The following is a 125,000-nucleotide window of genomic DNA, read 5'->3' as shown; positions in this document are numbered from 1 at the left end:
GTGTGTAGGTGTGTGTGTGTGTGTTGGCCTGGCATGGTTCCCAATCAGAGGCTGGGATCTTGTTTCTGTGTAGTTGCCTGTGAGCACTGCATGAGCGTCACCTGTCGTTTATTGTTTTTTGAGCGGTTCACTCATCAAATAAATATGTCGAACCGATATCACGCTGCGCTTTGGTCTGAATGTTCCTACGACGACCGCGACAAGAGGCAACGAATAAGTTTAGTGTGCATCAACATTGCAGCCCTGTGAACCGCAGGTGGAGAAGCAGCAGACTCATCACATTATTTTATTTATGGCTCCAGAGCTGTTTTTGGATGCTTTTTGTCAGTGACGCTCAGCTGTCAGTGACGCACAGCTGTTGTGGTACCACCTCTGTGCCGAACGCTTGTGTGTATTCGTGTGTGGACACGTGGGGAAGTTTAAATTCTACTCTTGACGTCAAAGCACTCATGATGTCAAAGCTCTTACAGGGGGTTGAGGTGTCTTGATGGAACAATTCGTTTTAGCTTCTATTTTCAAACCTACTGCCACAAATATATCAAAAACGGATAAATCCCTGAATATACCACCAACTGTTTATATTTTTTGCGTCGTCTCTGAATTAAAAACATCATGTTAATGTTGAGGTGTAGAGACAACAAAATGAAAATGTTAAGATTTTCAGAAGCTTTCACAGTTTTTCCAAATTGTTAAACATACGTTTGCTGAAACTACGTGTCAGCCACTCAAAACGCAACATCTTCCAAAATGACACAGAGCAATCAAAATCATGTACCTCCTGCTCACAATGAAACTCTGCTCACTAATGAGACACACATCAAATCAATCTAACTTAGTGACAACCCAGATCACACTAATGTAACACACAGTATTCAAAACACTAATGTCAGAACCTATTTCAGTGTAAAGACTAAGATTTTGTTGTTATACTGTATGTTGTTTGTGTTTACTCAAACAAGAAAGGAACACAAATGCAAATATTAAAGGTCTGTATTTCAACATGACTCAAAACACGTCTAACATACTGTAAAAATGCAAACCTCCATAAATATATTTTGCCTATCAAATGAAGTAAAATAATCCTATTTCTACTACAGTACCATGTGTTAGATCAATTGTACAGAATAGATAAACTGTCAAAATATAGTAACATCAAAACCATAAGTCAAGACACAAAAACTCTACTGTGAAATCAAAATCAGTCATGTCTAGTGTTTTGGTCCGGCCACAGATTTGAATCAACATCACAGGCGATATTCTCCTTGGCCAGACAGCGGGGTAAATGTATTCTATCATGGCGTAATCACCCCTGACAGGACTCTGCTGGAATGTCACCACAGGCCTCCTCCAGTGCCTGGATCATACACCTTCCACCGCCATGCTGAAAACAACTCCTCAGTGGGGTTGGGATCATACACCTTCCACCGCCATGCTGAAAACAACTCCTCAGTGGGGTTGTGATCATACACCTTCCACCGCCATGCTGAAAACAACTCCTCAGTGGGGTTGGGATCATACACCTTCCACCGCCATGCTGAAAACAACTCCTCAGTGGGGTTGTGATCATACACCTTCCACCTCCATGCTGAAAACAACTCCTCAGTGGGGTTGGGATCATACACCTTCCACCTCCATGCTGAAAACAACTCCTCAGTGGGGTTGGGATCATACACCTTCCACCGCCATGCTGAAAACAACTCCTCAGTGGGGTTGGGATCATACACCTTCCACCGCCATGCTGAAAACAACTCCTCAGTGGGGTTGGGATCATACACCTTCCACCACCATGCTGAAAACAACTCCTCAGTGGGGTTGGGATCATACACCTTCCACCTCCATGCTGAAAACAACTCCTCAGTGGGGTTGGGATCATACACCTTCCACCGCCATGCTGAAAACAACTCCTCAGTGGGGTTGTGATCATACACCTTCCACCGCCATGCTGAAAACAACTCCTCAGTGGGGTTGGGATCATACACCTTCCACCGCCATGCTGAAAACAACTCCTCAGTGGGGTTGGGATCATACACCTTCCACCTCCATGCTGAAAACAACTCCTCAGTGGGGTTGGTATCATACACCTTCCACCGCCATGCTGAAAACAACTCCTCAGTGGGGTTGGGATCATACACCTTCCACCGCCATGCTGAAAACAACTCCTCAGTGGGGTTGGGATCATACACCTTCCACCTCCATGCTGAAAACAACTCCTCAGTGGGGTTGTGATTATACACCTTCCACCACCATGCTGAAAACAACTCCTCAGTGGGGTTGTGATTATACACCTTCCACCTCCATGCTGAAAACAACTCCTCAGTGGGGTTGTGATCATACACCTTCCACCACCATGCTGAAAACAACTCCTCAGTGGGGTTGTGATCATACACCTTCCACCGCCATGCTGAAAACATCTCCTCGGTGGGGTTGTGATTATACACCTTCCACCGCCATGCTGAAAACAACTCCTCAGTGGGGTTGTGATCATACACCTTCCACCGCCATGCTGAAAACAACTCCTCAGTGGGGTTGGGATCATACACCTTCCACCGCCATGCTGAAAACAACTCCTCAGTGGGGTTGGGATCATATACCTTCCACCGCCATGCTGAAAACAACTCCTCAGTGGGGTTGTGATCATACACCTTCCACCGCCATGCTGAAAACAACTCCTCAGTGGGGTTGTGATCATACACCTTCCACCACCATGCTGAAAACATCTCCTCAGTGGGGTTGTGATTATACACCTTCCACCTCCATGCTGAAAACAACTCCTCAGTGGGGTTGGGATCATACACCTTCCACCGCCATGCTGAAAACAACTCCTCAGTGGGGTTGGGATCATACACCTTCCACCTCCATGCTGAAAACAACTCCTCAGTGGGGTTGTGATCATACACCTTCCACCGCCATGCTGAAAACAACTCCTCAGTGGGGTTGTGATCATACACCTTCCACCACCATGCTGAAAACAACTCCTCAGTGGGGTTGAGAAATGGTGGGAGATAGAGAATTGTAAACCAGTGATGGTCATGGAACCAGTTACGGACCTGAGCAGCCCAATGGAAACACACGTTGTCCCAACTTAGAACATACATTTGCTGCTCAGGGTCACCTGGTGTCTCTCAGCTCAGGGTCACCTGGTGTCTCTCTGCTCAGGGTCACCTGGTGTCTCTCTGCTCAGGGTCACCTGGTGTCTCTCTGCTCAGGGTCACCTGGTGTCTCTCTGCTCAGGGTCACCTGGTGTCTCTCTGCTCAGGGTCACCTGGTGTCTCTCTGCTCAGGATCACCTGGTGTCTCTCTGCTCAGGGTCACCTGGTGTCTCTCTGCTCAGGGTCACCTGGTGTCTCTGCTCAGGATCACCTGGTGTCTCTCTGCCAGGATCACCTGGTGTCTCTCTGCTCAGGGTCACCTGGTGTCTCTCTGCTCAGGGTCACCTGGTGTCTCTCTGCTCAGGGTCACCTGGTGTCTCTCTGCTCAGGATCACCTGGTGTCTCTCTGCTCAGGGTCACCTGGTGTCTCTCTGCTCAGGATCACCTGGTGTCTCTCTGCTCAGGGTCACCTGGTGTCTCTCTGCTCAGGGTCACCTGGTGTCTCTCTGCTCAGGATCACCTGGTGTCTCTGCTCAGGGTCACCTGGTGTCTCTCTGCTCAGGATCACCTGGTGTCTCTCTGCTCTGACTGAAAAAAGATTGTCATGTAAAGTGTTCAGGAAATGAAGGAGATGGGCAGTGTTGTATGGTCCAAGGGTGGCAAGGCAGTGGAGGACCCCATTGTGGCTCATAGCTGCTCATATGGTAAAGTTTCCCCTGCACTGGCCAGGTGCCTCAACGATGGCACGTTGACCAATGATGTTCCTTCCTTTCCTCCTCGTCTTCACTAAATTAAATCCAGCCTCATCTATGAATGTGACTTCCTGGGGGATGGGACTTGTATCCAACTCCATGAATCTCTGAAATGACAATAAATACTGTAATTGCTGTCTAGTAAAGTTCAGTGGCAACATCAATGAGTCTCTAATGTTTCTAGAGTGTAATACCAGAACATTATAGTGCAGTACCTGCACACATTCATACTGTTTTTCCTTCACTCTTTGGAAATCACTTTCAAATGGGACTCTGTATATTTGCTTAATCTTGAGATGTGGTTTCTTAAGGATGTGGGCTATGGTTGATAAGCTCACTCTGATGTTCTGGAAGATGGCAGGGTTTTCAATCATCTATGGTTGTATTTCCCACAGTCTCATGGCATTATGTTTACCTGCCATTTACACAATGGCAGCCTCCTGTTGGTCTGTAAATAGGAGCGTTCTACCGCCACCCGGTGGTCGTCTTTCAGTTCTACAAAAACAGGCTCTCTCAAGGTCAGACCATGGTTGGCCACATGGTCCACCAAGGTCACACACATTTCATCAGAGATCACTCTCCTTGTTCTTCCTCTTCCTCCACCTCTACCTCGCTCTGCCAAGTTTGCTTCCATTGTTCTCCAAGCACAGGAGCACTCCCATGTGGTATTTTTATCCATACCAAAAGTCTGATTGCAAAGGGAACATTTACACGATTAGTGTTTGCTCATGTAAAGAGTGAAAGTGATCAATTGGTAATTGAGCTTAGCTTGTTGAACAGTGTTGTTTTTCATTTGCACACAACAGATTTTAGTTGTGAAGATTTTGCCAAGTGGTTGTTATAGAATTTCAATCTGAGTGTAAAGCAAACCATGTGCCAGTAGTATTGCTGCAGAATTGTTGTGTGGTTCTGCAATGGTTTTAAAATATGTATTAGAGCATGGCTGGAGCAAAAGCCTGCATGCGCTTTAACTCTTCAGGAGGAGGGTGGGACAGAAACGGCTCCCTCTATGCTGAGTCTCACCACACGTCCGTTAGCAATGGGGTGTCGATTAAAGGTACCTCTCTGAGAGTGGTCAGATTACCGTTCTCCCAGCAGCAGGACATTATGCTGGCACCACATTCACTGATTTTTCAAAATAAGAGACCCCCTGCAAAGACACGCTAAACTTTGGGAATATCGATTGCAGTATAGCTATTTTTCAAAGCATTGCAACAGCCTTTAAAATAATAATTTGATAATTTGGCGTACTTTAAATGGTAACATCGTATTATTTACACCAGCAGTTCTTTAGAAAGTTTACACCAATAGTGGTATGTTGAAAGCTATTGTGTGGGCTATGTTTAAAGAAATACTATTTTAATTCAATAAAATTGTCTTTTTACTCTAGCCAATTTGGGACCGATTTTCATGCAAATATATGCAACAATATGCGCATTTTCCCACCAGCGATGTGTTTCCATCAAATTGGCTTGTTGCAGATAAAAAGCTGTATGATGATGATGTAGTGCACATAAAACATAAATGTTGCAGTTAAATTCCCAAGTACCGAATAAAACGCTTAAGTTAAATATCGCATTTTCAAATCTACTGATGATTTTCTCGCAAAACCAAATTGCGTTAGTGTTTGTAGCAAGTTCCCACAGTGGTATTGGCACGTTTGCTCTGGCTAACAGCTCGCAGATACAGTGCTTGTATGGCCTACATGATGAGATTATGATAATCAAATATTTCCCAGAGTGCCTTTCAAGTAAATTGTAGAGTTACCACCCATGACTCGAAGTGTCAAAGACATGGTTGTTCTAATTCAACCTTTTTTCCAGTCCTATTGGTCTTCACTAAGCGAATATGTTATCATAATTTTTTTTAATCTTTAACACAATATCATATGTATTTCATAAGGCCTTATTCGGATGGCCTAGTTTTACCCTAATACAGAGGCCTGAAACTCATACACATCACTTTGAACCAAAATCACGCCCATATTTATCGGATTTCCCAGCATGCTCTATTTCAGGTTGATTTTTACAATGAGTTCAATATCTGTGTATGTGCAGTGAACATTCACACATTTGTATTGTATATTTTCTACAAACCCGATTTGATATCAATCTTGAATAGAAGAATGCAACTGCGATCGACATGGATGTTCAGTATTGGTGTCAATCACATGTAATGGATCTATTCTACGAGTGATTGACATGAGTTAACTGTGTGTTAAATCATTAATTAACCGAAACATTTAATGTAATTGGTAATCGTAGTGAATGAATGTGATTTAATTAACCCGCACTGTTTATAATAAGTAGTTGAAATACTGAGGGTTAATCTTTACCAATTTCAGACCCACACGTCACGACACGCGTCCTCTACTATTTATCTAGAGCCCAAGATGTCTTCTGCGCTTCTAATACAGTGTATTGCATTGGGACCAATGAACTGGGTTGGCATGCTTCTAAGTACGTAGATCACATAGCCCCCAATAAATATAATCACACATGGATTCTACCGACCCTACTGATTCATCCCAGGCCCACTTTTACATCGGCACTTCCAATCGTTTTGTGTGTAAATCATAGGCCTGTATTGCATTGCATTGAGACCAATGGAGTGGGTGGAGTCGGAAGAGCTGCTGGGATTTAGGCTTATGTCCAATGACTGTATATTGTATGTCAATACATATATATGAATATTGCACAGTATTGCAACAGAATACTTGATAGATAGAAAATCGACAGACATTTATAACTCAACAAATAAAAACAGTTGTAGAGACATTCAGGCTGTTTTTATTACCAGGCTATGTTCAGTTACTCTGAGACGTGCAAGCTGTTGTTATTATTTATTTTTATTTTTATTTTACCTTTATTTAACCAGGCAAGTCAGTTAAGAACAAATTCTTATTTTCAATGACGGCCTGGGAACAGTGGGTTAACTGCCTGTTCAGGGGCAGAACGACAGATTTGTACCTTGTCAGCTCGGGGGTTTGAACTCACAACCTTCCGGTTACTAGTCCAACGCTCTAACCACTAGGCTACCCTGCCGCCACTAGGCTATATTCAGTGTAAGGATCTGGGTGTAGCTGGTGCAGAGGAGTCAGGCGCAGGACAGCAGAGATGAGTAAACACGAGGAACTTTACTCAAAATATCAAAATACATGAAGTAACACCAGGCCCACAAACAACGGACCGAACTTACAATAATAACAAACGCGCACAAAAACCACGGGGAAAACAAAGGGTTAAATAATGAACATGGAATTGGGGAATTGAAATCAGGTGTGTAAAACAAAGACAAAACAAATGGAAAATGAAAAGTGGATCGGCGATGGCTAGAAGGCCGGTGACGTCGAACGCCGCCCGGACAAGGAGTGGGACCGACTTCGGCGGAAGTTGTGACATTCAGTGACTCCGAGACATCCAGCCGTGTCTGGTGAGACTTTGGAATAGACTGTTGGATATGGTAACTGACAGAATGACCTTTTCCAACAGTCTGACTGTGAACATTTGTATGAAAGCCAAATTTAGGGAGACATAGACATTATTACAAAAACAACTGACAATGCAATATGGAAAGAAATGGGCAGAGGAGATTAATCATACACCCAAACGGAGAACCTTTTGTTTGAAAAAGGGTGAATTGGTGTGTGAGATAAATTACAAACATTCTGCCTAAAAGCAAGAGCTCCCTATGTTCACAGCTACGATCAGGGATATTACCGCTGCATATTGAAACAGGTCGTTATTGTGGTGAAATGGGAGGAAAGACTATGTAACTATTGTGACCGTGAAGAAATAAAATTTGATCCTCAATTACCCTTTCTACCACAATATAATTGAGGGGACAAGTGCTGCCTGATGAACGCTAGGTAATTCACTATATCCTCCACCGGCTTGGACGAGAGAGAGAGAGAGAGAGAGAGAGAGAGAGAGAGAGAGAGAGAGAGAGAGAGAGAGAGAGAGAGAGATAGATAGAGAGATAGAAAGCGAGAGAGAAAGAAAGAAAGAGAGAAAGAGAGAGGGAGAGAAAGAAAGAGAGAGAGCGAGAGAGAGAAAGAAAGAGAGAAAGAAAGAGAGAAAGAGTGAGAGAGCGAGAGAGAGAGAGAAAGAGTGAGAGAGCGAGAGAGAGAGAGAGAGAAAGAAAGAGAGAGAGAAAGAAAGGAAGAAAGAGAGATAGAAAGAAAGAAAGAAAGAAAGAAAGAAAGAAAGAAAGAAAGAGAGAGAGAAAGAAAGAAAGAGAAAGAGAGATAGAGAGAAAGAGAGAGAGAGAAAGAGAGAGAGGGAGAGAAAGAAAGAGAGAGAGAGAAAGAGAGAGAGAGAGCGAGAGAGAGAAAGAAAGAGAGAAAGAGTGAGAGAGCGAGAGAGCGAGAGAGAGAGAGAGAGAGAATACCAAGCATAGGATGCTCTTTGTGCATGTAAGAACAATTGTAGAAGAATCCTGGGACTAAACACTGCCCTCTGTAACTGGATCCTGGACTTCCTGATGGGCCGCGCCCAGGCGGTGAGGGTAGGTAGCATCACATCTGCCACACTGATCCTCAACACTGGAGCCTCTCAGGGGAGCGTGCTCAGTCCCCCCCTGTACTCCCTGTTCACCCACGACTGCATGGCCAGGCACGACTCCAACACCATCATTAAGTTTGTAGACGACACAACAGTGGTAGGCCAGATCACTGACAACGATGAGACAGCCTATAGGGAGGAGGTCAGAGCCCTGTCCGGGTGGTGCCAGAATAACGACCTATCCCTCAACGTAACCAAGACAAAGGAGATGATTGTGGACTACAGGAAAATGACTTCATCACAATGTGTCCCTTTCACTGTGCTTTTGTTATTTTGAGGAAGGTTACACCTTGTATTCTTGTTTATCTCCCTAATAAAACTATTTGACCTGATGTGTATAATCGGAACTACTTGTTTTGTACTGTATTTACACCAGGGTAGGCCATCTGACTTTCTATATCCATATCCCCCTGTAGGTCTGCTCATTTCAAGTGTAAACTGTCATAGATATACAGGGAAATATAACAGTTTAATAAATCCTTCTAAAACCATTCCCAAAGCACAATAATGATGACTATATGCTAAATCTAAAATGCACAAGTATTGTTTCTCACACAAGTGTATTGTTGCCCACACAAACTTGGCTGTAGGCCCACCTCTTTCAACAACAATTCTGAATACTCTGCAGGTTTTCACACTTCCCGGGAACCACCAAGTCTGACAACAGGGAAAGCTCCGGTCCTTCCCAGCTCAAAGGGGTGCTTACTGCACCCTGTGTTGTTTGGCGTTGTCTCCAGGAAGTTGTCTTTTGCCGTTTTCAATGCGTCAACCCTTCACCTTTGAGACTTGTTACTGTAGTCTCCTTTAGTGGAAATACATAATAATATTAGGTGTGTATTTAGTTTACAGAATTCATTATCACACCTGATTAAACATATTGCATTCTAAACTGAAGAACATGATTAGTTGATTATTTTAAACATTTTATTTTCACCTTTATTTAACCAGGTAGGCTAGTTGAGAACACCTTTATTTAACCAGGTAGGCAAGTTGAGAACACCTTTATTTAACCAGGTAGGCAAGTTAAGAACACCTTTATTTAACCAGGTAGGCAAGTTAAGAACAAGTTCTCATTTACAATTGCGACCTGGCCAAGATAAAGCAAAGCAGTTCGACAGATACAACGACACAGAGTTACACATGGAGTAAAACAAACATACAGTCAATAATACAGTAGAAACAAGTCTATATACGATGTGAGCAAATTAGGTGAGATAAGGGAGGTAAAGGCAAAAAGGCCATGGTGGCAAAGTAAATACAATATAGCAAGTAAAACACTGGAATGGTGGATTTGCAGTGGAAGAATGTGCAAAGTAGAGATAGAAATAATGGGGTGCAAAGGAGCAAAATAAATAAATAAATACAGTAGGGAAAGAGGTAGTTGTTTGGGCTAAATTATAGATGGGCTATGTACAGGTGCAGTAATCTGTGAGCTGCTCTGACAGCTGGTGCTTAAAGCTAGTGAGGGAGATAAGTGTTTCCAGTTTCAGAGATTTTTGTAGTTCGTTCCAGTCATGGGCAGCAGAGAACTGGAAGGAGAGGCGGCCAAAGGAAGAATTGGTTTTGGGGGTGACCAGAGAGATATACCTGCTGGAGTGCGTGCTACAGGTGGGTGCTGCTATGGTGATCAGCGAGCTGAGATAAGGGGGGACTTTACCTAGCAGGGTCTTGTAGATGACCTGGAGCCAGTGTGTTTGGCGACGAGTATGAAGCGAGGGCCAGCCAACGAGAGCGTACAGGTCGTAGTGGTGGGTAGTATATGGGGCTTTGGTGACACGGATGGCATTGTGATAGACTGCATCCAATTTATTGAGAAGGGTATTGGAGGCTATTTGTAAATGACATTGCCAAAGTTGAGGATTGGTAGGATGATCAGTTGATCAGTACAAGGGTATGTTTGGCAGCATGAGTGAGGATGCTTTGTTGCGAAACAGGAAGACAATTCTAGATTTAACTTTGGATTGGAGATGTTTGATGTGAGTCTGGAAGGAGAGTTTACAGTCTAACCAGACACCTAGGTATTTGTAGTTGTCCACATATTCTAAGTCAGAGCCGTCCAGAGTAGTGATGCTGGACAGGCGGGCTGGTGCGGGCAATGATCGGTTGAAGAGCATGCATTTAGTTTTGCTTACCGACACATTGGTGCGGCTGGCTTCCGGGTTGGACGCGCACTGTGTTAAGAAGCAGTGCGGCTTGGTTGGGTTGTGTATCTGAGGACGCATGACTTTCAACCTTCGTCTCTCCCGAGCCCGTACGGGAGTTGTAGCGATGAGATAGTAGCTACTAAACAATTGGACACCATGAAATTGGGGAGAAAAAGAGGTAAAATTCAAAACATAAAAACATTTAATAAAACAATAGTTTGTTGAGTCTGTGAAAGTGCCACGTGATGATTTATTGTGTTTCTTCCGGTCCAGAGGGAGCAGGCGCCTACGGACCACGCTACTAGGGACAAGAACTGTCACTCCAGAGCAGGGCGTCGTTGACAGGAGTGAGTGTTGAGGAGGATCAGCTGAAATGGAAGATTCCTGGTGTCTGTGGACGCTGTTTGATTCCCACTCAGACCCAGGTGGATTGTACGGTGAAACAGAGACGACCTTGTCTGTCCTGCTGAATCTTTGTCCGACAAGGTCAAGTCAGGATGTGCTAGTTACCCCGTGAGGGCTTTTTGTTTTGGAAAATGCTACAGTGTTTTAGGTGCCAAGCTTATGCTTATGTTGCAGCTGTGTGTAGGAGGGAGATTTCTAGATGTGAGATGTGTGCAGGAGGACATGGGACAAATGAATGTGTACTATTGGTGGAGGAAGTTGTGTGTGTTAACTGTGGGGGTTCCCATGGGGCTGGAGATCGGCGGCTCCAGTGAGAGAAAGGCAGGGTGAGGTTTCCAGGATCAGATTAGTACATCAGTAGGCTGTAGCAGTGAAGAGAGTAGTAGAGGAAGATGGGTCCAGCTGGGTGAGGGATCCTGAGAGGATTCCTGTGAGTAGGAAGAGACCAATAGAGAGGGATGGGAATAATATGTGTTTCAGTAAGGTGGGTTTCTTAGCATTCATAGCCGTGGTTGTCAACTGCACTGCGGAAATGGATCATAAGTGACAGAAAATAGAGTTTAAAACAAATATTTTACCTTTATTTAACTTGGCAAGTCAGGTTAAGAACAAATTCTTATTTTCAATGACAACCTAGTGGGTTAACTGCCTGTTCAGGGGCAGAACCCACTACCACTACAACATTATACCCACTACAACATGATAACCACTACCACGACAACATGATACCCACTACAACATGATAACCACTACCACGACAACATGATACCCACTACAACATGATACCCACTACAACATGATACCCACTACAACATGATACCCACTACCACATGATACCGACTACCACTACAACATGATACCCACTACCACATGATACCCACTACCACTTCAACATGATGTCCACTACAACATGATGCCCACTACCACTACAACATGATACCCACTACAACATGATACCCACTACAACATGATACCCACTACCACTACAACATGATACCCACTACCACATGATGCCCACTACAACATGATGCCCACTACCACTACAACATGATACCCACTACAACATGATACCCACTACCACTACAACATGATACTGACTACCACTACAACATGATACCCACTACCACATGATACCCACTACAACATGATACCCACTACCACTACAACATGATACCGACTACCACTACAACATGATACCCACTACCACATGATACCCACTGTAAAGAACCATTGAAGGGCTCAAAAGGTTCTTTGCGTCAGTATGGTTCCACATAGAACCCTTCACCCTTCCCAAAGAACCCTTGAAGAACCCTCATTGTTTAGTATTTTTAAAAAAGACTAGAATCTATGGGTTCAAATATCCCATATGAAAGAACAGGAGCAATGTAGCAAAATTAGTAATGTTCAAGTTTAGCATCTTTATCACCCTGGAACAATTGATGCTGTACTGGTCAGTCTTCTTCCTTTGAGTAATTGATGCTGTACTGGTTGGTCAGTCTTCTTCCTTTGAGTAATTGATGCTGTACTGTTCAGTCTTCTTCCTTTGAGTAATTGATGCTGTACTTTTCAGTCTTCTTTCTTTGTGTAATTGATGCTTCTTCTGTTATTCACAAGTCATTCCCTTATAGTACATCTCAAATGATCAGAACAGAGGTTAAGAAAAGTACAGAACGCCTGGAGCTGTTTTGCATCACTCCTCCATAGAACAAAAATATCGTCAATATACCGTTTCCAAATAATGATGTTAGGCAAGAAAACATTTTTGAGAGGATTGAAGATAGACTGTTTCTCCATGTAACCCACATACAAATTAGCATAGTTAGGAGCCATGGGGGATCCCATAGCAGTGCCCTTCGTCTGAAAAAAGAAATCATTTTGAAACATGAAGTAGTTGTGTGTGAGTACTATTTCAGCCAATGTTATAATGCATGCACTGGAAGGTAGTTCATCAGGGTCACGTTGCAGAAGAAAATATTCCATAGCTTCAATACCGCCCTCGTGTGGAATATTTGTGTATAACGACTCAACATCAAAAGTAACTAACAAGGTATTCTCAGGGAGAGGATCAAGAGATGTTTTCTTGCCTAACATCATTATTTGGAATCGGTATGTTGATGATATTTTTGTTCTATGGAGGAGTGATGCAAAACAGCTCCAGGCGTTCTGTACTTTTCTTAACTCCTGTTCTGATCATTTGAGATTTACTATGCAATCTGACACACGTCAAATCAGTTTGTGTGAAGATAATGTTCTATACACTGATCTTTACAGGAAACCTACTGATCGTAACAGTTTGTTGAGGGCTGATAGTTGTCACCCACTTCCCTTGAAAAATAGTTTGCCCCATAGCCAATTCTGTCGAATCAAAATAATTTGCAAAAAACAATCAGATTTCAACAGAAATATGGCTAAGACGCAAAGAAAGTTCAAGGAGAGGGGCTACAAGAATGATCAGATTAATATTTTCGTTGAGAGAATTCTAAACAAAACGAGACATGACCTTTCTCATTCTTGTGTTCTAACTACCCCGCTATTCAAAGTGTTCTGAACAAATTAAGGGAATTGTTCACAAACATTGGCACATCCTAAAATCCAATGAAAGTCTCGGTAATGTGTTTTCGGACCTTCCCTTGGTCGTATTCTCGCGGGGCAGAAATCTCAGAGACCAATTGGAACACTCTGATTTACCACCCCAAGATATTCCTGAACAACGTCTATTTGCGCCCCTACTGGATGGAAATTACAGATGTAATGGCTGTGCTCAATGCAATGGCACTTATAAATGTCGATCCTTCAAACACCCACAAACAGGGAAATCGATCCCAATAAAAGGTGTTATTACGTGCTCCACTAAGGCAGTTATTTATCTTATAACTTGTCCTTGTGATAAAAATGATGTGGGTAAAACAAAGCGCAAATTAAAAGTACATATCTCAGAGCATCGTAGCACCATTAGGTGCAAAAACTTTACTTATCCAGTTGCGGCCCACTTCTTGGAGGCAGGCCACTCGATTTCGTCTCTGCGTTATATTGGCATCGAACATGTCACCCTCCCTAGGAGAGGGGGTGACCTTGATAATTTATTGTTAAAACGAGAGGCTGCCTGGATCTTTAACTTAAAGACCCTTGCTCCCTTCGGTCTCAACGTAGACTTTGATCTGAAGCCGTTCTTGTGATTATTGTGACTTTCCCATTGTAATTGTTTGTAAAGCTTGTGTAGTCGAAAATTCATTTATGATGGTATACTATCCATTTGTTGTTTGTATGCTGTTCTTTGTATGACATTTTAATATTTGATAATTAACCAATGATATTAGGCCAATCTTGGCCATGATTACAGACACCTGTGTCTTTTGACACTATATAAACGAGTCATCCCGCAGTGTTTGTGATTATACCCTGATGAAGACAGCTTGGCTGTCGAAACGTTGGTAATTACATTTTTGCATCTGGTAGTGGGTATCGTTGTAGTGGGTATCGTTGTAGTGGGTATCATGTTGTCGTGGGTATCGTTGTAGTGATAGTGGGTATCATGTTGTCGTGGGTATCGTTGTAGTGGTAGTGGGTATCGTTGTAGTGGGTATCATGTTGTAGGGGTAGCGGGTATCATGTTGTAGTTGGTATCGTGTTGTAGTGGGTATCGTGTTGTAGTGGTAGTGGGTATCATGTTGTAGTGGTAGTGGGTATCCTGTTGTAGTGGGTATCATTGTAGTGGGTATCGTGTTGTAGTGGTATTGGGTATCCTGTTGTAGTGGGTATCGTGTTGTAGTGGGTATCATTGTAGTGGGTATCGTGTTGTAGTGGTAGTGGGTATCCTGTTGTAGTGGGTATCATGTTGTAGTGGGTATCATGTTGTAGTGGTAGTGGGTATCATGTTGTAGTGGGTATCATTGTAGTGGGTATCATTTTGTAGTGGTATTGGGTATCCTGTTGTAGTGGGTATCGTTGTAGTGGGTATCCTGTTTGTAGTGGGTATCCTGTTGTAGTGGTATCGTTGTAGTGGGTATCATGTTGTAGTGGGTATCATGTTGTAGTGGTAGTGGGTATCACGTTGTAGTGGTAGTGGGTATCCTGTTGTAGTGGGTATCATGTTGTAGTGGGTATCATTGTAGTGGGTATCGTGTTGTAGTGGTATTGGGTATCCTGTTGTAGTGGGTATCGTTGTAGTGGGTATCCTGTTGTAGTGGGTATCCTGTTGTAGTGGTATCGTTGTAGTGGGTATCGTGTTGTAGTGGTATTGGGTATCCTGTTGTAGTGGGTATCGTTGTAGTGGGGATCGTGTTGTAGTGGTAATGGGTATCCTGTTGTAGTGAGTATCGTGTTGTAGTGGGTATCATTGTAGTGGGTATCGTGTTGTAGTGTTATTGGGTATCCTGTTGTAGTGGGTATCGTTGTAGTGGGTATCATGTTGTAGTGGTATTGGGTATCCTGTTGTAGTGGGTATCATTGTAGTGGGTATCCTGTTGTAGTGGGTATCCTGTTGTAGTGGGTATCGTTGTAGTGGGTATTGTGTTGTAGTGGTATTGGGTATCCTGTTGTAGTGGGTATCGTTGTAGTGGGTATCGTTTTGTAGTGGTATTGGGTATCCTGTTGTAGTGGGTATCCTGTTGTAGTGGGTATCGTTGTAGTGGGTATCGTTGTAGTGGGTATCGTTGTAGTGGGTTTCGTTGTAGTGGGTATCGTTGTAGTGGGTATCATGTTGTAGTGGTATTGGGTATCCTGTTGTAGTGGGTATCGTTGTAGTGGGTATCGTTGTAGTGGGTATCGTGTTGTAGTGGTATTGGGTATCCTGTTGTAGTGGGTATCGTTGTAGTGGGTATCGTGTTGTAGTGGTATTGGGTATCCTGTTGTAGTGGGTATCGTTGTAGTGGGTATCGTTGTAGTGGGTATCGTGTTGTAGTGGTATTGGGTATCCTGTTGTAGTGGGTATCGTTATAGTGGGTATCGTTGTAGTGGGTATCGTTGTAGTGGGTATCGTGTTGTAGTGGTATTGGGTATCCTGTTGTAGTGGGTATCGTTGTAGTGGGTATCGTTGTAGTGGGTATCGTTGTAGTGGGTATCGTTGTAGTGGGTATCGTGTTGTAGTGGTATTGGGTATCCTGTTGTAGTGGGTATCGTTGTAGTGATTATCGTTGTAGTGTGTATCGTTGTAGTGGGTATCGTGTTGTAGTGGTATTGGGTATCCTGTTGTAGTGGGTATCGTTGTAGTGGGTATCGTTGTAGTGGGTATCGTGTTGTAGTGGTATTGGGTATCCTGTTGTAGTGGGTATCGTTGTAGTGGGTATCGTTGTAGTGGGTATCGTTGTAGTGGGTTTCGTTGTAGTGGGTATCGTTGTAGTGGGTATCATGTTGTAGTGGTATTGGGTATCCTGTTGTAGTGGGTATCGTTGTAGTGGGTATCGTTGTAGTGGGTATCGTGTTGTAGTGGTATTGGGTATCCTGTTGTAGTGGGTATCGTTGTAGTGGGTATCGTTGTAGTGGGTATCGTTGTAGTGGGTATCGTTGTAGTGGGTATCCTGTTGTAGTGGGTATCGTTGTAGTGGGTATCGTTGTAGTGGGTATCGTTGTAGTGGGTATCGTTGTAGTGGGTATTGTTGTAGTGGGTATCGTTGTAGTGGGTATCGTTGTAGTGGGTATCCTGTTGTAGTGGGTATCGTTGTAGTGGGTATCGTTGTAGTGGGTATCGTTGTAGTGGGTATCCTGTTGTAGTGGGTATCGTTGTAGTGGGTATCGTTGTAGTGGGTATCGTTGTAGTGGGTGGCTGACAGGTGATCAAATCAAATGTTATGTTATTATGCTCCGAATACAACAGGCGTCAGTAGACCATACCGTGAAGTGCTTACTTAACAATGCAGTTTTTAGAAAATATTTACTAAATAAACTTAAAAGTTACACATTAAAATAACAAGGCTATGTATTTTTATTTATTTAACTAGGCAAGTCAGTTATGAACAAATTCTTATTTTCAATGAGGGTCTAGGAACAGTGGGTTAACTGCCTGTTGAGGAGCAGAACGACAGACTTGTACCTTGTCAGCTCAGAGGGTTGAACTTGCAACCTTCCGGTTACTAGTCCAATGCTCTAACCACTAGGCTACCCTGCCGCCCCAGGGTGTATAGTTATCGAGTCAATGTACTGGGGTACAGGTTAGTCGAGGTCACATGTCGTGGGTAAAGTGACCATGTGTAGATAATAAACAGCTAGTAGCAGCAGCGTCAATGTAATAGTTTGGGTACAGCTTGCCAGTGATTGCAGAGAGAACAGTCTAGGACTTGGGTGTCTGGTGTCTTTGACATGTTTTGTGGCCTTCCTCTGTGACATCGCCTAGTAGAGGTCCTGGATGGCAGGAAGCTTGGCCCCAGTGATGTACTTTGCCGTACGCACTAGCCTCTGTAGTTGCCATACCAGGCGGTGATGCAACCGGTCAGGATGCTCTCGATGGTGCAGCTGTTGAACTTTTTGAGGATCTGGGGACCCGTGCCAAATCTTTTCAGTCTCCTGAGGGGGAATAGGCGTTGTTGTGCCCTCTTCATGACTGTCTTGGTGTGTTTGATAGTTTGTTGGTGGACAACAAGGAACTTGAAGCTCTCCTCTGTTCCACGTTAAGGACATGGGCTCTGTGATCCTCTAGCCAGGGAACACAGTCCCAGTTAGGGACCGTCAGCACCAGGGTCAGGTCGCTCTACTCTCACAGGATAACTATCTCCTGCGTCCTTGTTGTACCTGGGAGAGAAGAGAGAGACAGGAAGGGAGACGGAGAGAGACAGGAAGGGAGACGGAGAGAGACAGGGAGGAGGGCAGAGAGAGGGAGGGAGTGGGACAGAGACAGACAAGGGGACAGAGGGAGACAGGGAGGAGGACAGAGAGAGACATGAAGGGGACAGAGAGACAGACAGAGAGAGACAGGGTGGGAGACAGAGAGAGGGAGGGAGCTGGAGGGGGGAGAGAGGGAGGGGTACAGAGAGAGAGAGAGGGAGAGAGAGAGAGACAGGGAGAGAGCCTCATAGTTAAACACACAAGTAGACATCATATTTTTCCAATATGTGATTACAGACTGCTCAGTGACTCAGTGTGATAGTTCCATTAGACTGCTCAGTGACTCAGTGTGATAGTTCCATTAGACTGCACAGTGACTCAGTGTGATAGTTCCATTAGACTGCTCAGTGACTCAGTGTGATAGTTCCATTAGACTGCTTAGTGACTCAGTGTGATAGTTCCATTAGACTGCTCAGTGACTCAGTGTGGTAGTTCCATTAGACTGCTCAGTGACTCAGTGTGATAGTTCCATTAGACTGCTCAGTGTGATAGTTCCATTAGACTGCTCAGTGACTCAGTGTGGTAGTTCCATTAGACTGCTCAGTGACTCAGTGTGATAGTTCCATTAGACTGCTCAGTGACTCAGTGTGATAGTTCCATTAGACTGCTTAGTGACTCAGTGTGATAGTTCCATTAGACTGCTCAGTGACTCAGTGTGACAGTTCCATGCAATCTAATTACAGGGCAGAGACAGGGAAAAGTGAGTTCTTGAAAGATGGGACAATCTCAACTTCTTTTGACAAATATTTTTCTTAATATTAACAACATTTGAAATATATGTTGTTGACAGAGCAAAGTCTCAGCTATCACACCATGTAAAGGAACATCCTATCACACCATGTAAAGGAACATCCTATCACACCATGTAAAGGAACATCCTATCACACCATGTAAAGGAACATCCTCCTATCACACCATGTAAAGGAACATCCTCCTATCACACCACGTAAAGGAACATCCTCCTATCACACCATGTAAAGGAACATCCTCCTATCACACCATGTAAAGGAACATCCTCCTATCACACCATGTAAAGGAACATCCTCCTATCACACCACGTAAAGGAACATCCTCCTATCACACCATGTAAAGGAACATCCTCCTATCACACCATGTAAAGGAACATCCTCCTATCACACCATGTAAAGGAACATCCTCCTATCACACCATGTAAAGGAACATCCTATCACACCATGTAAAGGAACATCCTATCACACCATGTAAAGGAACATCCTATCACACCATGTAAATGAACATCCTCCTATCACACCACGTAAAGGAACATCCTATCACACCATGTAAAGGAACATCCTATCACACCATGTAAATGAACATCCTCCTATCACACCACGTAAAGGAACATCCTCCTATCACACCATGTAAAGTAACATCCTATCACACCATGTAAAGGAACATCCTCCTATCACACCATGTAAAGGAACATCCTCCTATCACACCATGTAAAGGAACATCCTCCTATCACACCACGTAAAGGAACATCCTCCTATCACACCATGTAAAGGAACATCCTCCTATCACACCATGTAAAGGAACATCCTATCACACCATGTAAAGGAACATCCTCCTCCTACACCATAAGAGATTTCATTTTTACAATTATTGTCCAACAACTGTCTATTGCCCAACAGGTATTTATTGACTTTGATTGCTTAATTCTAACATTAGATTATTCATATATGTAATACAAATCTCCAAACGTATTTTTGCCTTGTTTTATAGCACCATGACTCCATTGCTCATTTCAATAGCATTTTGGCATGTTTTTCTAGAATTAAAACATAAATCAAAATGTAGAAAACAAACATTATCCCTTAGGTCTAGCACAGAAAATACTTCAATCCTTTAAACATCTGTTGCAGAACAGTGAGTAAAATATGTTTTCATAGAATTAACGGGGAAAAAAATCGATCTTTAGGGGGTTAGCCATCAGTGACGGAGTTGACAAGCCACTGACAGAGTTAACAGACAATCAAAACAGACATATTTTGCCTATAAAAATACAAGTTCAATACAAACAATGAAAAAAAACATTTAATTAGAAATTGAAGCACTCTGATGTAATTGACTTTAGACCAAAATCTGTAGTTGATGTTTTTACAGAGTTAACAAAAAATTTATTTTTATTCATTCAGTATGAAGTATACACTGTAGCAATTTTGTTTTCCCCCAGTGGAACCAAAATTCATATTCTATCAGGTAGATTGAGTTGATAGGTTATGGTTGTGACCATGGTGATTCCAATATTGTTTGTCTAAATCTATCAAAAGTAGAGAACTTTACAGACCATGAGGGGTCTTGATGCACTACATCAGAGAGGAAGAAGCGAAGTGAGAGGTTTTACTCCACCCAAAATCTGTCCACAAAAATAAGCAGACTAAGTAAGGAATGGTTGTATGGAGGTCAATGAGAGCGTGTCAAATTTGGTCAACAAAACATTGAATTGCTAATTTGCTACATGAGGCTTATTTGATCTAATATAAGTTTTGTAAGGGCTAAGTTGTTACAAAAGCACTGATATAAGTGGACACATGGAATAAAAATAAAAAAAACTTTATATCAGAGTTGCACCTGTTGTCATGGAGCTCCGTAGATGACTCATCATGGACATAACCTGTTTTAGCATGGACATTGCCATTGAGGGATTTCACCATTTTATAGTAGTCAACTGGGTGGGGATTCCTATGAGTTAGGAGCAATCAGCCAATGAAGAAGAAGTAATGGGACTACTTTAAAATTGAGATAGCCTCAGCGCCATTGAGGCTATCTCAACTCTACTGTCACAGACGCTATAATGGCACAGATATAAAGATCAGTCCTCTATCTCTATGGGCTGTTGTTCACATGCGTATCTGCCCTCTCATTGGCAAGAATGGTTCCATCTGGGCTCGCTTCCACCAACCTGCGTTCCATCTTTGATGATATGCATTTCCATTGTTAGAGCGGTCACTTGAATATCTTGTCAACATAAGACATTCTTCGACTACATGTAATGAGGACATAAAGAAGAGGTCCTTATGGTGTAGCTGACCATGTTCATTCATGATTCATTTAGGATTTTACACAAATCTGGAGGAGTTGGCCAAATCTCCAGACACATCTTTTAGGAATCACAGTTTGGAGAGAAATATTCTTTATTGCAAGAAACGACATAAGATCATTTTCCTGTTAATATCCTTTGCTCCAGACGAGGGCATTTCCAGGCATAGAGCCAACATGGAAATTAACAATATTGAAAGTATTTAGAAAATTCCCAAAACAAATATTTTCTGTTACATACAGTGCCGGGAAAAAATATTTGCTCCCTTTCTGATTTTCTCTACTTTTGCATATGTTTCATACTAAATGTTATCAGATCTTCAACCAAAACCTAGTAGATAAAGGGAACTAAAATAAGAAAAAAATTATACTTATTTTATTTATTTAATTAACAAAGTTATGCAACACCCAATTCCTCGGTGTGAAAAAGTAATTTCCCCCTTACACTCAATAACTGGTTGTGCCACCTTTAGCTACAATGACTGCCACCAAATGCTTCCTGTAGTTGTTAATCAGTCTCTCACCTCACTGTGGATAAATGTTGGCCCACTCTTGCATTCAGAACTGCTTTAACTCAGCAACATTGTCATGCTTCCACCTGTCACCAGGGGGCGGCAGCGACCACCCTAGAGACTATTATGACACTCAGATGTTTTCTATTAGCAATTATGATTCCCTTTGAGAGGTGTGTTTTCTGTTATCCTTTGTGACAGCCGGTTACAGGATCTGGGTCCCCCCCCCCCCCCCCCCCCCCCCCCCGCAGGGCGTTTGAGCTAACGTGGGCTAATGTGATTAGCATGAGGTAGTAAGTAACAAGAACATTTCCCAGGACATAGACATATCTGATATGTGCAGAAAGCTTAAATTCTTGTTAATCTAACTGCACCGTCCAATTTACAGTAGCTATTACAGTGAAAGAATGCCATGCTATTGTTTGAGGAGAGTGCACAGTTATGAACTTGAAAATGTATTACTAATCCAATTTGGCACATTTGGGCAGACTTGATACGACATTTTGAACAGAAATGCAACGGTTCATTAAATCAGTCTAAAACTTTGCACATACACTGCCTCCATCTAGTGGCATAAATCACAAGAGATCTCAAGAAAAGGGCGCCGTTGAAAGGAGTGATTACTGAAGTAGCGGTAAATGTGAAAGCTGACCAACTGAAGGGGATGATTTCGAGTGTTTGTGATGCTTGTCGTTTGGTGCGACGCAGACCGAGTGGCGTGAGTGGAGAAACAGAAGAGTCATTGTCTGTTCTTTTAAGTTTTGATGTTGAGTCTTTGCCCGAAAAAAAGTGATGTTAGGATATGTAAGTTATCCTGTACGAGCTATTGTCCCGATTACATTAGGTGTTACAGACGGCATGTGGCAGCAGTGTGTAGGAGGGAGGTTCCTACTGTAGGTGTGCAGAAGGGCATGAGACAAAGGAATGTGTAGTATTGGGGAAAATAGTGGAATGTGTTAATTGTAGGGGTGCCCATGGGGTTGGGGATCAGACATGTCCCGTGTCAGAGAGGCAGGTTGAGGTTTCCAGGGTTAGAGTAGTGCAGAAGTTGTCATATGCTGAGGCAGTGAAGAAAGTAACGGAAGATGGGGAGGAGTGGTGTGAGTAGTAGATCTGTACCAGTACAGAGGGATAAACCAACGAGGGATATATGTTTCAGTAAGTAAGTAATTAGATTTTTGGCATTTATAACAATGGTTATCAAATGTACTGCAGGGATGGAACATCTCAAAAAATAGAGGTTGTGGTGGCAGCTGCATTTGGTGAGGTATTTGGGTGTGTGAGACTTGACATCAGAAGAGTTACAGGATGTGTTAAGTGGTGGTGTCCCATCCTGTCAGGGTGATGGCATGAGGTACAAATAAATAGTTTTAATTAGTGGAGTAGTGGTATGTATTATTATTTGTGAGTGTAGTGTTAGACAGTAGGGTATTTGAATTGATTAATTAATTAAAATTAAAATAAACGTTTTTTAGAGAAGTATAAGGGAGTTATACTCCAGTCTAGTAGGTGGTGGTAATGCAACATTTCTTGGATGCCAACCGCCGTTAAAGCTCAGCGAAGAAGAAGCCTGTAGTCTGCCAGTTATTCAGTGTTGTCCTTTGTAGAAGCCTGTAGTCTGCCAGTTATTCAGTGTTGTCCTTTGTAGAAGCTTGATTTGTTCGCCACCTGTGATGGCGCCTGAGTGAGTTTGAGTCTTAGTGTTTGTTGTTTTACTTTGTACCTTCTGTTGAATGGTTTCCAGTAAAGTATTTATTTTTCTTCCCCTAAACCACTGGTTACTCATCTGGTTCTCTTCTCTGCTCCTTGGTTCTACCTTACCATGTCAGAAATGTGTGGGTTTCAAGCATGAACTGCTCGTTTCAAGTCCTGCCACAACATCTCAATTGAGATTAGATCTGGACTTTTACAAGGTCATTCCAAAACTTCAAATGTGTTGCTTTTTTAACCTTTTTCAGGTAGTCTTGATTATGTGTTTTACATCATTGTCTTGCTGCATGACCCAGCTCCCTGACTGCATGACCCAGCTCCCTGACTGCATGACCCAGCTCCCTGACTGCATGACCCAGCTCCCTGACTGCATGACCCAGCTCCCTGACTGCATGACCCAGCTCCCTGACTGCATGACCCAGCTCCCAGACTGCATGACCCAGCTCCCAGACTGCATGACCCAGCTCCCAGACTGCATGACCCAGCTCCCAGACTGCATGACCCAGCTCCCAGACTGCATGACCCAGCTCCCAGACTGCATGACCCAGCTCCCAGACTGCATGACCCAGCTCCCAGACTGCATGACCCAGCTCCCAGACTGCATGACCCAGCTCCCAGACTGCATGACCCAGCTCCCAGACTGCATGAGCCAGCTCCCAGACTGCATGAGCCAGCTCCCTGACTGCATGACCCAGCTGTGCTTCACCTCACAGACGGATGGCCTGACATTCTCCTGTAGAATTCTCTGATACAGAGGTACATAGGTACACTTCAACTGTGAGAGACGGAATCTAAAACAAAAATCCAGAAAATCACATTGTATGATTTTTAAGTAATTAATTTTTATTTTATTGCATTATGATTATTATTATTATTATTATTATTATTATTATTATTATTATATAATTACAGACCTCTACATGCTTTGTAAGTAGGAAAACGTGCAAAATCAGGCAGTGTATCAAATACTTGTTCTCCCCAATGTAGCTGCAGAATGATTAACTTTGCATAGAGGAAAATATCATTTTGCTGTGCAGTTGTCATGGCAGAACTTTTCACTGCATGCCAACTTACAATAAATGCATTTGCAGAATATGTTTCAGACTTCATATGCCGTCATAACTGGTGCTAAACTAGATGTCTAAATTGTGTGTGTCATACACTAGTATGTCACAATCCCCTGGGTGAATCAAACAGTAGAACTAAATTTGATTTTTTTTTTAAGTAGGCCTAGAGTTCAGTTCACAGCACAGGCTGTGTGTAATGCCAGTGGCAGATGAATGGTGAAAATAGAAAAGAGTAGAGAGTTGCCCTGCCTTACTTATTTAACTCTACAGGTTTAACATTAAAGAAGCGTCCATTAAATAAAACCCTCTGTGTTCCATTAGACACAGTAGATAGCTCTGAATCAACGATATGGTAGAGGTTCGAGAATCTATATCACAAGTTTTTTTTTTCAACAACAGGTTTATGGTCAATAATGTCAAAGGCTGCACTGAAATCTAACAAAACATAACCCGCCATCTTCTTGCTATCAATTATATTTCCACCAATCGTCAGTCATTTGTGTAAGTTCAGTACATGTTGTGGCCTTCTCTATAAGCATGCTGAAAATCTGTTGTTAATTTGTTGACAGGGAAATAGCATTGTGTTTGGTCAAACAATTTTTTCCAACAGTTTGCTAAGAGCTGGCAGCAAGCTGATAGGTCTGCTGTTAGAACCAGTAAAGTCTGCGTTACCACTCGTGGGTAGCAGAATGACTTTGGCTTCCCTCCAGGCCTGAGGACAAAGACTTTCCTCTAGGCTCAGATTAAATATATGACAGATAGGAGTGGCTATAGAGTCAGCTACCATCCTCAGTAACTTTCCATCTAAGTTGTCAGTACCAGGAGGTTTGTCACTACTGATCGATGACAATCATTTCCCCACGTCTCCGACAATAACTTACAGAATTAAAACCTACGATGCTTTTCTTTCATTATTAGATTTTTTTTATTCATGAATATGATGGCTCACTGATCGTTGTTGGCATTTCCTGCCTACGTTGGCCCACTTTGACAATAAACTGATCATTAAAATAATTGCCAACATCATAGTTTTGTGATGAATCTGATTCGATGAAAGAGAGTTGAATGTCTTTCTGTCCATAATTTCATGTAAAGTACTAAAGTTTTTTTTCCCATCATTCTTAATGTAATTGATCTTGGCTTCATAATACAGTTTCTTCTTGTTGTTGTTGAGTTTAGTCACATAGTTTCTCAGTTTGCAGTAAGTCAGCCAGTCAGATGTGCAGCCAGACTTATTAGCCACTCCTTTTGCCCCATCTCTTTCAACCATTTTTCAATTCCTCATTAATCCATGGAGCCTTAACAGTTCTAACAGGTGCATGTTTGTCAGTAATTGGAAGAAGCAATTTCATAAATGCATCAAGTGCAGCATCTGGATCCTCTTTATAAATCACATCAAACCAAGAAATACTTTTTAACATCATCCGCAGCTCACAGCTTCAGGATAGTCCTCGTCAAGGAAGGTGTACGTTCTTCAAGTTTTCCAGAAAAAGCTACCAGTTCTACATTAGTCAATGTAATGTCACTACAAAAATGTCTGCCAAACAAAAAACCTGATTAAAAAAAAAAAGGCCTCCTGTGTGTGTGCCCTTTTGACTGTGTAGGAAAAGTGTGTAAATTCCTTGTGTCAGTCCGACGGGGAGAATATTTACTATGTGAGTTGTCATTCATCATCAAGCCTTTAAGCCTGTTTAGGATGCAGCGGCCGCCTCCGGCCTCTGTGAGCCTTTAAGCCTGTTTAGGATGCAGCGGCTGCCTCCGGCCTCTGTGAGCCTTTAAGCCTGTTTAGGATGCAGCGGCTGCCTCCGGGCTCTGTGAGCCTTTGAGCCTGTTTAGGATGCAGCGGCTGCCTCCGGGCTCTGTGAGCCTTTGAGCCTGTTTAGGATGCAGCGGCTGCCTCCGGGCTCTGTGAGCCTTTGAGCCTGTTTAGGATGCAGCGGCTGCCTCCGGGCTCTGTGAGCCTTTGAGCCTGTTTAGGATGCAGCGGCTACCTCCGGGCTCTGTGAGCCTTTAAGCCTGTTTAGGATGCAGCGGCTGCCTCCAGGCTCTTTAAGCCTGTTTAGGATGCAGCGGCTGCCTCCGGGCTCTTTAAGCCTGTTTAGGATGCAGCGGCTGCCTCCGGGCTCTTTTATTTATTTTTATTTTTTTTATTTTACCTTTATTTAACCAGGTAGGCAAGTTGAGAACAAGTTCTCATTTACAATTGCGACCTGGCCAAGATAAAGCAAAGCAGTTCGACAGATACAACAACACAGAGTTACACATGGAGTAAAACAAACATACAGTCAATAATAAAGTATAAACAAGTCTATATACAATGTAAGCAAATGAGGTGAGAAGGGAGGTAAAGGCAAAAAAAGGCCTTGGTGGCAAGGTAAATACAATATAGCAAGTAAAACACTGGAATGGTAGTTTTGCAATGGAAGAATGTGCAAAGTAGAAATAAAAATAATGGGGTGCAAAGGAGCAAAATAAATAAATAAATTAAATACAGTTGGGAAAGAGGTAGTTGATAGGGCTAAATTATATGTGGGCTATGTACAGGTGCAGTAATCTGTGAGCTGCTCTGACAGTTGGTGCTTAAAGCTAGTGAGGGAGATAAGAGTTTCCAGTTTCAGAGATTTTTGTAGTTCGTTCCAGTCATTGGCAGCAGAGAACTGGAAAGAGAGGCGGCCAAAGAAAGAATTGGTTTTGGGGGTGACTAGAGAGATATACCTGCTGGAGCGTGTGCTACAGGTGGGAGATGCTATGGTGACCAGCGAGCTGAGATAAGGGGGGACTTTACCTAGCAGGGTCTTGTAGATGACATGGAGCCAGTGGGTTTGGCGACGAGTATGAAGCGAGGGCCAGCCAACGAGAGCGTACAGGTCGCAATGGTGGGTAGTGTATGGGGCTTTGGTGACAAAACGGATTGCACTGTGATAGACTGCATCCAGTTTGTTGAGTAGGGTATTGGAGGCTATTTTGTAAATTACATCGCCAAAGTCGAGGATTGGTAGGATGGTCAGTTTTACAAGGGTATGTTTGGCAGCATGAGTGAAGGATGCTTTGTTGCGAAATAGGAAGCCAATTCTAGATTTAACTTTGGATTGGAGATGTTTGATATGGGTCTGGAAGGAGAGTTTACAGTCTAACCAGACACCTAAGTATTTGTAGTTGTCCACGTATTCTAAGTCAGAGCCGTCCAGAGTAGTGATGTTGGACAGGCGGGTAGGTGCAGGTAGTGATCGGTTGAAGAGCATGCATTTAGTTTTACTTGTATTTAAGAGCAGTTGGAGGCCACGGAAGGAGAGTTGTATGGCATTGAAGCTTGCCTGGAGGGTTGTTAACACAGTGTCCAAAGAAGGGCCGGAAGTATACAGAATGGTGTCGTCTGCGTAGAGGTGGATCAGAGACTCACCAGCAGCAAGAGCGACCTCATTGATGTATACAGAGAAGAGAGTCGGTCCAAGAATTGAACCCTGTGGCACCCCCATAGAGACTGCCAGAGGTCCGGACAACAGACCCTCAGATTTGACACACTGAACTCTATCAGAGAAGTAGTTGGTGAACCAGGCGAGGCAATCATTTGAGAAACCAAGGCTGTTGAGTCTGCCGATGAGGATGTGGTGATTGACAGAGTCGAAAGCCTTGGCCAGATCAATGAATACGGCTGCACAGTAATGTTTCTTATCGATGGCGGTTAAGATATCGTTTAGGACCTTGAGCGTGGCTGAGGAGCACCCATGACCAGCTCTGAAACCAGATTGCATAGCAGAGAAGGTATGGTGAGATTCAAAATGGTCGGTAATCTGTTTGTTGACTTGGCTTTCGAAGACCTTAGAAAGGCATGGTAGGATAGATATAGGTCTGTAGCAGTTTGGGTCAAGAGTGTCCCCCCCTTTGAAGAGGGGGATGACCGCAGCTGCTTTCCAATCTTTGGGAATCTCAGACGACACGAAAGAGAGGTTGAACAGGCTAGTAATAGGGGTGGCAACAATTTCGGCAGATAATTTTAGAAAGAAAGGGTCCAGATTGTCTAGCCCGGCTGATTTGTAGGGGTCTAGATTTTGCAGCTCTTTCAGAACATCAGCTGAATGGATTTGGGAGAAGGAGAAATGGGGAAGGCTTGGGCGAGTTGCTGTTGGGGGTGCAGTGCTGTTGACAGGGGTAGGAGTAGCCAGGTGGAAAGCATGGCCAGCAGTAGAAAAATGCTTATTGAAATTTTCAATTATGGTGGATTTATCAGTGGTGACAGTGTTTCCTATCTTCAGTGCAGTGGGCAGCTGGGAGGAGGTGTTCTTATTCTCCATGGACTTTACAGTGTCCCAGAACTTTTTTGAGTTAGTGTTGCAAGAAGCAAATTTCTGCTTGAAAAAGCTAGCCTTGGCTTTTCTAACTGCCTGTGTATAATGGTTTCTAGCTTCCCTGAACAGCTGCATATCACGGGGGCTGTTCGATGCTAATGCAGAACGCCATAGGACGTTTTTGTGTTGATTAAGGGCAGTCAGGTCTGGGGAGAACCAAGGGCTATATCTGTTCCTGGTTCTAAATTTCTTGAATGGGGCATGTTTATTTAAGATGGTTAGGAAGGCATTTTTAAAAAATATCCAGGCATCCTCTACTGACGGGATGAGGTCAATATCCTTCCAGGATACCCCGGCCAGGTCGATTAGAAAGGCCTGCTCGCTGAAGTGTTTCAGGGAGCGTTTTACAGTGATGAGAGGAGGTCGTTTGACCGCTGACCCATTACGGATGCAGGCAATGAGGCAGTGATCGCTGAGATCTTGGTTGAAGACAGCAGAGGTGTATTTAGAGGGGAAGTTGGTTAGGATGATATCTATGAGGGTGCCCGTGTTTAAGGCTTTGGGGAGGTACCTGGTAGGTTCATTGATAATTTGTGTGAGATTGAGGGCATCAAGTTTAGATTGTAGGATGGCTGGGGTGTTAAGCATGTTCCAGTTTAGGTCGCCTAGCAGCACGAGCTCTGAAGATAGATGGGGGGCAATCAGTTCACATATGGTGTCCAGAGCACAGCTGGGGGCAGAGGGTGGTCTATAGCAGGCGGCAACGGTGAGAGACTTGTTTTTAGAAAGGTGGATTTTTAAAAGTAGAAGTTCAAATTGTTTGGGTACAGACCTGGATAGTAGGACAGAACTCTGCAGGCTATCTTTGCAGTAAATTGCAACACCGCCCCCTTTGGCAGTTCTATCTTGTCTGAAAATGTTGTAGTTTGGAATTAAAATGTCTGAATTTTTGGTGGTCTTCCTAAGCCAGGATTCAGACACAGCTAGAACATCCGGGTTGGCAGAGTGTGCTAAAGCAGTGAAAAGAACAAACTTAGGGAGGAGGCTTCTAATGTTAACATGCATGAAACCAAGGCTATTACGGTTACAGAAGTCGTCAAAAGAGAGCGCCTGGGGAATAGGAGTGGAGCTAGGCACTGCAGGGCCTGGATTCACCTCTACATCGCCAGAGGAACATAGGAGGAGTAGAATAAGGGTGCGACTGAAAGCAATAAGAATTGGTCGTCTAGAACGTCTGGAACAGAGAGTAAATGGAGGTTTCTGGGGGCGATAAAATAGCATCAAGGTATAATGTACAGACAAAGGTAAGGTAGGATGTGAATACAGTGGAGGTAAACCTAGGTATTGAGTGATGAAGAGAGAGATATTGTCTCTAGAAACATCATTGAAACCAGGAGATGTCATTGCATATGTGGGTGGTGGAACTAATAGGTTGGATAAGGTATAGTGAGCAGGACTAGAGGCTCTACAGTGAAATAAGCCAATAAACACTAACCAGAACAGCAATGGACAAGACATATTGACATTAAGGAGAGGCATGCTTAGTCGAGTGATCAAAAGGGTCCAGTGAGTGGAGAGGTTGGTTTAGGGTCACGGCGATTTAGACAGCTAGCCAAGCCAACCGGTAGCAAGCTAGCATAGGATGGAGTCTGTTGTTAGCCACCTCTTGCGTTCGGTCAGTAGATTAGTGGGGTTCCGTGTGGTAGAGGGGATTAATCCAAATCACACAACAACAAAAATAAGAACAATAGATATAGTTATAGAGGCCCGAGAAGAAAACATAATAATTCAAATAAATAAATTGTCCGATTGTCTATTCAGATAGCAGCCGGAAAGACAGCTAACGGTTAGCGGGCCGCAGATGGGCGTTCCGGTAACGTCGCGACAGAGGAGCCAGCCGGATCTCCTTCAGGTAGATAACGTCGGCAGTCCGGTTGTGAAGGCCCGGTGGGGCTCCGCGTAGGCAGTGAAACGGGTCCGGATAGGTGACTGCAGCCCAGGAGTGAATGATGGAACTCAGGCGTGATTGACGGAGCTGGCTAGCACCGGAACAATCGATGTATGCTCCGGAATCGACGAAAGCCGACTGTCACACGGATAGCAGCTAGCTAGCTGTGAGATCCGGGTATGAACGTCCAGAGAGCAGTTGAAATCCAGGGACATGGAGAGAAAAAAAAAAATGGTCCGGTATGTTCCGTTTCCCGAGCCGCGCTGCGCCGTACAAAACTGGCGATAGATTTTCGATAGATTTTCGAACTAAAGGACAGCCGATGACCACAAACCGTGGTTAGCTTCTGATTAGCTTCTGGGCTAGCTCCTGGCTAGCTTCTGGCTAGTTTCTGGCCAGCCTCCTGGAGTTTCTGGCTAGCTTCCTGAAGGATTGCAGATCTGAGGTAAATAATACTTTTTTATAAATATAAATTGGTGAGGCTGGTTGCAGGAGAGTGTTTAGAAGATGAGTTGATGGAAAATAAAAATAAAATGTATGTGAAAAAAAGTTGTAAATATATATATATACAGGACACGACAAGACGAGGACAAAAGACGTCTGAACTGCTATGCGATCTTGGGAATCTTTAAGCCTGTTTAGGATGCAGCGGCTGCCTCCAGGCTCTTTAAGCCTGTTTAGGATGCAGCGGCTGCCTCCAGGCTCTTTAAGCCTGTTTAGGATGCAGCGGCTGCCTCCTGGCTCTTTAAGCCTGTTTAGGATGCAGCGGCTGCCTCCGGGCTCTTTAAGCCTGTTTAGGATGCAGCGGCTGCCTCCGGGCTCTTTAAGCCTGTTTAGGATGCAGCGGCTGCCTCCGGGCTCTTTAAGCCTGTTTAGGATGCAGCGGCTGCCTCCGGGCTCTTTAAGCCTGTTTAGGATGCAGCGTCTGCCTCCGGGCTCTTTAAGCCTGTTTAGGATGCAGCGGCTGCCTCCGGGCTCTTTAAGCCTGTTTAGGATGCAGCGTCTGCCTCCGGGCTCTTTAAGCCTGTTTAGGATGCAGCGGCTGCCTCCGGGCTCTTTAAGCCTGTTTAGGATGCAGCGGCTGCCTCCGGGCTCTTTAAGCCTGTTTAGGATGCAGCGGCTGCCTCCGGGCTCTTTAAGCCTGTTTAGGATGCAGCGGCTGCCTCCGGGCTCTTTAAGCCTGTTTAGGATGCAGCGTCTGCCTCCGGGCTCTTTAAGCCTGTTTAGGATGCAGCGTCTGCCTCCGGGCTCTTTAAGCCTGTTTAGGATGCAGCGGCTGGCTCCGGGTTGTGTACGTCTGTCTAGCATCACGATTGACAGCCTCAAGGTGAAAAAGCAGAGCTGCCTACAAAATAAATCCACTGAACAAGCTGGGTTTAAGAAGGGGGGAGATTTGTCAACTTTTCTTTCAAACACGCTCACCTGACTGACAGGTATACAGGATGGAGAGAAGATTTGTGACCTGTTGCCACAAGAAAAGACTAACCAGTGATGAACAAACACCATTGCAAATACAACCCATATTTATGTTGATTTTATTTTCCTTTTGTACTTTAACCATTTGCACATTGTTACAACACTGTATACAGACATAATATGACATTTGTAATGTCTTTATTTTTTGGGGAACTTCTGTGAGTGTAAAGTTAACTGTTCATTTTCATTGTTTATTTTACTTTTGTATATTATCTACTTCACTTGCTTTGGCAATGTTAACATGTGTTTACAATGACAATAAAGCCCATTGAAGAGAGAGAGACGGAGTGAGAGAGATACAGAGAGAGTGAGAGATTCTGACAGAAATAATACTTAACAATATTTCCAGAATATTTTTCATGTCGTTAAGACACATTGAATAAAGCTGAAAACAACACTGCTCAGTGAGTGATCTTGTCTAACCCAGCGAGCCAAACCACAAAATGGAGAGAGATAGAGAGAGAGAGAGAACATGTGTCCTTGCTAAACCAACAACACTAAACAACCGTAAAAAGCTCTTTCAAACACAACAGGCCTCCTAAAAGAAACTCAGGGCTCTAGTGATGGCACCTAATCGGATTTCCCAACTGTAGATTGATTGACTCTTATATTCTACTCGATTATATTCGCTATTCTATGATCTTTGACACACACCCTTCACTGATGACACTGACCCTACCTGTATATGAACTGAGTCAACAGAGTTTAACTTGCAGAGTCATACTGATATGGTTTCCTGTGTGTGGGCGGGGCCTTAATACAGTAAGGGTGTGGGCGGACTCATGTCATCATGACAACGTCAACCAGTGTGCTGTGAACACCATTAGCGTGAGCAACAATAGTGGACTTGACAGTTCGCATTCAAAATTAAAGTCCCCCTTGAAACTAATGCAACTGTATAGAAATAGTGGAATCATGCCACAATTGTACTATATAATGCCCAACAAGGTTGGAATGTTATATAAATTCAACAAAATACATTAATTACTATTACTTTTGATACTTAAGTATATTTTAAATCCAAATCGTTTTAGACTGTTACACAATTAGTATTTTACTGGGTGACTTTCACTTTTACTTGAGTCATTTTCTATTAAAACAGCTTTACTTTTACTCAAGTGTGAACATTTTAAGAAGTGCTAAGACGCTAATAGATGTGTAAACTCTAAAAAGTTGTATTCTGTGGATGTCACTGAGTAGGCTGATACCCCATTTCATGGGTGACACATCCATAGGCTGTACAGAGCATAAAAGTAATGCCCCAAATGCAATTCTGAATTTAAATACATCCACAATGTGATTTCAACTGATTTGTTTTGGGTAAATTTAACTAATAATTGTCCTTTGGTGAAATTGTATAACAACATTCAAACATTGTTTAGCGTCATCTAGAACATTTGTGGCATGATTCCACAATTTTTTATCGGTGTGCATCAGTTTCAATTAAGTACTTTTATTTTGAAGGTAAACTGCTGATTCCACTATCGTTGTCATGAATGTTGGTACATCATTGGTGTGACTGTTCACCTCTAACAGCACTCTAGAGTGAAATGAGGAGAGAGAGGAGGGTTGTTCAGAAGCAGAGCCAACTACTATTCCAAATTAACTCAACGTGCTCCGCTAACGTGTCTCTGTATGTGCGAGAACAAAATAAGTTGAAAGTGACGGAGCCGACCTGTTAACCCCGGGAAAGGGTAATTCGTTCGTTGTGCCCCTTGGACATGGAGCGCTTATGCGGACCAGAGCTCCCGTTCTGGGTAAGTAAGGCTTGTCGGATGGCAGGCAGTTGAGTTCACGGTTGTGATCACCTCGTGAATATCACAAGGATCTGAAACAAGGACGTTATCTTGGCTTCAATGTTTTCTATGTGTAAGCCGCAGAAACTGTTGTGTATAGTTGACTAATTTAGCAATGTTTCATGGTCTTGGTTTTGGAGGTGTGCAGTTACAGTACAATCCATAACCCTAAAGATATAACAATGAGCCAGATATGTCACTGGGTGTATAAATGTGAAGCATACGGTTGGCGTTTCCTCTCACTACCAAATATGGTAGCGGAAGCACACTGGCGGGCAGTGGGAGAAGATGGAACGAGAGAGATTTTGTCCAACATTCTGCACATTCTCTTCAATTAAACATTTGATCTCACTACAGTACTCCGTTCCAAAAACGACAATTAGTTATGAACAGAGTGGACTAAGTTTGGTAGACTTTACTCTTTTCCAAAGTAAAAAATAAAAAATCGCGCTGTTTAGGAGTGCAAAGGCAAATTGAGTTATTGCACAGGCGCACTTCAGAGTAGGCGTTCCGTAACGGAAATATGCGGCTGTATACTAGAACGCGCCAATAGGATATCGCTAGGACGTGCTTGGCTCGGCCCACATCATTGCTTGTTCTGCCCACTGACTCATTTGTTTGCGTTGGAAACGACAAGGTGTGGTTTATCTTGGTTTAGTTATACATCTTTTGAAAGCTTGGTGTTGGGTATTTAAACAAGACACCGAGCGCAGTTAAAGTGTAATAAACTAACAAGGAAATGTATTCGGTCCTGGATGCTTGCGTAAACTGTTGCCAACTCATTTCAGAACAAATGTTAAATTAGTTTAAAATATGTCTATGGCCAAATTTTAACCATGTATAATTTTACTTTTTTACATTTTATTTAACTAGGCAAATGCTTATTTACAATGACGGCCTACCCAGGCCAAACCCGGACGACCATGGGCCAATTGTCTGCCGCCCTATGGGACTCCCAATCACAGATGTGATACAGCCTGGATTCGAACCAGGGACTGTTTATTTATTTTACCTTTATTTAACCAGGTAGGCTAGTTGAGAACAAGTTCTCATTTGCAACTGCGACCTGGCCAATGTAGTTAACTAGTGATTATGTTAAGATTGATTGTTTTTATAAGTTTAATGCTAGCCAGCAACTTACCTTGGCTCCTTGCTGCACTCGCATAACAGGTAATCAGCCTGCCACGCAGTCTCCCCGTGGAGTGCAATGTAATCGGCGTCAAAAAATGCCAATTACTGATTATGAAAACTTGAAATCGGTCAAGGAGCGGTAGGATAGTCAGTTTTAAGAGGGTATGTTTGGCAGCATGAGTGAAGGATGCTTTGTTGCGAAATAGGAAGCCAATTCTAGATTTAGTTTTGGATTGGAGATGCTTAATGTGAGTCTGGAAGGAGAGTTTACAGTCTAACCAGACACCTAGGTATTTGTAGTTGTCCACATATTCTAAGTCAGAACTGTCCAGAGTAGTGACGCTAGTCTGGCGGGAGGTTGCGGGCAGCAATCAGTTGAAGAACACTTAGTTTTACTAGCATTTAAAAGCAGTTGGAGGCCACGGAAGGAGAGTTGTATGGCATTGAAGCTCGTCTGGAGGTTAGTTAACACAGTGTCCAAAGAAGGGTCAGATGTTTACAGAATGGTGTCGTCTGCGTAGAGGTGGATCAGAGAATCACCAGCAGCAAGAGCGACATCATTGATATATACAGAGAAAAGTATCGGCCTGAGAATTGAACCCTGTGACACCCCCATAGAGACTGCCAGAGGTTTCCGGACAACAAGCCCTCCGATTTGACACACTGAACTCTATCAGAGAAGTAGTTGGTGAACCAGGCGAGGCAGTCATTTGAGAAACCAAGGCTATTGAGTCTGCCGATAAGAATGCGGTGGTTGACCGAGTCGAAAGCCTTGGCCAGGTCGATGAAGACGGCGGCGCAGATGTTGCAGCTCTTTGATCACCAGCTATTTGGGTGAAGGAGAAGCGAGGGGGGGGGGGGGGGGGGGGGGGGGGGGCTTGGGCACGTTTCTGCAGGCGGTGCAGAGATGATGGCCGGTGTAGGGTTAGCCAGAGGAAAGCATGGCCAGCCGTAGAAAAATGCTTATCGAAATGATCAATTATCGTAGATTTATCGGTGGTGACAGTGTTTCCTCAGTGCAGTGGGCAGCTGGGAGGAGGTGCTCTTATTCTCCATGGACTTTACAGTGTCCCAAAACATTTTGGAGTTCGAAGCTACAGGATGCAAATTTCTGTTTGAAAAATCGAGTCTTTTGCTTTCCTGACTGACTGAGTATATTGGTTCCTGACTTCCCTGAAAAGTTGCATATCACGGGGACTATTTGATGCTAATAAAGAATGCCACAGGATGTTTTTGTGCTGGTCAAGAGCAGTCAAGTCTGGGGTGAACCCAGGGCTATATTTGTTCTTAGTTCTGTGTCTTTTGAATAGTAATGTCTTCGACACAGGTGGACAGCATGTAACTCAACACCTTCAGTTCTTCACCGGGAATTGCCTCTGCTGCAACAGGTGTACTGTTGATATTTGCATGTAACTCAACACCTTCAGTTCTTCACCGGGAATTGCCTCTGCTGCAACAGGTGTACTGTTGATATTTGCGGAAAGCTGACTATTTTGTGATACGAGTGAACCATTTTTGTACAACATCCAGTGGGGTGAGTTTTTTTAAAGTAGAAAAGCGAGCTGAAGACATGATTCAACTTTCTTTGTATTCTGCAGTTGAATGGAGCTGGGCTGGACTTTGTGTGACGTTCATTAGTCTTCAGGAAATGTGGTTTAGCACGTCTTAACTGAGAAGTGACCGAGTTATTTTAGTCGAAAGAAAGAAATGGTGACACCAGACTGAATGGTGTTACATCCATGTGTGTTAAGGACATTCAATTACAGTTTCAGTTTCATTCACTTCCAATTGTTGTGTATTTTAGGGGAAAACTATTGTGTCCAACATCTAGTTATATAGAGGTTTTTCAGTGTCTGTAAGCGGCCCAGTGCTGTTTGACTCGTGGATATCCCCCACGGTCACTTTAAAGGGATAGTGCGAGATTCTGGAAACTAGGGTTAAAGAAAAGACTAGAATTCTATAGGAACTGTTATGTTGGCTGTTCCGGTAGACTTCTAGCCATTGCGCTATAACGCTATTTAGCAATAGCTGCAACTTCCTTCAAACTGCACACAGAGACATAAACATTCCACGAGTTCATCTGACTCGGGGTAAATAGGAAAAAGGTCTTAATTGCCAGAATCTCTCAGTATCCGTTTGACTCCAGTAGTGTTGTTTTAACGTTAAGTAGGGAATTGCTGACATGCTGACTTGACAAAATGTATTCCAGTCATCATGACTCTGGCTCCCCTCACTTTGATACCGTATTGACTTATCGTTACCTCAGATGACTTTGTGAGCTTTCAGAGATGATTCACGTTTCTTTGATTCCTTAATTAAGCAATATATCATGAGGCCATTGACTTATTGCACATTTAGTTGTGTTACAGCCTGAATTCAAAATGTGTGTGTGTGTGTGTGTGTGTGTGTGTGTGTGTGTGTGTGTGTGTGTGTGTGTGTGTGTGTGTGTGTGTGTGTGTGTGTGTGTGTGTGTGTGTGTGTGTGTGTGTGTGTGTGTGTGTGTGTGTGTGTGTGTGTGTGTGTGTGTGTGTGTGTGTGTGTGCACTTTTCTTTGGATATATCCACAATAATTAGACTGATGTATGAATCTGGCTCAGAGAAGTTGTCAGTCTGGACACATGAATATTCTATGGCACATTGGAGATCACAAAAACTCCATTGTTGCACAGTTCATAGAGACAGGAAGCAAGGTTAAGACACCACCCCCCCCCCCCCCCCTCCCGCCCCCCACGATCAGCTAGAAGCATGGGGAAATAACGTCTAGACTCTTATTCTCTTTTCTTTTTTCAAGGGAGATGAAGGTTAGGAATTGCCTGGCTGTGCTGTGGGACAACGGATGAGTATTGATAATTCAAATGTCACGGTTGACAGGCATTACCAAACGATTGTCGTGAATAACTCCCTCCCAAATCCATTTTTATAAGAAGTATTGTTGAGTATTGCTTTTTCAGATAAAAGACTTCAGGTAAATAGAACATGTAAGAAACCAGAGTACAACATTCACTCGAGTTATCTACTTAAAATGGAAAAATTAGCTTTAAAGACATGATTTAATGATCTTTGGTTCTTAACACTGGAAAACAATATGTGAATGCCACATGATCAGTGTTTTACAGTGTATTGCTAACTATCTGGTAGGGCTTACAAATAATCTATGAATGCTTGCTTCTAATGCCACCATGAATAACATTTTCAGCACTGTGAAGTTATAGAATATACAATTGAAGTCAGAAGTTTACATACACTTGTTTTTAAACCACTCCACAAATGTCTTGTTAACAAACTATAGTTTTGGCAAGTAGGTTAGGACATCTACTTTGTGCATTACACAATACATTTTTCCAACAATTGTTTATAGACAGATTATTTAAATCACAATTCCAGTGGGTCAGAAGTTTCATACACTAAGTTGACTGTGCCCTTTCAAACCACTTGGAAAATTCCAGAAAATGATGTCATGGCTTTAGAAGTTACATAATTTGAGTCAATTGGAGGTGTACCTGTGGATGTATTTCAAGGCCTACCTTCAAACTCAGTGCCTCTTTGCTTGACATCATGGGAAAATCAAAAGAAATCAGCCAAGACCTCAGAATTTTTTTTGTAGACCTCAACAAGTCTGGTTCATGCTTGGGAGCAATTTCAAAACGCCTGAATGTACCACTTTCATCTGTACAAACAATAGTACGTAAGTATAAACACCATGGGACCACATAGCCATCATACCACTCAGGAAGGAGACACGTTCTGTCTCCTAGAGATGAACGTACTTTGGTGCGAAAAGTGCAAATCAATCCCAGAACAACAGCAAAGGACCTTATGAAGACGCTGGAGGAAACAGGAACAAAAGTATCTATTTCCACAGTAAAACGAGTCCTATATTGACGTAACCTGAAAGGCCACTCGGCAAGGAAGAAGCCACTGCTCCAAAACCGCCATAAAAAAGCCAGGCTGCGGTTTGCAACTGCACATGGGGACAAAGATCGTACTTTTTGGAGAAACGTCCTCTGGTCTGATGACACAAAAAATAGAATTGTTTGGCCATAATGACCATCGTTATGTTTGGAGGAAAAAGGGGGAGGCTTGCAAGCCAAAGAACACCATCCCAACCGTGAAGCAGGGGGTGGCAGCATCATGTTGTGGGGGTGCTTTGCTGCAGGAGGGACTGGTGCACTTCACAAAATAGATGGCATCATGAGGGAGAAAATGATGTGGATATATTGAAGCAACATTTCAAGACATCAGTCAGGAAGTTAAAGGTTGGTGGCAAATGGGTCTTCCAAATGGACAATGACCCCAAACATACTTCCAAAGTTGTGGCAAAATGGCTTAAGAGGTTAAGGACAACAAAGTCAATGTATTGGAGTGATCATTACAAAGCCCTGACCTCAATCCTATATAACATTTGTTGGCAGAACTAAAAATGTGTGTGTGAGCAAAAAGGCCTACAGACCTGACTCAGTTACACCAGCTCTGTCTGGAGGAATGGGCCAAAATTCACCCAACTTATTGTGGGAAGCTTGTGGAAGGCTACCTGAAATGTTTGACCCAAGTTAAACACTTTAAAGGCAATGCTACTAAATACTAATTCAGTGTATGTAAACTTATGACCCACTGGGAATGTGATGAAAGAAAGAAAAGCTGAAATAAATCATTCTATCTACTATTATTCTGACATTTCACATTCTTAAAATAAATTGGTGATCCTAATTGACCTAAGACATGGAATTTTTACAAGGATTAAATGTCAAGAATTGTGGAAAAACTGAGTTTAAATATATTTGGCTAAGGTGCATGTAAACTTCCCACTTCAACTGTTGATGACTCATTATTTTATTCGCCATGGGGAAATTTTCACACTCACCGTAAACACTGACTGCAGCTATTGAGCACTCTTGGCACCCAGACCCAAAACTAAGAGAGTTCTGGGAAAATAAACCTTTTTCTGTACCCAGCCGCCATTCTTTGGAATAGTCTTGCAACAAACTTTAAATTCATTATCTCTCTTTTTCAAGTTGTCACATAAAATATTTTGCTAAATAGCAGTAGACTTGCAGTACTGGGGCTTACTTGTGTCAGCCAAGGATTTATTTGCGTACAGTACCTTTACAATGCAAACTTATCAAACATGCTCACACTTCCTTTTTCCACCATAACCAGAGGGTGTGTAACATACTTTCACTATAGGGGGGGATGGGAGAAGCTGCAAAGCTACGACTGTTGACATTGATGTGTTGATGTCAAAATAACTATTAACGTTAATTACTAAACCACAAAGTCAACAGAGTTTGATTCCAGATTTGGTCACAGTGATAAATAATAATAATAACGACCTGCGAAACATTTACGTTCATTCTCTAATCAGTCTTGTCACTGGCATCAAACGAAGGGTAGCCTAGTGGTTAGAGCGTTGGGCCAGGAAACGAAAGGTTGCTAGATCGAATCCCAGAGCGGACAAGGTAAAACAAAAAAAATCTGTTCTGCCCATAAGAAAGGCAGTTAACCCACTGTTACCCGGGCGCCGATGTAATTATTCGCCTACCTGGTTAAATAAAGGTGTTCTGAACTAGCCTACCTGGTTAAATAAAGGTGTTCTCAACTAGCCTACCTGGTTAAATAAAGGTGTTCTCAACTAGCCTACCTGGTTAAATAAAGGTGTTCTCAACTAGCCTACCTGGTTAAATAAAGGTGTTCTCAACTAGCCTACCTGGTTAAATAAAGGTGTTCTCAACTAGCCTACCTGGTTAAATAAAGGTGAAATAAAGAAATGAAATGTTGGTTGAAGGCATTCAGTTGTACAACTGACTCGGTATCCCCTTTGGACCAACAGAGCTGCTAACTCCACTAGTGATATGATATTTGTTCTTCTGGATATTACAGGGAAGACTAAAGACGTTACCAGAGAGATGGCTGCTAGCACCAGGTTAACACAGCACAACAGGCCTGTTTTGTGTAGAAGGCCCATTTTTAAGATGAAAAGATATATGGTAGATGCTGACTTATATTTAGCAGACGCTCTTATCACAATCATAGCTAAGATGTACTTTACTATCAGCAAAGTATTTAGTATTTTATTAGGGATCCCAATTAGCGACTGCCTTGACAAAACACTACAAATAAGATAATATACATAACACTAAATAATACAATACAAAATTACAATACCAAATATATACACATGCCTGTCTCTTCACAGTCCACGTTGTGTCGTAAGGTGTTCTTTTATCTGTGTTTTTGCTTGCTTGAGTTACCTGGGTTACCAGAGAGTTCCATGTAGTCATGGCTCTGTTTAATACTGTGTGTTTCCCAGCCTCTGTTCTGGACCTGGGGACTGTTTTGTGCCCATAAGTGTTCGGTACCTCACACAAAGAGAAGGGGGAGGGGGATACCTAGTCAGTTGTACAACTGAATGCAATGAACTGAAATGTGTCTTCCGCATTTAACCCAACTGAATCAGAGAGGTTCGGGGGACTGCCTTAATCGACATCCACGTCATCGGCGCCCGGGGTACAGTGGGTTAACAACCTTTCTCAGGGGCAGAACGACAGCAACCTACCACTCACACACCGCAACCTACCACTCACACACCGCAACCTACCACTCACACACCGCAACCTACCACTCACACACCGCAACCTACCACTCACACACTGCAACCTACCACTCACACACCGCAACCTACCACTCACACACCGCAACCTACCACTCACACACCGCAACCTACCACTCACACACCGCAACCTACCACTCACACACCGCAACGTACCATCCAACCTACCACTCACACACCGCAACCTACCACTCACACACCGCAACCTACCACTCACACACCGCAACCTACCACTCACACACCGCAACGTACCATCCAACCTACCACTCACACACCGCAACCTACCACTCACACACCGCAACCTACCACTCACACACCGCAACCTACCATCCAACCTACCACTCACACACCGCAACCTACCACTCACACACCGCAACCTACCATCCAACCTACCATCCAACCTACCATCCAACCTACCTCTCACTGTGTGGCTGTTCACTAGTGTGAGGGTTATTTAAACTGTTGATACAGCTAAATAATTACCACACTGGGGAGGCGCCTGTTCTGACGCAACAGACCACTGTGCAATGGCAAGCTAGCAACTTGGTTATACAGAAATGGGCTTATTCAGTCACTTCATTCAGTTCAGTCCCTTCGATTTACACAACTATGCTGTGTACATTGCTTTTGTCCTGTCACACTAATATGATTCAGTCCTAGCCTGCTCTTAAACCCTGGCCTGCTCTTAAACCCTGGCCTGCTCTTAAACCCTGGCCTGCTCTTAAACCCTGGCCTGGCCTGCTCTTAAACCCTGGCCTGGCCTGCTCTTAAACCCTGGCCTGGCCTGCTCTTAAACCCTGGCCTGGCCTGCTCTTAAACCCTGGCCTGGCCTGCTCTTAAACCCTGGCCTGGCCTGCTCTTAAACCCTGGCCTGGCCTGCTCTTAAAACCTGGCCTGGCCTGCTCTTAAAACCTGGCCTGGCCTGCTCTTAAAACCTGGCCTGACCTGCTCTTAAAACCTGGCCTGACCTGCTCTTAAAACCTGGCCTGGCCTGCTCTTAAACCCTGGCCTAGCCTGCTCTTAAAACCTGGCCTGGCCTGCTCTTAAAACCTGGCCTGGCCTGCTCTTAAAACCTGGCCTGGCCTGCTCTTAAAACCTGGCCTGGCCTGCTCTTAAAACCTGGCCTGGCCTGCTCTTAAACCCTGGCCTGGCCTGCTCTTAACCTGGCCTGGCCTGCTCTTAAACCCTGGCCTGGCCTGCTCTTAAACCCTCGCCTGGCCTGCTCTTAAACCCTGGCCTGGCCTGCTCTTAAACCCTGGCCTGGCCTGGCCTGCTCTTAAACCCTGGCCTGGCCTGCTCTTAAAACCTGGCCTGGCCTGCTCTTAAAACCTGGCCTGGCCTGCTCTTAAAACCTGGCCTGGCCTGCTCTTAAAACCTGGCCTGGCCTGCTCTTAAAACCTGGCCTGGCCTGCTCTTAAAACCTGGCCTGGCCTGCTCTTAAACCCTGGCCTGGCCTGCTCTTAAACCCTGGTCTGGCCTGGCCTGGCCTGCTCTTAAACCCTGGCCTGCTCCTAAACCCTGGCCTGCCCCTAAACCCTGGCTATTAAGCAGATGGGCCGAAGGTAAATGTCATTCATTCTATGTGTAATTATAGAGGATGGCTATAGTGCCGCATCCGTTGATGTCAACTGGTTTATACTGGTTAAATAAGGGAGGAATGGGATGGTGCCTGTGATTTAAAATGGCATCTTAACAAAGTAACCTTGAATATCTACAGATAAATGATGACTTGCTTAGAGTATTTCCAAATATTTATACATTTTACTGTCCAGCTGTGGTCTTGCATATTTTCCATGCTATACTGAAGACCATTACAAGAACACCTGGCATGTGTATACTCAAACATGACAGAAATGGCCAAATAGACTCCACTGTCTGTCTATGAGTAGAAGTGGTGGATTAGTCTGTGAGATGCAATGCATGGTACATGGATGGGGTGTGCCTTTTCTTATGGTTTTTCACTTCCTGCTGTAAATTATGGAAGCATTTAGCTGCCCGAAATGCAAATGGTCAAATGACAAATCAATATCACGTTTGAAATTAGATATGCATTTTTTTTTGTGTGACAAAATTCAAATTGAAATGCAAAAAAAATATATTGCATTATCATTTTCATGATTGAATATGGATAATGTCTGCCCATTTTGAAAAATAAATAGAAAAGTGGGTTTAATATTTCATTTCCATGATATTATCCAGTATAATAATGACACATTTAACTTAAATGACATTTCTCATGTTTGCCATTTAATTTCCTTGTTGTGATTAGCCTGAGTTATGACAAAAACTAAATTAATTATCAATTGGCCTGCTCTTAAACCCTGGCCTGGCCTGGCCTGCTCTTAAACCCTGGCCTGGCCTGCTCTTAAACCCTGTCCTGGCCTGCTCTTAAACCCTGTCCTGGCCTGCTCTTAAACCCTGGCCTGCTACTAAACCCTGGCCTGCTCCTAAACCCTGGCCTGCTCCTAAACCCTAAATTTGGTAACGTAAGGCAGAAGAGGTTGGCTGTGCTTGCTGGCAACAGTCACCTTCGGTCATAGCTGTATCGCTCAATGAGGCATACGGTATCGATGTGGTGTGTTTTGGGGCTGTCCTGGCAACAACAACCAGTATGAAACTCCACAGGAAGATGAAGAACAGCCAATGTGCGCGAGGAGTTTGCGGGAGAGGACTATAAAGCTCAGCGGAGGGGACTACTACTAGTTAGATAATATAGCTAATTGACTATTATAAACTTAGCAAAAAAAGAAACGACCTCTCATTGTCAACTGCGTTTATTTTCAGCAAACTTAACATGTGTAAAATATTTGTATGAACATAACAAGATTCAACAACTGAGACATAAACTGAACAAGTTCCACAGACATGTGACTAACAGAAATTGAATAATGTGTCCCTGAACAAAGGGGGGGACAAAATCAAAAGGAACAGTCAGTATCTGGTGTGGCCACCAGCTGCATTAAGTACTGCAGTGCATCTCCTCCTCATGGACTGCACCAGATTTGCCAGTTCTTGCTGTGAGATGTTACCCCACTCTTCCACCAAGGCACCTGCAAGTACCCGGACATTTCTGGGGGGAATGGCCCTAGCCCACACCCTCCGATCCAACAGGTCCCAGCTCAGTGGGCTTGAGATCCAGGCTCTTCTCTGGCCATGGCAGAACACTGACATTCCTGTCTTGCAGGAAGTCCCGTACAGAACGAGCAGTATGGCTGGTGGCATTGTCATGCTGGAGGGTCATGTCAGGATGAGCCTGCAAGAAGGGTACCACATGAGGGAGGAGGATGTCTTCCCTGTAACGCACAGCTCTGAGATTGCCTGCAATGACAACAAGCTCAGTCCGATGATGCTGTGACGCACCGCTCCAGACTATGATGGACCCTCCACCTCCAAATCGATCCCGCTCCAGAGTACAGGCCTCGGTGTAATGCTCATTCCTTCGACAATAAACGCGAATCCCTGGTGAGACAAAACCGCGACTTGTCAGTGAAGAGCACTTTTTGACAGTCCTGTCTGGTCCAGCGATGGTGGGTTTGTGCCCATAGGTGACATTTGTTGCCGTGATGTCTGGTGAGGACCTGCCTTACAACATGGCCTACAAGCTCTCAGTCCAGCAGGCTGAGCACTGATGGAGGGATTGAGCGTTCCTGGTGTAACTCGGGCAGTTGTTGTTACCATCCTGTACCTGTCCCGCAGGTGTGATGTTCGGATGTACCGATCCTGTGCAGGTGTTGTTACACGTGGTCTGCCACTGCGAGGATGATCAGCTGTCCATCCTGTTTCCCTGTAGTGCTGTCTTGGGCGTCTCACAGTACGGACATTGCAATTTATTGCCCTGGCCACATCTGCAGTCCTCATGCCTCCTTGCAGCATGCCTAAGGCATGTTCACGCAGATGAGCAGGGACCCTGGGCATCTTTCTTTTGGTGTTTTTCAGAGTCAGTAACTACAAGTCCAATACATGTGTGTTTCTGAACGATGAACCATGCTGTCTTGTTGACAATACGACCTGGCTACGCAGATTTCGGTTTGATTTCAGCAGGACGCTCCTCCCTCACCACTTTTGCCTGTTCATGTGACGGGCCACAGCCAGGTGCACCCTGGTCCAGCTTAATTAAACGCCCTCAAAATAAGGGCTACTCTACATCATGGTATTGTCCACAGTAAAATGAAATCTAATTCTATTCTCTTGTTCGTTGCTTGTCCAGCTTTTGTTTGCATGCCAGTAAAAACTGTAAATGTCCCACATGGGACAGTACCAAAGATTGTAAGGGACAAGATGATCTAGTCTGCAGACCATTCTTCCAATGGTCTGCACTTGGCACCTTCCCTTCATGGACTAAAGAGCAATGGATTTGTACAATTGGTTAGTCTAGATCAGTGTTCCTCTTTTTCTTGCCAAATGGGCGACAGTGAACATTGTCATCCCTACCTGTGCTATAACACCTCCATTGAACTATTCAATAAGACCACACTTGGGTAAATGGAGTGAATGAATGATTGGTTATGACAACATGCACTAAACCGGCGCATACAGTTACTGTGAACAATAACAAAACAGTAGGATATCTGAATTGACTTGGACGTTTAAAATCTGTGTTTTTAGGTTTCCATCCATGCTACCTTTTTGTTTGTTATTTTTGCGTAATTTGTGCTCCAGAGGCAGGCTGATGACCTGCCTCTGGATCTGATAGAAACTGGAAAGGAATATCATCCCCAACCATAGTACTAATATTTGTAACAGTACTGAGGAGAAAGAGGGCAGGATTATCCCTGAACGGCTTGACGTGTTCTGTCCATTACAGCGCCACTTTGCTCGCACTAAGTCACATGTTCAGTAACATGCTGACCAGACCGGTCGCGTGCGCGAGCGTTGCAAAATACATTTAGAAATCCATCTTATTCAATTATTGCACCCACACTGTCTGCGTTGCCAAGGGCTAAAATCGCGCTGCATGTCCTGCCTCTCCCATCTCCTCATTGGTTTATAGAAGCAGGCACCCACGTGCCTTCTCCTCATTGGTTTATAGAAGCAGGTACCCACGTGCCTTCTCCTCATTGGTTATACCCACGTGCCATCTCCTCATTGGTTTATAGAAGCAGGTACCCACGTGCCATCTCCTCATTGGTTATACCCACGTGGGTGATTTGGAAGACAAAATGTTTTGCCGGTTGTCTTGTTAATACTATGAAGTGTAGATGCCAATCGCCATATAAGTTCAAAGATGAAAAAGCCCGGAAGGAGGAGAGTTGACTAGAAACGATTCGGTCGACCGTTTTATGTGTGGATCTCAAACACATTCACCACTGGCTGGTCCTGAAACACTGCAGATATGGAGTTTGATACCATATGCTTTACTCTACTGTTTATATCGGCTTCCTGTTATCTATTGATGGTAACACAAAGCTTCCATACTCACACAGGTTTTTGGGATTGTTTTTCAGGCCTCACTAAACCGCGAGCACTTTAGTTCTGTTTAGGTGTGCTATAATGCGGCAGGTAGCCTAGTGGTTAGAGTGTTGGACTAGTAACCCGAAAGGTTGCTGGATCGAATCCCCGAGCTGACATGGTAAAAGTCTGTTCTGCCCCTGAACAAGGCAGTTAATCCACTGTTCCCCGGTAGGCTGTCATTGTAGATAAGAATTTGTTCTTAACTGACCTGCCTAGTTTAATAAAACGATTAATAAAAATGCCTTCATAGCACTGACATAGCAGTCCTCATTAGGAGTTATAACTGCTAATGTCAGTTTGACATTGACTGGCAAGTAACCTTATTTGCATACTGTAAGTACACCAACCTATAATATATTTAATTTATTTTGCCCAAATTTGATTAAAAGGACATAAACCCTGACAGAAATATAATTCGATTTGATTTGTGTCCGTTATGAGTCCCAGCCTTGTTGTCCAGTCTCACTGACTCTGTTTTAATTCACTTAACTCCGTTCTATATTAAGATGGCTAACTATGACCATAGCTTATGAATACAGAAATATTCACATTTGTTACATAGCTTGAAGTGCAGAGATCCTGCCTTTTTCATAGAGGTCTTTTAAAGTGGACTGTGAAATAGTGATTTGTATACGCTTCACTCTTTTGCTTAGATTTCATTTTAAAAGCGGCATTTGTTAACACTGTCTGATACTACAAACCACAAGATGAGTAGATGATGACGTGATGGTGGATCATGCTTTCTGTTGTGGCGCCAGACATTTTACATTTACCGGACCTGATTAGGGCGTCCACCCCTCAGAATGACAGAAATCCCCTTTTAGATGATGGTAATTCATAATAACAGAACATGCAAGTCTAGGATGCAACGATGTGCGCTAATTCTTACCTAATTCTGATGAGCACTTTGAAGATGCTTGAAGGACTGTCCACATGAACTTTTCCTCAGATAACAAGACAAGTAACGAACATCAAAATCACTAGCCTGTCAATCTACTGTCCCCCATAGAAGAAAGGTTTACCTATTGGTCAGCTTGTAGAGAAATAAACAGCCTATTCCAAATAGACTCTGGGACAATTGTGGGAAAATATATCCCCAAATTCAGAACAGCCTCAATTTGTCATGGACTCTACAAGGTGTCGAAAGCGTTCCACAGGGATGCTGGCCTATGTTGACTCCCGATGCTTCCCACATTTTGTGTCAAGTTGGCTGGATGTCCTTTGGATGGTTGACCATTCTTGATAAACACAGGAAACTGTTGCGTGTGAAAAACCCAGCCTTCTGTATTTTAATTTCAGCTTGGATCCATTTCAAGAACGATTTGAACATATTATTTAAGCAGTATGGGATTAAATATGCTGAGTTTGAGAGTAATGCTGTTTTGTTTAAGTATCTCAGAAGCTTCCCAATGTTTCCTTGAGTTGCTCTACTTGGTTCTTAGTGTCCATGATGCAACCCAACACCCAAAGCTGTGCTTTCCCCTCCATGGAAGTCTACAGGACTATATCTACGTAATGAGTAAAGTAGAAACCTTGGAAGTCTACAGGACTATCTCTATCTACGTAATGAGTAAAGTAGCAACCATGGAAGTTGCAATGAGAGAGAGGATTTTTACGTCTGCGTGCGTGTGTCCCTCCTCTCGGCTCTTTAGCCAGCTGATGTCATGCAACATTCCACACAGTTAAACATGACCTGGGGTCAGGGGTCAAGACAGGAGAAAAGTGGATTGACTACTGATTAATATACAATACTGGTGATCTGGGAGGTCAAACAAGACCTGGTTAAGTTCTTCATGACACCCTATTCCATAGGCTCGTACAGTGCTCTACTTCCGGCCATATTGTCCTCATAGGTTCTGACTATAGGGTCATTCAGATTGGCCCCACTGGATATTTGTTTGATGATTTGCCATTTACAAGGTATTGGTCTCATCCCATTGGTCGCCATCTTATTTGATTCCAGGTAGCCAATCAGACGCTCCACACAGACAGCCCAGACCTTCCGGAGTGTTTCCAGCTGTCAGTGCTGTCATGGCTGCCTTGTGTGTACCTGTGGCTGGCTTGCCCCCCCTACATCTTCTACGTCCAGAGGAACAACATGGGTTACATCATGATGTCCGTCCTCAACAGAGTCAAAACGGTGAGGGACCACACCACACACTGGGCTGCTGTCTCCATCTGTCTGTCTGTCTCTCTCTCACACCACACACTGGGCTGCTGTCTCCGTCTGTCTGTCTCTCTCTCACACCACACACTGGGCTGCTGTCTCCATCCATCTGTCTGTCTCTCTCTCTCACACCACACACTGGGCTGCTGTCTCCGTCTGTCTGTCTCTCTCTCACACCACACACTGGGCTGCTGTCTCCATCCATCTGTCTGTCTCTCTCTCTCACACCACACACTGGGCTGCTGTCTCCGTCTGTCTGTCTCTCTCTCACACCACACACTGGGCTGCTGTCTCCATCCATCTGTCTGTCTCTCTCTCTCACACCACACACTGGGCTGCTGTCTCCGTCTGTCTGTCTCTCTCTCACACCACACACTGGGCTGCTGTCTCCATCTGTCTGTCTCTCTCTCACACCACACACTGGGCTGCTGTCTCCATCTGTCTGTCTCTCTCTCTCACCACACACTGGGCTGCTGTCTCCGTCTTTCTGTCTCTCTCTCACCACACACTGGGCTGCTGTCTCCATCTCTCTGTCTCTCTCTCTCTCTCACACACCACACACTGGGCTGCTGTCTCCATCTTGCTCTCTCCATCTCTCTTTCTCTTTTTTCCCCAGGACATAGACATATCTGATATGTGCAGAAAGTTTAAATTCTTGTTAATCTAACTGCACTGTCCAATTTACAGTATCTATTACAGTGAAATAATACAATGCTTTTGTTTGAGGAGAGTGCACAGTTATGAACTTGTATGAATGTATTAATAAACCAATTAGGCACATTTGGGCAGACTTGATTTAACATTTTGAACAGAAATGCAATGGTTCATTGAATCAGTCAAACTTTGCACATATACTGGCAAAAATATAAATAGCGTCTAACCTGGAATCATACATTATGGCTTTTCTCTTGCATTTCATAGATGATCTTTTACCAGATCTAATGTTATATTCTCCTACATTAATTTCACATTTCCACAAACTTCAAAGTGTTTCCTTTCAAATGGTATCAAGAATATGCATATCCTTGCTTCAGGTCCTGAGCTACAGGCAGTTAGATTTGGGTAAGTCATTTTAGTCTAAAAAAAGGTTCCAATCCTTAAGAGGCTTTAGTTGATGCACGATAAGGGAATAGTGGAAATGTTTATCAGACAGGCTAATGACCAGTACTGGGAAACAGACCAAACATACATGGTTGTCTCTCTGTTTGCCTCGGTCTCTCTGTCTCCATCTCTCCTTCTCTTTCTGTCTTTCTGTTTCCATCTCTCCATCTCTCCTTCTCTCTCTGTCTCATCTCGCTCTCTCGCTCTCTCGCTCGCTCTCTCGCTCGCTCTCTCTCTCGCTCTCGCTCTCGCTCGCTCTCGCTCTCTCTCTCTCTCTCGCTCTCGCTCTCGCTCTCGCTCTCGCTCTCGCTCTCTCTCGCTCTCTCTCGCTCTCTCTCGCTCTCGCTCTCTCTCACTCTCGCTCTCTCCGTCTCCATCTCTCCTTCTCTCTCTGTCTCCATCTCTCCTTCTCTCTCTGTCTCCATCTCTCCTTCTCTCTCTGTCTCCATCTCTCCTTCTCTCTCTCTCTGTCTCTCCTTCTCTCTCTCTCTGTCTCTCTCTGTCTCCATCTCTCTCTCTCTCTGTCTTTCTCGATGCAATCCTGTTTGGAGATTAATTTCCTGTGTCGTGCCCATATTATATTAGTTGGTTAATCCACGATAAGGCAATAGTGGAAATGTTTATCAGACAGGCTAATGACCAGTACTGGGAAACAGAGAAGACATACTTACAAGCTTGTTCAGACACTTTAGATGTGTTTTGAATAAATGACTCCTGCTCAGTTTTGGGTCTCTGTCTTTCTCTCTATCTCCCTCTCCTCCTCTAGGTATTTGCGTTGCTGTTGTGGATCGTGTGTTGGGCAGATCTCTTCGGCACCTTCCATGAGCTGCATCAGGGGGACACACGGCCGCCCATCTACTTCCTTACCCCGCTGGTGGTCGGCATTACCATGGTATGCGTACACAACCAACAGGACGTGGCGTTGTAAACAGACAGTACAGCATTCAACTCACTTCCTGGAAAAAAATACCTTATTTTTGGGGTCTTGTTGCTTAGGGACAGTTCAACATTTACTGGGGTGGTCCAAAATAGGGGAGGGTTGTCAAATGTATATTTTTTGTGTTTTTTACATTTTTATTGGTCACGGAAGGGTAGTATGTTTCTATTGGTCACAGGGGGAGGGTAGTGTGTTTCTATTGGGCACAGGGGGAGGGTAGTATGTTTCTATTGGTCACAGGGGGAGGGTAGTGTGTTTCTATTGGTCACAGGGGAAGGGTAGTATGTTTCTATTGGTCACAGGGGGAGGGTAGTGTGTTTCTATTGGGCACAGGGGGAGGGTAGTGTGTTTCTATTGGGCACAGGGGGAGGGTAGTGTGTTTCTATTGGTCACAGGGGGAGGGTAGTGTGTTTCTATTGGTCACAGGGGGAGGGTAGTGTGTTTCTATTGGTCACAGGGGGAGGGTAGTGTGTTTCTATTGGTCACAGGGGGAGGGTAGTGTGTTTCTATTGGGCACAGGGGGAGGGTAGTGTGTTTCTATTGGGCACAGGGGGAGGGTAGTGTGTTTCTATTGGTCACAGGGGGAGGGTAGTGTGTTTCTATTGGTCACAGGGGGAGGGTAGTGTGTTTCTATTGGTCACAGGGGGAGGGTAGTGTGTTTCTATTGGGCACAGGGGGAGGGTAGTGTGTTTCTATTGGTCACAGGGGGAGGGTAGTGTGTTTCTATTGGTCACAGGGGGAGGGTAGTGTGTTTCTATTGGTCACAGGGGGAGGGTAGTGTGTTTCTATTGGTCACAGGGGGAGGGTAGTGTGTTTCTATTGGGCACAGGGGGAGGGTAGTGTGTTTCTATTGGGCACAGGGGGAGGGTAGTGTGTTTCTATTGGGCACAGGGGGAGGGTAGTGTGTTTCTATTGGGCACAGGGGGAGGATAGTGTGTTTCTATTGGTCACAGGGGGAGGGTAGTGTGTTTCTATTGGGCACAGGGGAAGGATAGTGTGTTTCTATTGGGCACAGGGGAAGGATAGTGTGTTTCTATTGGGCACAGGGGAAGGATAGTGTGTTTCTATTGGGCACAGGGGGAGGGATAGTGTGTTTCTATTGGGCACAGGGGGAGGGTAGTGTGTTTCTATTGGGCACAGGGGGAGGGTAGTGTGTTTCTATTGGGCACAGGGGGAGGGTAGTTTACTATATCATTTCTTCCATCCTAGCCACATTTCGTAATCTGCTTGCATGCACCTCCTCTATATCAAGGTGGTTTGGTACTTCCCTTATGGACTCCTCTACCAATCTAGCTTTTACTATACCACAGGCCAATATAGTCTACCAGTCTGTTCTATCCTGTCCTCTATCCACCATTCATAGTGGTAGGTGGATAGTTTGTCCAGATCTGCTATAGGCTAACTAGCAAGCACATGTTTCAATATGAATCCACACAAATAGGAATAGCTGATAGGCAGCTGAGATGAAAGAACAGTGAGACACGAGGCTCAAGAAGCTCCAATACGAGCTGCTATTCCTCGCGCACCTAAAACCTAACGCTTCAAAACCATGATATCGAAGTGCACAAAGTCGGGAAGCTTTGCTTATTGGTTGTGTTGTGGTATTTGGGAGGGTAGTCCCCAAAGAAACTTGTTGGTGTTACATTTGGTGCGTATAGTATATTTGATATAATTATAAATATAGAATCAAAATGCTGAACGTCCGATTTCCTCCTAGCTGATCATTGTCTGCAGACGGCTCTGATCATACTGTAATGAAGCGGACAGAGAGAGGGAGCTCGTCTGTGGTGGTCGGCGAACCCTCAACCTTCTGGCCCGTAGCCCTGCATGGTACCGACTGCTACAAAAGCAATGCAGGAGTTTATAAACACAGGCTCACTTACAGTTATTGTTATTTGTGGCCGTAAACATTCTTTCTGAGTTAATTCTGAGAGGGCGGGAGGTGGATGCGGGAGGTGGATGCGGGAGGTGGATGCGGGAGGTGGATGCATGTTTACGTAACTTGTCATAGAGTCAATCCATCATATATGTGTCATTATGTTGGTAGATGATTAGCTTGTCATTGTATTCCAGTAGCCTTAACAGTAATGCTACGCTGTAGAAAGTAAGGCTATTGAACTTGATGTTATTCTCAGGCATCATTGTAGAGCAGTTGCTGTGTTGGTTCACAATGGTTTCTCTCTCTCTCTCTCTCACCCTATGCTTAAGTGAGCGAAGGAGAGAGCGCTGAGATGATCCTTACATGCCCTTTTGTGTTTATCTAAATCATGTTAACTCAACCCCTCCATCTCCTCTCTGCCTCAGTTGCTAGCTACGTTTCTGATCCAGTTTGAGAGGTTGAGAGGGGTCCAGTCTTCAGGGATTCTCTTTATATTCTGGTTCCTGTCGGTGCTGTGTGCCATCGTGCCTTTCCGCTCCAAGATCCTACAGGCCAAGGTGAGATCAAGGTTCCCCCTTTTTACTTTCTGATGTCTCTATCTGCCTCCAGCTCTCTCCTTCATCCCTTGCCTCTCTCAAAAGGTGTGTCCCCCCTCCCCCCATCCATCATTCTCTCCCTGTCCTCCCTCCTTTCCTAGCTAAAGAACTTACGGTTGTTTAGGCATGGACGTTGTTTTGGGGGGTTAGGCAAGGATGTTGTTTTGGGGGGTTACGCAGGGACGTTGTTTTGGGGGGTTACGCAGGGACGTTGTTTTGGGGGTTTGCGCAGGGACGTTGTTTTGGGGGTTTACGCAGGGACGTTGTTTTGGGGGTTTACGCAGGGACGTTGTTTTGGGGGTTTACGCAGAGACTTTGTTTTGGGGGTTAGGCAGAGACTTTGTTTTGGGGGTTTAAGCAGGGATGTTGTTTTGGGGGTTTAAGCAGGGACGTTGTTTTGGGGGTTTAAGCAGGGCTGTTTTTTTCGGGGTTAGGCTGGGACGTTGTTTTGGGGGTTAGGCAGGGACGTTGTTTTGGGGGTTAGGCAGGGACGTTGTTTTGGGGGTTAGGCAGGGATGTTTTGGGGGTTAGGCAGGGACGTTGTTTTGGGGGTTAGGCTGGGACGTTGTTTTGGGGGTTAGGCAGGGACGTTGTTTTGGGGGTTAGGCAGGGACGTTGTTTTGGGGGTTAGGCAGGGACGTTGTTTTGGGGGTTAGGCAGGGACGTTGTTTTGGGGGTTAGGCAGGGACGTTGTTTTGGGGGTTAGGCAGGGACGTTGTTTTGGGGGTTAGGCAGGGACGTTGTTTTGGGGGTTAGGCAAGGACGTTGTTTTAAGGGGTTAGGCAGGGATGTTGTTTTGGGGGTTAGGCAGGGATGAGGCTGTGTGGCGAGAGCAAGGGGGAGGAGGAGGAAGTGCGAGGGAGAGAAATAGTCGGTCTGTTGTCCAGTGTTCTGAATTGAATAACATAGCTTGTGAACTTCAGATCTCTCATTGGCTATTACTCATCACCGTTGTCAAAACTTGTCGTTGCACATCTCACACCACAAGGGATTTGCCGGTAAAATGAAACGGGTTTGAAAATATCGGGATGTCTGGGATGTCTGGGACTGCTCAAAGACTGGATCGGTTGCGTCTCTGACCCGCTCACGTTAAACGACGAGCGTCGGTGACGACCCCGCATAGCGTCCAGCCACCCCAGTCGCAGACTGTTCTCTCTACTACCGCATGGCAAGTGGTACCGGAGCGCCAAGTCTAGGACAAAAAGGCTTCTCAACAGTTTTTACCCCCAAGCCATAAAACTCCTGAACAAGTAACCAAATGGTTACCAGGATTATTTGCATTGTGTGCCCCCCCCACCCCTCTTTTACACTGCTACTACTCTCTGTTTATCATATTTGCATAGTCACTTAGTCATTCATGTACATACTACCTCAATTGGCCCGACCAAACCAGTGCTACCGCACATTGGCTAACCGGGCTATCTGCATTGTGTCCCACCACCCACCCGCCAACCCCTCTTTTACGCTACTGCTACTCTCTGCTCATCATATATGCATAGTCACTTTATCCATACCTACAGTGCCTTGCGAAAGTATTCGGCCCCCTTGAACTTTGCGACCTTTTGCCACATTTCAGGCTTCAAACATAAAGATATAAAACTGTATTTTTTTGTGAAGAATCAACAACAAGTGGGACACAATCATGAAGTGGAACGACATTTATTGGATATTTCAAACTTTTTTAACAAATCAAAAACTGAAAAATTGGGCGTGCAAAATTATTCAGCCCCTTTACTTTCAGTGCAGCAAACTCTCTCCAGAAGTTCAGTGAGGATCTCTGAATGATCCAATGTTGACCTAAATGACTAATGTTGATAAATACAATCCACCTGTGTGTAATCAAGTCTCAGTATAAATGCACCTGCATTGTGATAGTCTCAGAGGTCCGTTAAAAGCGCAGAGAGCATCATGAAGAACAAGGAACACACCAGGCAGGTCCGAGATACTGTTGTGAAGAAGTTTAAAGCCGGATTTGGATACAAAAATATTTCCCAAGCTTTAAACATCCCAAGGAGCACTGTGCAAGCGATAATATTGAAATGGAAGGAGTATCAGACCACTGCAAATCTACCAAGACCTGGCCGTCCCTCTAAACTTTCAGCTCATACAAGGAGAAGACTGATCAGCGATGCAGCCAAGAGGCCCATGATCACTCTGGATGAACTGCAGAGATCTACAGCTGAGGTGGGAGACTCTGTCCATAGGACAACAATCAATCAGTCGTATATTGCACAAATCTGTCCTTTATGGAAGAGTGGCAAGAAGAAAGCCATTTCTTAAAGATATCCATAAAAAGTGTTGTTTAAAGTTTGCCACAAGCCACCTGGGAGACACACCAAACATGTGGAAGAAGGTGCTCTGGTCAGATGAAACCAAAATTGAACTTTTTGGCAACAATGCAAAACGTTATGTTTGGCGTAAAAGCAACACAGCTCATCACCCTGAACACACCATCCCCACTGTCAAACATGGTGGTGGCAGCATCATGGTTTGGGCCTGCTTTTCTTCAGCAGGGACAGGGAAGATGGTTAAAATTGATGGGAAGATGGATGGAGCCAAATACAGGACCATTCTGGAAGAAAAGCTGATGGAGTCTGCAAAAGACCTGAGACTGGGACGGAGATTTGTCTTCCAACAAGACAATGATCTAAAACATAAAGCAAAATCTACAATGGAATGGTTCAAAAATAAACATATCCAGGTGTTAGAATGGCCAAGTCAAAGTCCAGACCTGAATCCAATCGAGAATCTGTGGAAAGAACTGAAAACTGCTGTTCACAAATGCTCTCCATCCAACCTCACTGAGCTCGAGCTGTTTTGCAAGGAGGAATGGGAAAAAATGTCAGTCTCTCGATGTGCAAAACTGATAGAGACATACCCCAAGCGACTTACAGCTGTAATCGCAGCAAAAGGTGGCGCTACAAAGTATTAACTTAAGGGGGCTGAATAATTTTGCACGCCCAATTTTTCAGTTTTTGATTTGTTAAAAAAGTTTGAAATATCCAATAAATGTCGTTCCACTTCATGATTGTGTCCCACTTGTTGTTGATTCTTCACAAAAAAAAATACAGTTTTATATCTTTATGTTTGAAGCCTGAAATGTGGCAAAAGGTCGCAAAGTTCAAGGGGGCCAAATACTTTCGCAAGGCACTACATGTACATACTACCTCAATAAGCCTGATTAGGTGTCTGTCTGTATATAGCCTCGCTACTGTTATTTTCAAATTTATTTTTACTGTTTTATTTATTTACTTACCTACACACACACACACACATTCCTTTTTTGCACTATTGGTTAGAGCCTGTAAGTAAGTATTTCACTGTAAGGTCTACTACACCTGTTGTATTCGGCGCACGTCACAAATAAACTTTGTTTTGTGTCTCAGATCTCCAAAACTTGTCTGGAACAGACAAATCAGGGGCCAGCTTTAGTGTCCGTCAAACTCCTTTTAAGAAATGGCTCTCATGACACCATGTCCTCCAACGGGTCCATCAAGTATTTCTCCTGTCTTGTGTTTCAGAGTGAGATTCCAGACAAGCTGCGTTTCATCACCTTCTATATCTACTTCAGTCTGGTTGTATCACAGCTGATCCTCTGTTGCTTCAGTGAGAAACCCCCCCTTTTCTCCAATGTCGACACAGACCCCGTGAGTCTCTCACACACACACACACACACACACACACACGTTTGTTTTACTTTCCTCGTGGGCACCAAACAATTGATTCCCATTCAAAATCAAATTTTTCCTAACCTTAACCCCAAATCCCTAACCTTAACCCGTAACCCTAATTGTAATCCTAACCCGCGAGCCTAAAATAGCCTTTTTCTTTGCGGGCACTGGTGAAATGTCCTCACTTGTCTAAATATTTTCTTGTTTTACTATTCTTGTGAGGACTTCTGGTCCCCACAACGATAGTAAAAACACACACACACACACACACACACTGTGGCCTATCTTCTTACTCTGTTATTTTCTCCTCAGAATCCTTGTCCTCAATCGACCGCTGGCTTCCTCTCCACAATGACCTTCTGGTGGTTCACTAGGTAAAACCATTTCCCCCATACACACACGCACACACACACATAACAAGTATGTCCCGTTCATCATCATTGTGTCTGTCCTATATATTTGTATGGCTTGTAGCTACTTCATATTCACATATGTTATTCAATTAATCGGTACATTTGATCAATAATTAATAGAACTGTAAACAGCAGTCTTCTCTCTGTGCAATGGTTTCCATGGATACTGATAAAGTATCCCTCTCTTTACAAAGTTTCACGTTGTGTCTCTCCCTGTCCCAGCATGGCGATCAAAGGCTATAAGAACCCTCTGGAAGCCAAAGACCTGTGGTCACTGAACAAGAGGGACAGCTCAGAGGAGGTTGTCCCCAAGCTGCTGAGAGAGTGGGACCTGGAGCAGATCAAGGCTCACAGGTAGGGAGGGAGGGAGGGACCTGGAGCAGATCAAGGCTCACAGGTAGGTAGGGAGGGAGGGAGAGAGGGAGGGACCTGGAGTAGATCAAAGCTCACAGGTAGGGAGGGAGGGACCTGGAGCAGATCAAGGCTCACAGGTAGGGAGGGAGGGAGAGAGGGAGGGACCTGGAGCAGATCAAGGCTCACAGGTAGGGAGGGAGGGAGGGAGGGAGGGACCTGGAGCAGATCAAAACTCACAGGTAGGGAGGGAGGGAGAGAGAGAGGGAGGGACCTGGAGCAGATCAAGGCTCACAGGTAGGAAGGGAGGGACCTGGAGCAGATCAAGGCTCACAGGTAGGGAGGGAGGGATACTGGGAGGGAGGGACCTGGAGCAGATCAAGGCTCACAGGTAGGGAGGGAGGGAGAGAGAGGGAGGGAGGGACCTGGAGCAGATCAAGGCTCACAGGTAGGGAGGGAGAGAGAGGGAGGGAGACAGACAAATCTTATTGGTCACATACACATGGTTAGTAGATGTTATTGTGAGTGTAGCAAAATGCTTATGCTTCTAGATCCAACAGTGCAGCAGTATCTAACAGGTAATATCTAACACATTCCACAACACAACCTAATATCCTAACACATTCCACAACAAAACCTAATATCTAACACATTCCACAACAAAACCTAATATCTAACACATTCCACAACACAACCTAATATCTAACACATTCCACAACACAACCTAATATCTAACACATTCCACAACACAACCTAATATCTAACACATTCCACAACACAACCTAATATCTAACACATTCCACAACACAACCTAATATCTAACACATTCCACAACACAACCTAATATCTAACACATTCCACAACACAAACTAATATCTAACACATTCCACAACACAACCTAATATCTAACACATTCCACAACACAACCTAATATCTAACACATTCCACAACACAAACTAATACACAGTCTACTATAGGAATGTGATGAGAATATATAAGTATAAAATATATGGATGAGCAGTGACAGAGCTGCTAAGATGTAATAGTATAGAATAGATAGTGGAGGATACAGTATACAGTATATACATATGAGATGAGTAATGTGAGAAATGTAAACATTCATTAAAGTAGCATTATTAAAGTGACTAGTGTTCCATTTATTAAAGTGGCCAATGATATCAAGTCTGTATGTAGGCAGCCGCCTCTCTGTGCTAGTGATGGCTGTTTGAAGATGTCGTTCCCATAGCAATGATTAAAACATTCCCAAACCAGAAACCGTGTATTGATGGCAGCATTCGCGTGAAACTGAAAGCGCGAACCACTGCTTTTAACCAGGGCACGGTGACCGAATACAAACAGTGTAGCTATTCCCTCCGCTAAGCGTCAGTATAGAGACAAAGTAGAGTCGCAATTCAACGGCTCAGACACGAGAGGTATGTGGCAGGGTCTACAGTCAATCACGGATTACAAAAAGAAAACCAGCCCCGTCACGGACCAGGATGTCTTGCTCCCAGACAGACTAAATAACTTTTTTGCCCGCTTTGAGGACAATACAGTGCCACTGACACGGCACGCAACCAAAACATGCGGACTCTGCTTCCCTGCAGCCTACGTGAGTAAAACATTTAAACGTGTTAACCCTCGCAAGGCTGCAGGCCCAGACGGCATCCCCAGCCACGTCCTCAGAGCATGCACAGACCAGCTGGCTGGTGTGTTTACGGACATATTCAATCAATCCTTATCCCAGTCTGCTGTTCCCACATGCTTCAAGAGGGTCACCATTGTCCCTGTTCCCAAGAAAGCTAAGCTAACTGAGCTAAACGACTACCGCCCAGTAGCACTCACTTCCGTCATCATGAAGTGCTTTGAGAGACCAGTCAAGGACCATATCACCTCCACCCTACCTGACACCCTAGACAGGCCAAGGCTTGGAGGGAGAGTGGGGGGGGGGAGAGAGGGAGGCAAGGGATGTAGGGTGGAACAGAGGGAGGGAGACAGGAATGTGGAGCAGGCCAAGGCTCACAGGGAGGGAGAGATTAACGTCAACATGAACATTGGGTATACCATTGCTCAATTTCCTTAGTCTTTCCTGGAACACCTTCTATTTGGTGATGCTTATCTCAAAGGCGTCCAATTATTTCACTACTTCTAGGTACAAAGAAAAGAGAAACCTGCAAATTTCAATAACATTTTTTAACTAGTAGTTTTTTTACTGTGTAAAAATCACTTCCCTTCTTTCCTTATTTTCCTTTTTACAACAATATTGACCCAGTAGTAGGAATGTGTAGAGAATGGTTTCTCATGTTTAAGGTTACACAGCCTAAGCCAACAGTAGTTTTCCTTTTCAACTCTTTCCCAGAACAGTTGAGAGATGTGATAATTTGTTTTTGAGCTCTGAGTACTGGAGTGTACGTGTGCGAGCATGATAGAAACCACTGCAGTGTGCAGCACCTTTTTGTTAGGATGGAAACCACTGCAGTGAGCAGCACCCTTTTGTTAGGATGGAAACCACTGCAGTGTGCAGCACCTTTTTGTTAGGATAGAAACCACTGCAGTGTGCAGCACCTTTTTGTTAGGATAGAAACCACTGCAGTGTCCAGCACCTTTTTGTTAGGATAGAAACCACTGCAGTGTCCAGCACCTTTTTGTTAGGATAGAAACCACTGCAGTGTGCAGCACCTTTTTTGTTAGGATAGAAACCAATTTTCTCCAGCTATGACCACATTTTTTCCAGCTGCACATTCTCAATGAAGTAAGCATTATACCACTTAATAGGAAAGAGGAGCCAACTGTAAATTGCATAGTAGTGACACATGGCTTAGTGTAAAGCCTTATTGAAATATTTCCCAGAGTGCCTTGTCTTTCATGTAAATTGTAGACTTACCACCCATGACTATACAGTGGGGCAAAAAAGTATTTAGTCAGCCACTAATTGTGCAAGTTCTCCCACTTAAAAAGATGAGAGAGGCCTGTAATTTTCATCATAGGTACACTTCAACTTTGACAGACAAAATGAGAGAAAAAAATCCAGAAAATCACATTGTAGGATTTTTTATGAATTGATTTGCAAATTATGGTGGAAAATAAGTATTTGGTCAATAACAAAAGTTTATCTCAATACTTTGTTATATACCCTTTGTTGGCAATGACAGAGGTCAAACGTTTTCTGTAAGTCTTCACAAGGTTTTCACATACTGTTGCTGGTATTTTGGCCCATTCCTCCATGCAGATCTCCTCTAGAGCAGTGATGTTTTGGGGCTGTTGCTGGGCAACACGGACTTTCAACTCCCTCCAAAGATTTTCTATGGGGTTGAGATGTACCCTAATACAGGGGCCTAATACAGAAACTCATACACATCACTTTGAACCAAAACCACGGCCATCATTATCATATTTCCCAGCAAGCTTTATTGAAGGTAGATTTTTTTTAAATAGTTTGTTTCAATATCTATGTTTGCATGTACATTTTGATTCGTCTTAAGCTACACGAAGATAAATACCACACATTTTTCTAAATGAATCCAATCAGGTAGATTTTTTTTGCACCTCCATACTGAAATGTTTGTTCCAGTTTAGAGGTTAGTCTCCTCACGGTGTTACAAACTCTGGCAGTCATTAGGAATGGCATTCTGAATGCAAGTTACAGGTGAATAAATGTTCAAATTGTTGTATATCTTAATTCTGTCTGTATTCCAATATAAGTTACACGTGACTAAGCAAGGCAGCACAATGTGACTAAGCAAGGCAGCACAATGTGTAACATTTTGTTACATTACAGCTTTATTCTAAAATTGATTAAATACATTTTTTTCCTCAATCTGCACACAATACCACATAATGACGAAGCAAAAAAAAGTTATACATTTTTGCAAATGTATAAAAATAACTGAAATATCACATTTACATAAGTAGTGAGACTCTTTACTCAGTACATTGTTGAAGATCCTTTGGCAGTGAATACAGCCCCGAGTCTTCTTGGGTATGACATTGCAAGCTTTGAACACCTGTATTTGGGGAGTTTCTCCCATTCTTCCCAGATCTTCTCAAGGTCTGTCAGGTTGGATTGGGGGTGTTGCTGCACAGCTATTTTCAAGTCCGGGCTCTGGCTGGGCCACTCAAGGACATTCAGAGACTTGTCCCAAAGCCACTTCTCTGTTGTCTTTGCTGTATGCGTCATCATTGTCCTGTTGGAAGGTTTACCTTCGCCCCATGGTTCCAAGCTTCTTCCATTTAAGAATGATGGAGGCCACTGTGTTCTTGGGGGACCTTCAATTCTGCAGAAATGTTTTGGTACCCTTCCCCAGACATGTGCCTCGACACAATCATGTCTCGGGCCTCTACGGACAATTCCTTCTACCTCATGGCTTGGTTTTTAGCTCTGACATTCACTGTCAACTGTTTGTTCTTATATAGACAGGTGTGTGCCTTTCCAAATCATGTCCAATCAATTGAATTTACCACAGGTGGACTCCAATCACAGTTGAGGAAACATCTCAAGGAAGATCAATGTGAACAGGATCCACCTGAGCTAAATCTCGGGACTCGTTGCAAAGTGTCTGAATACTTATGTAAATATGTTTTTTTATTTTTTTATAAATTTAAAAACATTTTTAAACCTGTTTTTGCTTTGTCAATATGGAGTATTGTGTGTAAATTAATGAGTACAAATAATTTAATTAAACAATTAAAGCTGTAATTTTTTTTGAAAAAGTTGAGGGGTCTGAATACATTCCAAATGCACTGTATCTGGGCTTTTGGATTGAAAATAATTTCACGTTTAAGAAAACATACGGATGAGAAAATGGATGAATTCAACAACCCTATCTGTCACTAACAAATACAGCCATGGATGGTAACTTTACAATTTGCTAGAAAGGCAAGGCACTCTGGGAAATATTTTAATAAGGCTTTACACTAAGCAGTATGTTAATTGAACACTGTTCTAGAGTCTATATGGGTCCACAGACCAATCCATTTTATTATTATTTTTTAACACTGGAGAATTTGCTCTGTAGCTAACAGGGAAGAAATTCAAGGGAGAGCACGGCACATGACTGGGCCAAGCTAGAACAGCTTGTGAAGTTGCTTGAGCAGTTCGCAATCCATACTGACCAACTTCAAACTGACAGCCAATCACTGTCTGATGTGGTGCCGTGCTTTCTCAAACTTGAGGAACACTTGCAGTCAACTACTGTTGCAAAACAGTTGACACATGTCCTCCTGAAGTCACTGTGTGAGCACTTCGCATGCATACTGAATCCTCTGGCAGCCAACTTTGATCCAACCCCTGCAGCAGCTTGCCTGATGGATCCAAGTGCGTCTCTGACACTTTGCTCAGATTTCCCACTTCTTGTTTGGATTTTTTTCTCACATTTTTGCCTGCCATATGAGTTCTGTTGTACTCACAGACATCATTCAAACAGTTTTAGAAACTTCAGAGTGTTTTCTATCCAATACAATACTAATAATACTATGCATATATTAGCATCTGGGACTGAGTAGGAGGCAGTTTACTCTGGGCACGCTATTCATCCAAAAGTGAAAATGCTGCCCCCTATCCCAAAGAAGTTAATGGAATGGCATCATCCCATGTGTTTGATGTTTTTGATACTATTCCACTCCAGCAATTTCCACGAGCCCGCTATCCCCAATTAAGGTGCCACCAATCTGAGTATACTAAACATTAGGAACACCTGCTCTTTCCATGACAGACTGACCAGGTGAATCCAGGTGAAAGCGATGATCCCTTATTGATGTCACTTGCTAAATCCACTCCAATCTACTTCGGTCCAGACCTCACCAAAAAAAAAAGACTGAGGACCCCCCCCCCCCCCCCCCCCCTCCAAAACAAAATGCCTGAAGGACGTCAAATGCTAAGTGGGAATGCTAGTATCAAAGACTGAATTCATTCACAGTACAGATCAGTAAGAAATATAGAACATTGGTGCAGTGTTCACATCATGCTTTCCAACAAGCTGCTGCAGTGAGTGGAAAAAGACTGGAACTTGCCTGGAAAGCAGTGGAGTGAAAGTCTGGCTTTCAAACTCCGGCTGGTAACCAGATTAAACCGTCTTTCTGCTCTAAACAGAAACTACCTGCTTTCTCTCTGCCATTTTTTATAAAACATTTCAATCCTACCATCTTAATAATTGATTGGATTTGTTTTTCTCAAAGTGAAAATATACATTTTTAACTTATCAAAAGCAAGCAGTTGGCTACCACATAAACCTTTAACCAGAAAGCTTGTAAAAACGAACTTGCTAGAGCATAAACATTTGCCCCAAAACAACTTTCTGCTTCAGGTTGTCAATGCCACAGCCATGGGCCCCACTGTTCCATTACTTCAGGTTGTGAAGGCCACACAGCCATGGGCCCCACAGTTCCATTACTTCAGGTAGTCAATGCCACAGCCATGGGCCCTACTGTTCCATTGCTTCAGGTTGTCAATGCCACAGCCATGGGCCCTACTGTTCCATTGCTTCAGCTTGTGAAGTCCACACAGCCATGGGCCCCACAGTTCCATTGCTTCAGCTTGTGAAGTCCACACAGCCATGGGCCCCACAGTTCCATTGCTTCAGCTTGTGAAGGCCACACAGCCATGGGCCCCACAGTTCCATTGCTTCAGCTTGTGAAGGCCACACAGCCATGGGCCCCACAGTTCCATTGCTTCAGCTTGTGAAGGCCACACAGCCATGGGCCCCACTGTTCCATTGCTTCAGCTTGTGAAGGCCACACAGCCATGGGCCCCACAGTTCCATTACTTCAGGTTGTCAATGCCACAGCCATGGGCCCTACTGTTCCATTGCTTCAGCTTGTGAAGTCCACACAGCCATGGGCCCCACAGTTCCATTGCTTCAGCTTGTGAAGGCCACACAGCCATGGGCCCCACAGTTCCATTGCTTCAGCTTGTGAAGGCCACACAGCCATGGGCCCCACAGTTCCATTGCTTCAGCTTGTGAAGGCCACACAGCTGTTCCCACTGTTCCATACTTACATTGTGTCTTACTAGCACTGACTTTGTAGCTGGCTGTATTGACAAATGTTTTAGTTATGATGAGATGGTTGTCGTAGATAACTAACTGTAAGTCGCTCTGGATAAGAGGATCTGCAAAATGACTCCAATGTAAATCTCTGGTCCAAAATCACTTAACACCAGCTTGTCTGCTGAACTCCAACCTCCGTTGTTCCACACATTCTCTCAAACTACAAACCATGCCCCCATTTTGTGGTCAAAAGGTTTTAAGCGCTCCAAAGATTGAGGAGTGAAATTACAGTACCATTGAAAATACTGCAATTATTTCCCCACCCACATTTTCCCACAATGCATCATAATTTACAGTATGCTGCAGTAAACCTTCCTTCCTTCTTTCCCTTCCTTCTTTCCCTTCCTTTTCTTTCTTTCCTTCCTTTCTTTCTCTTTCTCTCTTTCTCTTTCTTTCTCTTCCTTCTTCCTTTCCTTCTTCCTTTCCTTCCTCCCTTCCTTCCTTCCTTCCTTCCTTCCTTCCTTCCTTCCTTCCTTCCTTCCTTCCTTCCTTCTTTCCCTTCCTTCCTTCCTTCCTTCCTTCCTTCCTTCTTTCCCTTCCTTCCTTTCTTCCTTCCTTCCTTCCCTTCCTTCCTTTCTTCCTTCTTTCCCTTCCTTCCTTCTTTCCCTTCCTTCCTTCCTTCCTTCCTTCTTTCCCTTCCTTCCTTCTTTCCCTTCCTTCCTTCCTTCCTTCCTTCCTACCTTCTTAAGCAATATATCTGCTAACTTCAAGGAAAAAGTTGAATTTGATGAATGCTTCTTCTACTGGAAACTCATTTCCTGCCATTTTCTCCACAGTGGTAAGGACCGGTCCACCCAGGCTCTGTACTCCAAGCCTCCGCCAGCGGGAGAGTCCAACCACGTAGGGGGGGAGAACAGTCCTGAGGAGGTGGAGGTGTTGCTGTCCAAAAAGAGAACCCCCAAGAAGCCCTCCTTCCTCCGCTCCCTCATCAAGGCTTTTGGACCCTACTTCCTCATCGGATCTGCCTTTAAACTCCTACAGGACCTCATCACCTTCGTCAACCCACAGCTCCTCAGGTAAGTAGAGCACCACGAAGCATTATAACCCCTTATGAAGGTGTTTGAAGCCTATATGTCAAGATGAACACGCTGAACGTGGGCCTGAATGCAATTTGAAGTTCTGAGTAAAGATAAAGATCTGTGAGATATTTCAATATAACTGCTGTAGTTCCTCTTTCAGACCCATCATAGGAGCATCTGTTTCCTTGTAGCTTTACAGGGTGACAGGACAGCATTGTTCCTCTCACTACCACAGTGTTTCCAAGTACCTGGACGGTATTTACCTATGCGGTTTATGGAAGGAAATTATCTACCTAACAATCTATCATGGTCTCTCGTTTTCTCAAAAATATTCAAGTTTTTGCATGGTGTTCGTTTTTCATTCTTATGGTCTTATTTGTATGTTATGCAAAGCCAACGTGTAAATGTCTTCCCGGTGTAGGCGATCATGACTGGGTGTGTATTTGAATGATGGCCGCTTTTCTGTGAAAGCATAAACCCCCTCTGTGTCGTAAAGAGGGGTTTATTAATGATTTATTTCCTGGAGAGAAGAGACAGTGATAGATTGTTAGGTAGATCATAACTTTCCATAAACCACATGGGTGGTCATGGTGGTGTCATGGCTCGTAATGGAAAAACTGCACCTTCCGTTGCTTGTTTTATGTCCTTCGTTCTAGGGCTTGCCCTTTGCTCATTGTACTTACAGATCACATATTATTTGTATATATTCAGTATGTTATGCTGCAAGACATTTTCTTAACGGTAATAATACATTAATAATGTATTTTCATTTGATCTCGCTCTCTCTCACTAGCTTATTGATCTCGTTCACGAAGCAGAAGGAAGCTCCCACCTGGTGGGGCTATGCCCTGGCATTCCTCATGTTCTTCACAGCCTTCCTCCAGACCCTCATCCTGCACCAACACTTCCAGTACTGCTTCGTCACCGGGATGAGGCTCCGCACCGCCATCATAGGAGCTATCTACAGGAAGGTACACACAGGCAGAATCTCACACACACACACACGCATACACACACACAGGAGCATACACACACACACACACACACACAGGAGCATACACACACACACACACACACACACACAGGAGCACACACACACATTCACTACAGTGGCGAAAGTACTGAATCTCTCTCTATCTTCTGTTCTGCCTCTATCTCTCTCTTTCTCTGTTCTCTCCCCCTAGTCTCTGATCATCACGAACGCGGCCAAGCGTACATCTACAGTGGGAGAGATAGTCAACCTGATGTCAGTGGACGCTCAGCGCTTCATGGATCTCACCACCTTTCTCAACATGCTGTGGTCCGCCCCACTTCAGATCATACTGGCGCTATACTTCCTGTGGCAGGTGGGTGGGTTCTTACCATGGAGGTGGGTTTATTAGTCTGCCATAGAATAACTAGTACACTGTAGGAGAAGTAGATCTAATGACATCTGTGTTGATTAGTCATGTCTGGTCTGTGTTGTTGAACCAGGGTCCATCTCTGTTGTGTTGATTGGTCATGATTTTGTGTCTGTGTTGATTGGTCATGATTTTGTGTCTGTGTTGATTGGTCATGATTTTGTGTCTGTGTTGATTGGTCATGCCTTGTCTCTGTGTTGATTGGTCATGATTTTGTGTCTGTGTTGATTGGTCATGATTTTGTCTGTTGATTGGTCATGATTTTGTGTCTGTGTTGATTGGTCATGATTTTGTGTCTGTTGATTGGTCATGATTTTGTGTCTGTTGATTGGTCATGCCTTGTCTCTGTGTTGATTGGTCATGCCTTGTCTCTGTGTTGATTGGTCATGCCTTGTCTCTGTGTTGATTGGTCATGCCTTGTCTCTGTGTTGATTGGTCATGCCTTGTCTCTGTGTTGATTGGTCATGCCTTGTCTCTGTGTTGATTGGTCATGCCTTGTCTCTGTGTTGGTTGGTCATGCCTTGTCTCTGTTGTAGAACCTGGGTCCATCAGTGCTGGCTGGTGTTGCTGTGATGATCCTCCTGATTCCTTTAAATGCTGCCATCGCTGTGAGGACACGAGCCTACCAGGTATACATAGCTCCCTCTGCTACTCTATGAGGGCTTATCATTGGGGACAAGGAGTTGAAGTAGTGGTGATGATGATTGTTATTAAGATGATAAAGTCTCATAGAAAATAAGTTGGTTGTTTAATCTAAGGATCAATGTAGAAACATGTGCCCAACTTTTTACCACATAAATGCTAAGGGTCCAACAACAAAGCCCTGTATAGATCTGATGTGAGTTTATACTACTGTGCTTCAAACTATGCCTTTTTTGTATGTTGAGCAACCATATCTTCAATCTAAGCCTACTAGAATAATATGTGCCCTCAGGCCTGGAGAGAAGCAAAAAAAAATTCAGCTTCCCAGGAATAGTAAAGTCCACTTTACTGGCTCAAAGAGCCGACCAATCAGCCTGTTACCAATGCTAAGTAAACTTTTTTGGGGAAGAAAATGTGTTTGACCAGATACAATGCTATTTTGCTGTAAACTATTGTAGTCTGCTGCTGGAAAACTTATGTGTTATGGCTTTACACCCCCTGCTATATTGTGGATAAAGAGTTACCTGTCTAACAACACAGAGGGTGTTCTTTAATGGAAGCCTTTCCATCATAATCCAGGTAGAATCAGGCATTCCCCAGGGCAGCTGCCCAGGCCCCTTACTTTTTCAATCTTTACTAATGATATGCCACTGGCTTTGAGCCAATGTGTTTATGTATGCGGATGACTCAACACTATATACGTCAGCTACTACAGCGAGTGAAATCACTGCCACCCTTAACAGAGAGCTCCAGTTAGTTTCAGAATGGGTGGCAAGGAATACATTTCGAAAACTAAAAGCATTGTATTTGGGAAAAATCATTCACTAAACCTCAACTAAAGCTTGTTTTAATCATGTGGAAATTGAGCAAGTTGAGGAGACTAAACTGCTTGGGGTAATCCTGGATTGTAAACTGTCGTGGTCAAAACATATTGATACAACAGTAGCTAGGATGAGGAAAAGTCTGTCCATAATAAAGCGCTGCTCTGCCGCCTTAACAGCACTATCAACAAGGCAGGTCCTACAGGCCCTGGTTTTATCACACCTGGACTGCTGTCAGGTGCCACAAAGTGGACAATTGCAGAACAGGGCAGCAAGACTGGCCCTGAAATGTACAGGGCGAGCTGACATTAATAATATGCATGTAAATCTCTCATGGCTCAAAGTCGAGGAGAGATTGACTACATCACTACTTGTTTTTGTAAGAAGTGTTGTCATGCTGAATGCACCGTGGTGTCTGTTTTAAACTACTTGGACACCCATGCATACACCACAAGACATGCCACCAGAGGTCTCGTCACAATCCCCAAGTCAAGAACAGACTATGGGAGGCGCACAGTATTACATAGAGCCATGACTACGTGGAACTCTATTCCAAATCAGGTAAATGATGCAAGAAGTAGAATCAGATTTGAATAAAAAACAGATAAAAATACACCTTATAGAACAGCTGGGACTGGGAAGAGACACACATATATATACACACACACACACACACACACACACACACACACACACACACATACACACACACGATAAGACATGCACTCTACACACTTACACATGGATTATGTATTGTAGATATGTGGTAGTAGAGTAGTGCTACTAATGGGGATCCATAATAAACCCCAGGAAGTGTAGCTGCTGCCTTGGCAGGAACTAATGGGGATCCATAATAAACCCCAGGAAGTGTAGCTGCTGCCTTGGCAGGAACTAATGGGGATCCATAATAAACCCCAGGAAGTGTAGCTGCTGCCTTGGCAGGAACTAATGGGGATCCATAATAAACCCCAGGAAGAGTAGCTGCTGCCTTGGCAGGAACTAATAGGGATCCATAATAAACCCCAGGAAGAGTAGCTGCTGCCTTGGCAGGAACTAATGGGGATCCATAACAAACCCCAGGAAGAGTAGCTGCTGCCTTGGCAGGAACTAATAGGGATCCATAATAAACCCCAGGAAGAGTAGCTGCTGCCTTGGCAGGAACTAATCAGGATCCGTAATAAACCCCAGGAAGAGTAGCTGCTGCCTTGGCAGGAACTAATGGGGATCCATAACAAACCCCAGGAAGAGTAGCTGCTGCCTTGGCAGGAACTAATGGGGATCCATAACAAACCCCAGGAAGAGTAGCTGCTCCCTTGGCAGGAACTAATCAGGATCCATAATAAACCCCAGGAAGAGTAGCTGCTGCCTTGGCAGGAACTAATGGGGATCCATAATAAACCCCAGGAAGAGTAGCTGCTGCCTTGGCAGGAACTAATGGGGATCCATAATAAACCCCAGGAAGAGTAGCTGCTGCCTTGGCAGGAACTAATGGGGATCCATAACAAACCCCAGGAAGAGTAGCTGCTGCCTTGGCAGGAACTAATGGGGATCCATAATAAACCCCAGGAAGAGTAGCTGCTGCCTTGGCAGGAACTAATGGGGATCCATAATAAACCCCAGGAAGAGTAGCTGCTGCCTTGGCAGGAACTAATGGGGATCCATAATAAATACAAAAACTATCAAAGCCTTTATTAATGAGTGTGAAATACTGTATTTTCCCTTGAAATCTGAAAAAACATCAACAGTGAATATGCTCTCTAAAGTAGTGTTGTTTTGACATCTCCTCTACCTCCCCCCTCTCTCTCTCTACCCCTCTACCCCCTCGCTCTCTCTACCCCTCTACCCCCTCGCTCTCTCTACCCCTCTACCCCCTCTCTCTCTCTCTCCCCCTCTACCCCCTCTCTCTCTCTCTCCCCCTCTACCCCCTCTCTCTCTCTCTCCCCCTCTACCCCCTCTCTCTCTCTCTCCCCCTCTACCCCCTCTCTCTCTCTACCCCTCTACCCCCTCTCTCTCTCTCCCCCTCTACCCCCTCTCTCTCTCTCCCTCTCTACCACCTCTCTCTCTCTCCCTCTACCCCCTCTACCCCCTCTACCCCCTCTCCCCCTCTACCCCCTCTCTCTCTCCCCTCTACCCCCTCTCTCCCTCTCCCCCTCTACCCCACCCCTATCTCTCAGGTGGAGCAGATGCAGTACAAGGACGCTCGCATCAAACTGATGAACGAGATTCTGAACGGGATCAAAGTGTTGAAGCTGTACGCCTGGGAGAACTCCTTTAAAGAGAAGGTTCTGGAGATCAGACAGAAAGAGCTCAATGTGCTCCGCAAGACGGCCTACCTCGGTGCTCTGTCTACCATGGCCTGGACCAGCGCACCATTCCTAGTACGGGACACACACACAGCATCTATATTGTCCTTGTTGTACACTATATACCATGTTTGCATAAGGAAGGACAACTCTGTAATATTTCTAAGATGACTAGCGTTAGCTCTTTTAGAGGAAGTGAGTACACTCTGACAGCTGTATTGCAGACCCATGAGCTGCCCAGAGGATCTACTTCCATGATTGTTTTCTCTTAATGTCTCCTCAGGTTGCCTTGATGACGTTTGCAGTGTACGTGACAGTGGATAAAAATAACATTTTAGATGCGGAGAAAGCCTTTGTGTCTTTGTCTCTGTTTAACATCTTACGGTTCCCTCTCAATATGCTGCCCCAAGTCATCAGTAGCGTTGTACAGGTAGGCTCCCCTCCTCCTCACTCTGCTCCTCCTCCTCCTCCTCCTCCTCCTCACTCTGCTCCTCCTCCTCCTCACTCTGCTCCTCCTCCTCCTCACTCTGCTCCTCCTCCTCCTCCTCACTCTGCTCCTCCTCCTCCTATCACTCTGTTCCTCCTCCTCACTCTGCTCCTCCTCCTCACCTCACTCTGCTCCTCCTCCTCCTCACTCTGCTCCTTCTCCTCCTCACTCTGCTCCTCCTCTTACCCCTTCTGTCACTCCTCCTGTACGTGAGTATTGTGTTGACTCTGTAGCTTCTCATCAGGCCAGCGTGTCTCTGAAGCGTATCCAGGACTTCCTGAGTCATGAAGAGCTGGACCCAGAGTCTGTGGACAGGAATAACACAGCCACAGGTAAACATGGATGCAGCTGACCAAAGAACCAGCCCAAGCTGACCAAGAAACCAGATCAAACTTGGCTGGGCCGGTTCCATTTCACTCCCTGGGCTGTTCTGATAGGCCATAGGTTTTTCACTGACATGAAGGGATAGGATAAAGGGGAAGCTAATGGGACAGGGCCTCTGAGTCAATCTAATGGTCTGTTTCTGTTGAGTCATTCTAATGGTCTGTTTCTGTTGAGTCATTCTAATGGTCTGTTTAGTCATTCTAATGGTCTGTTTAGTCCTTCTAATGGTCTGTTTAGTCAGTCTAATGGTCTATGTTTCTGATAAGTCATGCTGATGTTGGCCGTTGCCATGGTTCCCCCATCTGCCATTATTGTCGACGGTTGCGTTTTCAATAAGTAACAATGGGGGGTGTGGGGTTTGTAATACATTTTGTTTCTGCATACTGTAGTCATTACTCTTGGCTTTTGTGATATAAACATTTTGGACTCTACCTTGAGGTGACTTAAGGGAATTAGACACATGTGGTTCCACAGTGTATACTGTGGTGGCTTATTTCTGCTTTACCAAACGAGGAGAGTTACAAACTTCACACGCCAGTCAGAGCTTAAGCTACGTCTTTAATAATAAGAGCTATAGCAATAGCCTTTTTGACTTTCAATGATGCGCCATTTCTAATGAACCATTGAAAGTGACACCAGAAAAGTACAAAGATCTTTTATAGCCAAGATGCACCCCTCTCAACCTACATGACGAACCACAGATGCATAGAATGGTCACAAGGTTAAGATTTGTATGAAAGATATCTATAAAACATAGCAGAGAGTTACTGCTGTGTCAACAGTTTTCATTGTAAAGACCAGTGTCTGGTTCCTCCTACTCCAAACTGGAACCGTCTCACTCTGGTACGGTACAGCACAAAAACATTACCTTGTGTTATCTGGAATGCTCTTTAGGCTTTATTACCCAAAGACATCGTAAATCTCCTCTGTCAGTGTTATCTCATAGAGGCCCCCCTCAGTAGAACACACACACATATAATAGTTAACAGAACACTCTATTCTGTCGAATAAAACAACCATTAAATGCAATACAAGCATTATAACAATCTTGCAATTTTCCACGACAATAGTCATGGCTTTTCCTTCTTGGCTCTGAGACAGTTTGAATATATGCTTCCAGTTTGGTAATGCTGTGTCACGATTGGTGGTTCCCTAACTGCCTTTCATTCTTACACTGTGTTCTCCCCTTCAGATAGCTCAGTGACTGTTGTCAATGGGAAGTTCACCTGGGCAAAACAAGATCCTCCTGCTCTGCACAAGTAAGTTAGTGAGTTGTATCATGACAAGGACAAATAACAATTTAAAGGGAAGGAATGTACTTTACTAATGTGCCCCGTGTGTGTGTTTGTCCGCAGTATAAACCTGATGGTGCCGCAGGGCTCTCTGCTAGCGGTGGTTGGACATGTGGGCTGTGGGAAGTCTTCCCTGGTGTCAGCTCTACTGGGAGAGATGGAGAAACTGGAGGGACAGATCTCCATACGGGTACATCTGCACTCAATTCATTTATACTCACCGAAGATTGATTGGTGGCTCAATTGCTTGATTAATTGAACGATTGATCGACTGATTGATTGTTAGGTGTTAGGGTCTAGATTGAATTTTAGGGTCTAGTTGTAGTTTTCATCTGTACTGAGTTCCTTCACTCCTCTCCTCCAGGGTTCGGTGGCCTACGTCCCCCAGCAGGCCTGGATCCAGAACGCCACTCTGAGAGACAACATCCTATTTGGCAAGGCCTACAACGAGCAGAAGTACCGCTCTTGTCTGGAGGCTTGCGCCCTGACCCCTGACCTGGAAGTACTACCTGGAGGAGACCTGACCGAGATTGGAGAGAAGGTAGGGAGATGGGATAGAATCTAACATGGGTTGTTTTTGGAGCTAAAGGCCATGTTAGCCCACTGAACAAAAGCTTAGGCATTAGCTCTGGGAGCTAAATTGCATCTTAGAGTCTCAAAGGAATGACTTTTGAGATCAGTGATTTGCTTGTGATTGCTAGCTTGCTAGTGATTTCTCTCTCTCTGTCTATCTGTCCCTCCTTCCCTCAGGGTATCAACCTGTCTGGTGGCCAGAGACAGAGGGTGAGTCTGGCCAGAGCTCTGTACAACGAGGCAGATGTCTACCTGCTGGATGACCCTCTGTCTGCCGTGGACTCCCACGTGGCCAAACACATCTTCGACCATGTCATTGGCCCAGAGGGGGTGCTGCAGGGCAAGGTGAGGAGAGTAGTCAATCTGCTATGTTCTCCGTACATTACAGAAGAAGAGAGACATTCTGAGGGGTAGCAGAGCAAAACGGACTGGTTAAATATATTGTCCTTTATCAACAATCTTTGGTTGTATGAGAAAGAGACCAGTCGGATGTCTTGTCCTTTATCAACAATGTTTGGTTTTATGAGAAAGAGACCAGTCAGATGTCTTGTCCTTTATTAACAATCTTTGGTGGTCAGTCACTACATTGCCAGTTTTTTCCATTCTAACATGGCTATCTCCTACAACTGACAAGTTCATAAGTTATATTCTGTGTAGTTCAGATCGTAAAACCCATTTGTAGAGTCCTCAACTACAATAGAGGAAGTAGTCACTCTTTTTTGTGGTTTGTTATTTTCCATCCTGTCTGCTGGTTGGTTTGGTAGCATATCTATGACTTTGTTGCGCTGATAAGAAACTTCAGTACAGAAGCTGGTTGGAATGTGCAGCACTTGGGTGTGTAAAGTCAGTATGTATATTGCAATATTTTATCGATATTTGTCTCTTAAGTCAAACATGCCAACATATTATCAGCACTTTTAATTTCCCTGACTGATGAAAACACATTTTCTCATGCTCTCGTCTCTCTGTAGCAGATATGTCATTGAGCAATATGTTTGGAACATCTATTTGCAATAAAATCGCAGTATCGAATTGCAATGCATACTGTATCGGCACTTAAGATTACTGATAATATCGTATCGCGAGGTCCATGGCAATTCCCAGCCTTAATGACAGAGCCTCTTTTCGTTTACCCCAGACACGTATCTTGGTGACACACGGCATCAGCTTCCTGCCGCAGGTGGACAACATAATGGTGATGGTGGAGGGCAGAGTGTCGGAGATGGGTTCATACCAGGAGCTGCTCCAACAGAACGGAGCTTTCGCTGAGTTCCTCAGAAACTATTCCCTGGAGGACATCATAGAGGACGAGGCAACAGGTACAACTATCTGTTACTATAGCAGAGGGATTCAGAACTCTCTGAGGTCCTTAGATCTGCTGATTTTCTCTTCCACCTGGTCATTATATGCAACCGCCTGGTTTCCCCGGTGTAAATCAGTGCCTGATTGTAGGGGATGAATTTAATGAAAGCAGTGGAAATGGCTTCAAGATCCAGATCTAAATTTGAGGACTAAAGCATAAAATCATACTATTGCTGTTTCTGCCCTTAGAGAGAGATCTAAAACAGATACTATTGCTGTTTCTGCCCTTGGAGAGATATCTAAAACAGATACTATTGCTGTTTCTGCCCTTGGAGAGATATCTAAAACAGATACTATTGCTGTTTCTGCCCTTGGAGAGATATCTAAAACAGCTACTATTGCTGTTTCTGCCATTGGGGTTCTACTGTTCAGCCTATACCAGTGCCTATCAATATTTGTCCTGGAAGGCGACTGGGTGTGCAAGCTACTGGGTTTTGCTCCAGTCCTGCTCTAATAGATCTAATCAAGGTCCTAGTCAGCAGCTGATTAGATTATTCAGGTTTGTTAGAGTAGGGTTGGAACAAAACCCTGCATACCCAGTAGCTCTCTAGGAGGAGAGTTGCCAGCCCATACCCTACACGTGTAGGGTTGTGTACACCTGCTCCATAATTACCACGGTAACCATGTGACTCAACACCCCACAGTGGATTTGATTGATGAAGAAGAGGACTTCCCTGATGACGTCCTTAGCAACCATACAGACATGGTGGACAGTGAACCAGTGGTCGAGGCAAAGAGGAAGTTCATAAGGTACAGTATAAGCCTCTATAACAATTCATAAGGCACTCATAAGCCCCTGTAACTGTTCACAAGGCACTCATAAGCCTCTGTAGCAGTTCATAAGGCACTCATAAACCTCTGTAGCAGTTCATAAGGCACTCATAAGCCTCTGTAGCAGTTCATATGCACTCATAAGCCTCTAACAGGTCATAAGGCACTCATAAGCCTCTAACAGGTCATAAGGCACTCATAAGCCTCTGTAGCAATTCATAAGGCACTCATAAGCCTCTAACAGGTCATAAGGCACTCATAAGCCTCTGTAGCAGTTCATAAGGCACTCATAAGCCTCTGTAGCAGTTCATAAGGCACTCATAAGCCTCTAACAGGTCATAAGGCACTCATAATCCTCTAACAGGTCATAAGGCACTCATAAGCCTCTAACAGGTCATAAGGCAGTCATAAGCCCCTAACAGGTCATAAGGCACTCATAAGCCTCTTAACAGGTCATAAGGCACTCATAAGCCTCTGTAGCAGTTCATAAGGCACTCATAAGCCTCTAACAGGTCATAAGGCACTCATAAGCCTCTAACAGGTCATAAGGCACTCATAAGCCTCTAACAGGTCATAAGGCAGTCATAAGCCCCTAACAGGTCATAAGGCAGTCCCTCCAGGATTCCTTGGTGTTTTTGTGTGATAGTTGCAGTCCCTCCAGGATTCCTTGGTGTTTTTGTGTGATAGTTGCAGTCCAAAATGCTTGATTTTGCTGCAGCAATTCCGATATTGTCATATTTGTCATAAATGCACTGAAGGGGGAAATGTTTGTTTGACGTGTTACTTGATTGAATAATGTTATGCGCTAAAAATTCTGTTTTTGGTTAAAAAAGAATGGGAGCCATGTTTTTGTTAGTGTGGTGATCGGACGGTTATATGCGATAATATTGCAATGATTTTACTTTTATCTGGTAATAGTGCAGAGATTTGTCAAAACCTCGCATAATATGCAGGGAATTGTTGATTTTGCCAAAAAATTGCAGACCGCAAAATCCTGAAGGGGCTTCGGTATGTTTAACCCCCTCTGTGATAGACAACTGCTGTATTCTATGTGGTTTAAGACTTAAGTTACTATCAAGCATTTTGCGAGAGATTTTTTTTTTGAAAAGTACGATACACACAACGATTGATTGATTGACGGATCAATCACTTCCTCCCTCCCTGCAGGCAGATCAGCGTCATCTCAGGGGACCTGGAGAACCCAAGGAGCAAGTCTGTCCGGAGACGTCTGTGCAGCGAGAGGAAGCACGCTGAGCCTGACGCAGAGAAGAAACTACCCAAGGTGGAGAAACTTATCCAGGCAGAGACCACTGAGACAGGCAGAGTGAGTAGAGATATGGAGATGCATCGTTTAGTAAACCTGGTTGAGGGTGTGGACTTCTAAACTCTCCTACCTCCAGGTGTATTCCTAGACAGTACAACCTCTGACCTCTACCCTCTTAACCCTGACCTTTTATTAACCTCTCTGCTCAGGTGAAGAGCAAGGTGTTCTGGGAGTACGCCAAGGCAGTAGGGCCTCTGCTGACCCTCTTCATCTGTTTCCTGTACGGCTGTCAGAGCGCCGCTGCCATCGGAGCCAACATCTGGCTGAGTCAGTGGACCAATGACGCGGCTCAGAACATGACTCAGGAGAATGTCAGCATGAGGGTGGGGGTGTATGCTGCTCTGGGCATAACACAAGGTGAGGAGACCTGCTGTTCATTACCTTAGGATAAGAATACCTGTCCAGGATAAGAATACCTGTCCAGCTCAATGTGACGTCACTGGTGAAGAAAGTATCTCTACAGTTCAATATTTATTGCGATTACAACGTGGTTACCATTTGTTCATGGTGTTTGGGTCGTTTGTCCCTAAGAGATATTTAGTTATTGTAGGTATTGTTGTGTATGTTTAACTTTTTGACTGTATGACGCTAACTATGAATGGTTGGTTTTGTGTGAGGACTTTGGCCTCTACCCCTCAGTAACACTGGAAGCTTGATTTGAATTTCATTGAAAAGGGACTCCGCATTCAGGAGAGAGGACACATACAAAACCCACTGTCTCCTCAACCCTCACCTCCCTCCCTCCCTCCCTCCCTCCCTCCCTCCCTCCCAGGCATCCTGGTCATGGTCTCCTCCTTCACCCTGGCCATGGGGAACATCGGAGCAGCCAGGAAGCTCCACTATGCCCTCCTGGACAACAAGTTTCACACCCCTCAGTCTTTCTTTGACACCACCCCCATAGGCAGGGTCATCAACCGCTTCTCGAAGGACATCTACGTCATCGACGAGGCACTGCCCTCCACCGTTCTCATGTTCCTCGGGACCTTCTTCTCCTCTCTCTCCACCATGATAGTCATAGTGGCCAGCACACCCATCTTCGCCGTGGTCATAGCTCCCCTGACTTTCATCTACGTCTTCGTCCAGGTATTGGTTCTGTTCTGAGGAGCTAACCGTTGCTTGCTCTGCTCTCTAGGACAGGAGTTTATGGTGTCGAGTTCTACTTTTCCTTTACATTTGTGCTTACGTTCCTGAATGCGGCATGCAGCGTTATGATTGGTGGAGCAGTTTATGTATCCTTTGAACTTTTTGTTTCTCTTCAGCTTTTTGTTTTCCTGTTATCAGTTTGCTCTACTCCTCCCTGTCTCCTCTTCCCTAACCATGCATTCACTTCCTCTCTCTTTACCTACACACGCCAACACACACATACATACAGAGCGTGCCATCTCGAGTCACCAACAGCCGGTACAGTAGTGAATAGTGAAGGAGGCTTCTGTTCTCCTGAGTTGTGTTTGTTGACTGAGACCCAGGAGAACACTGCTGTGTGTTCTTTACGACCTCACGTCCTTCTCAGGGACACGCTGGAGAATGGGGATTTATACTATAGAGTGGCGTAGGATGAAGTAGCCCCGAGGCAGTACAATTCTGATGTTTTTCACTTTTGACCGATCAGATCAGTTCTGAAAAAGATCTGATGTGAAAAGATCTGATAGGATTTGTCAAAAGACCAACAAGTGGATAAAAGATTTGGCCTGTAGTGTGCTGCTGCCCTCTGGTGGTAAGCGAATGGAAAGACAACTTGTAGTCAGTCTGACGCTACAGGTATCTGTCCACACGGAAGGGAGTTAGAGGTTATTTTGTTTCCTGTCTAACTATACAGGGTATTGATTAGCTTCAAGGTTTCCATACAGTGTCTTTACCCTTTGATCCAGGAAATTAATATGAGGGTCCTCTTATGAGTGGTCTGTGAAGACCTGGTATTAGGCGAATCCCAACTTGAGTTAAGATGAATGAGTGCTGAGAGAAGAGAGAGAGAGAGAGATGCTTTCATTTCAAGAAACCACCTCCTCTTTTCAACCTGTTTGATCAGTTCCATAGAAAAGATGTAAAGAGATTTACGTTAATCCTGACGTGAAAACGTGTCTCAGTTTGGATGTTTCGCTGAGGGCTGCTGGGCCTTATGCTTGGTCATCATTTTGTTTTAACATTATGCTTGGTCATCATTTTGTTTTACCATTATGCTTGGTCATCATTTTGTTTTAACATTATGCTTGGTCATCATTTTGTTTTAACATTATGCTTGGTCATCATTTGTTTTAACATTATGCTTGGTCATCATTTGTTTTAACATTATGCTTGGTCATCATTTTGTTTTACCATTATGCTTGGTCATCATTTGTTTTAACATTATGCTTGGTCATCATTTGTTTTAACATTATGCTTGGTCATCTTTTGTTTTAACATTATGCTTGGTCATCATTTTGTTTTAACATTATGCTTGGTCATCATTTTGTTTTAACATTATGCTTGGTCATCATTTTGTTTTAACATTATGCTCGGTCATCATTTTGTTTTAACATTATGCTTGGTCATCATTTTGTTTTAACATTATGCTTGGTCATCATTTTGTTTTAACATTATGCTTGGTCATCATTTTGTTTTAACATTATGCTTGGTCATCATTTTGTTTTACCATTATGCTTGGTCATCATTTTGTTTTAACATTATGCTTGGTCATCATTTTGTTTTAACATTATGCTCGGTCATCATTTTGTTTTACCATTATGCTTGGTCATCATTTGTTTTAACATTATGCTTGGTCATCATTTTGTTTTAACATTATGCTTGGTCATCATTTGTTTTAACATTATGCTTGGTCATCATTTGTTTTAACATTATGCTTGGTCATCATTTTGTTTTAACATTATGCTCGGTCATCATTTTGTTTTAACATTATGCTCGGTCATCATTTTGTTTTAACATTATGCTTGGTCATCATTTTGTTTTAACATTATGCTTGGTCATCATTTTGTTTTAACATTATGCTTGGTCATCATTTTGTTTTAACATTATGCTTGGTCATCATGCTTCCATGTTGTGTTTTTTTTTGTTTTAACCAAACCGTACACTACAACATGATGGCATTTAAGCGCTAATGGAAGTTGAAGTGTTGCTTTTTAGTTTGTAATCAAATGTGTTTTAGTCCTGAATGCTTTAGAATTTGATTTGATAATGAAATTAAATAATACTTATTTTTTTAGAATAATTTTGGTGGCCTGGTGGAAAGAGCATCTGGCATTATGATAATTCATGTAAACAGTAGCTAAATATTCATAAAATATATCGATCACTATCAAATGAATCTATTACTCTATAAGTCTATCAAATGAACTCTGCAGGTGTTGTGACCCCTGACCTTACCATAGTGTGATACTGCAGTGTGTGCTTGCTAGTTGCTTACTGTTATAGCGTGTACCCCAAGGTTTAGATATGTGTTATAGCGTGTACCCCAAGGTTTAGATATGTGTTATAGCGTGTACCCCAAGGTTTAGATATGTGTTATAGCGTGTTTAGATATCTCTTATAGCGTGTACTCCAGGGTTTAGATATGTGTTATAGCGTGTTTAGATACTGTGTAATGCTGTCTGTCTCTCTTCCCCACTGTTTAGATATGTGTTATAGCGTGTTTAGATATGTGTTATAGCGTGTTTAGATACTGTATAATGCTGTTTGTCTCTCTTCCCCACGGCTTTAGAGATTTTATGTGGCCACGTCTCGGCAGTTAAAGCGTCTGGAGTCGGTCACCAGATCTCCCATATACTCCCATTTCTCTGAGACCGTCACCGGCTCTAGTGTCATCAGAGCCTACGGCAGACACGATGCCTTTGTTCTAATGAGTGACATGAAGGTGGATGACAACCAAAAGAGTTACTACCCTGGTATAGTGGCCAACAGGTAGGTGGTATCTCTCTCCTACTGTACGTTCACTATGGACTCTGGAGGACAGTGGCTGCGTTCCAATTGTCTTCATCTACCTCCTTTCCTCGTTCCCATTTTTTGGCTCCTTCTGATCTGAAAGCGGCTGGCTAAGGATCAAAGGGCCCTAGGATTCTCTTTACAAAATGACGGATTCATTTAGTGGACAGTATTTGTCCATTTTGGATTTTTGAGAATTGTAACAGAGACTGGTGCTAAATGTTGAAAGCTCCACAGACTAACATGTTCTGTCACAAATGACATACAGTAAGACATTGGTGTCCCACTTCACAATACGTGGCCCAAAATACTGAATATAGCCTATATTTGCATGGTGATGTAATTACATAAGCAGGTATGGTGCAGAGACATACTGTGTGTCAGTGCTGCTCTAACTGTGTGTGTGTGTGTGTGTGTGTGTGTGTGTAGGTGGTTAGGGGTGCGTATAGAGTTCATTGGGAACTGCATCGTACTGTTTGCTGCTCTGTTTGCTGTGATCGGGAAAGACAAGCTCAACCCTGGACTGGTGGGACTCTCTGTGTCCTACGCTCTACTGGTACAGTACAACATATTCATAGATCTACTGTCCGTCTAACGGTCTGATACACATTTCCATTAAATGGTGCCCATCGACCTGCCACTGCGATTCTGTTGTGCTGGTGTGAATGACGTCACGCTGCTTGCTTAGCGAGTATAGCTTCCTCCTGATTTGGCTCATATTGAGGCTCGAACCAAGGACCACTGCCTCGCAAAAACACTCTGACCGCCTTCCCGAAGCGTCTTACCCAGCCGCGCTCCTGAAAAGATAGCTATGAGGGCAGTGCAAGTGGGGCCTCTTCAGGCTGAGGAGTTTCACAGATCCCCATCTGCTACACTAGGTTGGAGATAGAACCCAGTGTTTTAAAAGCGATCTGGTATGATGATGTACGACAGCTTAATGACGCTGCTTGTGTTTTCTCCCAATAAGCATCACTCATGCTACAGTACTGTGTTGTCCTGGTAACAGGTGACCATGTCACTGAACTGGATGGTGAGGATGACGTCAGATCTGGAGAGCAACATCGTAGCCGTGGAGAGAGTCAAGGAGTACTCTGAGACCAAAATTGAGGTACAGAGCACACACACGCACACACACTGCTTACTAGGGTAGGACATTTACATATGGAAATCAACCAATGAACCAGGTCTAATCGCTCAGACGTACAAGGCAAAGTGACAGTGGAAATGTTGTGTTGTTGCCCACTGTTTGTTAATAAAGACCACCTGAGTTCTGTAAATAGTATTTATATATATATATATTTTTTTCATAAGTGTGTTTTTATTTTGGGCTGTTTGGCTGCCAAGTCAGACTCACAACCATAAAAGACTAATACAAGTGGAACTAGATCTATAACTTGGATATTATGTACCGTACAGCGATTCCCTTTGATGTGGAGGGCTGGGCTATATAGCACACTGTACATTTCAGACTACTTTGATCATTAACTAAATATAACCCCCTCTTTACTGATCACGTGGTTGAGTTTCTAGAATACTGTGTTTTCTGAAATACGGCTCTCATCAACCTCTGCGAAATGTGGGCAGCATTTGCAAGTGTATTGTTGCGCATCATTGTGTTTGTGTATGTTGCAAGGCCCCATGGGAGGTGGAAGACAAGAAGCCTTCCCCTGATTGGCCATCCCAGGGGAAGGTAGAGTTCCTTGACTACAGTGTGAGGTACAGAGAGGGACTAGACCTGGTCCTCAAGAACCTCACCCTCAGCGTCGTTGGAGGAGAGAAGGTGAGAGCCACAGGCCTGAAATGGTGTAGATTAGTGAGGAAAACATGCGTTTTAGACACGGTGCGTACAGATGCCCGCGACAAGTCCTCAAATACAGTCGCAGATTAATGGAGAAACTTGACACCGTGAAAACACCTGGAAAATGTTCATTTTGGGGTGAAAAACATTGCTTTCGTTTGCCACTCGGAACATGGTAAATGGTTAACAGAATGTACCCCCAATGAAAGGACGCTGTACTCCTGCCATCACATGTTATACACAGATAAAATGCTGTTTAGTTTATTAGAACAGGTGCTGATGTGTGTATCGAGCACGCAGATATCTGTAACAAGTGTTTGAATAGAGACGGGTAAAACTGCAATGCTCGCTGAGCGTGCAGGTTTCCGGAGGGTTTCATTATGTTGGCCTGCGTGTGTTGCAGATAGGTATCGTGGGTCGTACTGGGGCTGGTAAGTCCTCTATGACACTGTGCCTGTTTCGGCTGTTGGAGGCGGCAGGGGGAGAGATCACCATCGACGGGGTCAAGATATCGGAGATAGGGCTGCATGACCTGAGGTCGAAACTCACCATCATACCACAGGTACACACACAGACACACATACACATTCACACACACACACACACACACCCTACACCTTCCTCACCTCCACCTCCACTACCCTCTCTACGTCCCCAGGAACCAGTGCTGTTCTCAGGCAGTCTGAGGATGAACCTGGACCCCTTTGAGAAGTACAATGACGGGGAGGTGTGGAAAGCTCTGGAGCTGTCCCACCTCAACAAGTTTGTCAGCAACCAGCCGGCTAAACTGGAGCTGGAGTGTTCAGAGGGAGGAGAGAACCTCAGGTAACATCCCAAACATCTTAAACAACGGCATGTTTTCAGACACACCTGTAGAAGGCCTTTACCTGTAGAAGGCCTTTACCTGTAGAAGGCATTTACCTGTAGAAGGCATTTACCTGTAGAAGGCCTTTACCTGTAGAAGGCCTTTGTAGAAGGCCTTTACCTGTAGAAGGCCTTTACCTGTAGAAGGCCTTTACCTGTAGAAGGCCTTTACCTGTAGAAGGCCTTTACCTGTAGAAGGCCTTTACCTGTAGAAGGCCTTTACCTGTAGAAGGCCTTTACCTATAGAAGGCCTTTACCTATAGAAGGCCTTTACCTATAGAAGGCCTTTACCTATAGAAGGCCTTTACCTGTAGAAGGCCTTTACCTGTACAAGGCCTTTACCTATAGAAGGCCTTTACCTATAGAAGGCCTTTACCTGTAGAAGGCCTTTACCTATAGAAGGCCTTTACCTGTAGAAGGCCTTTACCTGTAGAAGGCCTTTACCTGTAGAAGGCCTTTACCTGTATATTCAGGTGGGAATTAAAACTAAACTTAACAACATTTGGAATACAAACATGTCTTTATTAGGATATTCTCTTAAGGATGTCTCTGAATCTTTCTTTTTAGCTTTTTGTACCTTTTCACATTTTACTCGTCTGGAAAATAATGTAATATATTTGTGTGTGTGTGTGTGTGTGTTCAGTGTGGGCCAGAGGCAGCTGGTGTGTTTAGCCAGGGCTCTACTGAGGAAGACGAGGATCCTGATCCTGGATGAAGCTACAGCAGCCATCGACCTAGAGACCGACGACCTCATCCAGTCAACCATCAGGACACAGTTTGAGGACTGCACCGTCTTCACCATAGCTCACAGACTCAACACCATCATGGACTACACTAGGTAATGTGCAATACATTGCACACACACACACACACACACACACACACACACACACACACACACACACACACATACATTCAGAAAGTATTCAGACCCCTTGACTTTATCCACATTTTGTTATGTTACAGCCTTATTCTAAAATTGATTAAATCAACAACAACAAAAATCCTCACAATAACCCAAACAGGTTTAGAAATGTTTGCCTCCTGTTTCCATTGATCATCCTCAACTTGATTGGTGTCTGTCTGTGGTAAATTGAATTGATTGGACATGATTTGGAAAGGCAGACATGAGGTCAAAGGATTTGTCTGTAGAGCTCCGTAACAGGATTGTGTCAATGCACAGATCTGGGGAAGGGTACCAAAAAATATCTGCAGCATTTAAGGTCCCCAATAACACAGTGGCCTCCATCATTCTTAAAGGAAGAAGTTTGGAACCACCAAGACTCTTCCTAGATCTGGCCGCCTGGCTAAACTGAGCAATCGGTGGAGAAGGGCCTTGGTCAGGGAGGTGAGCAAAATCCTGATGATCAAAGCTCCAGAGTTCCTCTGTGGAGATGGTTGTCCTTCTGGAAGGTTCTTCCATCTCTGTAGCACTCCACCAATCAAGCATTTTTGGTAGAGTGGCCAGACAGAAGCCCCTCTTCAGTAAAAGGCACATAACAGCCCGCTTGGAGTTTGGCAAAAGGCACCTAAAGACTCTGACCATGAGAAACAAGATTCTCTGGTCTGACGAAACCAAGATTGAACTCTTTGGCCTGAATGCCAAGTGTCACGTCTGGAGGAAACCTGGCCCAATCCCTACGGTGAAGCATGGTGGTGGCAGCATCATGCTGTGGGATGCTTTTCAGTGGCAGGGACTGGGAGACTAGTCAGGATCGAGGGAAAGATGAACGGAGCAAAGTACAGAGAGATCCTTGATAACCTGCTACAGAGAGCAGATGAACTCAGACTGGGGCGAAGGTTCACCTTCCAACAGGACAACAACCCTAAGCACACAGCCAAGACAACGCAGGAGTGGCTTTGGGACAAGTCTCAATGTTCTTGAGTTGCCCAGCTCTGGTAGGAGACCTGAAAATAGCTGTGCAGCAATGCTCCCCATCCAATCTGACAGAGATCTGATTTGACAGGATCTGCGGAGAAGAATGGGAGAAACTCCCCAAATACAGGTGTGCCAAGCTTGTAGCATCATGCCTCAGAAGACTCGAGGCTGTAATTTGTGCCTAAGTTGCTTCAACAAAGTACTGATTAAAGGGTCTGAACAATTTTACAATAAGGCTGTAACGTAACAAAATGTGGAAAAAGTAAAGGGGTCTGAATACTTTCCGGATGCACTGTATAAACGTACATATACTAAAAAATCTAAACGCAACATGCAACAATTTCAAAGATTTGACTGTGTTACAGTTCATATAAGGTAATCAGTCAATTGAAATAAATTAATTAGGCCTTGATCTATGGATTTAACATGACTGAACAGGGATGCAGCCATGGGTGGGCCTGGCTGCCAAGTGGGTAGGCCTATGACCTGCCAGGCCCACCCATGGCTGCATCCCTGTTCAGTCATGTTAAATCCATAGATCAGGGCCTAATTAATTTATTTCAATTGACTGATTACCTTATATGAACTGTGAGCCAAGCCCAGCCAATCGGAATGAGTTTTTTTCCCCACAAACAGGCTTTATTACAGACAGAAATACTCTCGGTTGTGAGGTCAGTTGGACATACTGCCAAATTCTCTAAAACGACATTGGAGGCAGCTTATGGTAGAGAAAGGAACATTCAATTATCTGGCAACAGCTCTGGTGGACATTCCTGCAGTCAGTGGCATTGTGTTGTGCAACAAAACTGCACATTTTAAAGTGGCCTTTTATTATCCCCAGCACAAGGTGCATCTGTGTAATGATCATGCTGTTTAATCAGCTTCTTGATATGCCACATTTTTCAGGTGAATGGATTATCTTGGCAAATAAGAAATTCTCACTAACAGGGATATCAACAAATTTGTACACAAAATTTGAGAGAAATAAGCTTTTTGTGCATATGGAACATTTCTGGGATTTTTTTTCTTCATTTCAGCTCATGAAACATGGGACCAACACTTTAAATGTTGCGTTTTATATTTTTTGCTCAGTGTACATACATACATACATACATACATACATACATACATACATACATACATACATACATACATACATACATACATACATACATACATACATACATACATATTTTGATCAAAGATGCTGTTTTTGTATCTTGTTAGGTTTCTGTAGAGAATATATGACCTAACAAAGTTATGAACGATTCTACTTCTTCTCTAATTTGCAGAGTGCTTGTGTTGGACAAGGGACAAGTAGCTGAATTTGACACTCCTTCAAAACTTTTATCCAAGAGAGGAATCTTCTATGGAATGGCTAAAGATGCTGGACTGACACAATAGCCTCTCCTCTATAAACCTATTGTGCCTTCTGGCAGAAAACAGAGTGCCAGTGAATGTATCCTTTTATACGCTGTGGTCTACTGCAAAACCAGAATGAAACACTTTTTAATGTAAAGACATTATTTTTTTTTTTTTTTACATTTTTATAAAGAGTGAGTTTCAGGATGAATCCAGCTATTTTTGTACCGTACTGTGTTTCTTATTTAAGCTATACATTTTATTACTAAGAGATGTCTGATGGGGAAGTTGGCTCAGTTCAATATGTGATTCCTTTGTGGAGCGTGTATGCAAAAACTTGAATTATGTACCACCAAAATATGAAAGATGACAATGCCTTTATTAAAGAAATTAAGACTTCCTTGTTGATGTTTCTGTGATGGTTTTCATAAAACATGTTAACTACTCTGGTATAACCTACGCTACAACAGCAACATTGTTAGCAATGTAGGGGAAAACCAATGTGGAACATTTAGCTGAAAACATAGGAATTAACAGGATATATGGTTTGATACATACATGAAACATGTGGCCTAGATGAATTAACACTGGAATATTACAGCCTGCAGGTTCGTAGCTTCCACCCCTTCATCACCCACAAACACACACCAACTGACACTTACAATGTACCTGATTGACTGCTAAAAAATATATATATTATGTCTCTGATACGTTAGGCAGCAAGGGGCTAAAAAATAGCCCATAGCAATATGTGTAGCCTTAGAAAAATGGTCATGAATCATTTGCTAACATCAGATAACATTCATATATTGGCCATCTCCGAGACTCACTTAGATAATTCATTTGACGATACAACATCTACAGAAGAGACAGGAATGCCTATGGGGGAGGTGTTGCTGTATATATTCAGAGCGGTATTCCTGTAATGCTTAGAGAGGATCTAATGCTGTTGAAGTGTTTAAGCCTATTCTTTTTGGTTGTTGCTAAAGGCCACCAAGTGTTAATATCCCGTATCTAGATAGTGTGAAATGCTTAATAGGTTATGTGATGTAAACAGAGGTCTACTTTCTTGAGGACTTGAACATTGACTGGTTTTCGTCAAGCTGTCCACTCAAAAGGAAGCTGCTCACTGTAACCAGTGCCTGTAATCTGTAATCTGTTTCACGGTATTAATCGACCTGCCGGAGTGTTTACGAATAGTACAGGAACAACATTATCCACAACATTATCCACATGTATTAAATGTTTACTACAGCTGCATAACTCTGTTCTAAAGCTGTATCCACATCCATCTGATGTGATGATCACAATTTAGTGGTTTATATCAACAACAAAAAAAGACAAGATTCCAAAAACTGGCCTTAAAATAGTGTATAAGAGGTTTTATAATGATTCTTATGTTGAAAATGTAAAAAAAATGTGTTGGTCGTCTGTATGTAATGAGGAGCATCCACATGCTGCACTTGATGCATTTATGAAACTGTCTCCGATTAAGAAACGCACTTAAGGCTCTGTGGATTGATGAGGAATTGAAAAGCTGTATGGATGAAGCAAAAGGAATGACTAGTAAGTCTTGCTGCACAGCTGATTGGCAAACTTACTGTAAATTGAGACAAGAAGAAACTATTATGAAACTAAGATAAATTATATAAAGTATGATGGAAAAAAGCATTGGAGCATTAAATGAAATTATGGGTGTAACCGATGTGAAATGACTAGCGGTGGTGTGCGCTAATAGCGTTTCAATCGGTGACGTCGCTCACTCAGAGGCCTTGAAGTAGTTGTTCCCCTTGTTCTGCAAGGGCTGTGGCGCGATGGGTAACGATGCTTCGAGGGTGGCTGCTGTCGATGTGTGCAGAGGGTCCCTGGTTCGAGCCCAGGTAGGGGCGAGAAGAGGGACGGAAGCTAAACTGTTACATGGGCATGAAGACTAGTTCAACTCAATCTTTCATTGACTCAGACGGCTCATTCAACAACAACATTTTTTAATGTTGCCAATTACTATTTCATTAGAAAAGTGGGCAAACTCAGGCATGAAACGCCAACAACAAATGGTGAGCCGTCATATTCGTGCGTATAATACCTAATAATGGAAGAAAAGCATGGTCATTTAGCATTGTATAAAGTCCGTGTGGGAGTGGTGGAAAAAACGGTCAGTAAACAGAAACCTCCTGACATTGACAACTTCGATGGAAAGCTACTGAGGATGGCAGTGGACTATATCTCCACTCGAATTTATCATATCTTTAATCTGACCCTGGAGAAAAGTATTAATCCTCAGACCTGAAGGAAGCTAGTCATTCCTCTAACCGAGAATGGTAAACTTTTTTTTTCAAAAAGTGTGCTAAGAACTGTCAGGAAGCTGATTGGTCGGCTGTTAGTCTGGTTCTAACAGCCGACCAATCAGCTTGCTGCCAGCTCTTAGCAAACTTTTTTGGGGGGGAAAAAAACGTGTTTGACCAGATACAATGCCTCGCTGACTAGGACAACGTACTCCTTGTTACAAGCAAAGTAGGAGGCTGTTGTCACTCACAGTTGCTACTTCAGAACAGGAATTTTTCCAGTTATATTAGTCCTATTTTAAACTGATGTAGTTCTCTCCTTGACATGTTCTTGTCTGTTATTATGTCATGTTTTGTGTGGACCCCAGGAAGAGAGGTGCTGCTGCTTTAGCAACAGCTAATGGAGATCCAAATAAAATACGAAATAATAACTGAGCTATGAACCTTCTACACATGAAATGCCTCACTGACAAGGACAATGGAGTCCTTGTTACAAAGTAAGAAGCTGTTGTCACTCAAAGTGACTGTCGTAATTCATTAGTTTTCAAAGTGTCAAGCTTGCTCACCTAGAAGCTCTCCCGAACCAGGGTTGGTGACCACCAGTGAGGTAATTACATGAATGCGGAAGTTACTGCAGTCGAGCACTAGAGGAGGCCATTTAACCACGCTCCGTCGTACCTCGCAGCACAGACTGCACCTCATAGGCTCAGGCGTCAGTACAGATGGGAGCCGGTGTTGTCTAACTATGTTCCCTCTTGGTGTTGCTAGCGCCACGGGCTTACCAACTGATCCACACAGGATCACATTTACCTTGTAACGACTTCGCAGCAGTACTGTCCTGAATGCAGTAAACACACTAAAGCCACCCTGACACTGACTGACATTGGACCTTTCCTTCAGTGAAAATAAACCAATAAATCTAAACATTCATTTGAAATGTCAAGCATTTCATCATGTCGATTCGCACAATGATAGTGAATCTGTCCCACAAACATCGAGAGCTCCGCTGATATTTTGCCTCTTATAATGAAGCTTACTCCTGACTGCTGTGATGTATGGTTGATTTGATGTGGTCTCTCAGGATGAAGTTGCTCACAGATCCAAGGTCAGTTTTATGTTTCCCCAAAAATTGATTTGAGGAGAGTAAACTGATCCTAGATTTTAGGCCTAAGGGTAGGACAGCCCCGATCTCTAATGGGAGGGGAGTTTATCCCCAGATTGCTCGAAGCATGATGCCTCTTGCTCCACACCACAGAACCACAGAGCTCTGTGGTGTTCTGGGGACGACTTGTGGCCGGCTTTTCTCAGCAGTGTTTTCCTGCATTAACTGTGTGTTGTTCTAACGTCAGGCCATAAGCTAACGAACACCCCCCCACCCCCTTCCTCTCAGCCACCCAACACCAAACGCTGACAGGTGATTGGTTCAGCTGACGATGGATGAGCTCAGAGTAGAGCCCTGCACTGGCAAACATTTTAAGCCTGAGCCTTACCCATGCTTGTGACATTCAGGCCCTACTCAGGCCCAATTGCTTCTGACAAATTTAAAGGCCGGACCTGCCTGAAATCAGAAATAACTTCCTCCGTTAGTAAATCCATTAGCTGCTCCTCTCTCTGTCACTGGCTCCTGCACGCTGATCGCTCTGCATGCACTCTGCTCATGGCAGCTCGTGAGTATCCATAGCAATGGCTCCGCTTGGGCTGCTCTGCTCAGTGAAAAGACATAAGAGAGCAGTTAGTTGTATAGTTACTTTTCGTCATTGTAAACTCCAACTCAAGGAACAGCTATTTTCTGTGAAATAATCTCACTGTTTCATATTTGACGTGGTTGAAGGACTTCTGACACCTTGTTATGATCTTAGTCTGATCTTACTGCACAACAGAACACGAGCAAATGGCTCAGCTTCAAAATGTTAATGATCAATTCAGCGATACCTGAGCCCTACCCGTAACCTAGTTATGAAAAAACAGGCTCTACCCGGCCTTAACCCGATGTATAATATCAGGTTAGTACAAGCAACATGTAACATGCAGACAGAGAAACAGAACAAGCAACACTTAGCATGCAGACAGAGAAACAGAACAAGCAACACGTAGCATGCAGACAGAGGAAACATAGAACAAGCAACACTTAGCATGCAGACAGAGAAACATAGGATAAGCAACACATAGCATGCAGACAGAGAAACATAGTACAAGCAACATGTAACATGCAGACAGAAACATAGTAGGCTAGGGTAGGCTAGGGTAGGCTAGGGTCAGTTTGTTATATCTGGAGTACTTCTCCTGTCCTATTCGGTGTCCTGTGTGAATCTAAGTGTGCGTTCTCTAATTCTCTCCTTCTCTCTTTCTCTCTCTCGGAGGACCTGAGCCCTAGGACCATGCCCCAGGACTACCTGACATGATGACTCCTTGCTGTCCCCAGTCCACCTGGCTGTGCTGCTGCTCCAGTTTCAACTGTTCTGCCTTATTATTATTCGACCATGCTGATCATTTATGAACATTTGAACATCTTGGCCATGTTCTGTTATAATCTCCACCCGGCACAGCCAGAAGAGGACTGGCCATCCCACATATGCTCTCTCTAATTCTCTCTTTCTTTCTCTCTCTCGGAGGACCTGAGCCCTAGGACCATGCCCCAGGACTACCTGACATGATGACTCCTTGCTGTCCCCAGTCCACCTGACTGTGCTGCTGCTCCAGTTTAAACTATTCTGCCTTATTATTATTCGACCATGCTGGTCATTTATGAACATTTGAACATCTTGACCATGTTTTGTTATAATCTCCACCCGGCACAGCCAGAAGAGGACTGGCCACCCCACATAGCCTGGTTCCTCTCTAGGTTTCTTCCTAGGTTTTGGCCTTTCTAGGGAGTTTTTCCTAGCCACCGTGCTTCTTCACCTGCATTGCTTGCTGTTTGGGGTTTTAGGCTGGGTTTCTGTACAGCACTTTGAGATATCAGCTGATGTACGAAGGGCTATATAAAATAAATTTGATTTGATAGTACAAGCAACACGTAACATGCAGACAGAGGTACATAGAACAAGCAACATGTAACATGCAGACAGAGAAACATAGGACAAGCAACATGTAGCATGCAGACAGAGAAACATAGGACAAGCAACGCGTAACATGCAGACAGAGAAACATAGGACAAGCAACACATAGCATGCAGACAGAGAAACATAGGACAAGCAACATGTAACATGCAGACAGAGAAACATAACAAGCAACATGTAGCATGCAGACAGAGAAACAGAACAAGCAACATGTAGCATGCAGGCAGAGAAACAGAACAAGCAACATGTAGCATGCAGACAGAGAAACAGAACAAGCAACACGTAACATGCAGACAGAGAAACAAAACAAGCAACATGTAGCATGCAGACAGAGAAACATAGAACAAGCAACACGTAGCATGCAGACAGAGAAACATAGTACAAGCAACACGTAACATGCAGACAGAGAAATAGAACAAGCAACACGTAGCATGCAGACAGAGGAAACATAGAACAAGCAACATGTAGCATGCAGACAGAGGAACATAGAACAAGCAACACTTAGCATGCAGACAGAGAAACATAGGACAAGCAACACGTAACATGCAGACAGAGAAACCTAGGACAAGCAACATGTAGCATGCAGACAGAAACATTTCATAAGCAACACGTAGCATACAGACAGAGCAACATATAACAAGCAACACGTAGCATGCAGACAGAACAAGAAACACGTAGCATGCAGACATAGAACAAGAAACACGTAGCATGCAGACAGAGAAACATAGAACAAGCAACACTTGGCATACAGACAGAGAAACATAGAACAAGCAACATTTGGCATACAGACAGAGGAACATAGGACAAGCAACACGTAGCATGCAGACAGAGGAACATAGAACAAGCAACACTTAGCAGGCAGACAGAGAAATATAGAACAAGCAACATGTAGCATGCAAACAGAGAAACATAGAACAAGCAACACTTAGCATGCAGACAGAGAAACAGGACAAGTAACACGTAACATGTAGACAGAGAAACATAGGACAAGCAACACGTAACATGTAGACAGAGAAACATAGGACAAGCAACACGTAACATGTAGACAGAGAAACATAGGACAAGCAACACGTAACATGTAGACAGAGAAACATAGGACAAGCAACACGTAACATGTAGACAGAGAAACATAGGACAAGCAACACATAGCATGCAGACAGAGAACATAGGACAAGCAACACGTAACATGCAGACAGAGAACATAGGACAAGCAACACGTAGCATGCAGACAGAGAAACATAGGACAAGCAACACGTAGCATGCAGACAGAGAAACATAGGACAAGCAACACGTAGCATGCAGACAGAGGAAACATAGGACAAGCAACACGTAACATGCAGACAGAGAAACATAGGACAAGCAACACGTAGCATGCAGACAGAGAAACATAGAACAAGCAACACGTAACATGCAGACAGAGAAACAGAACAAGCAACATGTAGCATGCAGACAGAGAAACATAGGACAAGCAACACGTAACATGCAGACAGAGAAACATAGGACAAGCAACACGTAGACAGAACACCATCACAACAAGCAACACGTAGCATGCAGACAGAGAAACAGAACAAGCAACACGTAACATGCAGATAGAGGAAACATAGAACAAGCAACACGTAGCATGCAGACAGAGAAACATAGGACAAGCAACACGTAGACAGAACACCATCACAACAAGCAACATGTAGACAGAACACCATCACAACAAGCAACACGTAGACAGAACACCATCACAACAAGCAACACGTAGACAGAACACCATCACAACAAGCAACACGTAGCATGCAGACAGAGAAACATAGGACAAGCAACACGTAGACAGAACACCATCACAACAAGCAACATGTAGACAGAACACCATCACAACAAGCAACACGTAGACAGAACACCATCACAACAAGCAACACGTAGACAGAACACCATCACAACAAGCAACACGTAGCATGCAGACAGAGAAACATAGGACAAGCAACACGTAGACAGAACACCATCACAACAAGCAACAAATAAAATACGTAAATTCAACAAAGTGCTTCCACACCTGACAAGCTACAGATAACATGGAGAGCTGCAACACACAGCTAGGGATTACATGCACAAGTCTGATTGGCCTTGAGCTATGTCTTCATGTTTTTTGTGAAGGTGTGATAGGTGGTGCAGTCGTGTGTGTCTGATGGCAGTGCATTCCAGACATGGGAAGCTCTCACAGGGAAAGCAGATTGACTGAAGGTGCTTTTCCTTAAGGGAACTATACAGTCACCTCTCATGGCAGACCTTGTGGATCTGTTGCCATGGGTTTGGGTTTTCTGTTTAACAAAAGTACTGAGTGGAGAGGGAGCCAGGCCATTCAAGACATGTGTCTGTGTATTGCACAAGATTTTCAAACTCAGGAGCTCATGCATTCTGAGGATGTAACAGTGACAGTTTCAAGCGCAGTTTCAAGAGCTTTGAAAGCCTGTTTGTAGACAGACTGAATGGGGTTTAATGTTGTACAGCGAGCTTGGGCCCAACTAGTCAAGCAGTATGTTAAGTGGGTGGAGTATCATAGATTTGAAATACAGTTTTGCTACCTCTGTAGTCAAACAATTTGTATACATCGGAAATTATCTAGATTGGATTTGGTTATTTAAGTTACCCTTTTCGACCTGCTTTTTAAAAGAGAGGTTGGAATCAAGTATGATGCCAAGGCACTTCAAATCAGATACCACCTGGAGCTTCTCCCCTGACACATAGACATCTGGCTCAGTAGCATCAGATACCAGCTGCAGCTTCTCCCCTGACACATAGACATCTGGCTCAGTAACATCAGATAGCACCTGGAGCTTCTCCCCTGACACATAGACATCTGGGTCAGTAGCATCAGATACCACCTGTAGCTTCTCCCCTGACACATAGACATCTGTCTCAGTAACATCAGATACCACCTGTAGCTTCTCCCCTGACACATAGACATCTGGCTCAGTAGCATCAGATACCACCTGTAGCTTCTCCCCTGACACATAGACATCTGGCTCAGTAGCATCAGATACCAGCTGGAGCTTCTCCCCTGACACGTAGACATCTGGCTCAGTAGCATCAGATACCAGCTGGAGCTTCTCCCCTGACACATAGACATCTGGCTCAGTAGCATCAGATACCAGCTGGAGCTTCTCCCCTGACACATAGACATCTGGCTCAGTAGCATCAGATACCAGCTGGAGCTTCTCCCCTGACACATAGACATCTGGCTCAGTAGCATCAGATACCAGCTGGAGCTTCTCCCCTGACACATAGACATCTGGCTCAGTAACATTAGATACCAGCTGGAGCTTCTCCCCTGACACATAGACATCTGGCTCAGTAGCATCAGATACCAGCTGGAGCTTCTCCCCTGACACATAGACATCTGGCTCAATAATATAATTTGCCCTCTTTGTGAAGAACATGCAGACATATTTTTTCCACATTGAGATGCAAATGATGAAATTATGGGTGTAACCGATGTGAAATGGCTAGCGGTGGTGACATGAGTCACTGAGCCACTTTGTAACCTGGACCATTACAGTAGTGAGTCACCGAGCCACTTTGTAACCTGGACCATTACAGTAGTGAGTCACCGAGCCACTTTGTAACCTGGACCATTACAGTAGTGAGTCACCGAGCCACTTTGTAACCTGAACCATTACAGTAGTGAGTTCTTGTGCAGCTTGTTGTTTGCTCTTTGCATGCACATATATCACTGTATCATCTGCATACTTTTGAACTCCAGACCCAGTACAGAGAGAAGGCAGATCGTTAATGTACAGGCTGAACAGGAGGGGCCCCAGTATTGACCCTTGGGGCACTCCCACATCATAGCTGAGAGTGGGCAACAGCTCATTGCTCACTCTGACACACTGGGTTCTACCTTCAAGGTAAGATTTCATCCTTCTCAAGGCATCGGGGGAAAAGTTGAACTCTGGTTTTGTGATGAGAATCTCATGGTTAACAGTATCAAAAGCCTTCCTTAGGTCTAGTAATACAGCCCAACAACAACGCCCCCTTTGTCCATATTGGACTTCACATTTTCCAGAAGAAAGCAGTTGGCCGTTTCTGTGGAGTGTTTCGCTCTGAAGCCAAACTGTTATGAAGTGTAATGTGAAGGGGCTGTTGTTGAGGTGGGCAATCAGTTGCTCTGCTACACACTTTATAACAACCTTCCACACCACAGGTAGTATACTAATAGGCCTGTAGTTACTCACGTCAGCAGGGTCATCTAATTTAAAGATGGCCGTTATCATGGCCGACTTCCAGAAGACAATGCATATGTCTTCACACCCCAGAGTTAATACTAGATGATTGTGGACTACAGGAAAAGGAGGACCGAGCACGCTCCCATTCTCATCGACGGGTCTGTAATGGAGCAGGTTGAGAGCTTCAAGTTCCTTGGTATTCCACATCACCAACAAACTAACATGATCCAAGCACACCAAGTCAGTCGTGAAGAGGGCACAACAAAACCTATTCCCCCTCAGGAGACTGAAAAGATTTGGCATGGGTCCTCAGATCCTCAAAAGATTCTACAGCTGCACCATCAAGTGCTCGGCATCTGACCGTATGGTGCTGCAGAGGGTAGTGCAAACGGCCCAGTACACCACTGAGGCCAAGCTTTGACTTGATTTTAAAAATAATTATTTAACTGTGTGTTGGTAGAAGATCCAACCCTCCTCACCTGTATGACAGGAGTGTCTTCATTTATATCAATCACAGAGGAGTAAAGGAGGGTGTGTAAGGTAAGAAACCTCTCCTACGTGGGATACCTGACAGAATGTTAATTCTGTCAGAGCTGTTAATTTTTGTCTATTGAAACAGACCCCATTTCAAAGGAAACAAGCACTCATTAAGATCAGGTGTAGCCAATTAGTGGGCGCGGTCAACACACCTGAACACACTTAACAAGATAGAGGATAGAGAGAGTTTTGTTGATGCTGAGAACAGAATGTACATGTTTTTAAGTAACATTCTTAGAACATTCTTTGTGGTTTTTATGGAAAGTTCTTAGTGTTCTGAGAACGTTACTTTAAATAGAACCACGAGGAAACCTGCAGAAGACGTTGTGCTGAAGTACTGACATTTCCACCTAAGAAACATATGGTTATCAGAAAAATGATGTGCTAGAAAGGTTGTATGCAAAAAAAAATAACCATAGGACAACCACGCTTTCAGCCAAGCTCTCAGGAACATGTGGTTCTCAGAACGTTGTGGGCTAACTGGGAGGGTTGACCACAACAGGGTTGACAATGCAATCTTAAATCAGTCATAAATCCCCTTGTGACAAGGGGGATGGAAGCTTGCCGTGTGCAACAAGGACGGGCAATTGAATGCAAGCTTCACACAAAAATGAAAAAAAAAACAAATCTAACAGGGTTGACATGATATGGTTTACACACAAAACACCAACGTAGAACCGTCTCTTTTACACTTTGTTTATTAGTATTTATTCATTAGTGTTTATTAGTTGTTCCGTGTTTCTGTTGGAAAAACATATTTCAAGTGGAATAGTTTCACCCTGTTAAAACTAGCGTTCAGTTCACCTAACAGGTTTGATCTTAAAACGAGGGACAATTGTATAATGAATCACATTAAATGAATAAATAATCTTCAGAAATGTCAAAGCAACAAAATAAACGTTGCTTTACAATGATGATGAAAATTCGGCACACATTTTTCCTAGAGGTCACAGAGGGACATGTCAAAATGTTGAATTTTGCCACTTTAGCAGGTCTTAATTCCTATTGAAAATCGTATTTATGGAATTCTCCATGTAGTCTATATTAAGATTAAAGGGCGCTTCATTCAACATAACAGGCTTTTAAAATGCAATATTGATGCACAATTTCTACTTAAAATATCAACGGGACACAAAAGGGATTTTTTTGTGGAACGACCCAGCCCTGAAAACACTACAGATGGCAATATAAATACCACTTGCTTGATGTAAACGTCCCCCCTGGAGCAAATCAAATCAAATCAAATGTATCTATATAGCCCTTCGTACATCAGCTGATATCTCAAAGTGCTGTACAGAAACCCAGCCTAAAACCCCAAACAGCAAGCAATGCAGGTGTTCCATCAGCAGAACCAAAAAGGATTGCCAATACATTGAGGAATGTCTTGGCAGGTCATTTCATGTTCCTCAATGGAATAAAAGGTACGAGTTGTAAATAATAACATATTACTGATCTGCCAGCTTCTGTTTGAAATATATACGCGCTTTATATTTACCTCAGTATATCATATGGACCCTCTCTAAGGTTACATACCAGTGTATAGAAACCATTTGTCCACATCTCCTAACAAGTCAAACTTAGATGGATGTCTCCAGCTAATGAACTCTATATCATTTATGGGAATTTTATGTTTTTCATTTTGACATGTAGGCAGCAACCTATTGAAGGGTAAATTAGTTCAATGTAGCCAGCGAGCCAGGTAGAACAATTGTAAACCATCATCAATTACTATCCTTCTCTCTATCCTTCTCTCTATCCTTCTCTCTATCCTTCTCTCTATCCTTCTCTCTATCCTTCTCTCTTTCCTTTTCTCTTTCCAAATCATGTCAGTTAAAACAACGCTTTCAAAAACAACAATGCATAGTATGGATCTGCAAAACAACTATTTATTTCCAATTTAACCACTGCACGAGGAACTTGTGTGAACCGCGGTTTATGAGGTTTTTAGTATTCTGTCCTACATCTGATTGGTATCTTGATGTTTTTGGTACTCTACGTTAGACGTGTTCTCACTGTGGGGGGGGGGGGGGGGAGGGGGGGGGGGGGGGTTTAGCGGGTGGCTTTACTTGGCTCATTGCCCTCTAGCGCCTGCAGGCTGAACTCGGTCATCAGTTGAACAGTGTTTCCTCCGACACATGGGCTCATCTGGGTTCTGGGTTAACAGGACGGGTGTTAAGAAGCGCGGCTTGCAGGGTCATGTTTCGGAGGACGCATGACTCAACCTTTGCCTCTCCTGAGCCTGTTGGGGAGTTGCAGCGATGAGACCATTATAGAATAAGGCTATAATTTAACAAAATGTGGTCAAGGGGTCTGAATACTTTTCAGAATGCGCTGTATGTGGCTGTTACAGCTGAGCAATCGGGGGAGAAGGGCCTTGGTCAGGGAGGTGACCAAGACTGGGACAGGGTGTGCATAGGGACAGGGTGTGCACAGGGACAGGGTGTGCACTGTAGGCTTTTGTTCCAGCCTAGTTCTAAGGTGTGGAGGCTACATCAGCTCTGTTGGTGCTGGGCTGGATCAAAAGCCTGCATACTCTGTGTGTGCCGGTAGGAACAGGATAAAAGAACAGAACATTACCCTTAAGGGAGGAATAAAGTTATATTGGATTATATTTTAAAGAGGCACATCAGAGATAAAAATTAAACCGAATGTACATGTTTGCCTGTCATTAAGAATTGAGAGCCATGTCCTCAATGACCTGTATATTTCTATTTGCGTCCCTCTGCGTTTTCAGTCGTGTCTGCAGAACAGATCTGGTAGGGTGGTTCAGGGCCTGACAAGTTCTGTTGAAAATAACTTGTAGTTAACTCATCTGGTATGGCCGTATTATGAAACATCCGTTATTGCAATCTATGGTAACTTGGATCATTTATACTTGAATAACTTTTTAAAAATATATGCATTCAGATATAATATTAATGTTTTCATATGTGTGTCCATATTGTCCATTAGTTTCTTGTGGATGGACCATATGGTTCAAGAGAAAATAGCCTCATTCATAAAAATAAAATAAAAACATCTAACTAACAATGCCGTTATTTTCAATTAAATCTGCAACTCTTCCATCTATTGTCTTTTTTCACAGCTGCCACCAGTTTGGCTCCAAAACATTAACAACAAAGACATGTTGACACAGAAAAAACAAAAAGGGTGTTAAATAAATATATATGAAGGATATTTAATGCTGAAACCCTCATATTAAACACCAATGGTATTCACTAAGTCGATGGGTTATATTTAGGATCAGGTTTTTCAGCTTTGTCAGTCTATTTTTTATTTTAAAATCATATTTAAAAAAAATTAATATGTGTATTTTACATGTGATAAGGCTAAGCAGAGGGCCAGAGGTAATTAGACACCTGTGATTATCTGAAGTACCCCAAAAAGGCCATTAATGTCATCTGATAAAATCCCATATATCCCTTGAAAGTTACCACAATTCTGGTAGTTTACTGGTAAACTTCGAAAGTTTCCAGTTAAATAGCCTTCCTTTGCAACCCTACACACTGTGTGTGACTATAGAGAGAGTTGGTTCCACACCTCTAGTGTTCGTCAGAGAGACTTCTAAAGAGATTGGTTTGTAGAGAACTCACCGGTTAATACTCATACGATACTTATTGTTTGTTGTTGTGTATATTTAGTGAATAATCTGACACGATCTAGAATAGACCAGCCCAGTGGAGTGGAATGGACTGAACCGTTCGTACAACCAGCCATGCTCGATTCCATTCAGCCCAGTAAACTATATCGACATGGAAAGTAAACACTTCCATTGTCAAAGTAAACACATAACAACGATAGTCCAACAGGAATATACTAGACTATTAGTAATAAAGCAATAACAACGGTATGAGTAACAGCATTAACGGCAATAACAACCAATGATATTAATGAGAATAAACATTGTAAAATGAACACTGGTACCAGTTGTAACATAACTTCTTGAGGTTGCCGGGAATTCGACAGTAACTTACAGGCGTCTCAGTATAATTATTTATTTTTATATTACAGTACACCTACACCTGGCTACTTTGAAGAATTACAATTTTTTTGGTTACTACATGATTCCATATGTTTTATTTCATAGTTTTTATGTCTCCACTATTATTCTACAATGTAGAAAAATAAAGAAAAACCCTGGAATGAGTAGGTGTTCTAAAACTGTTGACTGGTGCTGTATATTTTGTTGTTGTTGTTGTTGTTGTTGTTGCCTGTCTTGCATGTTATTTTGGCATTAATACGTGTCACATATCAGTTTGCAAACAATGAAAATGATTGAGTTAATAAAGCCACATACAAACTTTTTGATGGCTTTCTTGAGTAAGGCAGCTCCTAAATACAGGTGTTTCAGTATAGCTCAGTGTTTTCTGTGTTGGTGGGGCAGCCAGGGGGTTCTCTAGTTTCGCTGTGATTGGCTCAGTGTTCTGTCACTCATGGGGACACTACAGTACAGTACGTCACTGGAAAATCTACGGCTCGTGCTAAAAAATTCAAGCAACTTGGGTGCTGCCATAGAGGTATATTAGAAGTGCCCATTCAAGAAGGCTCGAGTTCATTGGCCACAGATAAAATTATGTCAAAACACGTTATATCTACAGTATATCATACTTTCAAAATCTTAGCTAGCAAGCTAGACAAGCAGTCACCGTCATGAATCAAGTCAACAATCTACTGGCAATCACTAGTCTGCTATTCAGTGGAGTGGGTGTGTGGTCCAAGTCTGGGTTTAAGGGTCTCTTTTTCAAGCTTAAAAGGATAGACATTCAATTCGGGAACTCTGGCCTCTTTATAGAGCTACGAACTGAAGATGCCTGACGTCATCATGATTCAACCTTGTTTTTTTCCAAGTTCCCAGTTGTCTTGAAAGCACCATAAATCCAGGGAATGCCAGATTGATGACAAAATTAGCCAACAAAGGACTGCCACGCCAACGTCCTGTTGAAGTGAGCACAACACAACAAAGTGGGTCCACAATGTCTTGTATGCTGCTGTATAAATGATGTAATATGCCAGGGAGATATGTATAATGTAGTTAAGAAAGCAATACTAAGTGTATGTTATGTAGTAAGCTGTTAGTAGCCCGTGTGTCTCACCCTAATAATTTGGTCCCTTTTCCCCTCATCATTTGGCCTACCGTTCTGACCTGGTGGTGCACATGTAGCCTATAGCCTGTTTTCAGAGAAATGTCATTAAATATTGTAAGAGCTTTCATTGTCTGCTTATATGCCACTTTTATTTATCCTAGAGTTCTGACTTGGTGTACAGGGAGAATACTATAAGAACGGCACATGTTCTGAATTATGTCGCTGTACATTTCAGTGCTGAACAAATAGTTGACTACGTTCGTCCTAGCTTGCTCATTAATGTCTTAATTCGAAATTACGGATTGCCTCTTATCCGCTTGTCGTTCCTTTGTCATAGTTTGTACATCTCAACTGTCAACCACATTTGTTTAAGAAAGTCAGCCATATCAGCTATATTTTTTTTAAAGGCAGTAAATGAAGCTGAATGAACTGTTTCGCTGCCAGACAAGACTCCACTGGTAGCCAGGTGTAGCAGTGGTAAGGTGTTGGGACTGCTGTTGGGACTCTGCTGTTGGGACAGCTTTATGTTGGCCCTGAATGTTCCCTAACAGCTACTGTTGTGTTCTGTAGTGGCTTTGCTGGCGTGCATGAAAATTAAATGGGGGGAGGGGGTTTATCCCACCAAGATTTACATGCTAAAATCGCCACTGGATAATATCCAAAATGTGTGTACATTTTATCTCTCTCCCTCTTCATTTCACCCCGCCTCTATCTTGCTTTCTTTCTCCCCCTTCTCCCTCTGTCCTGTAGCCAGAGCCTTTCATTTTGAGTGTCTGGTCTAATCAGTCACACCCCTCCACTCCCCTCCACCTGAATCCATCTCTACTCCTCTCTTATGTAATCCTTCTATCACAGATGGAGAGAGAGCGATTGGGGAGAGAGAGAGAGAGAGAGAGAGAGAGAGAGAGAGAGATGGGGAGAGAGAGAGATGGGGGAGAGAGAGAGAGAGAGAGAGAGATGGGGGAGAGAGAGAGAGAGAGAGAGATGGGGGAGAGAGAGAGAGAGATGGGGAGAGAGAGAGAGAGATGGGGGGGAGAGAGAGAGAGAGATGGGGGAGAGAGAGGGAGAGAGAGAGAGAGAGAGATGGGGGAGAGAGAGAGAGAGATGGGAGAGAGAGAGATGGGGGAGAGAGAGAGAGATGGGGAGAGAGAGAGAGATGGGAGGGAGAGAGAGAGAGAGAGAGATGGGGGAGAGAGAGAGAGAGAGATGAGAGAGAGAGAGAGAGAGAGAGAGAGAGAGAGAGAGAGAGAGAGAGAGAGAGAGAGAGAGATGGGGGAGAGAGAGAGAGAGAGATGGGGGAGAGAGAGAGATGGGGGAGAGAGAGAGAGATGGGGGAGAGAGAGAGCGAGATGGGAGAGAGATGGGAGAGAGAGAGAGAGAGAGAGAGAGAGAGAGAGAGAGAGAGAGAGAGAGACATTTATCTGTCCTGTCTATCTGCTCAGTCTCTGTCCAGCAGAACCTGTTGACAACAGAAATAATTACATTTTCCTCCATTTATACTTCTATTGCTTTGAATTACTTTCCATTCCACAGGCAAGTGTTGTTTGTCTCTCCAGACAAGAACATTGCTGTTTATCGGTCACTGTCAGTCAAACATTTGAGAGGACAGAAAATGAACACAATGCTAGCTTAGCACAACAATCATCTACCAATGTTCTGGTATGTATTAGATCGAATTCTATTCAGTACCTACGTTCTGTGTTCGTGGTAACACCTCCATGGAATACTGAACCAGACAGAATGTTTCAAATTGAGGTTGTTTAAACAGTCCTGCTTGTTATACATCTCTCAACTCTCTGACACAACTCCTGAGGTTCATTGATATGTGTAAAGCAGAGAGACACAGGTGTCAACTGTATGTCCTTGGTTCCTGTTGGCTTTTGTGCTTTTTTGAATGTGAATTTCCGGTACACCTTACGTAAGACTAACTAAAGACGATGCTGTATTTTTTTGTCTTCCACATTAAAAAATAAATGGTTCTATATAGAGCCAAATAAGGATCATTTGGCTTGTCGCTATAGCAGAAGCCTTTTTGGTGCTATATCCCTAGTCAAAATATCCTATAGGATCTTTCCAATAGAATTCTATAGAATTCTCACAATCCTATAGAATTTTGTGACACCTGTATCAGAATCCTATTGGAATTCCATTGAACACATTTTTTCCTATTGAGAATCAAAAACAATCCTATTGGACCTTATAGGATATCGTGTCAACTCTATCAGAATCCTATTGGAATTCCATTGAACTACTTAAAAATAAAAATAAAAATTAGCCCAATGTCAAAACCCTATTCTGATGTGTTCAAATCAACATGTACTACCCACACATACATGTCCCACAATAGTAACCATACTACTTGTATTTTTTATACGAGCACCTTGTAAACTGCATATGCACCAAAAAACCAATTGGCAATTAATCAATCCTATTGATAAGGGGGGAAATTAGGTTGTATGCGCTGTTGAAACTAACACAACTCAAAAAACCACATGGAAACTTAATATTGTTTGTATCACTCATTAGAAGAAAACCTTGCATTATGATTTTTGGGGTGGCCAAAACGGAAAGAGAAACGCAAAACTTTCTGTTAATCACTCATATTGATATCATGTTGAAATCAATAGAACGAGAGGGAGGAGTCGGGTTGCTCGTCCTGTTAGAACTAACCTTACTAAAAAAAACATCTAAGAATAACATGTATATATCACTGGTTAGAGGACAATTTGCTAAAGTCAATCATCAAAATTCTAGAATGTCGGCTGTAATTCAACGTTAACGAATCACAATCCGTCATACTAAATCAACAGTGACGAGGGTTGGCTGTTATTTGAGTGATAGTTTGACTCTCAAATCCACGTCTAGGTTATGAGGCCAGCAACTTTTATACAGAGAACGCCCCAAATGTTTCCTGCCATTTGAGCTTGAAAATTATAGTAGAATTCTATGTCCTAAAACCGCTTGCGCATATGACAAACCCAAAGATATTGATCTGTTTTTAAGCAATCGATGTTGTGTCATTGTGATTACTATAAATGTTTATACTAATATCACTAATCTGTGTAATTACACTCAATTAGATGTGGTCAAAACATGAGGTTGTGTAATAAAGTAACACATACTGTCCACATGCAGGAAATGAAAAGCAAAAAATCTTAAATAACCTAAGATGTAGCTTTATTGCACAATCTCACAGCTAAATATGGCACATATTGTGGTTAGCGCTTTGGACTTGTAACTGAAAGGTTTCAAGATCGAATCCCTGAGCTGACAAGGTAAAAATCTGTTGATCTCCCCCTGAACAAGGCAGTTAACGCACCGTTCCTAGGCTGTCATTGAAAATAAGAATTTGTTCTTAACTGACTTGCCTAATTAAATAAAGGCAAAAAAAAAAAATAGCAAGCCTATTCTCTCATATTACTGAACAACTACTGTAATGAAGCGGAGAATGAAATACGTATTTTTCAAACATCTGCCATATTGCAATTTGTTCCAAGACGCACCTGATGCGAGCCGTGTGATGTGACACTGACAGAGATCAACATCTCCATTAGAAACTTAGAGGGAAAACGTAAATATGCAACACCTATGATGGGTTATGACTTTGGCTTCTGGACAACAAAATCAAGTTGATACTGTACACAAACCAGTTAAACAGGAGAGAAATTATGTGAAACTTTTTTGGGTTGCTAGCTTTGCTGTCTTTGTTGGCTGCTTCGTGCTGCTCCCCTCTCTCTGACTGCTCACTACAAACTGCGTCTGAGTTTCCTAGCAACGAGTCTCTGCTCTGGTTTGCTCCCGGCTCACTCTGACTAGAGACAGCCAGTTAGTTAAGGTAAGAAAGCTACGTTTTAACTCTAAACTCAATCTACATTACTATTTTTTGATTTTGCTGTGACTCTTATGTGGATGAAGTAATAATATATATTTGTTGTTCTGATGTGAGGAGCATCCAGATGCTGCACTTGATGCATTTATGAAATTGCATCTTCCAATTATTGATAAACGTGCACCTGTTAGAACTGTTAAGGCTCCATGGATTGATGAGGAATTGAAAAATGGTTGAAAGAGATTGGGCAAAAGGAGTGGCTAATAAGTCTGGCTGCACATCTGACTGGCTGACTTACTGCAAACTGAGAAACTATGTGACTAAACTCAACCAACAAAAAGCCAAGATCAATGATATAAAGTATGATGGAAAAAAAACTTTGGAGTACTTTAAATTAAAGTATGGGCAGAAAGACAAATTCAAAATTTTTTATCGAATCAGACGGCTTATTTATCGCAAAATCATTTGATGTTACAAATTATTTTAATGACAACTTCATTGGTAAAGTAGGCCAAGTTAGGCAGCAAATGCCAACAACGAACAGTGAGCCATCATGTTCATGCATAAAATAAAATAAAATAATGAAAGAAAAGCAGTGCAAGTTTAAATTTGGTAAAGTTAGTGTGGGAGAGGTGGAAAAGTAATTGCTATGATCAATAAAGACAATCCTCCTGGCATTGACAACATAGATGGAAAGCTACTGAGGATGGTAGCTGACTGTGGCCACTCCTATCTGTCACAATGCATCTTTAATCTAAGTCTATTGGAAGGTGTTTGTCCTTAGGCCTGGAGGGAAGCCATAGTCATTCCGCTTCCCAAGAATGGTGAAGCCGGCTTGAATCAGTTGAAACGCATTCTCTAGAGTGATGAATCACGCTTCACCATCTGTCAGTCCTATGGACAGATTTGGGTTTGGAGGATGCCAGGAGAATGCTACCTGCCCGAGTGCATAGTGGCAACTGTAAAGTTTGGTGGAGGAGGAATAATGGTCTGAGGCTGTTTTTCATGGTTCGGGCCCCTAAGATCCGGTGAAGGAAAATCTTAATGTTACTCTGTAAAATTCTAAACGATCCTGTGCTTCCAACTTTGTGGCAACAGTTTGGGAAGACCCTTTCCTGTTTCAGCATGACAGTGACCCCGTGCACAAGGCGAGGTCCATACAGAAAGGGTTTCTCGAGATCGGTGTGGAAGAACTTGAATGGCCTGCACAGAGCCCTGACCTCAAACCCATTGAACACCTTTCGGATGAATTGGAACCCCGACTGCGAGCCAGTGTAACAGTTGTTAAACTACTATGTGAATTTCACCAGGTTCATATATCAATATGTTGTGTTGATTTGTTATGCATGCCTGCATCCTGGGAGAAGGGGAGTGGGTACTTACGTTTTGCCCGGCGTGCTCGTGCTCAAATCATTTTGATGCACTGAGAGAGAAAGAGGCGACGATTCTCAGAACATATGTGCTCTACAAATGTTTTATTTCCTTTTGGATTAAAACTACCTGATTGATTAAAACTACCTGATCTCCAAAGTCCACGTTTATAGTCTCAATCAACCACACACAACGCAGAGTTACAGCGGTGCAGTATAGCACCGGCTACACCAGGCCTAATCAACCAACATCAGTGCCCAACCTCACTAATGCTCTTGTGGCTGAATGGAAGCAAGTCCCCACAACAATGTTCCAACATCTAGTGGAAAGCCTTCCCAGAAGAGTGGAGGCTGTTATAGCAGCAATGTTCCAACATCTAGTGGAAAGCCTTCCCAGAAGAGTGGAAGCTGTTATTCTGTAGCAGCAAAGTGGGGACTAACTCCATGTCACTGTCCATGATTATGGAATGAGATGTTCAATGAGCAGGTGTCCCAATGACCCAGATTCGTCCGTCGGACTGCCAGATGGTGAAGCTGCCTATATTGCAAATGAATACAAATGGAGTCTTATTAACTATTTATCTAAATAACTAAAACTTGTATAGACTTTAGCAGAATTTGGGCAGTTGTAATTGCATGACAAATAGCCGGAGAACTGAAAATCAATATTCCTAATCAGTCATTAAGATAGAAAAATATAACTGAGGCCAAGGAATTTGACCTTTTTATCCAAATACAATTATTCGATTATATATTATCGAAGTGGGGTTCAGGCTCAGCTCTTAGACTGATGAGCAGGGGGCTATCCTACGAAGCAGGTTTGAGGTGTTATCGACTTAACTTTCGTCATCTCTTGAGTTCAACTCTGAATAACCGATCATGCAGAAGTGTCTCACCTTTTAGCCAGGTACATTTCTATGGCAACGAATCCTTCAGAAGGAACCTGCTCTGGGGCTAACTCACACCTAACTCCACTTACCCTGAATGAAATGACTGATCCATGAGTTGAGGACGATTGAAATCAGATTCCCTCCCTCTTGCAAAGATTGCGTCATCATCCCCTTCATTTGAGGGAGACGACTGATTCGATATTTTGTCAATCTTTTTTTTTTTGTGTGTTAAAATATATCACATTACACATTTAGTAATGACAATGCATTTCACCTTCACACAATGTAACACTTGTGGTACTTGTGCATTGATAAAGAACAGCAAGCACACCAAGCACACCAAGAACACCAAGCACACCAAGCACACCCCAGACAGCATTAAAGATGAGTAATAAAATAAAGATGATGCTTCTAAAAGACTATTTCACACCACCGCCTGTTGAATCTGCAAGATAACTTTTCTTTCATTTTGATTTCGACACACATCAAAATGTGGTACTGACTCACCCGAGGATTGAAATTTCAGCATTTTGCACAATGACGAAGTCTGCGTTTCGACTAGCCTTGTGCAACATGCACGCACAGTTACAAGCCTGCTAAAGTTAGTGGCAGGCGGACAAGAAATATCCCCCTTTGTAGTACAGATAAAGCCTGAACTGTAATATGAAGCTAACTGAAGCTGGGTAGCGTTAGAAAACCCTGAGTAGATCTAGCTTGCTTCGTAGGATACCCCTCAGGGCTCTCCAGCCCTGTTCCTGGAGAGCTACCGTCCTGTAGGATTGGATTTTAAACCTAAAGGTGGGCAGTGTCATGATGTTGACCTCTTTATAGCAAGCCCCATCCCCCTCTCCCTGTCTCCTACACCCAGGCTGCTGTGGTCAGAGAGAGGTCGTAAATTCCTGGAGGAGATTATCTCCTCATGGCCACAGTATAGAGACAGAGTGAATTTTCATAGAGAACAAAGGAATTTCTTACACCTCACAGAACTGGAGAACCGAACAACATTTATGTTCTGGAGAAGATATAAAAGATTGGTGAAGAATCCAGCTACCAACTTGTCCGTTTGGTACAATTATGTGAAACTCATGGGAGACAATACGGCCACATTACCATAACGCTGTTTATATAATAGCCTCAGATATGAGGCTTACATCTAATTGTTGTATAAGATGAATGAGTGAGGATGATACTGTTTGTGAAATTGTGTAATGTGATTTTGGACTGTTTAATGAAGGAAACTCCAATTCCCTTTGGAGTTTGACTAAATCAGAGGACCGCCCATGAGCACAGTTATGGTCGGGCATCCTGGGACAGGCCCTTTTCTGCAATTCCGAATAAAACCCCCACCTTGAGAATTTTTTAACAGACCATGTTGCTCTCAATTACGAGAGGACAAAGGTTGCAGACCAGCTTACCTCGATAACAAGAGGGCCAAGGTTTGAGACCAGACTGTTGAATCTTTTAACCATCCCACGTGGTTAAACTCTTAGAATATCGATACCGGCAGAAGTCTGGTATTAATTACTAGTCTGCAGCTAGGAATTCGAAATCATTGACCGCGAAGACCGACAACCGCCGAAACATCTACCCATAACAACATGAATGAATGTCACTCTGAACTATCCATTCTAACCACGACGGAGTGGACAAACTCTCCAACAGAAACAAACTTTTCAACAGAGACCCCGACGACACACTGAGCGTAAATATATATGTATTAATTGCAATGGATTAGCATTTCAATTGTTATAATTATCAACTGTGTGTTGTCTTATCTCAGTCGACCCCCACTTCCCTTTTGTACACCAAGCCGCGATGCCGGTTTATTCCACTAGGGAAACTCCGTTATCATTTCCTTGTAACTATCTACTGTTTGTTTATGCATTTCTGTGAATTACTTAGTTAGTAAATAAATGATTTTAAGACAATTGATGTATGGATGACTCATAGTGAAGACTGGGTTCGTGCAGATAACCAACAATTTACGATGTTTGGAATGAGACTAACGTGAGGTAAAGAAGAATTCATTTATCAGAAGATCAGATATGAAAATATCTGAAAAGTTATATTAGGGAAATTATAATTTTGTAATCTGAATATTTTCCTTGGTGCCCTGACTTCCTAGTTAATTACAGTTACATGATTAATCAGTTTAATCGTGTAATAATAATTACAGAGAGTCATTTGATAAAGATTAATCTTCAGTTTAATGATGCCAAAGACACGACAGTAGCTTTCCTGGAACAGGGTTGGAATTTAAACCTACAGGTTGGTTGCATTCCTGGAACAGGGTTGGATTTAAGACCTACAGTACAGGTGGGTAGCTCTCCTGGAACAGGGTTGGATTTAAGACCTACAGTACAGGTGGGTAGCTCTCCTGGAACAGGGTTGGATTTAAGACCTACCGAACAGTTGGGTAGCTCTCCTGGAACAGGGTTGGATTTAAGACCTACAGAACAGTTGGGTAGCTCTCCTGGAACAGGGTTGGATTTAAGACCTACAGAACAGTTGGGTAGCTCTCATGGAACAGGGTTGGATTTTAAACCTACAGGTGGGTAGCTTTCCTGGAACAGGGGTGGATTTTAAACCTACAGGTGGGTAGCTTTCCTGGAACAGCGTTGAATTTAAAAATAACAGGTTGGTTGCATTCCTGGAACAGGGTTGGATTTAAGACCTACAGAACAGTTGGGTAGCTCTCCTGGAACAGGGTTGGATATAAGACCTACAGAACAGTTGGGTAGCTCTCCTGGAACAGGGTTGGATTTAAGACCTACAGAACAGTTGGGTAGCTCTCCTGGAACAGGGTTGGAGAGCACTGGTGTAGAGATTAGACTGTAAATCCCTTATTGGTGTATCGTCTGTCTGAGAACTTCATTAATAATTCCTATATGCTCACATCTCAGCTAACTCCCAACTCTCTCTAACTCTCTCTCTCCTGGTGCTCCATTGATTGCAGGCTAAATTTCTCTAACTCGTTCTCTCTTCTCCATTGTTTGCAGGCTAACTCTAAATCTTGCTCCTCCATTGTTTGTAGGCTAACTCTCTCTAATTCTCTCTTTGCTCCATTGTTTGCAGGCTAACTTTCTAACTCTCTCTCTGGTCCATTGTTTGTAGGCTAACTCTCTCTCTGCTCCATTGATTGCAGGCTAACTCTCTCTAACTCTCTCTCTGATCCATTGTTTGCAGGCTAACTCTCTCTCTGCTCCATTGTTTGTAGGCTAACTCTCTTTCTGCTCCATTGATTGCAGGCTAACTCTCTCTAACTCTCTCTCTGATCCATTGTTTGCAGGCTAACTCTAACTCTCTCTCTGCTCCATTGTTTGTAGGCTAACTCTCTCTCTGGTCCATCGTTTATAGGCTAACACTCTCTGCTTTATTGTTTGCAGACTAACACTCTCTAACTCACTCTCTGGTCCATTGTTTGTAGGCTAACTTTCTCTCTCTCTGGTCCATTGTTTGTAGGCTAACTCTCTCTCTCTCTGATCTATTGTTTGCAGGCAAACTCTCTCTCTCTCCCTAATTATTTGCTCCCATTAAAGCTCGTAAATTCTGATTTCCCATGTTCATCCCATCATTCTTCCTCTCCTCCTCTCTCTCTCTCTCTCTCTCTGTCTATCTCTCTCGCTCTTTCTCTATCACTCACTCTCTACCCATCTCTCTCTCCAACTACCCTCTCCCTCCCTCTCGCTCTCTCTCATCTCTGTCCTTTTTCCTCCCTGTTAATCTCTCATCTAGATACCAGGGAGTGGGCTCAGATCAATGAGAAGCAGTTTGATCAGAAGCTTTGAAGTAGAATGACATACGATTTCTGAACAGGCAATTTCTGAACAGGCAATTTCTGAACAGGTGAATTCTGAACAGGTGAATTCTGAACAGCTTCTTTCTGAGTGATCACAATGAGCAGGGACCTACACACATGCACACAAGCATGCGCACACACACATATTGAGGACAGTCACACACACCGGGGAGGGTATTGCAGGCTTTGAAGAACAGAGAGCGGGAGGCTTTAGATGAATCAAAAACATGACTGTGGAAAGGGATTGAAGGAATTGGACTGAAAATGGTCAGAAGTTGAAGGATGGCTCAGAGGTTCCATCATAGTCGTTGCATGGCTTCTTTTTCCTTTTTAACCAAGCGTACTTTGGGGATTGTCAGGTAATTTAACCAAGCGTACTTTGGGGATTGTCAGGTAATTTAACCAAGCGTACTTTGGGGATTGTCAGGTCATTTAACCAAGCGTAATTTGGGGATTGTCAGGTCATTTAACCAAGCGTACTTTGGGGATTGTCAGGTAATTTAACCAAGCGTACTTTGGGGATTGTCAGGTAATTTAACCAAGCGTACTTTGGGGATTGTCAGGTCATTTAACCAAGCGTACTTTGGGGATTGTCAGGTCATTTAACCAAGCGTACTTTGGGGATTGTCAGGTCATTTAACCAAGCGTACTTTGGGGATTGTCAGGTAATTTAACCAAGCGTACTTTGGGGATTGTCAGGTAATTTAACCAAGCGTACTTTGGGGATTGTCAGGTCATTTAACCAAGCGTACTTTGGGGATTGTCAGGTCATTTAACCAAGCGTACTTTGGGGATTGTCAGGTCATTTAACCAAGCGTACTTTGGGGATTGTCAGGTCATTTAACCAAGCGTACTTTGGGGATTGTCAGGTCATTTAACCAAGCGTACTTTGGGGATTGTCAGGTCATTTAACCAAGCGTACTTTGGGGATTGTCAGGTCATTTAACCAAGCGTACTTTGGGGATTGTCAGGTAATTTAACCAAGCGTACTTTGGGGATTGTCAGGTCATTTAACCAAGCGTACTTTGGGGATTGTCAGGTCATTTAACCAAGCGTACTTTGGGGATTGTCAGGTCATTTAACCAAGCGTACTTTGGGGATTGTCAGGTCATTTAACCAAGCGTACTTTGGGGATTGTCAGGTCATTTAACCAAGCGTACTTTGGGGATTGTCAGGTCATTTAACCAAGCGTACTTTGGGGATTGTCAGGTCATTTAACCAAGCGTACTTTGGGGATTGTCAGGTCATTTAACCAAGCGTACTTTGGGGATTGTCAGGTAATTTAACCAAGCGTACTTTGGGGATTGTCAGGTCATTTAACCAAGCGTACTTTGGGGATTGTCAGGTCATTTAACCAAGCGTACTTTGGGGATTGTCAGGTCATTTAACCAAGCGTACTTTGGGGATTGTCAGGTCATTTAACCAAGCGTACTTTGGGGATTGTCAGGTCATTTAACCAAGCGTACTTTGGGGATTGTCAGGTCATTTAACCAAGCGTACTTTGGGGATTGTCAGGTCATTTAACCAAGCGTACTTTGGGGATTGTCAGGTCATTTAACCAAGCGTACTTTGGGGATTGTCAGGTCATTTAACCAAGCGTACTTTGGGGATTGTCAGGTAATTTAACCAAGCGTACTTTGGGGATTGTCAGGTCTTTTAACCAAGCGTACTTTGGGGATTGTCAGGTCTTTTAACCAAGCGTACTTTGGGGATTGTCAGGTCATTTAACCAAGCGTACTTTGGGGATTGTCAGGTCATTTAACCAAGCGTACTTTGGGGATTGTCAGGTCATTTAACCAAGCGTACTTTGGGGATTGTCAGGTCATTTAACCAAGCGTACTTTGGGGATTGTCAGGTCTTTTAACCAAGCGTACTTTGGGGATTGTCAGGTAATTTAACCAAGCGTACTTTGGGGATTGTCAGGTCATTTAACCAAGCGTACTTTGGGGATTGTCAGGTCATTTAACCAAGCGTACTTTGGGGATTGTCAGGTCATTTAACCAAGCGTACTTTGGGGATTGTCAGGTCATTTAACCAAGCGTACTTTGGGGATTGTCAGGTAATTTAACCAAGCGTACTTTGGGGATTGTCAGGTAATTTAACCAAGCGTACTTTGGGGATTGTCAGGTCTTTTAACCAAGCGTACTTTGGGGATTGTCAGGTCTTTTAACCAAGCGTACTTTGGGGATTGTCAGGTCATTTAACCAAGCTTACTTTGGGGATTGTCAGGTCATTTAACCAAGCTTACTTTGGGGATTGTCAGGTAATTTAACCAAGCGTACTTTGGGGATTGTCAGGTCATTTAACCAAGCTTACTTTGGGGATTGTCAGGTCATTTAACCAAGCGTACTTTGGGGATTGTCAGGTAATTTAACCAAGCGTACTTTGGGGATTGTCAGGTCATTTAACCAAGCGTACTTTGGGGATTGTCAGGTCATTTAACCAAGCGTACTTTGGGGATTGTCAGGTAATTTAACCAAGCGTACTTTGGGGATTGTCAGGTCATTTAACCAAGCGTACTTTGGGGATTGTCAGGTCATTTAACCAAGCGTACTTTGGGGATTGTCAGGTCATTTAACCAAGCGTACTTTGGGGATTGTCAGGTCATTTAACCAAGCTTACTTTGGGGATTGTCAGGTCATTTAACCAAGCTTACTTTGGGGATTGTCAGGTAATTTAACCAAGCGTACTTTGGGGATTGTCAGGTCATTTAACCAAGCTTACTTTGGGGATTGTCAGGTCATTTAACCAAGCGTACTTTGGGGATTGTCAGGTAATTTAACCAAGCGTACTTTGGGGATTGTCAGGTAATTTAACCAAGCGTACTTTGGGGATTGTCAGGTAATTTAACCAAGCGTACTTTGGGGATTGTCAGGTAATTTATATATTTTTTTATTTAACTTGGCAAGTCAGTTAAGAACAAATTCTTATTTACAATGACGGCCTACCAAAAGACAAAAGGCCTCCTGCTGGGGCTGGGATTATAAATACATTTAATAGATATATAGCCAGTCTCCAGACCTGAACCCAATAGAAAATCTTTGGAGGGAGCTGAAAGTCCGTAATGCCCAGCGACAGCCCCGAATATAGGGATTGTTAGTTAATTTAACCTAGTTTACTTTAGGGATTGTCAGGTCATTTAAAGGGGCAATCTGGGATTTTCAGGTAATTTCGTACAATAAAATGATGCTTTATCCAAACAATTGACCACCCTTCTGCTTTCATGGAATTGGGCCTTAAGTGTTAATACTGGTCTACATATAGCTGTCCTCTATATAACTGGCCTCCATATTTAACTGGCCTCCATATTTAACTGGCCTCTATATAACCGGGCCCCATATTTAACTGACCTCTATATAACCCGCTTCCATATTTAACTGTCTCTATATTTAACTGGCCTCCATATTTAACTGGCCTCCATATTTAACTGGCCTCCATATTTAACTGGACTCCATATTTAACTGGCCTTCATATTTAACTGGCCTCTATATAACTGGCCTCTATATAACTGGCCTCTATATTTAACTGGCCTCTATATTTAACTGGCCTCTATATTTAACTGGCCTCTATATTTAACTGTCCTCTATATTTAACTGATCTCCACTTAGCTTCATATCATAAGGCCATAACAGTAGACCCACAGATTGTCACCAACACACCTCATGCTCCTATGTTAGAGTCTGATTAGACTGCAACAGTAGCTGGTGGAAGTGTGTGTGTGTGTGTGTGTGTGTGTGTGTGTGTGTGTGTGTGTGTGTGTGTGTGTGTGTGTGTGTGTGTGTGTGTGTGTGTGTGTGTGTGTGTGTGTGTGTGTGTCTGTGTGTGTGTCCTTTCTGGTGGAAATGTTTGGGGCATTGTTTCTGTGCTATCGGCGCCAGCCTGCAAGCTTGGCACAGCAGATGACATTCTCCTCACATGACCTAGCCCACTACACCACTCAAGATATTATAGGACACAGCAGAGAGAGGGGGAGAGAGAGGGAGAGGAAGGAAAGATTGAGATAGGGAGGGAGTGAGAGGGAGGGAGCAGGAGAGAGTGAGGGAAGAGAGAGGTAGAGAGAAAGAGAGCGAGGGAGGGGAGGGAGAGAGATAAAGGAGGGAGCGAAGGAGAGATAAGGAGGGGGGAAAGTAAGAGTGAAAGAGAGCGGGAGAGATGGAATGAAAGAGGAGAGACGAAGGGGGAGGGTTGGAGGGGGTAATGATGGGGAGGAGGGCGAGAGGAAGGGTTGGAGGGGGTAATGATGGGGAGGAGGGAGAGAGGAAGGGTTGGAGGGGTTATGACGGGGAGGAGGGAGAGAAGAAGGGGAGCAGGGGGTTGGAGGGGGTAATGATGGGGAGGCGGGAGAGAAGAAGGGGGAGAGGACTGAGGATGTGAGTGTCGGTGACCCCGAGGCACATAGCTGCAAGCAGTCTCTTGTAGCTGAACACTGGCCAGGAAAACTGCCTGGGTACTCTGTGTTCTGCCCCCTGACACACAGACACACAGACACACACACACAGTGCAACTGATCTGGATGACTCACTCATCCCTCTCTCCTGCCCTTCTATTTTTGGATTTCTCTCTTTATCAGTCAAACATTAAAAGATGGAAAATGAGAGATTACTAAGAGGCAGGGAGACACAGCATTCATTATGCAAAGGAAAAATACAATTTTACTCAAATAGCGATCAGAGTGCTCATCCACTTGTTTGGCACCAAGCACTTTATGACATCACTTCCTGGTTTAGATGTTTGGCTGGCTTGTTTGTGTGGTTATATTAGAAGCATAGTTATCATAAAGGATTAGTGCTACTGGTTTCATCACCAGGGAATTGTGACGTACTGGTATATGACACACAAGACTTAGTCGTAAGTACACTGTAAAAAAATTTAAATTTAAAAAGTTGATTCAATCTGCAATTGTAAGGTATCCAGCTGCAATAGGATTGTGAGTTTGCTAAACATTTGGGCATAAAGCTGAACCAATATACAGTGTTGCCTTCCAAAAGCAAACATGAATTTATAGTTTGAATCAACAAGTTTTTATACATTCAGCTCACCATAAGCAATGTTCACACATTAGGTCAATTTCTTGTCCTTCTGTTGTCCATCCAACTCACAGAACACTAACACTGATTAAGCAATTGGTTATTATTATATATATTTTTTTTTTTACAATATATGTGAAATATGAAACATTACGTTTTTAAGTACAAAATAGATAAGTAAAAAATAAAAGTAACAAATAATTAAAGAGCAGCAGTAAAATAAAAATAGAGAGGCTATATACAGGGGGTACAGGTACAGAGTCAATGTGCAGGGGGCACCGGTTAATCAAGGTAATTAAGGTAATATGTGCATGTAGGTAGAGTTCAAATGAATACAAACAGAGTAGCAGCAGCATACAAGGGGAGAGGGGGGGGGGGCAATGCTAATAGTCTGGGTAGCAATTTGATTAGATGTTCAGGATTATTATGGCTTGGGGGTAGAAGCTGTTTAGAAGCCTTTTGGGCCTAGACTTGGTGCCTCGGTACCGCTTGACGTGCAGTACCAGAGAGAACAGTCTGTGACTAGGGTGGCTGGAGTCTTTGACAATTTTTAGGGCCTCTGTAGTGCCTTGCGGTGAGAGGCCGAGCAGTTGCCATACCAGGCAGTTATGCAACCCGTCAGGATGCTCTCAATGGTGCAGCTGTATAATTCTTCTTTTTCTGTCTCCTGAGGGGGAAAAGGCTTTGTCGTGCCCTCTTCACGACTGTCTCGGTGTGTTTGGACCATGATAGTTTTTTGGTGATGTGGACACCAAGGAACTTGAAGCTCTCAAACTGCTCCACTACAGCCCCATCGATGAGAACGGGGGTGTGCTCGGTCCTCCTTTTCCAGTAGTGAACAATCATCTCCTTTGTCTTGATCATGTTGAGGGAGAGGTTGTTGTCCTGGCACCACACGGCCAGGTCTCTGACCTCCTCCCTATAGGCTGTCTCATCGTTGTCGGTGATCTGCCCTACCACTGTTGTGTCATCGGCAAATTTAATGATGGTGTTGGAGTTGTGCTTGGCCATGAAGACATGAGTGAACAGGGAGTACAAGAGGGGACTGAGCACGCATCCCTGAGGGGCCCCCATGTTGAGGATCAGCGTGGTGGATGTGTTGTTACCTACCTGGGGGCGGCCCTTCAGGAAGTCCAGGATCCAGTTGCAGAGGGAGGTGTTTAGTCCCAGGGTCCTTAGCTTAGTGATGAGCTTTGAGGGCACTATGGTGTTGAATGCTGAGCTGTAGTCAATGAATAGCATTCTCACATAGGTGTTCCCTTTGTCCAGGTGAGAAAGGGCAGTGTGGAGTGCAATAGAGATTGCATCATCTGTGGATCTGTTGGGGCAGTATGCAAAGGGGAGTGGGTCTAGGGTTTCTGGGATAATGGTGTTGATGTGAGTCATTACCAGCGTTTCAAAGTACTTCATGGCAATAGATGTGAGTGCTATTGGTCAGTAGTCATTTAGGCAGGTTACCTTAGTGTTCTTGGGCACAGGGACTATGGTTGTCTGCTTGAAACATGTTGGTATTATAGACTCAGTCAGGGACAGGTTGAAAATGTCAGTGAAGACACTTGCCAGTTGCTCAGCGCATGCTCGGTGTACACATCCTTTTAATCTATATGGCCCTGCGGCCTTGTGAATGTTGACCTGTTTGATGGTCCTACGCACATCGGCTATGGAGAGCATGATCACACAGTCGTCCGGAACAGCTGATGCTCTCATGCATGCCTCAGTGTTGCTTGACTCGAGCATAGAAGTAATTTAGCTCATCTGGTAGGCTTGTGTCACTGGACAGCTCAAGAGCTTCTCTTTGTAGTCTGTAATAGTTTGCAAGCCCTGCCACATCCGACGAGCGTCGGAGCCGGTGTAGTACGATTCGATCTTAGTCCTGTATTGATGCTTTACCTGTTTGATAGTTAGTCGGAGGGCATAGCGGGATGTCTTATAAGCTTCCGGTTTATAGTCCCGCTCCTTGAAAGCGGCAGCTCTACCCTTTAGCTCAGTATGAATTTTGCCTGAATTCCATTGCTTCTGGTTGGGGTATGTATGTACGGTCACTGTGGGGACGACGTCATCGATGCACTTATTGATGAAGCCAGTGACTGATGTGGTTTTACTCCTCAATGCCATCGGAAGAATCCCAGAACCTATTTCAGTCTGTTTTAGCAAAACAGTCCTGTAGTTTAGCATCTGCTTCATCTGACCACCTTTTTCATTGTCCGAGTCACTGGTGCTTGATGCTTTAGTTTTTGCTTGTAAACAGGAATTAGGAGGATAGAATTATGGTTAGATTTGCCAAATGGAGAGCAAGGGAGAGCTTTGTACGCATCTCTGTGTGTGGAGTAAAGGTGGTCTAGAGTTTTTTTCCCTCTGGTTGCACATTTAATAACATGCTGATAGAAATGAGGTAGAACTGATTTAAGTTTCCCTGCATTAACGTCCCCGGCCACTAGGGGCGCCACCTCTGGATGAATGTTTTCCTCTTTGCTTATGGCCATATACAGCTTAGTGCCAGCATTGGTTTGTGGTGGTAAATAGACAGCTACGAAGAATATAGATGAAAACTCTCTTGGTAAATCAAATCAAATGTATTTGTCACATACACATGGTAGCAGATGTTAATGCAAGTGAAGGGAAATGCTTGTGCTTCTAGTTCCGACCATGCAGTAATAGCTAACAAGTAATATATCCTAACAATTACCTTATACACACACACAAGTGTAAAGGAATGAATACGAATATGTACATAAAATATATAAATGAGTGATGGCCGAACGGCATAGGCAAGATGCAGTAGGTGGTATAGAGTACAGTATATACACATATGAGATGAGTAATGCAGGGTATATAAACATTATATAAAGTGGCTAGTGATAAATTGATTACATCAATTTTTCCATTATTAAAGTGGCTGGAGTTGGGTCAGTATGTTGGCAGCAGCCACTCAATGTTAGTGATGGCTGTTTAACAGTCTGATGGCCTTGAGATAGAAGCTGTTTTTCAGTCTCTCGGTCTCCGCTTTGATGCACCTGTACTGACCTCGCCTTCTGGATGATAGCGGGGTGAACAGGCAGTGGCTCGGGTGGTTGTTGTCCTTGATGATCTTTATGGCCTTCCTGTGACCGGGTGGTGTAGGTGTCCTGGAGGGCAGGTAGTTTGCAGACCTCACTACCCTCTGGAGAGCCTTCCGGTTATGGGCGGAGCAGCTGCCATACCAGGCGGTGATACAGCCCGACAGGATGCTCTCGATTGTGCATCTGTAGAAGTTTGAGTGTTTTTGATGACAAGCCGAATTTCTTCAGCCTCCTGTAGTTGAAGAGGCGCTGCAGCGCCTTCTTCACCACGCTTTCTGTGTGGGTGGACCATTTCAGTTTGTCCGTAATGTGTACGCCGAGGAACTTAAAACTCTCCACCCTCTCCTGTAACAGTTTTTGTCTGGTGAAGGAGAAGAGGACCAAGGTGCAGCGTGGTAAGTGTTCATTTTAATAAACAAAATAAACACTGAAATGACAAAAATAATAAAGAGCGAAAACGAAACAGTTCTGTAAGGAATACTCACAAAACAGAAAACAATCACCCACAACCAAAATGGTGAAAACAGGCTGCCTAAGTATGATTCTCAATCAGAGACAACGATCAACAGCTGCCTCTGATTGAGAACCATACCAGGCCAAGCACAGAAATACAACATAGAAAAAAGAACATAGACTACCCAGCCCAACTCACGCCCTGACCAGACTAACACAAAGACATAAAAAAGGAACTAAGGTCAGAACGTGACATCTCCACTACTGTCCCGTCAATGTAGATAGGGGGCTGCTCCCTCTGCTGTTTCCTGAAGTCCACGATCATCTCCTTTGTTTTGTTGACATTGAGTGTGAGGTTATTTTCCTGACACCACACTCCGAGGGCCCTCACCTCCTCCCTGTAGGCCGTCTCGTTGTTGTTGCCAACCACTGTAGTGTCATCTGCAAACTTGATGATTGAGTTGGAGGCGCGCATGGCCACGCAGTCGTGGGTGAACAGGGAGTACAGGAGAGGGCTGAGAGCGTACCTTTGTGGGGCCCCAGTGTTGAGGATCAGCGGCGTGGAGATGATGTTTCCTACCCTCACCACCTGGTGGCGGCCCCTCAGGAAGTCCAGTACCCAGTAGCACAGGGCGGGGTCGAGACCCAGGTTCTCGAGCTTAATGACGAGTTTGGAGGGTACTATGGTGTTAAATGCTGAGCTGTAATCGATGAACAGCATTCTTACATGGGTATTCCTCTTGTCCAGATGGGTTAGGGCAGTGTGCAGTGTGATGGCGATTGCGTCGTCTGTGGCCTTATTGGGGCGGTAAGCAAATTCAGGTCGGGTGGAGGTGATATGGTCCTTGACTAGTCTCTCAAAGCACTTCATGATGACGGAAGTGAGTGCTACGGGGCGCTAGTCATTTAGCTCAGTTACCTTAGCTTTCTTGGGAACAGGGACTAACTTATTCCTTGCCAACCATTCTGAAACTAAATGCAGCTCTTTAAGTGTTGCAGTCATTTCAGTCGCTTTAGTAGCTGACATGTATAGTATTGAGTCACCCACATACATAGACACACTGGCTTTACTCTTTATCCTCATTATAGCAGGGAATAAAGCCATAACACATACGTTTTTCCAGCAGCAGACTATGATCGATAATGTCAAAAGCAGCACTGAATTCTAACAAAACAGCCCCACAATCATTTTATCATCAATTTCTCTTAGCCAATCATCAGTCTTTTGTGCAAGTGCTGTGCTTGTTGAGTGTCCTTCCTTATATGGGTGCTGAAAGTATGTTGTCAATTTGTTTACTGTAAAATAGCATTGTATCTGGTCAAACACAATTTTTCCAAAACTTTACTAAGAGTAGGTAACAGACTGATTGGTCCTTATTTGAGCCAGTAAAGAGGGCTTTACTATTCTTAGGTAATGGAATGACTTTTTCTTCCCTCCAGGCCTGAGGACACACACTTTCTAGTAGGTTTAAATTGAACATTTGGCAAATAGGATTGGCAATATCGTTCGCTATTATCCTCTGTCATTTTCCATCCAAGTTGTCAGATCCCGGTGGCTTGTCGTTGTTGATAGACAACAATATTTGTTTCATCTCTTCCACACTCACTTTACGAAATAAAAAATGACAATGCTTGGCCAGATATACTTGGATGTGTAGTGTCAGCATTTGTTGCTGGCCTGTCATGCCTAAGTTTGCTAACCTTGCCAATGAAAAAATAATTAAAGTAGTTGGCAATGTCAGTCGGTTTTGTGATGAATGAGCCATCTGATTCAATGAATGATGGAGCTGAGTTTGCCTTTTTTCCCCAAAAATTTCATTGAAGGTGCTCCAAAACTCTTTACTATCATTCTTTGTCATTTATCTTTGTGTCGTTTCTTTTTATTCAGTTTAGTCACATGATTTCTCAATTTGCAATATGTTTGCCAATCGGTTGTGCAGCCACTTATTTGCCATTGCTCTTGCCCTCGTCCATCTCAACCAAACAAATGTTAAATTCCTCATCGATCCAATTTATTTCACAGTTTTTACAGTCATTTTCTTAATGGGTGCATGCTTATGAGTAACTCGGATTTAATGGGTGCATGCTTATTAGTAACTCAGATTTAATGGGTGCATACTTATGAGTAACTCAGATTTAATGGGTGCATGCTTATGAGTAACTCGGATTTAATGGGTGCATGCTTATTAGTAACTCAGATTTAATGGGTGCATGCTTATTAGTAACTCAGATTTAATGGGTGCATGCTTATTAGTAACTCAGATTTAATGGGTGCATACTTATGAGTAACTCAGATTTAATGGGTGCATGCTTATGAGTAACTCGGATTTAATGGGTGCATGCTTATGAGTAACTCAGATTTAATGGGTGCATACTTATGAGTAACTCAGATTTAATGGGTGCATGCTTATGAGTAACTCGGATTTAATGGGTGCATGCTTATGAGTAACTCGGATTTAATGGGTGCATGCTTATGAGTAACTCAGATTTAATGGGTGCATACTTATGCGTAACTCGGATTTAATGGGTGCATGCTTATGAGTAACTCGGATTTAATGGGTGCATGCTTATTAGTAACTCAGATTTAATGGGTGCATGCTTATGAGTAACTCGGATTTAATGGGTGCATGCTTATGAGTAACTCGGATTTAATGGGTGCATGCTTATGAGTAACTCGGATTTAATGGGTGCATGCTTATTAGTAACTCAGATTTAATGGGTGCATGCTTATGAGTAACTCAGATTTAATGGGTGCATGCTTATGAGTAACTCGGATTTAATGGGTGCATGCTTATGAGTAACTTGGATTTAATGGGTGCATGCTTATGAGTAACTCGGATTTAATGGGTGCATGCTTATGAGTAACTCGGATTTAATGGGTGCATGCTTATGAGTAACTCGGATAGGCAATTTCAGAAATGTGTCAAGTGTAGATTCTGTTTGCTCCTCACTACACACATTCAACACACAAAAACATATTATTTACATCAACAACATAGGAATCACTACAAAAATTATTGTATGACATATTTTACACTATATTAGGCCCAGCCTTTGGAGCTTTGGTTTTCCTAGATATGGATACTATATTGTGATTACTACATCCGATGGATCTGGATACTTCATTCAAGCACATTTCTGATGCATTAGTAAAGATGTGATCAATACCTGTTGATTTCATTCCTGTGCTGTTTGTAACTACCCTGTTAGGTTGACTGACAACCTGAACCAGATTGCAGGGCACCAGTTAAAGTTCAAATATTTTTATTGAGTGGGCAGCTTGATGAAAGTCAGTCAATATTTAAATCACCCAGACAATGTTGATATGATATCACATAGATTATCAAGCATTTCACACATGGTATCCAGATACTGGCTGTTAGCACTTGGTGGTCTATAGCAGCTTCCCACAAAAATGGGCTTTAGGAGAGGCAGATGAACCTGTAGCCAACATTACTTATTATTTAACATGCGATCCTCTCTAATCTTTACAGGAATGTGGTTCTGAATATAAACAGCAACACCTCCCTCGTTGGCATTTCTGTCTTTTCTGTAGATGTTCTAACCTTGTATTATCCAAGTGAGTTTCAGAGATAGTCGGAATACGAATGTCATCTGTTAGTAGGAAGTTGTTAATTTCATGAACCTTGTTTCTTAAGCTGCATGTGTTAATGTGGGCTATTTTTAGCCCTTTTCTGGGATGCTTGCTTGTTTTCATTGCTTTACTGGGAATCTTAGCGGAAGTAGATATTTTAATGTTATTTATGTTAATGCAGGGGCATACCACCTCGGTACTAACAGCATAAATCTGGTTCATAGGCACATGATAGGTGCATACAATAACTGTAGGGTCAGGCATTCAGGGCAGTTAGAGGACATGAATTAGGTTACTTACATTGTGTCTTACAACGCCCCTGGGATAATGTACATTTGCTAAAGCATTGCGACGACTCAGCGACACAATGGTAGGGATTAAATTAGCTTGATTTGGGCCATTGTTAAGTCATTGTCTCAATGCAGCCTTATTATGCTGTGAAAGGATCCAGGAAACCCAGATGAATTTGGGTGGATCCCATCCTCCTTATAAAACGTGTTTTGTTTCCAAAAGGGTTTGAAATTGTCAACAAAAGTTACACCCATTGAGCTTTAATAAGCGCATAGCCATGTTGTGAAGAGAAATAATCCTGCTAAAGTGTTCAATGCTACAATTCAGAGAGGGCACAGGGCCAGATATGATGGG

The 125,000-nt window shown here is 43.5% G+C and overlaps 1 protein-coding gene across 2 annotated transcripts; it reads left to right on the top strand.

Moving 5' to 3' along the window:
* The first annotated feature begins 33,339 nt into the window (after positions 1-33,339).
* Positions 33,340-87,560, top strand: LOC100313950 (ATP-binding cassette, sub-family C (CFTR/MRP), member 3). 2 transcript variants are annotated; one of them, XM_036946073.1, is made up of 31 exons: positions 33,344-33,581; positions 48,773-48,949; positions 50,844-50,969; positions 53,319-53,450; positions 57,011-57,136; positions 57,473-57,534; positions 57,796-57,927; positions 65,744-65,983; positions 66,780-66,957; positions 67,171-67,332; positions 67,923-68,015; positions 71,024-71,227; positions 71,436-71,582; positions 71,884-71,971; positions 73,216-73,282; positions 73,379-73,505; positions 73,680-73,856; positions 74,066-74,233; positions 75,027-75,207; positions 75,895-76,000; positions 77,189-77,345; positions 77,495-77,702; positions 78,118-78,428; positions 81,037-81,236; positions 81,687-81,813; positions 82,264-82,365; positions 82,891-83,037; positions 83,459-83,617; positions 83,714-83,880; positions 84,563-84,757; positions 87,091-87,560. In XM_036946073.1, exons 1-31 carry the CDS (start codon positions 33,546-33,548, stop codon positions 87,200-87,202), a joined length of 4,614 nt encoding a protein of 1,537 aa, XP_036801968.1. In that variant the 5' UTR covers positions 33,344-33,545; the 3' UTR covers positions 87,203-87,560. The 2 variants fall into 2 exon arrangements, with proteins under 2 accessions (XP_036801969.1, XP_036801968.1); XM_036946074.1 differs by lacking the exons at positions 71,884-71,971; positions 73,216-73,282; positions 73,379-73,505; ... (13 more) ...; positions 84,563-84,757; positions 87,091-87,560 and having other exon boundaries at positions 33,340-33,581; positions 71,024-71,347; positions 71,436-71,572.
* The last annotated feature ends 37,440 nt before the right edge of the window (positions 87,561-125,000 follow it).

Source organism: Oncorhynchus mykiss, chromosome 16 (genome assembly GCF_013265735.2).
Source record: "Oncorhynchus mykiss isolate Arlee chromosome 16, USDA_OmykA_1.1, whole genome shotgun sequence".
Taxonomy (NCBI): Eukaryota; Metazoa; Chordata; class Actinopteri; order Salmoniformes; family Salmonidae; genus Oncorhynchus; species Oncorhynchus mykiss.
Note: the sequence above shows the minus strand (reverse complement) of the source record. Positions and strands in the feature narration are given on the sequence as shown.

Bases quoted from the DNA above. Each gene is read 5' to 3' on its own strand.
- LOC100313950 (XM_036946073.1), top strand. From the start codon at position 33,546: ATGGAGCGCTTATGCGGACCAGAGCTCCCGTTCTGG. The intron at 71,583-71,883 runs GTAGGCTCCCCT...GCTTCTCATCAG, and splicing joins TCATCAGTAGCGTTGTACAG to GCCAGCGTGTCTCTGAAGCG. The intron at 73,857-74,065 runs GTAGGGAGATGG...TCCTTCCCTCAG, and splicing joins TGACCGAGATTGGAGAGAAG to GGTATCAACCTGTCTGGTGG.